Source organism: Taurulus bubalis, assembly GCF_910589615.1.
Source record: "Taurulus bubalis genome assembly, chromosome: 19".
NCBI classification, from domain to species: Eukaryota; Metazoa; Chordata; class Actinopteri; order Perciformes; family Cottidae; genus Taurulus; species Taurulus bubalis.
In genome coordinates this window covers 6,590,995-6,735,173 of record NC_136607.1, presented here as the reverse complement: position 1 = coordinate 6,735,173, position 144,179 = coordinate 6,590,995, and the positions used below count along the sequence as shown (strand labels likewise).

The 144,179-nt window shown below is 42.3% G+C and overlaps 6 protein-coding genes across 7 annotated transcripts in view; 2 read left to right on the top strand and 4 right to left on the bottom strand.

The window, feature by feature from the left end:
* The window catches only part of LOC306751310 (poly [ADP-ribose] polymerase tankyrase-1-like), a gene marked incomplete at its 3' end in the record, with an annotated part of 67,500 nt that extends 64,909 nt beyond the window's left edge, over positions 1 to 2,591 (bottom strand). Inside the window, exons 1-2 of the mRNA XM_079234871.1 lie at positions 2,042 to 2,591; positions 240 to 355 (exon numbers count right to left, since the gene is read on the bottom strand). Coding sequence (XP_079090997.1) covers positions 240 to 355; positions 2,042 to 2,561 — 636 coding nt within the window. The 5' untranslated portion in view covers positions 2,562 to 2,591. The remainder of the gene's footprint in view (positions 1 to 239; positions 356 to 2,041) is intronic.
* Positions 2,592 to 6,572: 3,981 nt separating this feature from the next.
* Positions 6,573 to 8,226, top strand: LOC306751233 (claudin-23-like). Its single transcript, XM_079234781.1, has one exon. It carries the CDS (start codon positions 6,645 to 6,647, stop codon positions 7,476 to 7,478), a length of 834 nt encoding a protein of 277 aa, XP_079090907.1. The 5' UTR covers positions 6,573 to 6,644; the 3' UTR covers positions 7,479 to 8,226.
* Positions 8,227 to 11,091: 2,865 nt separating this feature from the next.
* Positions 11,092 to 16,477, bottom strand: LOC306751778 (uncharacterized protein). 2 transcript variants are annotated; one of them, XM_079235415.1, is made up of 3 exons: positions 16,393 to 16,477; positions 14,366 to 14,686; positions 11,092 to 12,521 (listed from the first exon to the last, which is right to left on the bottom strand). In XM_079235415.1, exons 2-3 carry the CDS (start codon positions 14,650 to 14,652, stop codon positions 12,479 to 12,481), a joined length of 330 nt encoding a protein of 109 aa, XP_079091541.1. In that variant the 5' UTR covers positions 14,653 to 14,686; positions 16,393 to 16,477; the 3' UTR covers positions 11,092 to 12,478. The 2 variants fall into 2 exon arrangements, with proteins under 2 accessions (XP_079091541.1, XP_079091542.1); XM_079235416.1 differs by having other exon boundaries at positions 14,366 to 14,652; positions 16,393 to 16,474.
* A 40,385-nt stretch (positions 16,478 to 56,862) lies between these two features.
* Positions 56,863 to 58,391, top strand: ndr1 (nodal-related 1; the record flags this gene model as incomplete). Its single annotated transcript, XM_079234904.1, has 3 exons — positions 56,863 to 57,178; positions 57,422 to 58,119; positions 58,239 to 58,391. 3 exons carry the CDS (start codon positions 56,863 to 56,865, stop codon positions 58,389 to 58,391), a joined length of 1,167 nt encoding a protein of 388 aa, XP_079091030.1.
* Positions 58,392 to 59,663: 1,272 nt separating this feature from the next.
* Positions 59,664 to 61,786, bottom strand: LOC306751708 (eukaryotic translation initiation factor 4E-binding protein 2-like). Its single transcript, XM_079235328.1, has 3 exons — positions 61,629 to 61,786; positions 59,929 to 60,108; positions 59,664 to 59,804 (listed from the first exon to the last, which is right to left on the bottom strand). The coding sequence occupies exons 1-3, from the start codon at positions 61,762 to 61,764 to the stop codon at positions 59,779 to 59,781; spliced, it is 342 nt and encodes a 113-aa protein (XP_079091454.1). The 5' UTR covers positions 61,765 to 61,786; the 3' UTR covers positions 59,664 to 59,778.
* Positions 61,787 to 66,714: 4,928 nt separating this feature from the next.
* Positions 66,715 to 130,360, bottom strand: LOC306751896 (uncharacterized protein; the record flags this gene model as incomplete). Its single annotated transcript, XM_079235551.1, has 43 exons — positions 66,715 to 66,777; positions 67,576 to 67,647; positions 68,075 to 68,210; positions 68,307 to 68,958; positions 74,241 to 74,312; positions 75,059 to 75,217; positions 75,426 to 75,557; positions 75,652 to 75,726; positions 76,838 to 76,922; positions 77,930 to 78,049; positions 79,559 to 79,687; positions 80,468 to 80,696; positions 80,781 to 80,877; positions 80,974 to 81,178; positions 82,786 to 82,997; positions 83,254 to 83,408; positions 84,166 to 84,390; positions 85,557 to 85,669; positions 85,992 to 86,055; positions 86,282 to 86,405; positions 87,743 to 87,763; positions 87,945 to 88,017; positions 88,245 to 88,337; positions 88,945 to 89,043; positions 89,455 to 89,553; positions 90,124 to 90,222; positions 90,338 to 90,535; positions 90,816 to 90,914; positions 91,139 to 91,237; positions 91,517 to 91,714; positions 91,869 to 91,967; positions 92,221 to 92,319; positions 92,456 to 92,554; positions 93,002 to 93,199; positions 93,498 to 93,596; positions 93,772 to 93,870; positions 94,082 to 94,180; positions 94,756 to 94,941; positions 95,130 to 95,228; positions 95,550 to 95,648; positions 96,235 to 96,333; positions 99,282 to 99,383; positions 130,235 to 130,360. 43 exons carry the CDS (start codon positions 130,358 to 130,360, stop codon positions 66,715 to 66,717), a joined length of 5,700 nt encoding a protein of 1,899 aa, XP_079091677.1.
* Positions 130,361 to 144,179: the final 13,819 nt, after the last annotated feature.

Below are 144,179 nucleotides of genomic sequence, written 5' to 3'. Positions count from 1 at the left end.
TCTGTCACAGATACTGCGAAACATCGCCATGCGCCGGCGTGACCAGAACATCAAAGTAGCAACGAGGGTCTCAGGGTTGATGTCTATGGACTGAATAACATCGATTACAGTCAGTTTACTTCTTCGTACATTTGGGATTTTACCACCAAATAAAACTTGCTATGCTGCAGAGGCACAAACACCCCGCCGCCCCCCAAAAAATACTAATACATCAATAGAGTTGCCGTGCAAAGTCTCACCTCGGAGTGACCGAATGAGCAGGCGTTGTGAAGCGGGATCAGACCCCCGTCGTCCCGAGCGTGCACATTGGCGCCCGTCTGAAGTAGGTGGTCCACCACATCTCTCCGCCCAAAACCTGAGATACAAATCAGAGAGAAAGAGAGACAGAGAAAAAGAGAGGTAGAGAAGTAAATCTCAGTGACGGGATTTGAACGGCGAGGTTCAGATGAAACCACTTCTTAAAAATCAAATCTGCAACTTTGACAGAAGGTTTTTAGACCGGCTGCTGCGTCTGTTTCATGTTAAGAATCAACACTTTCCTCTCAATCGTCTTGTTTTCTTCTTATTTATTCAGTGTGTTCATTTGTTTCGTGAGGCACACGTGACAGCTGTTTAGGAAAGCACTGTACAAGTGAAGCTTGCTATGTCTTCACTACAAACGCGCCGCGGGACATTCATTCTTCAAGCTGCTGGGGATTATGAAGGCTTGAGATGTAAAACAGCTGCGCAAGTCTTTCTTCCGTCATCTTCTTTCATCTGCACCGATGAAAGAATTAAAAGCAGTCAAGTCTGGAGCTGAAGAACTGAAGATGAGTCCCTTTTTTCAACGGCCGCGGACCATAAACAAGAATAAAACGGGGGGAAATTAACTATTGTCTGAGTCTTCTCTGTGTCTTGCTTGTAGAAAAAGTTTAAACATGGCATTCGTTGTGTCGCCTTCATAGTTAAGCCTGACCTTGTTTTTTTTGTAGCCCTGTTTGCAAACGTTTTTAAGCAATTTTGGCAAATTATAAAATGTCCACCCTTCGGGGACTGTAAACTGTCAATACACGGCATGAACACATCACTGATGAACAGGTACGGGTCTGTTTTGGGATATTCTGAACATTACTTTGCCTGAGGGGTTGCCGGCTGGGCTATGTTAGACTTTAATATTTAAAGACACGTTTTATTTAAACTGGTGATATTGTTGTGTATATGGGGATGTGTCAGTGCTGTATCATTATTCTTTTGGCCTTGCATCTGTCCCTCAACCCATGAAGCAACTGTCACATCCCTGCAACGTTTAACTCATGAACCGAGATCAAAGCCCTTCCCTGATTTAAAGTCCACTTGATTTTCCCCTCAAATGGTGCACAAATCTTAAAATATTTCCCACATATGTTAGTGCATTCAATTCATGAATATTCTAAGAGAGAAGGAGCAAAATTACAGAGTTACAGCTGATATTATGGATTTTATGGCCTACGCCTGTCTGTCCTTTTGACCTGCATATTATTTAGGATTCTGGTGTGTGACAGCACTCGAAAAGATGCTTTCTCTACACTGTTGGGAATCATTTAACTAGAATGAGTGTAAGTAGCGTGTTCTACACCTAATACAGTACAATATACAATAATACAATCAAATCCAGTCTCTGTTATCATTAACACATTGTTAATACTGGTACCGAATTTCAAACAAGACATCAAAACTTTAACAACTGAGAAAGAGAGATGCTGCATTTGTTTCAGATCAGAAAAGTAAGCATGAGGCTAGATGTATTTTGCTTGAAATAACCAGTGGCATAACCAGTGGCATAACCAGTGGCATGGTGGTAACTGTTGCATGAACTTTGTCCTTGTTGGTGCATTTTACATGTGTAAGCTGTTATTGTTGATGGGCATCATCCTGAAAACTGTGGTCCAGCTCGTGGCTAATGTCTGCCCATGTTTATTAGCTACTTTCTGGTCTCTCCCAACCCCCTAAACGCACCTCCGCAGCGGCCTTGACGGACTGAGACGATTCCCCGTTATGTTATCTTATGTTATGTTATGTTTACCTGCGGCGAAATGCAGCGGCGTCGATTTACGTCCTGCCATGTCTTTAGCGTTCACATTCAGCGTATCCACGAGTTTCTTCACCCTCGAGACGTCCCCGGTTCGACAGGCTTCAAACAGGTCCCTGAACGCCCCGTTTGCACCACCACCACCACCGCCGCCGCTGCTGCTGCTGCCGCTGCTGCTGCTGCTGCTGCCCGCGTCCCCGCTGCCCGAGTCGGGCGTGGAGCCGGGGCTGGTCCCGCTACCTCCGGTGGTTGTCGGGGAGCTAGCGCTGCTGCTGCTGGCGGTGAGGGCCAGAGCCAGAGCCGGAGAGGAGGTGGAGGAGGAGGAGGAGGGAGAGGCAGGGGTTCCCTCGCCGTCAGACCTGCTTTCCATCGGGCCTCCTCGGGGGAGCGCGGTGGCATCGTCGGTGGGTGCCGGCGGAGAGCCAAGCGGGGTGGCCGGGTGAGAGGCTCCGCGGGGCGGGGAGGACAGCGGGGAGTTTGGCTGCTGCTGAGAGGAGCGACGAGGCGTCGCCATTTTCACAACACAACAGTCCCCACCGGCAACAAAAACACTGCCGACAATTTCCTGCCCAGGAGAGTCCGACTTCCGCTCGGGCTTTACTGGGATTACGGTAATGGACCTTCTCCAAAACGGTTTAGTCAAGCTTTAGTCAAATATCAGCTTCGTGAGAAACATCATATTTGTGCAGGACTACAGACTCGATGTCTTCTTAAGATGTGGTTCTTGACCGTTTACACAAACGCATGTATCTCTGTGAAATGTTTTTCCTTAACTTTTTGGATTAAATTAAAACTATTTGGGAGGTGTGTAAAGTTAAGGGTTCGCATGTTAACTAACTTTTACACAAAATAAATATGTTTCCTCTTATCTATTTATTTGTTCATTGTATGCATCTTAAATTAGTTATATGTGTTTCATTTGAGTTGTGTTTAAAAAAATTGCATTAATAATTGTTAATTTTGTTAGGACACATAATTGGCAATACAATAAATGTAGGTTTCGGACTCTGTTGAGTTAATATCCCTCATATTAATATGCAAGGCTTTATTTTAGCGGTTGAGTGACGGCTGGCCTGACTGGACACAATGCTGCCACCTCGTGGAGACTGTTGGTAATTACTTCAGAATACAGGAGCTGTTACTGTAAATATAACAAACACCGAAAACACAAAATATAAGAGTATACTGTCAAATTACGTAATTATAGTATGTATACAATTAAACAGAACTGTATGTGTGATTATGGACATTTTAATAAACGTTTTTATTTACACATTATGCAACAGGTATGACAAACTATAGTGTACAGACAATATGTGGCATTAAACTACATTATGTTATCAAATGAAATACATATCATACATTTCTTTATCTTTTTACAGAAATAACATTTTAACATTTACAAAGATCCAATTTTGCTGGTTTTGATAGTTTTCTAATTTATATATGAGCAAAACTTTATGTATTCTTATATTTTATTAATTAACCAAATAAGCTTAAATTTTTTTTCCCACGTTGGTCTTTATTGTTCACCTAAGTCTAAGGTGAACAAATCTAAGGGGTATATCACAGACTGCTGCGACATCAATATACAATTGCTGTATTTTGACAATTATATGTACAGTTTTCCTGAGCTGTACTGCACCATTTACCCAGATGAAATCCTACCCAAACACACGATGGCTGGGATTTGAGCCAAAAACCTTCTCGCTATAAAACTACTCTGACTAATGACTGAGACACTAAATACAGATTTCTTTCCCCATCAGTTTACAAAGAGAATATTTTAATAGTTTCACTAATTGGCCACCAGATGACAGCAGACAAGTTGCAATTATGTTCTACATCTCCAGGTTTGGGCTACAACACACTCCTAAAATTCTTTCTTGAATTAACATATTTTTTCACATGAGAAATTATAAATTGAACAGTTTTAGACTGATTTGGGTCATGTATGTAATCAAGATCCTCATTTTGAGTCAAAGGCAGGTTTGGCGTCCTAAATCATGAGCGTTGTGAAGATAAGTTTAAAAAATGTATCATATATTTTGTTCATAAACTTGATTAAACCCTGAAAGATAGAAGCGTATGTGTCTCTGAACAAAAGAAACTAAACAGACTGTTCTGTTCTACTTTTTGATTCACAATTAACTAATTTGCTCTATTGTCTCCTTCTGAAGTATTAACTGTGACGTACTCTGCAATACAAATGCTCTACGAATGAAATTATAGATGACGTAGATTGCACAATAAAACTAAACATGCCTCATCATGGTGACGTTCAGAAATACAAAGCTGTAACTCAGCCATGATTTGTAATTTATAACGCCGGTTCTTTATATACACATATATATGACGAGTTTAAAGGAAAAAATCCTCTATTTATCTAGAGAAAACATGTTCCAAAAGAGTAGTTTTCCAAAAGGGTCTAAAATGAAACGATTAATCTTAAAGAACATTCTACTCAAAAGAAGGTTTATAAGAAGAAGAGAAATGTTTTCTTCCCAGCTTCTTAGAAAAACCTGAGAAACTGTTCACAAGAAAGCATTTCAAGCATGGAGGGTGTGTGTGAGAAGCCATAATCCCAGTTTGAAGCCCAAAAGGTCAAACTGGTTAGTCACCGGAAGTCATCATCTGTCATTTTCTGCACCTTAAAATACATCTAGGCCATAGTACTACCAGTAGTGGAGGCGATTGTATCGTCACCAAACAGCCAGTTAGATATGAAAATATACAATGTTTCACAATAGATCCCATAGTTTTATTTTCAATGTGCACTGCTGCAAGTGTGAGTGATCTGACAGCACGGTCGCATGCTACAATAGATTCCACTTGAAACAGGACTGTTACGTCAGGGGAGGAGTATGCACGGCTCCGTCTGGTCGGTTGGATGACATACCTCTCATACTTCCTTCCGCCGCTCTGTGTGTCAAGCGCCAACCTTATACCTGAACTACAATTCACTGAACCAAAACAAAACAACCCCAACGCCCTCAAGAACATGTGACTTGATAGTTTGAATTTGTGTTCACAGTGTATGCTCGTGGACATGGAACACATTTAGAGATAAAGAAACACTCAGCTGGTACCGAGTTGTCGGTTGACAGTGTTCTCAACTTTCAACTGAAATAAGAAGTCAGTCTTTTGAAATACAAGTTATAAGAGGGCCTGTTTTGGTGACTCCAAGTTGAGAAGTGGTCCATTTAATTAAACAAAGTAGTCTCTGGGCGTGTCATCAGCTGTTCTCAGGTGGTTCCCTTCATTAGCAACTCAATTACTTTAATGTGCTTGATAACAGGGATGGTTGTGTGAGAGTCACACTCTCACCGCAATCTATGCACACTGACGTTGTTCATGTTCGGGCGTTCGAAGCATCATTTACATGGATGGGCCTAGAAACTCTACACCTGAGGAGACTTTGATAGCGTTTGTGAATAATCAACTTTCAGAATGACTTCAGAGGAAACCTCCAAGAGCAGGGGTCGTCAGAAAGAGAGAAAAAGAGATAAAAATAAGAGGTGAATAGAAACGGACAGATGTGCAGATAGCAATAGAAGGAGAGCGGACGAGAAGACAAAACCAAAGAGGCGGAGCGGTATTTGAGCTATTGTCAGATGTTTCCTGCAGAACTACATTCCTGAGTCTGACATGTTCTTCCAAAGCTGATTACCTTCTGGGAAAGCTAATGAATTGTATAATGAAGACCTCCAAAAAAAGTATAAATAACATAAATTTGCAAAACAAATAGAAGCCTTGAGTCTTAAGTGTGTCTTTGATTCAACATTTAAAGTTTCATCCTTGTTTTATTCTATTAATTGCATCCCATTGTGTTGAATAGGCTGTTTGTTGACACCCTAAAACTCAGACAAAACCCACGTTTATCTTTAAGTCGACAAAAAAAACGAAAAGTCCAAATATGTTGTGGTTCATCAATAGAAACGTGTGGCAAAGTTCCTATTAATAATTATGTGATGGTTTATATGGTGGCATATATAGTCTACACACAGACACACTTTATAATCTTACAGAAACAGAATCAGTATTGCCAAGTAAGTTTACACATACAAGGAGTTTGTCCTGGCAGGAGCTGCATGACATTTAACAATAAACATAAAACAGAGTGCAATAAAAAGGGAGCATCAATATTTACAGTATCTACAGAAAATAAAAATAAAGTGTACGGAATGAAGTGATTATGTGAAAGTAACAAATTCATCGACCTGATGCAATTTCTCTGAAACCTTGAACAGGCTGATGAGTGACGATACAGGCACGAGAAAACAAATCTACATCTTCCCCTTGTTCCTCATCACTTATCGCATATTTGCATGACAACGTCGTCGCCGAAACTCCCGTCTCCTCTGCTGCCGGTGAGGATGAAGCAGCGCGCGCCACACCTGTCCTGTTTGGGGACTGAGGCATACGGGCAAGGCTAAGCCACGCCCACCGACAGGTTTCAGTCGGACTTGTTTAAGAGCAGCTGTCCCAGCTGTCACAACTCAGTCGCTCCTGTTCTAAACTACCACACGGAGTTTGTGATCAAGCATACGCACACACACACACGCGCGCGCGTCAGCAACCGAATCAAACAGCAACCATGCCGAGGCAATCAACGCAGGAGTGGATCCGGTTGTCTCTGCGCACCCCGGGCATCCTCATCTTCGGGATGGTTTTTGCGCCGTGCGGCTGGATCCTGAACCTGACAGCCACCGTGGCCCCAAACTGGAGGACCCTCAACAACCTCCCCAACCGCCCGGTCGACGAGTTCATCCAGCAAGGCATCTGGGAGATCTGCAGGGCCACCACGGTCAACACGAGACAAGATTGCACCCTGCAGGACACCACGTATTTCAACAACCAGATCATCGAGATCGCCCAGGGTTTGATGGTGGCCTCCCTCATCGTGACTCTGATCGGGCTGGCCGTGGCCATCCCGGGGGTCCGCTGCTGGAGAGACAGGCCCAACTGGGTGGTGGCCGGCCTCGGAGGAATTTTGATCTTCCTCTCGGGAGTCATGGTCATCATCCCCATCGCCTGGTACACCCACATCTTAGATGAGATCGCAACCGTGTCCCCTACCGTGGACGTGCAAGTCGGCTACTGCATCATCCTGGGCTACATCGGCGGGATATTTGAAATCGTGGGCGGCTTCGTCATGTTCATCGGGATCTGCCGCTGCTGCGGAGGGAAGAACCGAGGGGAGACGCGCGTGGAGGAGGTCAGGGGGATCCGGTTCGGCAACCGGAAGCAGCCGCAGAGACGCGTGGAGGTGCCGAGCCTGGACCGACCCAGGAGCATCGCCGCCAGCAGCAGCGTCCCGTACTCGAAGGACTCCATGGATGAGGACGTGTCCTTCCCGAGGGCCAAGAGCCCTGCGGTCCGGACAATCAACACCTCCTACAGCGGCAGACCCTATGATGCCGACCTATAGACGCACGTGTCATCACACACACACACACACACATCTGAGTGACACAATTTGCAAAAATGGACTGAGAGTGGGAAAGAAGTAATCGTCACTCTCCAATGACTTTTATAACATTATTACACATCTAACCCACTTTAGTAAAGCTGTGTATAATATTCTGGAGTATTGTAGTAATAACGTAGAACATGCTGATGACATAAGGGTTGTGACCATATTGTAGGATATAGGCTATTTAAGTGGTACCAAGATGTCACATGTCAAACACCGTAAATATTATGAAATCACTGTCAGCTCACTAGTGTTACAGTGCGTCATCAGGCTGCTTGAAGGCATAAATGCTAAATGATGCCAGGGCTGCAGTTCAATGCAGCTACAGGTGATGCATTATGGGCTGAAACATCATCCAACATCATTGTGATACATGATGCAGTGCAGCAATGGTAAAGATGAGATGCATATTGTATTGAAATATGCAATCCCTTCATTGTCTTTTACAGTCTGAAAACGATGCTGCATTCCATTTGTAAATAGACGTCATCTTTAAGGAAGCTTTTGCATTTTCATCTGTGTACATTGGATAATTTTTGGGGCTATTTTTTGTTCTCAATTTCGATGTAAATTCTGTATTTTTATGCACTTTACAATTATGCCAAACCTTGTAGGACAACGGGCCACCTGTTGAAAAATAAGGAATCCGAAAGGTGATCAATCTTCTGTAAGTGTTGTTTAATAAATGTGCTCTGTTTCCTAAATACAAGTGACTCTGTCCAATTCCTCAACTCAATATAAAAAATACATAAATCACACTATACTGCAGATGTGCAGGAATGGATGTTTAAGATATTTGACCTCTGCTCATGACGACAATGCAGTAAAGTTACATATTTTGTCACCAGAAATGTCATTATTATTAAAGTGCCCGTGGAGAAAGAATCCCAAATGTTCACATTTTAGAGAAGTATTTGTATTTTATCATCTGTGACCAGAAGTTATTATGGACACTATAAACACAAATACAGGCAACATTGTACACCTGACTTTCTTTGCCTCCCTGTCGGCTACGTACACAGACAATGTTGGCCGACCGGTCTGAGAGGTTCACCGTCATCTTGTCCAACAACATTACCTCCTCTGTTTAAACTGGTCTAACAACTCAAACAAGGCAACACTGTAGTGAACAACTGTGCCTCTATAGCTCCCAGAGTCTTTTGTTGTTGATTTGGACCGGTTATTTAACAGGTCCTCCCTACGTGGAGTAAAGTAAAGAAAGGCAGATTTTACATCGACACTGGCTGTCATAATTAATAAAACGAGAAATATGGTTACTTGTGTTGAAACAACTTTAGAAATAGCACATTCAAAAACCACTCTGATCTTGGTAACTGAGTATTTGAGTTGGAACGAAACATCCATGAATGAGGGAGGAATAATGTAAGTAAACCAGGGATAAGATAGGTATTAGCCGTAATTATTTCTTAACTTTCTTGGTAAAAAGATACCAAAAAATACATAATTGTATTCACCCACATTTGTATCATTTGAGCAGACATCTAGAAAAAGGATTCAAGTTGGGTTTCAAGCTTCTGTCCATGAAACTGTCGCATAGAATGCAATGAGTCACGAAATGACAGTGCAAGATAAATGATGACAAAAGACGTCAGTTATTTATAGCCTCGCCCTCCTTCGCTGCTAAGAAACATTCTTCTGTCCACTCGCAAAAAGCTACTCGTTAAAAAAAAGTTTTATTGCACTTCCATAAAGCTGAGAGACTCAAGAAAGATGGCATGAAGCAAAAACAATACATCATATCCAGATTAAAGTTCAAACTGGATTCGGCATCTCCCATAATGCACCTTTACAGCAGATATATGTTATTTCAGTTTATAAAGCAGTCTTGAAGCCTAAATATGACATCAGTTATTTTTAGAAAGCTCCCCCACACAGAAGACATGATCCAACTCTTTACAGGCAGGTAGCGCTCTCCATGGCAATAACATTATGTATATAAGTTTCCCTTTTAATAATCAAGCAAACGCCGTACCATGGACCCGTAAAGTGCAGTTTATTTTGCTCCCTCCATTGTAAAACAAACCTGTAACACGCGCTCATTAGTGGGAAAGCAGGAGTTAGTTATAATGAGCACGCTTCATGGGTGGGACTAACGGTTAGCATCACCTTTTGACAGATCCTTCCTGTTCCTTGTTCTAACAGATGCATATCCATAGCCAGCCGGTCTCCTTAACTGTAGATCAGTCATCCCAAGTCTGTTTAGTAAACGCTGAATCTGATACTATCGTGTAACAGGATCCCAGAAAGATGCTACACGGGCAGCGCCGCATGTTTTGGTGCATCCCAACACACACACTGACACTCATGGTCAACCTATAGCAGGAGAAGAGGTCAACAACTTAGTATTTATTTAAAAATGACGCACACATTTATTTTATATTTAGTACATACTAATATATAATCGTATCAGACTATTAAATAGCCGTTACCTAGTGGCTAGCATGCAAAGTATTGAATGTGTATTGATTAAAACTTGACAAGGTACCCGACTCAGCTGTGAAACAAACTGATACAAAGTATTGAAAAAAGGAGCTCCATCTGTTCTTACCTTGTCTTTCATGTAAAGTACTGCACATCTGCAAACAATGCATGTCAATAAGAAAAGATGCATCTTTACTTTTCTAAGAATAACGTGCAAAACATTACCCCACGGTCTCGACCAAAAGAGGACACACATTTACACTCATGTATTTATACAATGGTTATGTGTAAACCAGTTTGTGGATGTGCAGTACAGGTATTTTAATCGGAAATGTAATAGTTGCTTGAGTTAAACAGTGCACTGACTGACTGATTCGGATGGTGAGTGGCTTTTTAATTAAAAGTATACATGCCAATTAAATAGTCCATAAGAACAGACACCATTTTGACCTTTGTCAGGGCATGGACACACAGATCAGTTCATCCACAGATCAGCTGGTTCCACATTTGTAAAGCTACGTCTGCAGAGAGCCAACATGACCACATCCAAACTAAATAAAAGGAAATCGATGCCCGTAAATATTCAGCACCTACTGGAAGTAGTCGGAAAGTCCCAAGACAGACATGGGTGGAAACATTTCATCAGTGACCCACATGTTATGCAAGGAATACAAAGGCCAAAGAAAGTAGGCCACCAGCAGTCATTTACTATATTTAAAAAGGACTTAAAATAAACACAAGCTCATTTAAAAATTAATTAAAGACAAGACAATTAAACATATCTGGCTTTAAGAACTGTGTCAAACTTTATGACAACATAGGAATTTTAAAATGAAGCATAACAGGATGCGGGAAGGTGTGCGCACACATTTTTGTTTCGGGTTATTGACCTACTTTAAGTTACTCTTGGTAAGCACACCTTTTGTTGGTCACCTGTAACTTTAGGTGACATAAGACTCAAGCTGGGTGAAAAACGACAGGAAAATCATAGTTTTGGTAGTGTACTGAGGGCTGTGAGCAAAAATTTATAACTTCTTCATTCTTTTTAATAAAATGAGGCATAGTGTGTAATTTTGTGTCAACCTGACAAATCATATCCCATAGAAAAGAATGACAAACAAACTGGTCACTTACGATCCGTTTATATACAAATATGAACATGCTACGTATGACTAACTCATCCTCATCATGCTTTCACATGATTACACTAAATCAACAGGCAGATTTTAATAATGTCACCCACAGTCATCATCAAAAAGTCAATGCTCAGTCTTTGCACGTCGCTCGTCTAGTCAATTATTACAGAAATGGAGTGAAAAACAAGATCACAAAGTAGCTGGGTGTCTTGCTGATGCTTGTGTTAACCAGTGGAGTTACAAAAAGGCATATAAAACAGTAATTCAGTCAGAAGTGTACAGTAAACTCACATAACAGCACAAAAAAAACACTAACACTGGAAACAAGCTTCTGTGTACATCAAGGAAGTAGATTCTGATTAGACAGGTCCTGACTTTTCTCATTGAGAATTCAAACTGTGACAACATGATCATTTAGTCCATAAAATCTCTTCATTTCTTGCAGTGACAAGTGTTTAATTGTCGTTTGTTAGCATTAGATAGCCACAATAACTCTTAATAATTAACATAAAAAATATTAACATGAACAAACAACGCTTTTTTAACGTTAGATTTTTCCATCATCAGATTAAAATTGAAGAACAAAATTACTGCAGTGACATTGTGTCATTAAGCTTTTAAAGCTCTGTTCAGTTGGATGCTGCAGCATCAGTTGAAGAGGAAAAGAAGCCACAAGGCATTCATCAAGAATAGTATATATTATTTATTTTCAAATTCAACAAACTTTGCGCTATGCGTGCTGGAGAGGGTTGCTGGAGGAAGTTTAATTGTGCCACTATGTCATGGTTGACCTGGATTAGAACGTTATTGTCATCATTATTAACAATAATTCTCTTTCAATTATGATGACACACCTCCACATTCAGACAGACTGAAGGTGTCAGCAATCGTCAGCAAGAGGTAAAGGCACCCTGTGGAGTTTATGACCACTATATGGAGCAAGTGTTGGCCTGGTTTTATTTTTGGTTTCTTACATGCGGAGGAGCAATTCACTTCCTTTAAATATGGAAGTTACACAAGTTAGTTTGTTTTCACATGTTGTAATTGATTCTGGTAAAATTATTTACACTGCAAATTCTTAAATAATGAAAATATTCAACTCAAATGATCGTAATTGAACGTTCTATACTTCATTCAGATATCTACACTAAAATGTAATTCCCAGGTTGTAACACAAATAGTCAATCATTTTGGAGATTCATATATACAGCTGTATTTCAACCTCAGGTATCAAATTATGATACTTTTACATTCTAGAATTCAGTCATATATCTACACTTAATTGTAATTCCCAGGTTGTGACACACAAATTGTGAAACATTTTGAAGATTCATATTTCCAGCTGTATGTCTACCTCAGGTATGATGGAGATCAACATCACACAACAATGTTGTAGCCCTGTTTTGCTGCCAGATGTTTCCTGTTGACAACAAACAAAAACACTCCATTAATTATTTTGTGAATACTTCTTCATCTCATGTTAATGTATTTAGTGTTTAGCACCGCAGTTCAGCAAATGGCAACTTCCAGAATACAATTTTTTTTAAAAGACACTCTTCAAAAGACGTTCCAAGAATTCACTTCAGGCCGTTTTGAACAGCGACTTTTGTTTTCAGTGACATGATGAAGCTCTTATAATTCAATGAAAACTAAATCCTGCGTCTATACAGCGGGACAAAACCTGCCAATCAAACAATGGCCAACCCAGATTCTTTGGATTCTAAGTTGGCTCAGACAAAGAGACCATCAATGCTCCTGCTTAGCATCACATTCTTCTTCTCTATATCACAATAAACCAGGTTCCTGTTTGAAGGAGAGCACGAGTGTTAGGAATTGTTCAACATTTTGGGACAGTGCATCTTTCTCTCTTCTTTTCAAGCGTGAAATGAGGATCAGAATCATATTTCATAAATATGGTGCTGAGTTGGGATCGACTGAGCTTGGCTTAGTGCCAAGACTAGATGGGATTTTTGGGGATATGTTCCACTGCCACGCCGATGACGTCCATCTCTACCATTTACACTGAATCCATTAGCACTGCTACAGGCTCCACCCTGACCAACTATCTCGCTGAAAGTAAATCATGGATGAAAGCCAAAATACTCAAAATGTATTGCGATGAATCAGCGAGGATAGTCATCGGTTTCAAATCCCTTAGCAAAACCACTCACAACTTCTGCCTCAACATCTAGAACTCCACTCCGCCTCCCTCAACAACAAATCAAATTCAGTCCCTCACTCACAAAGCCCTCGATAACCAGGTACCTTCTACCTCACTGATGTGCTCCACTACCACCGGACCCGAGGGCCAGCACCAATTTATTCACATTCAAAACTTTTTAGAATCGTTTTAACCCTAGAACACGAACGTCAGGTGATTTTCACCCGAGCGATTGTGGTTACGTTATTTTCATTGTGTTGCTTTTGTCTGAGTTGCGTGGGTCCTTCTGTAGCTTCTGTGACGTTATTGAAGGAGGGCGTGTTTCTCTGCTCTAATCCCTGTTTTTTTCAACAGGCACGTGTTCAGGTGATTTTTACCCGACTCTAGTGAAAGAATTCCGGATGTGTTTTACCATTGAAGGGAGACTTTTCCTTCACAGGTGGACCAAAGAACAAGTTCATAGCTGCTTTGTTTCTAATCATATTTTATTGACGATTCCCAAATTTTTCACCCGAGTTTGAGCCTTTTTTTTTTTTTTTTTAAGGGTCCCCCCATGATACCCATTTTTCGTTTTATGAGAGGTTCTAAAGGGTAAAATAAAAGAGTACTTCAACTTGCCTAAAAATTGGGTTACAAGCCGCTACTACCTTCGGTCAGTGTCCCCGTTAGCTCCACGCTGTAACACAGCTAGCGCTCCTGCTAGCACTCCGTTTTTAACATTAGTGTTCTAGTGTTATATTCTGTTTTATATTTTTAGTGTGTTGTTTTTAGCTCAAATGTATTATTAGATTGGAGGAAAATAAACTTACCTCTGTCCAATATTGTTAGATATGTGTATTTCTTACCAAAAATGTCAGCTTCAGTTCAACTTTGAGTGAACAGGACATAACTTGTTAAGAGAGCTTTAGAGGTCGCGGCCTCGCTAGTAACCACACCCTGACTCCAGCTGCAATTTTAAAGCACGAACCAGATTGACGTCATCCTTCTCATCTCAAAAAAAAAAAGAAGAAAAAAAAGCGCTATCCCCCAAAATTTTAAAACTATTCTCTCCAGCACATTTAATGTAAAAGCTTTCAACAAGAATGCCGCGGATATTTCAGTACCTGTTCCTCTTCTTTTGCTTCTGCCTGATCTTGGCCAGGATGAAAGCCACGATCAGCACCCCGAAGATGACCGCCAGCACACTCAGGGTCAGCGGTAGACTCAAGGCCCCGTTGACCGTGTCTTCGCAGGATTCGCCCTGGTAGCCCAGATCACAGTCGCACACGAGATTGGCGCCGCCGCCCAGAGGCGACACGCAGGAGCCATGGTCGCTGCACTTAGTCTCTCCACAGGTCGGCAGGCTGTAGTCGATGCCTCTGGCTTGGGGAGCAGGGAAAGGGGTGGACATCTTTGAGGAGGAAGGGAAGGGAGGAAACACTGGACTGTTAAGGGAGGGAGTGACAAGTGGAAGGAGAATTGGAGAGGAGAGAGATGAGTGGGGGGAAACCACACCCTAAAACACGACGAGGTCACAAAACAAAGAGAAGAGACGGTATAGCTCAACTGGCTATGTCCCGAGATCAAACATTACATTTAGCTGACGCTTTTATCCAAAGCGACTTACAATAAGTGCATTCAACCATGAGGACAAACTCAGAACAAGAAAGTAGAATTTCTTCAAGAAAGTTAAACTACAAAGTGCTATCAGTAAGTGCTACTAAGGTGCTACCTTCCTTATTCAAGGTGTAGTTGAAAAAGATGTGTTTTTAGTTTGCGGTGGGAGATGTAGAGACTTTCTGCTGTCCTGATGTCAATGGGGACTCATTCCACCATTGAGGAGCGAGGAGGGCAAACAGTCGTGACTTTGTTGAGTCTGCAAGTTTAACTGTCCCCTCCCTAAATCCATTTAACTGACTTAGTGGTCACCGACTGAAGTTATGTTAAAAACCAGTATTCTGAATTCACTGAAGCAGAATTTGTCATAATTAATGCGATTAGTTCTGCACCGCATTCAGCTTCCCTCTTCTTTGTAAAGGACTATTCTTGTCCGGGGTACAAGACGTCAAGTCTATGTTAGCATCAGAAGAACATTTTAAGCCTGTGCTGCCTTCAGGTGCCAGACAGAAATGTACGCTTTGAATGCAATAAAGAGTGAGGTATACATGACGGATCCGATCCCTTGTTGAGAGGAACATGAAGGTATCAAGTGATTTGAAATTATAATGGATCCCGTTCACATCATGCGTAAAGTCCAGGCTTCATGGTTGGTTCCCACCCTCCATTCTTAGTTCCACAGAAAAGTATTTGGCATGAAACGTCCCTTTCACGTGCATGCATTACTTTCTTTTTTTTACTTGAACTGCCTAAAAGTAGCAGTACAATTCCCTTAGCCTTTACTTGCCTTTACTTATCTACAATTGTGTTGGTGTATATAAATATATACATATAATTAATACCATAAAGTTGTGTTTATAAAGTTATATTTGTATGCATGTAAAACAATAGCAAAAGTTATAACTATAGACTACTAAAGATCGTGTGCAATAGGAAAGCTTCTTTAAAGTGTGCTGTTCACACACTGCACCCTGCGTGTTGTGTTTCACACGCTGTGTCACACACTCAGGTGAATTTGATCATTTGAATGAGATAATTTAAAAGTAAAATGCCTCCAAGAGCCTAACCTCAGGTTAACAAACTTAGACTTTCTCGTAGCATTTATTCTTTCAACGTTAGAAATACATATTTATTTCTTCATCCACAGCATTAAAGCAGAGATTGAACCTAAAAGGAAGGCTGACTCGGCCATCAGGTCATAGCTCCTATTAAATAAACATCAACCTTGTCCTCATGATAAAATAAATGTATGTTTAAGGGCACTGGATGTTTCGGCTGCCGTACACATTCACCAACATACTGGATTCATAAAGTAAGTTACAGTATCTGTCTTTTTTTAGATTCTCAACACAAGAGCACAATGTAGATCCGTCTGGAGTCACAGTCGACTGCGAATCAAAGAGTTACAAATACTCAAGTCGGCTTAGTTTTACTTCTCAAGCATCTCGTCATTCAGGTTTCCCACCAGCACAGAACGCCTGTATTCAAATAGCTTTGGGGCTGACTTTCACTAAATGGAAAAAAACATACTCACAGAGGCAAATAATGCAGATGTGGCGTCTTTAATTGTGAGCTGGGGAGTTATTTTTGTTGTCCAGGTAGATCTGTGTGCGCTCAGGTCCTGGGTCTTTGAAAAAGATAATCAAGTTCCTCTTTCAGTGACGGAATCTGCAACAAAAGGGAAGGCGGGAAGAAAGCCGAGACTAGTAAATACCTGCCTCTTTTTTCCCTAAACACACACACACAAAATCACCTCCTCCGCCCGCTCTGCCTTATCTTTAAATGGCTTGAGTCATTTATACACACACACCCGACATGTATATTGCAACTTTAAACTTCACAAGTAGAGCACAAACTAATCTTATGCTTCAGTAATCGCTGACTCACATTCAATGCTCTGGCATCCCCGGGAAATACACTTTATTTGTGTGGCACCTTTCAAACACATGGGACACCAAATAGCAAAGAAATACAAGTTGACGGAGAGAAATATAGATACTAATAAACTGTAAATGTGGCATGGATTTTACCATATTTAACACATCAGAAGTGGATGCTCGACATTATAAAACACATGTTACCACACACACACACACACACACACACACCCTACCCTGAGGACTATTATACCGTATTACAGGAGGTGTGTTTTCCAGACGAGCGGGGGATGGAAAGAGGAAGAAACAAGAGAGAACAAAACAAACTGGCAAGACCTGACAAGACTGACACACCTGGAACATTCAGCGCTTCACTAGAAAACTGCTGTGGTGGATTTCTGAGGCCTCCTGGGGAAGCATTTCTTTTTGAGGAAGATTTATTTGAGGCGTACAAGAGATGGCAATGTTGATCGGTTGTTGGTCAAACAACTACTATATCAATAAATACATATGCAAGTTAAACTAATAACACCTCTTGTGACCTTTAAAACACAAGCTGTGCAGTTGTAGTTTTGATCTATGAAGATGAGAACGACAAATACAAGATACTGAATGAGACAGAGGTTACAAGCAAGACCAAGACCTCCATTCATATTACAGTTCACATAATCGATCTTTCACCCGAGTGTCTGAGTCATCAGGGGAGTTCATTGCAGGCGGAGATTGCGTAATATGAAGATATTTAACAATACACTATAGATGTGTGAGGCAGCGTCAAAGACCTTTCATGGCTTCTGCCAAACTACTCGCCTCCAACACAATTGCAGATACAGTAGAAGAAAGTAAAGGCTAAGGGACTTGTACTGCTACTTTAGTCCATTAAAGTTAAAAAAACATGCATGTGACCTCTAAAGTTGGACTGATATACACACGGAAGTATTAAAACAAAGGGACGTTTCATGCCAAATACTTTTTTGCGGAACCAATCAAGGAGGCCGAAACTGGAACCAACACGTCACATGGAAGCATTGGATCAAAACTGGTATCAGATAATAACATGGCTACAGACCAACATGGAAATCAGCCACAACATTTTGGCAGCACACATTCACTAAATGTGCTCCTAGGATAATCTGATGGCGCACACAGACACACAAACTAGACAGCAAGCCCCATATAGGCATTAGCAGACAAGCAGCGTAGTAACATAAAATATAATACACAATAGGTGTTGAAGAAACTGTAGACGCAAGGACTAACGGAGATTCAAAATGGTGACAATCCATTTGCCTTTGACTCCAGGCATATGAAATATAGTAAGCGAAAATGGAATTGTATACATCAATAAAGCAGCAAGTAAAAAAACTCAGCCACATATGCTCTTCTGTTAAAAATGTAACTGCAACTAAAAATGTTGTGTGCGTTTTGCCACGAGCAACACTGAAGCATTGTTAGTTTGACACAGTTGTCTAGCACCTAATTAAAACTCTTCAGGTCATGTACAACAATTACCGTGCCCGTATGTCATGCGAGTGTTAGGAGGCCAAACTAACACATGACAAACCCTTTAGGAAACAAAGACCGACTGGAATGGCTGACGAGAACCTTCAGAAGTTGTCTTCCTTGTTGGAAGGAAATAAACAAAGCAGTCAGATGTTTGGTTCATTTCATGTCACTTTTAATGCAGCAGAGAAATTCATCCTCAGACAATACTTGTGAATGCATAATGCAGAACTTCTATTTGAGCTGCAGTGACTTTAACGCCAGCGGTGGGTTCTTCACGTCTACTGGCGATTCCAGCTCCTGGGAGAAGAAAAGATTGGATTAATAAACTTAGAAAAGAGTCTGATAGTTTATGAAATGAACACAATTTTAGAATTAGAAAGACAAAAAACCATCGAAATGTTTTACTTTATATTAAAACGTAGACAAAACTAATGATTTAGCTGGACATGCTGCCTTTTGGGCAAAATAAAAAAAATGATGGATTTGAAATTTTTCTAAATGAAAATAGTATTCTGTAAATTTGTTTTGAGATCAAGTCTTTACCTCACAGTCCGAGTCGTAGTGTTCACACGGCAGGTCCATGTTCTCCATCAGAGTTTCTTTCTCCGTGGATCTGCTTCTGGGCGGCCAGACTCTCCTGTTGAAATGAGATTTAAAGAGTGTTTGTGTTCTACACAGGTTCACGAGTTATGACACAACATCTCTGAAGGGTTAAAAAAAGGTCCAAGAGTCTCTTAATAATAATAAAAAAACTACAGCAAATGGTTCTAATGTTTAATTTGTAGTCTGTGTAAAGTGTTACTCTGAAATTAGCCGCTTCAGGAGGAATACACAACAATCCAGTAGGATGCATTCCTGCCCACCACTCATAAAAGTGAATCCCTCTAGCCTCTGTGAAAAAGAAAAACTACTCCTCCTTGTGTTCAGTACCTTTTAGCTAAAATCACAGCAGCGGCCGTCAACGCAGCAACAAGGCAGAAGACGCCGATGATCACAGCCACGTGGCTCCGTCTGGTCTCCTCCTGGCAGGACTCCCCCGTGTAGCCAGCCACACACTGGCAGCGAGTGACTTGGCCTTTTGTGACGCAAATGCCACGACCGTTGCAGCGTTGGAGATCACAGGACGGAGAGTCTTTTTGGACCGAGAGTACGGAGTTCTTTGGGGCGCTGTTGGGGCGAGGGGAGGAGGAAGGCGGGGGAGGGCGGCCATCACTGGCTTTGGTCCGGAAAGACGCAGAGTTTGTGTTTGGACCTGAAGAGAAAGTATCAAAAATCAACATGACTATTTTATTATCTCATCTGCCCTGGCTACAGTTCCCTTTCCCTTGCTGGGCAATTCAATATTTGGATGACCACTCACAGTCCTGTTCATCCGACCCGTCTGGACAGTCCACCTTTCCGTCGCAGAACTTGCTGCTGTTGACACATTTGGTAGCGTCGAAGCAAGCTTCTTCGCCAGCGGGGCAGTCGGGGAGCGGCGCGCAGGAGGCGGCCATGGCGGCGTAGAAACCCCGTCCGCATTTACACGAGTGACCTCCGGGGAAAGGCAGGCACAGGTGGCCGCATCCGCCGTTGTTGCTGGAGCAGCTATTAGTCCCTGTAGGAAACGGGTGAGAGGGGATTAGCAAATCAAGTAAGGTTTTTTTTACAGTCTCTGGAAGGAAATCGGCAGTAGCAGGGAAATAACTGGCTGACACGATCATTCATTAGACCTCATGCCATGTCAATCAACAGGTCATTTTGGCGCTGTACACAGATCAGGGTTTCATGGCTTTGTGTACTTGCATAAACTGCTTTGGCACTTTAAGGCCTTCAGTGCCAGACGGGGAACATATGAAACACAGAGTGTGTCGACATTTGCGACTGGATAATTGTTAGAAGACATTGGGCCACTGGATGCGTGCCAATTCATTTGATTCTTGACTGCATTTCTAACACCGACAGCATTCAAGAGTGTGTCTAACGTTACAATGTGATTGAGCTCTTTAGTTGGCTGTGTAGCTTTGATTCAGATGCTGTTTTACCGTTAATGAAATACATTTATTTTAGTTATATTTGAGCGTTGTTAACATACCCTGCTTTAAAACCTTATTTTTTTTTACATGCGTATGCTAAGACTGCAAAGAGAGAGTGTTGTCCAAGTGTTTGTTGAGCCCAATTCACTGCCACTCTTTCCCACTGCAACAAACACACACACACACACACAGACTGGGCTCTCACACGGCTTGTAAAGTCCCTCTGCAGATATCAAATCGCTCTGCCATCCATTCAACTCAAACTGAGCCTGAGAGAGTCTTTTCATTCTGCCCTGAGTGTCCAATAACACGTTGTCGTCTTCCTGCATTCAGAACCAGAAAGCAGAAGAGTTGACGAGCAAATAAAAGCATGCAGATGCCCGACTTGTGACTCAAACTTGTTTGGCGGGCTCTTGTTTTTTTTTCAATTTAAGCCGACAGTGTGCTGCAAGAGTTTTGGTTTGCAAAACAAACACTGGTAGTAATTATTGCATTATAAATAAAGGGGATTTCAGCAGAGAACTGTTTGTTTTTAAGCCATAAGAATCTCCCCATGACATGATTGCATGTTGTAATGGTTGTGAAATTGGCGGCAAACACCCGCTGGTAAACCAGCACGATGGTTGAAAGCATAGCTGGGTGCTGCGATCCACGCCATTCATTCCTTCCATCGGGTGCAAGATACGAGATCGATGAGACAAATTCAGAGAATACATTTCCCCACTGTGAGACTAATAAAGGATTAAACAATTAAAACTCAGAAGCGCCGGTTTCAACACAGGGATATTTACATCAGTCGTTTGCTGCGACATTAATGACTAGAATATTAAATAAATACCGAGGCAGCTTTAAAAACATGCTTCTGGCATTTTCTAGACTGGAATTTTAGTGTTCAGACCTGTTCTCAGCTCTGAAATTATCTTTCTTTTAACCTTTGCACAAAATGTAGAAACAGCTGAACCAATCACTTGGTATGAGTGAGAAACTGCGCTCCAAATGACCCGTTTTTTAAAGCCAGCGATGTGGTAGTAAAAGTAACATCTTAGTGTTTTAATTTGCTTTGTTATTTTTTGCTCTTGTGGTCTCATTACTGTGGGTCATAGTAAAAGCTGCTCGGTCTCTTTTCAGACTCTTTGTATTCCTAGTCGGCTCTGAGATATTTTAAAGTCCTGCCGTGCCTCACGTGCCATCTAGTGGCCATCGGCGAATCCTTCTCATTGGTGTCAAATTCTGTTAAGCTCACCCGTCTGGTTCATTGTTGAGACAAGAGCAGTTGTCCACAGTATACAGAGCCCGGCTTTCACAACAACTTTACCAGATTGATGAGTTGTGAACCTGATGGAGCTGCTGACCAAGTCAACCTGTGGTGTTGAAGCTGGATATAGAAACCTACCAGACTGACTGTCGTTGTTGTAGGCTTGGACTTGCGCCACGCTGGTCTTTGTCTCAAACCACAGTTGGTTAGGCTGGAGGCCGTCACCGAACCACATTTTGGTTAAATCTACAGTTGGAAGACAAGCAGCAAAAATGTCAAACGCACCACAAAACAATGCAGAAATCAAAGTATGGGTCCATTAGTCAGGTCTGATGGAGGAAAAAAGGTGCTGGTGGTAGCAAGTAGATGTTTTAAGATGTATAACAGTACAGATTGCTGAGAAGAGGTTGTCTAAATTATTAATTGTTACATTAGTCTGCTGCCTGGAGGGGATGAAGATGGATGAAACAAAAAAGGTGAAAGCCAAGATGAATGAGAAATGTAATTCCACAGCAGGACTGAACAATTATTAACAAAGTGGAATTGAAAGAATACACCAAGCCCCAAGACTTCCTCACAAAGACACTGTGGGTGTTTGAGTCTTCAACAGAGTAATAGGTACTAGACTAGGTATCAGTGAGAGATGTGTTGCAGCCCGTTCTTCCAGCCTTACCTTTTTCCACGGTGACCCAGAGGAGGATGTCCTCAATACGTGTGAAGCTGGTGAGAAGGCCCGGCCCCGTTTTGTACTGTTTATATCCTGTTCCATCCACCCCAATAGAGCTGATTACACTCTCACCTGAAAAGTAAGGTAAACACAGGCCAGCAAAAAAAAAAAAAATGTTCTCATAAAATCAAGTGTGTGCAATTTTTTGACCCCTCACCCGTGTCCGCCCAGTAGATGCTGGTTCCGTGATCAGAAAAGACCAGCGAGGTTGGGGCGCTCGATTTCCTCCACAGCGCGGCTTTGTTGCGGCCATCCATCCAGGCGCAGCCGACCTCGGTCTGGCTCTGAGCCCCTGCCTCGACTATAGCTGTGTAACAGAGTTGTCCCGAGGGGGGATGCAGTGCGATGGATGTTGTGCACTGAGGGGTTGAACAAAACCCGGGATAAGTTTACCAGGAAACGCAAATAACCGCAAAGTATTAGTCTTAGAAAAACAACATTAATCCTTCATAACTATTCTGATACAGCAGGCCCTTCGTCAGGACAAAAATCAAACTGTCAACAGCAGAAGCACCACAGCAAAGTCAAAATACGTTGTGGCAAGTGTTCAAGAGAAACGTATGTCGGGAGGAAAGAGTCACGTCAGTGTCGAGAAACAAAAAGAGGATGGATGAGCCGAGGGGAGCAAATGTGAACAGTGAAGCCGACTTCACCTTCAGTGATCCCTGCAGCAGTAAGGTGGTGTAGCCGTCATGGCGGGAGGTCACGTGGAAATCTGGGCTCGCGGTGCTGCTCCAGTAGAGGTTAGAGGTCACCCAGTCAACTGCCAGAGCTGTGACTTGATCATCCTTGTGAGACAGAATTTTTGGTTGAAGCTGAATAAGAATCACTAATTTTTGCGAACTACCTGAAAATTGTAATTATCTCTTGGATAATTACAATTTTCAGGTAGTTCGCAAAAATTAGTACTCTCACATACGTACACACTCATAATATGTAAACTTTTCCTCACTGGCAATCAATTATTAAGATCTTTCAAAAAATATTAAAGCATTCAAACCTAAAATCAGCCTAATTGTAGATGTTGATGAACAGACAAAAGCAAAACTAAGATTGTAATTATTAAAAGGATCTAAGAAATACTGAATGTCGTGAAAAAACATGGCTATTTTGTCAATTAGTCACAGTTTGTGCTACAATCTCATTTCATGGCATCAAAAATAAGTGAGAGACATACAGCTAGAAACCAAGGGAAAAACTACAATTCATGGCCTTAAATAAAATGTGTCAGGACTTGAGACATCATCATTTCTTTTGAGAAGCCGATTATGCTTACACTCAGCTTGAGGATCTGTCCAGCAGGTGTCAGTCCCTGTCTGGACATGGAGTCGCTCATTTTCAGCACATCCACAGATTGTTGTCCTGCATCAGCCACATACAGAGAAAGGTCCTGGAGGCACACGTCCAGCCCAGAGGCCTCGGTCACTCCGAGCAGGGCTAAAGCTCGGCCGTTTGGCATTTTTTTCAGAGCAACGCCATCACGACGCATGGAGTGCAAGTGAATCTAGTGGGAAGATGAGGTACAGGAGGAAATGAGAAAAAGGCTTCCAACTAGAAAGCAGAACATAGTTTCTCAGAAGTGTTTGTCAATAAAGGTCTGCAGGTGCTCCGGTCTTTACGACACAAGGAGACCATTCACCTGATAGAGCGCGGTACGAGCCAAAAGCAGGATGAACGTCGACTCCTGCGGAATAGAGCAGGTCATCTTGTCCTTGGAAAGTAGCAGCCCCTTTGGGCACCGGCAAACTGCCGACAACCCCCTCAGTGCCGGGGCTACCGACGACCCCATCGCTCCAGACCTTCTCCTCATCACAGGGGCCAGGAGGCAGAGGTGGGAGCAGTGCAGCTGGTCACAGGGGTTGGTTATGGCTGGCTGGGAAAGGGTATGCATCAGCTGGGGAGAGAGGAAACAAGGAATCAAGGCACAAGACTGGGACTTATTACTTTTGAAGCTGAACGACTTCAGCACTGCGAGGATAAACATACTGAAATGAAAAGTTGCATTCCTGAAGTCGGACGGTTAAAAACACATTACTGAGCTATCAGACACGCAGAAAAATACAACCTGGAAAAAGCCTTTTCAGATGAACCAAGATGTTTCTCAAATGAGGCAAATCACAACACGTTTTTGATCGGCCAATCCTTGCTGCAGATCCTCATTAACATTCATGCCAATATATTTGGGTCATACAGTAGATAAATGGCTTGAAATCATCAAAGATATTCATGAGATGGAAAGACTGGTTTTCATACCAAGATGGAGAAATGATTTATACATTGCAAGATGGAGGAAATAGTCAAAATATTAGTTGAAATAAGGAACAAGTTTGGTAGTTTGCCTCCCTCACCTTTACCTTCCTTTCAGCTTTGAGAACTATGGAAAGTGAAATGCAAATTGTGAAGTGTTATATAAAGACCCCCTGCACATTCTATACAATACCAAATATTTTATACCCGATATTGTGGCAATATTGCTGTTCTGTGCCATGTGGGTGGGGGGGGGATAGATGGGGTAGTTGACTCACTTTCAGTGCAAACGGCTGCCCTGGTCTCTTCAGAAGAATCTTTTGATCTTTGCCGGTGTTCTTTTCAGCCGAGCGGATCGTTCTCCTTTTGGTGTCGGACCAGAAGACTCGGTCATTGAAGACCGCCACGGAGAAGGGGCTTGGTGTTTCCGCTAACTGGAGGATCTAGTGAGAGAAGGGACACCACTGTCACCAGCTGAAATCACAAATGATGCTCACACATCGCTCAAACCCATTTTACATTTGGGTGGCGGCGTTTACCTTGACGTTTTCTCCATCCAGAGAGGCCGAGCCGATGCAGTGCAGCTTCTCATCGGCCCAGTACACCCTGTTGTCCAGGAGGTCATAGGCCAGACTGACCGGCCAGTTCAAGCCTTGGCTCACCACCACCTTCCTCTTTGAACCGTCCATCCCAGACCGCTCGATCTGAGGGGTGCTGCCGATCTCAGACCAAAGCATCATCCTGAAAATGTCCATTATGCAATGCATGCAACGATGAAAGATATGAACTTGAAAATGTTCTCCTTCATTAAAATGAGCACCTTACCCTTTATGTGGCAGCAGGAACAATGAGCTTGGCTGGTCCAGATTGTCACCCAGGACCACAGTGCAGTCCTGAGCGCTCACTCTGGTATCACTGAGCTTCACAGCCAGAATCTGACCCACCAGTCCATCCACCCAGTACAGGTTCTTACCAACCCAGTCCACTGCGATGAAATCAGACTTCACTCCTATAACGAGATTTCACTTTACAGTCTGAACTCTAATTTACTTTTGCTAGGTGGCTTAAATCAAGCACTTCCAGACAACACCTCATGGCAGAGTTCCTGAGAGAGCCATACCTTTGATAAGTGTCCCTTTGCTCTTTGAGTTTTTTATGTCAGCCCAGCGGATGCTCTCGTAGTCGGGGCTCAGCCAGTAAACTCTCTGTTGAGCCCAGAGATAATCCAGTGAGAAGACCGGCCGATTGGCAGAGGACAGAAGACGTAAGGAGCCGCTATGGACTCCCAGGATCAGCAGCTCCGACTGCACCGACGCCAGAAGCAAAGGCTCGTCTAGGGATGAAACAAGACCAGTGAGTAGCGTAGGCCAATACAACAGCACCAACAAAATAAAGCGCAAAGATAGTTTTGTAAACAAAAGTAAAGTATATCCTGTTTTGTTTCTAGTTCAACCCATGTATGACGTAAACTTTCATTTGCGTTTGGTTTGACAAGCATGAACTAATCTAATAAAACAAAGTTAGAAGTTACAGATTGGTTTGCAGGGAAATGAAGCAAAGGAAGGAGATTTTTGGGGTACCCCATGGTATACAGTTAGACTGATTTGTGCAAACATGAATGGTAGAAAATGGTACCAAATTAACTATACATTGCGTTTAGTTAATTTTAATATGTATCGTCAACTTTCACCTTGAACGTACGTGCTACAGGTATTAGCACACCATAGATTTGATGGCTAAACTATTTGGTTGAAGACAAAGAAAAACACTTTATTGTTCAAAAAGTTAGTGCTCCCACATCCAAGATTTGAAGGTGAGCTGCTAAAAAGCATTGCATTCACATCACATGAGACTTTTCCTTGAACAAGCAGAGACAGCGTCTAGACACACTGCACCTTTGGTCTTGCAGATTTTGTTGTCAGGCTCCATGTAGAAACCAGGGAGGCAGTGGCAGACGTAGGACCCATGGGTGTTCTGGCAGTTGTGTTGGCATATGACATGTGGCACTGCATTGCACTCGTCGATGTCCACACAGGACACAGCACTGGACTGTAGCTGGAAACCTGCAGCACAGTAACATCTCTGCAAAAATAAAGTGGATGGGGGGCATTTTCATGAGCTTGGCATGCAATTCATATGGAAATAGAGTCACAATGTTATGTTTCTAGATACAGTTAGAGTTGTGATAGGTTAACTTGAATGTATGCCCAGAGAAGCTCAATGTTCTTAGACTGTCCCAAACTTTAGCTTGCTGGCCAAAGCAGTGTCAACAGCCTCGAACAGAATGAGCACATGCCACTTCTGCACTGCACTGACCGGTCCGTTGGGGGTGCTGACACAGTGGTAGTCACACCGCGGAGCTGATGGACTGGAGCAGTTGAGTCGCGCACATCCCGCACCCTCATCCGAGCTGTCGGCACAGTTAGTGAAGCCGTTGCACACCAGGCCGGGGTCCACACACTCACCGCTGCCACACTGGTAAAGTTGAGCGGGGCAGTGTCGCTGGCTGCCTGCGAGAGCAGATGCAGACGTGTTATTCTTCAGCGTTTCCTCGACAGTGGGTAAAATATATTTTACTGTATTGGATAGCATTTTCCTTTATGTTAACACTCGAAACAAGAAAATAAAAACATGGACATTATACTACATGAAGCCCCGTTGATACAGATTAGGGGCTCTTCATCAGTACTATAAAATGTCATCTTCTGCAGCCTAATTTCCCAAAAAATTGACTGACAAAACCCATACCTGCAACTGACCCAGACTCTGCACCTCATTTCAATATTACACTTATTAGAGACCATCTGAATTATATACGGCTCATTTTGAATTAAAGTGCAACTACCGTTTGTAAAAATGCTCAGTTTATTTTTGTATAACTAATTCAAATATGCCTGAATGCACCCAACGTGTCTGAAGCAGAGAATAAACCTGACCGACTCAAAACGGGTTTGAGTCGTGGCAATAAAAAAAGTGGCAATTGTATTTTACACCTGCCACTTAGATAACATTGCTCACATTTTTCCTCGTCCGCGCCGTTGTGGCAATCCTGCTTCCCGTCACACCTCCATGACAGAGGGATGCATTGACTGCTGCCTCCACATTGCCACTGGTATTCCCTGCACTTTTCTGGCGACGACATGCAGTTCTGTACACAGACGAGACCAAGTTTCAACCACTGCTTCCCAACCTCACTCGAAATAAAACCATTGCCTCCGTCCTCTCCGGTATGCGCTACCACAAAACAGTCTCAAGAAGCAGGGGATAGCTCCCTTAATTATTGCCTTTACTCATCAATAGAAGTGTCCTTCACTCCCAACTGTAGCGCCTCACCTTCTCATCCGACCCGTCTTTGCAGTCGTCTTCGCCGTCACAGAGCCACTCTTTCTGCAGGCACTCGTGGCTGTTGGGGCATCGGAGCCGTGTCGGGCAGTGCGGGGGTCTTGTGCAATGCGCCTCATCGGAGCGGTCACCGCAGTCAGCGTATCCGTCACATCTCAGGGCCTCGGACACGCACTGACCGCTACTACAGCGATACTGGTCAATCGCACAGGCCACCACAACTGGGAGAAGAAAAGAGAAACGCGGTCGTCAGCAGACGTTTGCAGACTCTGCTGGTTTTGTCGAGGTTTCGATACGAGGGTTTCACCTACCGCACTTCTCTTCGTCGGACCCGTCAGCGCAGTCCCTCTCGCCGTCACACAGGAAGGTCTCTGGTATACAGCGAGTGTTGTTGTCACAGTGCCGATGGCAACCCTCAGTCAGACTGGAACAGTCCATTTCGTCCGAGCGGTCTGGACAGTCGCTCTGCCCGTCACACACCTGCGCCAGGGGGATGCATCTTTTCGCATGAGCACAATGGAACTCATCTAGGGAAGAAAAAAAAAGAGAAACTCCTTAAGACAATGATTCACATTTAGAGGATCCATTTTATTGTATAAATGCAGATTGCAACATTGCTTTAAGCCGTTTTTCCCCAGCTCAATGCATGTAACGAACCCGCTTTGCACCGAGCGGCACAACCCTCTTCATCTGATCCATCCTGGCAGTCTCTTTCTCCGTCACACAGATGGGAGTACATGACACACTCAAGGTCGTCTTTACACGGCTTGAAGCCTTTGCGGCACCTCAGTGGGGCTGAACTGGCGCCGAGTGCTTTGTTGGAGGCTGGGCAGAGAGAATCAAATAGCATTGAAAGGGTTATGAAGACACCCAGCGTAGCTTTTGAGAGCTGGGCAAAGGAACGGTGAAGTCAGGGATTGTTTTCTTCTACTTCAGTGTGTTCAAACTTGTATAACTGTCAGCAGCACTTAACGTGATTCTGACTTCTGGGGGAAAACTTTCAAAAGAGACAAGAGCATGCATTTAATCCAAATGGTAAAAGTCCAGCTTGCAATTGACTTTGGATATGCCTTGGATAGGCGTTTTAGGCAAATTTTACAGGAACGCCAAGAGGTTAACAAATGATAAAGTCATTGAAGACATTACAGCTGCTGACTGTGTTAAATTAAATGTTCTTGCAGTGCATCTACATATTATTGTCACTGCATTTTGCCTGTTGGCTTACTGGGAGCCCTAGGAGCTGCAGATAGACACTGCTTCTCATCCGAGCCGTCAGGACAGTGGGCACGGCCGTCACACACGTCCACCTTGGGGATGCACATCCTCCGGTTGCTGCATAAGAATTCATCTGATGTGCAGGAAGAAAAATATATCAGTTTGAGGAACAAAGGAGTCAAAATACCAGTGGAGATTTTGCAGAAATGCACTAATCTGAAATAATTTGGATCAACGCGACCCAGAGAGGGTATATTCATGGTTAAACTAGAACACACACACACACACACACACACACACACACACTGGAGTCCATATTAGTTTGGCAGGCAAAAACATTTCCATCTTTGCCACATTGTCGTCACTGGACTCTTTCTGACCTGGATTTTTGCATTTGACCATACAGGTATTTTCATCAAATCCATCAGGGCAGTCTCTTTGACCATCGCAGAGCTGAGTATGAGAAATACACAGTGAGGAACCTGGGCAGAGAACTGAGGGAGTGATGCAGTGTAATGCGCCGGTGAGAGCAGGAGTCTCTGTTGTAGCAGGAACAGCGTCTGGAGGGGAGAAAACCAAAGTGTTCAACTCAAAAGTTGTTGCACTCACTGGCAGGAATGTTGGCCAACTAACCGTAAAGTAAGCTTAAAAATATACATTTTTGTATGAAAGTAGAAATGGGTTAAAAACCTTTTTACATTTTTTCCTTCAAGCAACTCATGAATTCCCGCTTTAAAGCATTTATTAAAACAGAATTATGCAGCCGCATCACAAGTGGAGGAATATTTGAGAACTGGATCTGAAGACTCACCGCAGCCCACCTCGTCCGAGCCATCCAGGCAGTCTTTCTCTCCATCGCACAGGAATTTATTTGGGATGCAGCGTTTGCCGTCGGCGCAGCGATGCTCGCAGCTCTTGGTTGGTTTCCAGCAATCCAGTTCATCGGACCGGTCGCTGCACTGCCACTTGCCATCACAGACCGCAGCCTGAGGGATGCACGTCTTCCCGTGGGAGCACTGAAACTCCCCTGGGGTGGAGTACAAATTAAAAAGGTAAGGCTGATTGAATGAAGCAGCACTACAGCTAATCTTCAACGTGCTTGTTTTAGTTATATTGCGCAACACTTTAATGTATTGGCATTTTGCTCAGTGTAGAGGGTACAGTGAAAGTTATTGTCTGCATATTGAGTCAAAACCACTGTTTTTTCATACACACAATAAGACAAATTAGATTAAATCAAAACCTTGCTTGCAGATTTCTTGACATTCCTCTTCATCAGATCCGTCCATACAGTCATTTTCACCGTCACATATGTGGCTGTACAAAACGCACTCTGTTCCGTCTTTACATGGCTTTGAGCCCACACGGCACTTCAGATCGTTTGCTCCAGCTGCAGGAGGAGCTGCGCTCGGACAGTTGACCTCATCTGAGCCATCGTGGCAGTCAGGGCGTCCGTCACAGACCAGACTCTTGGAAACGCAGCGCCGACGGTCTTTGCAGCGAAAGTCATCTATAGAAGGTCGAAGAATATTAAAAGAGTGGAATTGTTCTGAATTTGCTGGAATTTCAAGAAAAAACGTTTCACTTACTCTCATATGGGCATCTGTCTATACAGTTCTCATCAGATCCATCAGGACAGTCTCTCTCTCCATCACAAAGCTGTTTTGGACTGATGCATAAAGAAGAACCTGGACACAGAACTGACGGGCTGATGCAGGCTGGCTTGGTGGGTGCAGGAGATTCATTTGAGGGGAGATTTTCTGCAACAGTGGGAATGGCAGTGTCTCCAACATCTAAAAATATTAAGATAAATTTAAGGAATTAATAAATGGTTTATTTCATCAGAAGACAAATAGATTGGAAAAATGTCAGTTATAGATATACTGATGCAGTCAGTGCGATTACATCTTGGGAAACTCACCACATTCCTCTTCATCAGATCCATCCATACAGTCATTTTCTCCGTCACATATGTGACTGTACAAAACACACTCCGTTCCGTCTTTACATGGCTTTGAGCCCACACGGCACTTCAGGACGTTTGCTCCAGCTGCAGGAGGAGCTGCTCTCGGACAGTTGACCTCATCTGAGCCATCGTGGCAGTCAGGGCGTCCGTCACAGACCAGACTCTTGGAGATGCAGCGCCGACGGTCTTTGCAGCGAAAGTCATCTATAGAAGGTAAAAGAATATTCAAAGAGTGGAATAGTTCTGAATTTGCTGGACAACCCACCCCCCCAAAAAAAACGCATTTACTAACTTACTCTTGTACGGGCATCTGCGTATACAGTTCTCATCAGATCCATCAGGGCAGTCTCTCTCTCCATCACAAAGCTGTTTTGGACTGATGCATAAAGAAGAACCTGGACACAGAACTGACGGGCTGATGCAGGCTGGCTTGGTGGGTGCAGGAGATTCATTTAAGGGGAGATTTCCTTCAACAGTGGGAATGGCAGTGTCTGCAGCATCTAAAATTATTAGAAATATGAACAGTTCGTTAGACGTCTGGCCACTTGGCCCGCGGTTTCGCGTGGTGACACTCGAAACGTTTCTCTAAGTTTCTAAAATATTCACAGCACCGCAATTATACATCGCAGAAATATAATTTTACGTCTGGCGGGAAAGAGGAGACTTCCTGCTTCCGGGCGCCTGCCCAGGCAGAGCCCAGCATCATTTTAACATTATCAAGCAAGAGAAGGGCAGCAGTGTGTCATCTGACGCTGGTAAAAAAAAAAAAAGGAAAATCCTTCTGATTTGTTGAATCATATGTCCGTCACCATTTCGTGAACTAAACAACCAATGTACACTCAGGAAGTCTCAAAGCACTATCCACCTGAGCATATACACAGGCTACAGTTTTTAGTCAGAGAAAAGCGACATCATGACGACAAAGAGATTCAACACAGAGGAAGCAAGACGCATGATTCTGGAGAGCAGCGAGGAGGAGGACGACATGGCATCGTCATCAGAGCTCGTAGGCTTTAGTTCTTCTGAGGAAGATGGTAAGTGTAGTTACTAAACTTTGTTACGTGTCTGTAAGACTGCATGGTGCAAACTAGTAATGTGTACACTGAGCACGAGAGCACGCCACGCGGTGCACACTGCTGCTCACGTTACTGCCACAGTCATGATCTGAGTAATATTTACACATAGTATGCGGAGCACTCTGTGCTCAATCGTTACGTCATCTTTCTTTCAACTGACTAGTATTTATTTATTTTACAGAGAGGAGTACCAGCCACAAAGAAGTCACAAGAGGCTCCATGAGATGGATCCGTGATGGCCCCATCGTCGATGTGAAGTGGATGGACACAAAGCAAGTATCCTCCTGCTCCACATCCTCATGAGGATATGCCATTGAAGCAAAGCAAGCATACTCGTATATTGTAAATAGTCTGACTAGTTTTTGTTCCGTTTTATTTATTTATATATATACACACACTGTACATATTTTTTTTTATAATACATATTTTTATTTCCAAAAAAAAAAAAATTGTTGTGAAGGTCATTTTTCATTTGCACACACTCCATGAAGCCTTATCTGCAGTATGAAGTCATTTCTCAGTCCCATTTTTATAATTTTGGTGAAAGGTCTGAAAGACCATATTTCTACTCAAAAAACGATGATAAAAAATTTAGTTTTAGACATTTATTTACATGTATCTACCATTTTATTAAAATATATTTCACTGCTTTTGTGAATCTAAAACCTTTGGTAAACCAAATTCCATCACCTAAACAGAGTTACCACATGAGCAAAGTTAGGTTTTTTCTTCAAGCGATATGAATAATTAAAAAAAAAAAAAAAAAAAAAAAAAAAAAAGAGATTCCATTTTTCAGCTTTAGTGTCATATTGTAACGTTTTTCTCTTTACACTTTTGACTTATGACAATGGTGCCTCCTTACATAGATAGCTGAGGTTGTTCTGCAATTTATGATGTAAAACATGGGTATCTTATATGAAAGTGCCTTAAAAAGGTGAATCTAAGAAAATTATGTCAAATCGAGAAAATCGACTGAAAATGACCTCCAGTGTGTTAGACAGGTGGAAAGTTTCATGTATAAAACTCAGAGATATTATGAAATGGTTACATTATCTGAAGCAGCTGAGTGCATCTCTACAAAACACTTTTATATGCATTGCCTTTATATTAAAAAAAACAACCTCTGCTTGAATACTCACCGCATCCTTCTTCATCTGATCCGTCCCGGCAGTCTCTCTCTCCATCACAAACGTGACTCAAGAGAACGCACTCTGTCCCATCTTGACACAGTCTGGAGCCCACACGGCACTTCAGGACGTTTGCTGCAGGAGGAGCTGCTCTCGGACAGTTGACCTCATCTGAGCCATCGTGGCAGTCAGGGCGTCCGTCACAGACCAGACTCTTGGAGATGCAGCTCCGACGATCTTTGCAGCGGAAGTCATCTGTGGAAATTTAGGTGCAATCTGTATAATTTTGCCAGAATTTAACATTTTAAAACCTGAACTAACATTAACATAACGTCAACACTGTACCCTCTTCACATTCTGTTAAAAACCTGCATGTTTTGTTTTTGAAAATTAGCAACCAGTCAGCCTCGGCCCCCTGATCCGGCGGGGAAGACCACCGGGATCAGTGCCCCGGTTAATGTTGAGGCACTGGCTGAATCTGTCTTACTTCAGCACAGATAACTGAAGGTCCATCTGACCCACCATTTGAAATTGGGAGAACACCAACTCCACTTACTTTTAGAGGGACATCTTCTCACGCACTTCTCTTCATCAAAGCCATCAGGACAGTCGTTGTGGCCATCGCAAAATTGGCTCAGAGAAATGCAGAGGTGAGCAGCAGAATGGGGACAGGGCACAGAGGGGCTGATGCAGGTCGGCACAGTCGGAGCAGGGGATTGGATAGCGGGTGGCATTTTGTCCGGTGGATAATTTTCTTGAAGGTAGAGGAGTAGTCACAGGTGAAGTTAAACCAAAACAGAGTTCAATTAGTATAGTCAAAGATTGTGTTTGTTTTTATATTTAAAGAATTAAATAAAGATGTATTTTATCAGGAGAAGAAAACAAGATTGCATCAGTATTTCTATAACTGCAGTTTTTCCAGTCAGTGGGATTACATCTTGGGAAACTCACCACATCCCTGTTCATCAGATCCATCCATACAGTCATTTTCTCCGTCACATATGTGGCTGTACAAAACACATTCTGTCCCATCTTGACACAGTCTGGAGCCCACACGGCACTTCAGGACGTTTTCTGCAGGAGGAGCTGCTCTCGGACAGTTGACCTCATCTGAATCATCGTGGCAGTCAGGGCGTCCGTCACAGACCAGACTCTTGGAGATGCAGCTCCATCGGTCTTTGCAGCGGAAGTCATCTGTAGAAGGTAAAAGAATAGTCAAAGAGTGGAATTGTTCAGAATGTGCTGGAAAATCACCCCCCCACACCCCCCAAAAAAATACCAACATCTTTACTAACTTACTCTTGTACGGGCATCTGTCTATACAGTTCTCATCAGATCCATCAGGACAGTCTCTCTCTCCATCACAAAGCTGTTTTGGACTGATGCATAAAGAAGAACCTGGACACAGAACTGAGGGGCTGATGCAGGCTGGCTTGGTGGGTGCAGGAGATTCATTTGAGGGGAGATTTTCTGCAACAGTGGGAGTGGCAGTGTCTGCAGCATCTACAAATATTAAGATGAATTTAAGGAATTAAATAACGGTTTCTTTCATCAGAAGGAGAAAAATTGATTGCATCAGTATATCTTTAACTGACATGTTTCCAGTCAGTGTGATTACATCTTGGGAAACTCACCACATTCCTCTTCATCAGATCCGTCCATACAGTCATTTTCTCCATCACATATGTGACTGTACAAAACACACTCTGCTCCGTCTTTACATGGCTTTGAGCCCACACGGCACTTCAGGACGTTTGCTCCAGCTGCGCTCGGACAGTTGACCTCATCTGAATCATCGTGGCAGTCAGGGCGTCCGTCACAGACCAGACTCTTGGAGATGCAGCTCCGACGATCTTTGCAGCGGAAGTCATCTATAGAAGGTCAAAGAATATTCAAAGAGTGAATTGTTCTGAATTTGTTGGAAACTCAGTACATTCTTTTTGAAAATGTATTTACTAACTTACTCCTGTACGGGCATCTGTCTATACAGTTCTCATCAGATCCATCAGGGCAGTCTCTCTCTCCATCACAAAGCTGTTTTGGACTGATGCATAAAGAAGAACCTGGACACAGAACTGACGGGCTGATGCAGGCTGGCTTGGTGGGTGCAGGAGATTCATTTGAGGGGAGATTTTCTACAACAGTGGGAGTGGCAGTGTCTGCAGCATCTACAATTACTAGAAATATTAACAGTTCGTTAGACAGGTGGAAAGTTTCATGTATGAAACAAAGACATTATGAAAGGGTTACATTATCAGAAGCAGCCGCGTGTGCTTCTCTCCAAAACACTTTTACATGTATTGCCTTCATAAAAATAAAAAAAACCTCTGCTTGAATACTCACCACATCCTTCTTCATCTGATCCGTCCCGGCAGTCTCTCTCTCCATCACAAACGTGACTAAAGAGAACGCATTCTGTCCCATCTTGACACAGTCCGGAGCCCACACGGCACTTCAGGACGTTTGCTGCAGGAGGAGCTGCTCTCGGACAGTTGACCTCATCTGAGCCATCGTGGCAGTCAGGGCGTCCGTCACAGACCAGACTCTTGGAGATGCAGCTCCAACGGTCTTTGCAGCGAAAGTCATCTATAGAAGGTCAAAGAATATTCAAAGAGTGGAATTCTTCTAAATTTGCTGGACAATCCACACCCCAAAAAAAAAAAAAAAACACGTATTTACTAACTTACTCTTGTACGGGCATCTGTCTATACAGTTCTCATCAGATCCATCAGGACAGTCTCTCTCTCCATCACAAAGCTGTTTTGGACTGATGCATAAAGAAGAACCTGGACACAGAACTGACGGGCTGATGCAGGCTGGCTTGGTGGGTGCAGGAGATTCATTTAAGAGGAGATCTTCTGCAACAGCGGGAATGGCAGTGTCTCCAGCATCTAAAATTATGGTAAATATTAAGAGTTAACAAGTGGAAAATGTCATCTAAAAACAACATATAATGAAATGATTATCAGAATCAGCAGAGTGCTTCTCTACAAAGCACTTTAAAACATATTACTTTTGTAAAAACATTTAGTGGTCTTTCCGCAGAGCCCTCTTTTGTCAGACCATTGACTTATATCTTTTGAGTTTATACTACCGGAATCTACGCCGCTAGACATCTGGTGTAGAAGCTTTTGCCTAACTGACAGTGCATTAGCTAGATTTAAAGAATCAATTCCTTCTGCTTTTGGTTCAATACCATGTCTCAATATAACAGGATTCCTGTGCTAGCTTTTGTCCGTCCCAGATTGATCATCTTGTCGATGGTGCTACAGGCTCACTGAGAGACAATGGACTCGATAACCCCTCTAAAAAAGATGACCATTAAACAAAAGGCGGCTCGCTCGGTGGTATAACCCTCAGACTCGCAAATTAAAGCAAACATCACGGAAGCTTGAAAGCATATGGCTTTCCAACAATTTAGAAGAATTTTGGTCAGTTTGGTGTGATAGTCTGGCATCATGGAGGGCCTTCATATGTTCTCAGAGGAGCCTATTATGCATCAATAATAGAGAAAAATAAGAACAACCCTAGATTTCTCTTTCGTACTGTGGCCAGGCGGACAGAGAGTCACAACTTTGTGGATCTGTGTATTCCTACAAACCTCAGTAGTAATGACTTCATGAACTTCTTCAATGATAAGATTCTGGCTAGATTGGTGATCTCCCGCCCTCGGCTACTGCCGGTCCATCCTCCGGTTGAGTGGCCTTGGACCCTGATGTGTTTGGATGTCGTTTCTTCCATCAACCTCGAGCAATTGTCTTCAACGGTTTCTACTTCTAAATATTCTACCCGTCTCCTAGACCCCATCCCGACAAGGCTGCTTAAATAAGTTTTACCTGCAACTAGAAGGTCATTATTAATTGTCACTAGTGCCGTCTGTGCTATAATGCTTTCTAAATCCTGACTGAAAGTCCTCAAATAGACATATGTAGAAAGTCACACAACTGATTTGCGACTACTTTCTCAAGTATCTTAGAGAGGAAGGGAAGATTAGAGATCTGTCTGTAGTTAGCCAACACCTCTGGCTCGAGTAGGCTTCTTAAGAGGTTTAATTACAGCCACTTTGAAAGACTGTGACACATGACCCGTTAGTAAAGACCCATTGATAATATCTAGTAGAGAGGCACTAATAAAAGATAGGGGACTTGTCGCTGTTCTTGTTAGACCCGAGTCTAACAAGCTTGAATACTCACCACATCCTTCTTCATCTGATCCGTCCTGGCAGTCTCCCTCTCCATCACAAACGTGACTAAAGAGAACGCACTCTGTCCCATCTTGACACAGTCTGGAGCCCACACGGCACTTCAGGACGTTTGCTCCAGCTGCTCTCGGACAGTTGACCTCATCTGAGCCATCGTGGCAGTCAGGGCGTCCGTCACAGACCAGACTCTTGGAGATGCAGCTCCAACGGTCTTTGCAGCGAAAGTCATCTATAGAAGGTCAAAGAATATTCAAAAAGTGGAATAGTTCTGAATTTGCTGGACAATCCACCCCCCCCCCCCCCCCCCAAAAAAAAAATGCATTTACTAACTTACTCTTGTACGGGCATCTGTCTATACAGTTCTCATCAGATCCATCAGGACAGTCTCTCTCTCCATCACAAAGCTGTTTTGGACTGATGCATAAAGAAGAACCTGGACACAGAACTGACGGGCTGATGCAGGCTGGCTTGGTGGGTGCAGGAGATTCATTTAAGAGGAGATCTTCTGCAACAGCGGGAATGGCAGTGTCTGCAGCATCTACAATTATTATGATAAATTTAAGGAATTAAATAACGGTTTAGAAGACAAATAGATTGGAAAAATGTCAGTTAAAGATATACAAATGCAATCAGTGGGATTACATCTTGGGAAACTCACCACATTCCTCTTCATCAGATCCATCCATACAGTCATTTTCACCGTCACATATGTGGCTGTACAAAACACACTCTGCTCCGTCTTTACATGGCTTTGAGCCCACACGGCACTTCAGGACGTTTGCTCCAGCTGCGCTCGGACAGTTGACCTCATCTGAATCATCGTGGCAGTCAGGGCGTCCGTCACAGACCAGACTCTTGGAGATGCAGCTCCGACGATCTTTGCAGAGGAAGTCCTCTATAGAAGGTCAAAGAGTGGAATAGTTCTGAATGTGCTGGAAAATCAGCCCCTCCCTCCCCCAAAAAAATACCAACATCTTTACTAACTTACTCCTGTACGGGCATCTGTCTATACAGTTCTCATCAGATCCATCAGGACAGTCTCTCTCTCCATCACAAAGCTGTTTTGGACTGATGCATAAAGAAGAACCTGGACACAGAACTGACGGGCTGATGCAGGCTGGCTTGGTGGGTGCAGGAGATTCAGTTGAGGGGAGATTTTCTGCAACAGTGGGAGTGGCAGTGTCTGCAGCATCTACAATTATGTCATCTAAAAACATCAAGATATAATGAAATGATTATCAGAATCAGCAGAGTGCTTCTCTACAAAGCACTTTAAAAACAAATTACTTTTAGAAAAACATTTAGTGGTCTTTCCACAGAGCCCTCTTTTGTCAGACCTTTGTCATACCGGTATATCTTTTGAGTTTATACTACCGGAGTGTACGCCGTTAGGCAAAAGCTTCTACACCAGATGTCTGACAGTGGGGTAGCTAGATTTAAAGAATCAATTCCTTCTGCTTTTGGTTCAATACCATGTCTCAATATAACAGGATTCCTGTGCTAGCTTTAGTCCGTCCCAGATTGATCATCTTGTCGATGGTGCTACAGGCTCACTGAGTGACACTGAACTCTATAACCCATCTAAAAAAAGATGATAATTAAACAAAGGCGGCTCGCTCGGTGGTATAACCCTCAGACCCTCAAATTAAAGCAAACATCACAGAAGCTTGAAAGCATATGGCTTTCCAACAACTTAGAAGAATTTCGTTAGTTTGGCGGGATAGTCTGAGAACATAAGGCCCTCCATAATGCCAGAGGAGCCTCCTACTCATCAATAATAGAGAAAAATAAGAACAACCCTAGGTTTCTCTTTCGTACTGTGCCAGGCTGACGGAGAGTCACAACTTTGTGGATCCGTGTATTCCTACAAACCTCAGTAGTAATGACTTCATGAACTTCTTCAATGATAAGATTCTGGCTATTAGGGGCTGGATTGGTGATCTCCCGCCCTTGGCTACTGCCGGTCCATCCTCAGGTGGGATGGCCATGATGGCGGCTGTCGGCCCTGATGTGTGTTTGGATGGCTTTACTCCCATCAACCTCGACCAACTGTCTTCAATGGTTTCTACTTCTAAATCTTCTACCCGTCTCCTGGACCCCATCCCGACGAGGCTGCTTAAATAAGTTTTACCTTTAATTAGCACCTCTCTACTAGATATGATCAATGGGTCTTTACTAACAGGCTTTCAACGTGGCTCTAATTAAACCTTCTTAAGAATCCCACTATCGATCCAGAGGTGTTGACCAACTACAGACCGATCTCTAACCTTCCCTTCCTCTCTAAGATTGTAAAGATCACATATGTCTGCCTCTGTTACGGCACTGATAAAAGATAAAACATGTTTGTTTATTTTCTTTTACAGTCTAAGTGCTGTACGGGCAATGTTATCGGCGGCCTAAAGGAACGCCGGTTTAAGTGGGATCGTTCATTATTGTTATTATTACTTTTATTTGTTGGCTGTGTGTATATAATGGGATCGGAGGGAAATGACACAAGGGGTTTTTTTTGGTCGGTAACTGGCTAAACTTAAGAATTTCCTCTTTTAAAGTGCTTATAGTTTGGGCTGGCTCGGGTTTGCCCTGGTCCAGTCCCTAGATATGCTGCTATAGGCTCAGACTGCTGCGGCACATCTTAGGATACGCTGAGCTCCTCCCTCCTTCTGGATGAATTCATGTCTCTTCAATGCACATTACTAACTATTTCTTCCTGGGAGCCTCTGTGCTTCCTCGCCTCAAGTTTCCATGAATCATGGCTGTGTCTGGAGCCGGTCCTGCCTCCTGCCATGGCGGCCCTGCTGATGCCCCCTTCTCCATCTCCTTCTGCTGACCTGAATCTATGCCACGATCTATGGATCGTGGCTATCTGGATCATGGACCATGCCTATTACTCATATGAATAATTTCTGTCATATTCATTGAATGTGCTGTAACTCTGTTACGTTGTTCATTCTGTACACATGACATCTATTGATTCAGTCCATCTGGGGAGAGGGATCCTCCTGTGTTGCTCTCCTGAAGGATACTTCCTTTTTCCCCTTGTGAAAGGGTTTTCTATTTTTTGGGGGAGGATTTCCTGATCCGATGTGAGGTCCTGGGACGTCTTATGTGTAAAGAATGTAAAGTCCTCGGAGGCAAATTTGTAATTTTGGGCTGTATAAAATAAACTGAATAAAAGCAACGTCTGCTTGAATACTCACCACATCCTTCTTCATCTGATCCATCCCGGCAGTCTCCCTCTTCATCACAAACGTGACTAAAGAGAACGCACTCTGTCCCATCTTGACACAGTCTGGAGCCCACACGGCACTTCAGGACGTTTGCTCCAGCTGCTCTCGGACAGTTGACCTCATCTGAGCCATCGTGGCAGTCAGGGCGTCCGTCACAGACCAGACTCTTGGAGATGCAGCTCCAACGGTCTTTGCAGCGGAAGTCATCTATAGAAGGTAAAAGAATATTCAAAGAGTGGAATAGTTCTGAATTTGCTGGACAATCGACCCCCCCCCCCCCAAAAAAAACCCGCATTTACTAGCTTACTCTTGTACGGGCATCTGCTTATACAGTTCTCATCAGATCCATCAGGACAGTCTTTCTCTCCATCACAAAGCTGTTTTGGACTGATGCATAAAGAAGAACCTGGACACAGAACTGACGGGCTGATGCAGGCTGGCTTGGTGGGTGCAGGAGATTCATTTAAGAGGAGATCTTCTGCAACAGTAGGAATGGCAGTGGGAGTGTCTCCAGCATCTAAAATTATTATGATAAATTTAAGGAATTAAATAACGGTTTAGAAGACAAATAGATTGGAAAAATGTCAGTTAAAGATATACTTATGCAATCAGTGTGATTACATCTTGGGAAACTCACCACATTCCTCTTCATCAGATCCATCCATACAGTCATTTTCTCCGTCACATATGTGGCTGTACAAAACACACTCTGTTCCGTCTTTACATGGCTTTGAGCCCACACGGCACTTCAGGACGTTTGCTGCAGGAGGAGCTGCTCTCGGACAGTTGACCTCATCTGAGCCATCGTGGCAGTCAGGGCGTCCGTCACAGACCAGACTCTTGGAGATGCAGCTCCGACGATCTTTGCAGCGGAAGTCATCTATAGAAGGTAGGGGTGGGAATCACCAGTGGTCCCAAGATACGATATTATTACGATACTGCGATACATTGAGTGTTGTGGTATATTGAGTATTGCGATTTATTACCCTTTTATCAAACGCAAATTGTCCCCAAAGGAAAACTGTCAACATATTTCATCTAATAAGATAAAGTTTTCCGTCTGTTCATCTCACTGCAATCATTTTTATTGCAGAAAATGGGACAAACTGACCAACACTTTCATAGATGTTGCACCTGACAAACTGAACTGCTTGTATTACAGTCTGCACAGTCGCGTCATTCGAGCTGGACGCGCCAGAGAGGGGGCGGGGCTTATCTCTGTGGTTTATCTCTGTGCAAAGAGTTTATTTCTGCCATCCACCATGAAAATAACCACTATTTCTGCTTTATACTTGTTGTGGAAATCCCAAAGACGTCGGAGCATCAAACGCCTTCGTGTCTGGGTTCATAATATTATCCGTAGGAATTTCACCGACTTCTCCAGGAACTGCGTCGTGATGATGCTGTTGCGGATTAACATGCGGCCGTGTTAACTACCGAAAGTCACTAGTTAATACGGCCGCATGTTAGTCCGTAACACTGGCCACTTCCAACGCTATGAGAGGACCCGTAGCCATTTCATTTATGCTTTTTTTTTTAACGTCTTTGACCAGCGCCTTGTCGCGGACTTTGTCCTGTGCACCGTGCAACAGCTGTGTGAGCAGCGGCGCTACGAGTGACAGGAAGTCCAGACGTTTGATTTACACGCGGACAGTGCATTTCTAATTTCTTTCTCCGATGCCTCCCATAATTGATTACATAAAAGATCGATACTTGGTAAAGGTAAAATATCTAAAGAGCGGAATTGTTCTGAATTTGTTGGAAACTCGGTACATTCTTTTTTTTTTTAAATGTATTTACTAACTTACTCCTGTACGGGCATCTGTCTATACAGTTCTCATCAGATCCATCAGGACAGTCTCTCTCTCCATCACAAAGCTGTTTTGGACTGATGCATAAAGAAGAACCTGGACACAGAACTGACGGGCTGATGCAGGCTGGCTTGGTGGGTGCAGGAGATTCATTTGAGGGGAGATTTTCTGCAACAGTGGGAGTGGCAGTGTCTGCAGCATCTACAATTATTAGAAATATTAACAGTTCGTTAGACAGGTGGAAAGTTTCATGTAAAAAACAAAGATATTATGAAATGGTTACATTATCTGAAGCAGCTGAGTGTGCATCTCTACAAAACACTTTTACATGTATTGCCTTTATAAAAAAACAAATAAAAAACAACCTCTGCTTGAATACTCACCGCATCCTTCTTCATCTGATCCGTCCCAGCAGTCTCTCTCTCCATCACAAACGTGACTCAAGAGAACGCACTCTGTCCCATCTTGACACAGTCTGGAGCCCACACGGCACTTCAGGACGTTTTCTGCAGGAGGAGCTGCTCTCGGACAGTTGACCTCATCTGAGCCATCGTGGCAGTCAGGGCGTCCGTCACAGACCAGACTCTTGGAGATGCAGCTCCAACGGTCTTTGCAGCGAAAGTCATCTATAGAAGGTCAAAGAATATTCAAAAAGTGGAATAGTTCTGAATTTGTTGGAAACTCAATAATTTTTTTTTTTATGTATTTACTAACTTACTCCTGTACGGGCATCTGTCTATACAGTTCTCATCAGATCCATCAGGGCAGTCTCTCTCTCCATTACAAAGCTGTTTTGGACTGATGCATAAAGAAGAACCTGGACACAGAACTGACGGGCTGATGCAGGCTGGCTTGGTGGGTGCAGGAGATTCATTTGAGGGGAGATTTTCTGCAACAGTGGGAGTGGCAGTGTCTGCAGCATCTAAAATTAGAAATATTAACAGTTTGTTAGACAGTTGGAAAGTTTCATGTAAAATCATCAAGATATTATGAAATTGTTAAATTATCAGAAGCAGCTGACATTACATTTCATTTAGCCGAGTGTGCATCTCTACAAAACACTTTTACATGCTTTTCTTCATAAAAAAACAACCTCTGCTTGAATACTCACCACATCCTTCTTCATCTGATCCATCCCGGCAGTCTCCCTCTCCATTACAAACGTGACTAAAGAGGATGCACTCTGTCCCATCTTGACACAGTCTGGAGCCCACACGACACTTCAGGACGTTTTCTCCAGCTGCGCTCGGACAGTTGACCTCATCTGAGCCATCGTGGCAGTCAGGGCGTCCGTCACAGACCAGACTCTTGGAGATGCAGCTCCGACGATCTTTGCAGCGAAAGTCATCTGTGGAAATTTAGGTAAAACAAATTAAGGTGCAATCTGTATGATTTTGCCAGAATTTAAGTTTAAAACCTGAACTAACATTAACAGAATGTAAAGCAGGTACAGTGTTGATGTAATGTCAAAGACCTCCATGCTTTGTTTTTGCAAATCAGCAACCAGTCAGCCTCGGCCCCCTGAGGCTGACTGGATCAGTGCCCCGGTTAATGTTGAGGCACTGGCTGAATCTGTCTTACTTCAGCACAGATAACTGAAGGTCCATCTGACCCACCATTTGAAATTGGGAGAACACCAACTCCACTTACTTTTAGAGGGACATCTTCTCACACACTTCTCTTCATCAAAGCCATCAGGACAGTCTTTGTGGCCATCGCAAAATTGGCTCAGAGAAATGCAGAGGTGAGCAGCAGAATGGGGACAGGGCACAGAGGGGCTGATGCAGGTCGGCACAGTCGGAGCAGGGGATTGGATAGCGGGTGGCATTTTGTCCGGTGGATAATTTTCTTGAAGGTAGAGGAGTAGTCACAGGTGAAGTTAAACCAAAACAGAGTTAAATTAGTATAGTCAAAGATTGTGTTTTTTTTTATATTTAAAGAATTAAAGATTTATTTTATCAGGAGAAGAAAACAAGATTGCATCAGTATTTCTATAACTGCAGTTTTTCCAGTCAGTGAGATTACAGCTTGGGAAACTCACCACATCCCTGTTCATCAGATCCATCCATACAGTCATTTTCTCCGTCACATATGTGGCTGTACAAAACACATTCTGTCCCATCTTGACACAGTCCAGAGCCCATGCGACACTTCAGGACGTTTTCTGCAGGAGGAGCTGCTCTCGGACAGTTGACCTCATCTGAGCCATCGTGGCAGTCAGGGCGTCCGTCACAGACCAGACTCTTGGAGATGCAGCTCCAACGGTCTTTGCAGCGGAAGTCATCTATAGAAGGTAAAAGAATAGTCAAAGAGTGGAATTGTTCTGAATTTGCTGGAAAATCCTCTCTCCCCTCCAAACCCCAAAAAAAAAAAAAAAAAAAAAAAAAAAAAAAAAAGGTATTTACTAACTTACTCCTGTACGGGCATCTGCTTATACAGTTCTCATCAGATCCATCAGGACAGTCTCTCTCTCCATCACAAAGCTGTTTTGGACTGATGCATGAAGAAGAACCTGGACACAGAACTGACGGGCTGATGCAGGCTGGCTTGGTCAGTGCAGAAGATTCAATTAAGAGGAGATTTTGTGCAACAGTGGGAGTGGTGATGTCTGCTGGGTCTAAAAATATGAGAAAGATTAAGATATATTCAAAGAACTAAGGTTTCTTTCTAAGAAAAATAGTAAATTTAGTATTTTATATAACTGCAATTCTTCCAATAAGTGAGAATACATCTTGGGAAACTCACCACATTCCTGTTCATCCGATCCATCCCGACAATCCCTTTCCCCATCACACACGTGGCTGTATAAAACACACTCTGTTCCGTCTTTACATGGCTTGGTGCCCACACGGCACTTCAGGACGTTTTCCTGGGCTGCACGAGAAGCTACGGTCGTGCAGTCGACCTCGTCTGAGCCGTCAAGACAATGAGAATGACCGTCACAAACGAGATTCCTGGAGATGCAGCGCCTAAGGTCCTTGCACTTGAAATCGTCTAAGATTAGAAATTATGGCAGGGAAGAAAGTTCAAGGTTCAAAAAGCTGGGAAACTCAAGTTAGACGAGTCAGTGGTGAATACGTTTACTTCTCACATGGTGTTAGAGGCGCCAACACAAATGTACAAGTGATACGAAGACTTTACCTTCAGAAGGACATGTGAAGACACAAAAAACCTCGTCGTCTCCTTCGGGGCAGTCTTTTTTCCCGTCACACAGCTGGGCCTGCGAGAGGCAGACAGATGTGTGCCGGCACAGCACAGAGGGCTCATTGCAGATTGGAGTTTCGGGCACTTTGGAGAGTAAAGGAATCGAGCAAATTGAGAAGTACGTCAGAGTAAAAATCTGTTTCTTTCATACAAATGTTCTCTACCATACATTTCATTGTCCATGAGCTATGAAAACTGCAAAAAAAAGCATATACATGTCCATTCCCTCTGTAACAGATTAACTTGGTCTGACCTGTGCCGACGTCCCCGAGTGCAGCGATTACACTCAACACGTGACCGCTCACTGTCATGTCCCGGATGGGGCTCCCATCGCGCCGGTCCCACAGAGTGATGACATTATCCAAGAGGGACAGCAGGAAGGGCTCAAAGGCAGCCACGATTGAGCCCGAAACGTTCCATCTTCTGCCGGCTCGGTGGCTTCTTTCCTTTAGCAAACTCATCGTTGTCAAACCTGTAAAAGGTGCGAGGCCGAAAACTCATTCAACAGGTTCATGTGGCCTGCACTGTGGAAATATTAAGTGCGATACACCATCCGAAATCAGATAAAAAGTTATTGATTGTTTGAGCCAAAGTAACGATGATAAATTGCCTAACCCTAGTATTGTTTATTACAGCCCCTTTACTCATCACAACATAATCAATAACTCAGCCAGCTCTTATTGCTGCATCAATGCAAATTTAAATACTTGATCAATTTGAGGAAAAACAGTACATATTTAAGTATGCAATTGCACTTTTAAAACATATATTGTTTCAAGCTCTTTCTGGTGAGTCACAGCTGGAGAGACATTTCAGCAACAACATTTTATCGCTGTGCTCTACAGAAGTAACGGACTGACCGGCCCTTTTGGAGTTCCAGAGCAGACTACAAGCCCCGAGGTCGAAGGTGACGTTCCCCCTGACTCCTCCTGCCGCCAAGTGCAGCAGCTCTGTGGCTTTGCCCCCCATCATGCTCATGGTGAGGACTTTGTCTTCCTCCAGCCAGAAGATGCCACTCCTCAGCCAGTCCAGATAAAGGTCTCGGATCTTGTCTCCCGTGCGGTACAGCTGATGTGGGTATCGATTGTCGACTGAGCCGGTGCCGATAGTGTTTTGGTCACATGACACCCAATATAGGTTCCCGGTCTTCTGGTCAATTCTTAGCAGACAAACTAAACAGGGGGAAACAAAGAAGGGGAGTAAATGTGCAGAAAGCTCTAATTATTACAAGTAGCCAGTCGGTTCAGGGCAAATACCAGCATGTACAGTACTACCAGTATCCAGCCATTCATTCATTATTTCAATAACTCATTCATCTATAGATTTGTGTTGGAACAGGGACATGTGGTCTTTTGCTTGATAAATTACTGAAATGCTTCATCGTTTTGCCCATTTGTCATTCCATTTTCTGTCCAGTCATAATACGGTGAATATTGCTCCGTCACCAATGTCCGTACAAGCCAAGAAAAACTCAAAGCATTAACCTGGCAGAGGTGTTGGGACCACCTCAGTCTGGACTCTGGTTAGACTGGTGCGTTGGACATGGCCAGCTTGGTTAGCCCAGTACAGCCAGTCTCTGTCCCAGTCCAAATCAAAGGACAAGATGCCGTCATCAGTGGTAAACAGCTGGATGTGATTGGACTCCATGCCTCTAAACTCCAGCAAATTGACGCTGGTGATGGTGGCATATATAAACCTAGGATCTGTGGGACAAAAAGGAATAAGACATTTTTATGATGCCCTCAAATTTAGAGTTATAAAAAGGACAAAAAAAGAAAGTTAATCCCATTATGGCAAGAAATAATCGGGCACGATATGATACAATTCACGGCAAAGTAAAGTTATGATGAACCTACATTCACACGTCCCATCCAGCATCAGCACTTTGGAGTTTGGGCAAGTGCAGGTGAATCCAGCGGGGTTGCCTTTCGTTAGCTGGCAGAGCTGACAAGGAGTTGTCTCACACGCAGAATGACCTTTTTGATGACATTTTGAAATGTGAGTGCCATTATTAGGCATGAATCAAACAACTATGACGAAGAAATATATACATACTGTTGTTCTGTATTGAAATGCATTGTAGTTTATCATTAATAATGCATTAGTAGTACCTTGAGGCTGCTGTAGCTCATGGAAAACAGCCAATATTGGCAGAATGCCTTTCCAGATGAATTGCTTCTGGTTTGGTTGGTCCTGTGGAGCCTGCCACAGTCCTTTGCCATCCACCCAGTAGAGAACATTTTCAAACACAGCCAGGCCGAGAGCAGGCTTCCTGTTGAACAAGCCTGTGAAGGAGTACCGTCCTGTCCCGTCCACCTTCACCGTCTCTATAGACTAAATCACAAAATTCATGTTCACGGTATATGAAGGACAACAAACAGATGGTTTACAAAATTCATCCATACTGACAACCAAACTTAAATAGCTTAGGTTGCGTTATTAAATTAACTCATGACAACTAAGGGAAGCAATTCCACCACTGAACTCCACTGGCCATCAACTGGAGAGGCGCTACAAAAGATCTGTCCTCACTGTCCACCTTGAGGCTTATAAAGAGCATGTGAGGGCCTACAAAGTAGCTCTCTCTCCCAGGCAAAAACACTGTACTACTCCACCCTCATTACCAACCAACAAAACCACCCCAGACTGCTGTTCTCCACCATCAACCGGCTCCTTCGCCCCCTTGACCGACCCCCCCCCCTCAGGTACCCCCGACCTCTGCACTAAGTTCCTGGACTTTTTCCAGGACAAAGTCGAGTCCATACATCAGCAGCTCCTGGTTCCTGCCCACCTCCCTCCACACACACACACCTCAGCCACTGGGCGTGGCTCCCTCGGATGTTCACCTGCCTCAGTGCTCCCTCTCCTTCTTCTCCCCTGTATGTGCTCCTCAGGTTGCAAAGTTGGTCACTAAGGCCAAAGCCTCCACCTGTTCTCTGGACCCCATGCCCACAGCCTTGTTCAAGGCATGCCTACCTGCCCTGTGCCCCATTATGGTGAACATCATCAACTCCTCCTTGGCATCTGGTCTTGTACCCGACAGCCTCAAGATGGCCTCAGTCACTCCCATCCTCAAAAAGCCAGGTCTGGACCGGGATGACTGCAACAACTATCGACCGATCTCCAACCTCCCTTTCCTGAGCAAAATTCTGGAAAGAGCAGTGGCCGCCCAACTCCATCAATATATGGCCAACCATGAGCTCTACGAAACATTTCAATCTGGTTTCAGACCACATCACAGCACAGAGACCACCCTCATCAAAATCACAAATGACCTCCTCATCGCTGCAGATTCTGGTCACATCAGCATCCTCCTGGACCTCTCAGCTGCCTTCGACACAGTCTCCCACACCATCCTCCTCACCCGCCTATCTGACTACCTTGGCCTCACCGGTTCAGCTCTCTCCTGGTTTCAGTCCTACCTCACAAACAGAAAACAGTTTGTCACCATCAGAGACTCCAGTTCCACCCCGGCCCTAGTCAACCATGGCGTACCTCAAGGCTCTGTGCTGGGACCCCTCCTCTTCACCATCTACATGCTTCCCCTTGGTCAGATCATCCGCCACCATGGTCTCAGCTTTCATTCTTATGCTGACGATACACAACTATATCTCAGCACCAAACCATCCACCAGCTACCCCCACAGTCACTTGTAAACTGCCTACATGCAATAAATATCTGGATGTCATCAAACTTCCTAAAACTCAACAGCAACAAAACTGAGCTCATGGTTGTGGCTTCCAAGGCCCTGCTCCGGAAGGTTGGAGATCTCCACCTGGACGTTGACGGCTGTTCCTTCTCCCCATCCTTGGAAGTCCGCAACCTGGGTGTCATCCAGGACCCAACACTATCATTCCAATCTTATATCAGGTCCATCACCAAATCCGCCTTCTTCCACCTCAAAAACATCTCACGTCTCCGGCAATCACTCTCTGACTCTGTGGCAGAAACCCTTATCCACGCTTTCGTCACCTCCCGTTTGGACTACTGCAATGGAGTTCTGTCCGGGGTTCCCAGCAAAGCCCTGGACAGGCTCCAGTATGTGCAAAACTCGGCTGCCAGGGTTCTCACCAAGCCCTGGCAGCACATCACCCCCACCGGCTTCCGGTCAAGTCCCGCATCACCTACAAGATCCTCCTCCTCACCTACAAATCCCTCAATGCCCTGGCTCCTCAGTATCTATCTAACCTCCTCCACCCTTACACACAGTCCCGGAACCTTCGATCCTCAGGCACGGGTCAGCTCTCCATCCCTCACACAAAAATGTGAACTTTTGGGGACAGAGCCTTCAGTGTGACAGCCCCCACACTTTGGAACTCTCTCCCCATAGAGCTCCGCAACACACCATCTCTGGACACTCTCTTCAAAAAACTCCTCAAAACTCACCTCTTCACCAAAGCCTATGTCCTCTAGCTACTGTTGCATTTGTTATGTTTATTTATGTCTTTGTTAAGCGTCCTTGGGTTTTATGAAAGGCGCTACATAAATCCTAGCTATTATTATTATTATTATTATTATTATTATACATTATATTCATTCATGACCTTAGAACTAAATGAAGCAGACAGGATTTTATTTTTTTTTAAATACCGGGCCACGACGCCCAACTTTTTGACCAATGTTTGGACAAGATGACAACTGGAAATTCTGTGATGCCGTTACGAGTTTCACTTTGCCAGGTGTTTATATTTCTGTCCGTCTGAGGACAGATAGCATCACAACCTGTATAAGATGAAGCAACAACTGCATCTTATACGGGTTGAGTTTAATAATGACAAGCAAGGAGGGCAAACTTGTGCTTTTCCCACTACGACAAACCACTGCTGTGAAACTGCTGACGACTATGCATCATAATTCCGCACATCCAAGACATTACATAATGCATTTAACTCATGTACACCAGTGTGTGTGTGTCTCCATTTCCATCCTTAACTCACCTTCTTGAAGTCGCTGATCCAGTAGAGCCTCCTGGCAGCCACGTCAGCAGTGAGGCTGTGGGCCGACTGAGCAGTGAGCACAGCCAGAGTGCTTCTTTCTGACGCGTCCATCCATGACTTCTCTACCGTCACTCTGTCACCGGGGCCGGCACTGATCCAGAACATCAGGCTGAGAGGCAGATGGGAGAGACGTTGAATAAGCAAGACCCAGTGCATCGTCACCTCTTTGGGGTCATCCATGATGGATTTTCATGCATGTCATTGGTGCAATTTCACTCAATTTTCTAGGTTCCATACACCGTGTAAATAAAAGTAGACTTACCGTTCACTGAGACTTGGATGATCATTTTAATAATATTAAAATGTGGTTACTGTAAATCCTATGTAGCAACGTAGCATACCTCTCCACAGGTATTAGCACCAAGTCTGATGGGCTGATGTTTTTGCTCAGCAGAGTAGTGTAGGTTTTCCCATCAGCTGCCTGCATGTAGATCGACTCAGTCTTCTGATTGGTCCAGAAAAGATTTCCAGTCAACCAATCACAAGCTAGACCCCTGATTCCAGGCTCCCCTGTAAAAATAAATAATCAAATCAGATTTTGGTTTAGAAACATTGCTCGTACTTTGCTAAAAAAAAAATAGACATTATCTTGCATCTGAATTATTTGTGTTAAGCCAAAAATGTTGGAAACTACTCTAGTAGACTATTAAAAAGAAAATAATTATCAGAAAATGTCCATATTGCGTATATAGTCTTTCTATTTCACCATATCTCATGCTCTCTTGCTTCAGTCTCTCGATATAACATACATAAAACTGTTTAAATATATAGCATTACTTCAAATTATAATACACGACCAGCTGCAATCTCAATAATATCTTTGAGAACAACACAAAAGCACATCTTGGCTCAACTAACCAGTATAAGTTGCCCAGCTGCGCTGTCCATCATATTTGTAAATGCTGCCATTGTGGTCAGCCCAGAAGAACCAGCCTCGGGCACCATCAAAGGTCAAGGCCACTGGGTCAAGCACGGGAGTCTTGATGGCTTCAAACTCTTGAGTCTTCACATTCAACAGGCCGAGAGAACTCCTCTGCACAATCAGCAATCTGGTTTCATTACCTGGACGCATGGATAGATTCAGGGGGAATAAATACATAAAAATGGCACAGTTAGTGTGAATACTTGCACTGAGTGAGTTTCCCTTCCTGACAGGTCAACATAAGGGATTACGTCAGAATGTTACAAAGACAAAACTATACATCTATATTTCAACAGAAAAAAACCTGCTGCACTGGTTTTATGTTTTATCATCCTTTAAATACCAAAAACGCAAGACAAAGTCTATTTTGATGAAACATGCTCGTATCTGAAGTTCCGTCCTTGATCTTAAACTTTCCTTTCTATCTTTTGTCATCAACTGAGCCCCAGCGAAGTGGCCCATTAGTACATCAATAACCTTTTGTCCACGCTTTTGCACTTCAAGTTTATTTTGATCTTTTCAGGATGAAACTAAAGTCAAAGTAGGTTCACATTAAATGGTTCATCTGATCACTAGATTTATAGTTGCATGACTGTTGATGTGTCAAAATAGTCTTGTCGTGCTCAGAGGGATCGCAGGCTCAAAATGAGGACGAGTTGGTACCAAACAAGGTCGAGGGCTTCGACATGTGCATGCCGATTATGTCCTTAAATCGGGACTAACAGAGAAAACCCAACCTCATTACCTGTAGCTAAACATGTGGAGGCTCCGTTCAGTTTGAAGCCCTCTCTGCAGTGGCAGTAGTAGGATCCGACAGTGTTGGTGCATTGATGAATACAGGGGTCAAAAGGAGGGGCACATTCATCCAAATCTGAGGAGAGAGGGAGTGGTTTTAGCTTCATACGCAGAAGCTGTGAATCAAAAACTAATTTAGAAAGGGATGATCATACAGCTGCAAAAGAAAGCATCTTCTAAAAACTCAGCATGCTCTGTAATATTTTCAGCTTGATAACCGGAGAGGGGGTAAAGGGTCCGATGTGGAACTGCCATAGGCAGCGAACACACCTTCGCAGACTGCTCCATTGGGTGAGAGCGTATGTCCAACAGGACAGGCACACAGAGCTCCCCAGGGCTCGTCCACACACGCGTAGCTACAGCCGCCGTTGTTTGAGGCGCAGAAACGACCTGCAGGAGGAGGCTCAGCGTTACAGAGATCCATGCACCAGAAGAATGGCAGAAACATTATGCCGTCCTTGATTAACCAACAGTTGTGGTAAAGAGTCCGATTGTTCGTTGCTGCAAATGGCGTCATTGTGATTGTGGTAAGTCTGTCCCACACCTACCGCAGGTTATGGGCTCGTCGCTGCCATCTGAGCACTGAGTCGTCCCATCACACCTTTTTTCAGCACTCAGACACGTCCCGTCAGGACACCGTATGCCGTCCTCACCACACAGACCTGGAAGGGCAGGGATGAGAAAATGTACATTGAGTCTGTTCCCTGAGCCACCTGGTTGTGTCTGACCTCTTTTGACACCGACTCCGATTCTGTTAATGCTTGTCAAACACATTCATCCTGGCTGTATGTTCACTGTTCAAATTAAAATGAGCAAAAACTGTACCGGTCTAGCTCTACATTTAAAATGACTAGCAATGGATTGATTAAAAGAGTATCTGGTGATATGGAGATGTGTAAATAGTTTTATAAAAAAGAAATACCTTAATTTCTTCCAATATCTTTTAGCTTGTTTTCTTCTAAAATGGTGTTTGGCAAAGCAAATTAGTGAACATATTTTGTTGAAAACCATAGAAACGCCTGGAAAGATTTTTTTACAAAACTATCTAAATTGCTACAGCGGATGATTAGAAAGTACAAGTCGTTGTAATGACACTCTGCTTTGTGTGGCACAGCGTTCAACCCTCCATCTTTCTCACCACAGTCCTCTTCATCAGAGTTGTCCAGGCAGTCATTCAGTCCATTGCAGCGCAGGTCTGTGGGGATACAGATGTGGTTTCGACAGGTCCAGTCGGAGTCCAGACAGCCCTCTGTAGCGGCACAGTTCTCCTCATCAGAGCCGGTGGGACACTGGTTTTGTCCGTCACAGCGAGCCGACACATCAACGCAGTCGGCGGAGTCAACACAAGGAAACTGGCCTGGCGGACATTCAGGAGAGCCTGGAAGTGTGTGAGGGAAGAAAATCACGTTAAGCTCACTCTCATACTGACCTTTGAATCAACACAACCAAACACCGGAAACATGACAAGCTGTGACTTTTTACATGGAAAACTAAATATGACTGCGGGAAACCTTTTCTAGTTCTGCCGTCTTGTACAACTTGCATTTTGGTTGTAATGGTTTTGAAGCAGTTTGTTCACTTAAGTGTGAAATACAAATACACCTGCAGTTATTCCACCGCCAGCCCTGTTAAATTAAATATGGTGACAACCATTTCATGCTTGAGACAAAAATATAACTATGATCTTTTGCATCGGGGAGTATATCTACCTGTGCAATCCATTTCATCAGATCCATCCAGACAGTCTCCACCTCCATCACATCTCCAGACATCAGGAATACACTTTCCATCATCACACTGCCACTGGCCGAGACGGCATCCCAAAGTCTGACCTACACACATACAAAGGAAAAGAGAGACAGAGACCAACAGTAGGCCAAAGGTCAAAGAGGAAGACTAGCCAGTCACTGGGGTAGTCCAAGTCCCACACTGGAGGAAATGTAGACCGTCTAAAAACCCCTTAAAGGTTTCAGGATTTCATAAAGTCCACAAGAGATGAATACAAATAAAGCTAACAAACTGAATTGTTAAATAAGTCAGTTTTTTCCAGCAGGACCTAGTTCTAGACAAGAAAAGCCACAAACAGCTATGCAGCAATTATTTAAGTATAAGAAGAAACAAGGATATTAAAACATTTTTTAAAAAGGTCCCCATAGGCCTCAAATGGGCAAACAGAAAGACTGGTATGACATTCACTTGGAACACATGGTCAAATAAATATGAAAGGAAAGTTAAAGAGTCTATTTTGAGTCAGCCTGGCTATAAGGTCCAACATGGAGCCAACAGGTTCAGTCGCAAAACAGTCACAGAAGCAGGGATAAATCTGACTTCCTGGGGGTCCAGGAACGTACGCCATTTTGCCTCATTCATGTTCAGAGAACCTTTACGTTAATTGACTTAAACACACTTCCGCTTGAATTAAGTCACACACATGGCTTGAACACGTATTCCTGTTGTTATTTACCTCGGGAAATGCTCAGACATGCCAACAAAATCGAATAAATGAACTGGTGTAAGTCCATGTCGACTCGCGCGGCTCGCCGTGACAAAAAGCGACACCTGAGGCGGAATGATATCAGCTGTCACTGCCGCAGGTGTGCTTGTGGTCATCAACGGGTCTCTTAACTTCCGCTCCCAAAAATAAAATAAAAAGATCAAATGAAACCTTCTGTATGGAACATTTGATGCAATGGATGTATCATTTATTTATCAACCTGGTGTGTTTTTTTAACAATGTTTTTTTTAAACATATGCATTTGTGTGTTTATTTAATAATTAAATACGTCATTTCCAGGTTTCCTAACCACGCCTGTTAGAAAGTATGGCGAAAAAAAGAAAATTCGTTCATTTTCATTTCACGTGTGTGTTTTTTAATAATAATATATATATATATATATATATATATATATATATATATATATATATATATATATATATATATATATATATATATATGTGTGTGTGTGTGTGTGTGTGTGTGTGTGTGTGTGTGTGTGTGTGTGTGTGTGTGCTTTGATAGGTTGGGCGATTTTACGCACGAAATAAATCCCAGTAAAACAATCAAAGCTTTTCAGTTTTGCCATGATGATTCTCCCCCTTCCTATGATAAATCAAAACTTTGTTTCATCTTGTGACGATATCATAGGCAGAACTTGCATCGAACAAGACACATGTAGTGCTAATGGCCCTTTCTGATTCATTTCACACATCATACTCTTCACAAGGAATCAAAGCTTTGAAGTTGGCCGTCAGCTCTTTCTTTTGAGGTCAAGTGTGCAGTTTGAGTTATTGATGGGCAACCGTTGCCTGGCGTATGACTGAAGTCATTAATGTCCCTTTCATGCTGCAGTCAATTATAATGGCAGATTTGAGACCCTGCTGTATGGATTATTGTAATTGTAGCGTTGCTGTTTGATCCATAAACACATTACGTTTTACATATACAAAATAATTATTCACAGAACCAAGAAAAAATGACATTACATCTTCAGATTTTTTTTCTTATGTGGTGTAACATGCAATTCAATTCAATTCAGTTTATTGTGTACAGCCCAGAATCACAAATTACAAATTTGCCTCAGAGGGCTTTACAACCCATACATACATTATGTTTATCTGACAATGGATTACTCAGTTATTGAAAATGTTCATTACGTTACTGGATTGTATTACTGTCGTTAATACATGTCTTTAGGTCAAACTTGATCAACTTTAGTTTGAACGCATTTATTGTCTGAATCGCGTGTTTGTTGGATATTAAATTAATACTCTCTGCGCTGTACATATCTTTCATCCCTCTCATTATTTTTATTTTTGTATATATCTTTCATCCCTGTTACTTTTATTTTTGGGTCTGTAAGCTGCTTCGACAACACATTTCCCCTTGGGGGTGAATAAAGTATATATCCATCCATATTTATGATTATTGTGTTGCTTTATATCTACTGAAAACTGAAAATATTAAACTGTACATGGACTTGCGCAATGACTATAGGTTACGTGTCTGCATCCATCAAAAAGTAACTACAAATAAACCAATGATTTAAGAGCAGTAAGCTGCATTAGAGTTGTGGTAATTATGTATTTCCCTTCATTGGCCCCGCGGTTTAATTCCTCTGTCCCAACAGACTCAAACAGCTCAAGCCCCGCGCAGCAGAAAGTGATTAACTGCCGTGTTACTTCCCCATTAATCACAACGCAGTTGTGCAGCTCGTAATCTCTTTAACGTTTATTACTGTCACGGCTTCTTATCAAAGGATCTCTCATGTACAACACAGCAATAATGACAGTTATCACACCTCTGCTGCTAACAGTGGTTTCGATGCCCATAAGGACCTTGGCACATAAGTCTTTGAGCGCTCCCGTGGATCACACGCGACAGATCTCTTCAAAGGACGTCACAGAGAGGGGTGTGACTATAAATCCGAGCCTCTTCATCTCACCTGGAGCATTTGGAATCTACCTGTGGAAGGGACAACACCGCACATTGGAATTATGAAGGGACTAGCAGTGGATTTCTCTTGTGTGCTTCTTCTTCTTCTCGTGGTGGATTTGGGTCTGGGTGCCGCCGCGCAGCCCTTTCCCGGGATTCACCGTGACGCGCTGCTCCATGGGATGAACGCCGGCTCCAGACGCACAGTGCGCAGGCAGCAAGCCAGCCGGATGCCCCTCTACATGATGCAGCTCTACCGGACCATGCTGAGCGAGGACCGGGAGAGCGCTCCGGCTGCCAGCGTGAGGAGCCACGTCAGGACGGAGGACCACCCCGGTCTGCGCGCCTCCGACTCCGTGGTCAGCCTGGTCGCTAAAAGTGAGTTTTACAAACATATATATGGAAGACGGAGGTTGGTATTGTGGCACAGGCTGACATTTACCAACAATATGTGTGGGGATTTATTGTACTGACTTTAATTAAATTTGTCTAATCAAATTTGATGATTGGGAATAAAAAGCTGGGATAATTTGGTCTTGCTGCTAAAGACCAAAGCCAAATGACAAGTGTCTGTTCTTGGTCATAACTAATCACCAATATTTTTCCTCTTATTTCTTTCAGGCTGCCAGCAGATTGGCAATAGGTGGTCCGTCACCTTTGACATGTCCTCCATGTCTGCAAGTGACAACATCCAACTGGCTGAACTTCGCATGCGCCTGCCCGCCTTCACCGAGTCTCCCGGAGCCTCGGTGGACATCTACCACTCCCACAGGGGCCCCGAGAACAGGCGGCTCCTGGGCCGCATGGTGGCTCGTCCTGGTTCGATGGTCTCCCCCTCCTCCTGGAAGGTGTTCAACATGACGGGAATGCTCCATCACTGGCTGCAGCGGGAGCACCGGACGGAGGAGGATGAGGCTGAGGAGCCGGAGGGAGTCGGACACGCAACAGCTGACCGAGTCATGATGGTGGTCTTCTCAAGGCAACACTCCCACAGCCAGCGAATGCCGACGCTCATCCGCACAGCAGAGCACTCCAAGTACGTCAGCCTGGAGAGCATGGCTGGTTCCAGGCCGAGGATCCGCAGGTCCGAGAGGCAGCAGCGGCAGAGAGTGGCTGGAGCCGCTCCTGCCAGCAGGCCCGCAGAGGAGAGGAAGAAGGGCCCCTTCTGCAGGAAGGTGGACATGCAGGTCGACTTTGCGACGCTGGGGTGGAGCGATTGGATGGTCTATCCCAAACAGTACAACGCCTATCGCTGTGAAGGCAGCTGTCCCACGCCATTAGATGAGACCTTCACCCCAACCAACCACGCATACATGCAGGTAAGGCGGAATTTGAGACACATTTACTTTATTGTTGCAAGAGGACACAGGTATTGATGATACACTAATACTCGTTACAAGTGTTCTAATACATCTTTATTTCTCTTTCTCTATTCCAGAGCCTTCTGCAACTTCACCACCCAGACAAGGTGCCATGCGTTTCCTGCGTGCCAACGCACCTGGCACCGCTTTCCATGTTGTACTTCGAGAACGGGAAGATGGTCACCAGGCATCACGAGGACATGGTGGTGGAGGAGTGCGGCTGCCACTGAGTAGAAGACCCGAAAAACCTTTTGGTCAAAAGGCCAGATGGGCCGGAGCCAATGACAAGTGGACGGGTGACCACAAGCACTTTACAGAGATGGCCGGTTTGACACTGCTGCCGAGGTGAAGGACATTGAAGAAGACTTCTGTTTATCCTGGACACAGATTTCTAAATCAAGTGCTCAATGGCTGGTACTTTTTTTATTAGATTATGTGATATTAATTGTGCCTTGGATTGCATGTGGATGACCTACAATTCACATTTATAAAGATGGATGATGGTTATGGACTGATCCAGTCAAGCTGGAACAAGACCAAGGAAAAAAATATGGTCACTGACTGAAGCACTAAATAAGATTCACACAAACAGTTGTACGCAACAGGTCTTGTGTACAAACTGTTAACTGAAGAAAAATGCAAATGTCAGAATGGTGTAAGCGCTTTTAACTTTATTGAAATGTTTGCTATGTATAATAACACAATAAATTATTTTTTATCTTGACAAAGTGCGTATTGGTTTTGATTACCGTGCGTTAAGTTGCTCATTAAAAAAAAAAAAAAAAACAGTGAACATAAACTGAGACAAGGAAGATACTAAAGGGTACAATAGACCTTTTTTACTTGTTTTAGCAGGTAAAGCACAGGTGGAATTGCTCATTGACCAGGAGACATTTTTAAGTTATTAGTAGACACTGCACAAAACCTGCTACAATACAGGGCAGTCAAAAAATGTATACTAAATTAATATTTTTCGGTTTTTGAAAAGTAAGTCATCAAGGATAAAGAGGGACTGGTTGGCTTTCAGCAAAATAAAAACTTACAAACAGTAACAGCAGACTGACAAAGTTCGCAGCTATCTGGTGAACAGAGTGAAGCATTTACCAGCTAAAGAGATATATATTTATACATCTATATGTATTTTTTTGCTATCAAATTTATCAACTCAAGACAACACGCCAGTGTTGTGTTTATACGCCAAGTGGCAGCAGAAACAAATCAATTATTGCTGATTCATAAACATTCGATTTCATTACTTCAAGTAATTTATTTGTATAACAGAATATTTTAAAGATGTTCTTAAAAGTCCCCAAATGAGTCAAATCACATAAAATATGAATGGTTTAATTTCAATAAGTCTTTGACTCGCTTGTCAAATATGTCACAGATCATACAAAGTCAAGCATTCTTAAAGTAAACAGATCATTTCATGCATTAGTTACAGTTGATTTATCAGAGAACATTTCAACACATTAAGTATTAACAAACAAAAAAATATGCACCTCAAAAACACTAAGCTTCTCATTTCAATTGAGGATTATTTTTTAAATCTCAGTAAACAAAAAAAGCAATAAAAAAAAAGTTGGGAATCTCTTTCATCCTTGCAGCTGACCCTCCTCAGATGTCAATTTCAAACAGGGCATCTTCAAGAAAAACAGAGAAGACAGTGGCGTTGAGTAGCGGGAAGGAGACAAATCCAAGATACACATGAAGGATTGCGGATCGTCGCTCTCGTTGGCGCTTTTAAATGTGCAGTGAGGTCTTTACCTGCGTTCTCCTCGCTGTGCTGGTCGTGGCCGGCGGTCTCTTCAGGCTGGCTCGAGTCGTTGGAGGAGTTGCGTTTGATCCTGGTGACTCCGGGGATGTCGGGCAGATTGGGAGGCGTGCGAGCCAGAGGAGACGTCCGACACTGCAGGAGGAACTTCCTGTCGTAGATGATCCTGGTACCTGCGGGCGGCAGCGAAGGAAACCAAAGTCGCTTATTGTCAATATTTTGTCAGTATAGCCGTTTTCATACATTTCGCACATTTAGTTTTGTGAAAAAGATGATATTAACACTGAATTTTGTATTTGGGCTAATCTACCAAAGCACCATTGTAACTGGTTTACAAGATGAAAATAATATAAAATTAAAGAATTGTCACGAGTTAAAAAGGATAAAATAAAACAGAACTAAATCAAATTAAATGATTCTATTCAATACAATTCAGCTGCTATCATTGACATTAAAGACTTATAATTTGTAGGTAGAAAATAAAATAAAAAAATGCTAAACAGCCAACGTCAACGTAAAACTAGCAACTAGTCAAAAAGAATAAAATAAAATATTGCACAGTATTGTGGAGACCTACTGCTTTTCTGTCAGAATAATATTGTGTCTGCGCTGGAAACACCTCTATACATCCGACCGATGACCTCATTTTATGTCACACTGACCCAATTCTGTGTTTGTCTTATCAGCTCTACAATGGACATGTGCACGCTTAGTCAACTTTCTCACAGCCGGAGAGGGAAAACATTTTCTGTTTGACTTCTTCTAGGTGTTAAAATATAAAATACTGAATATATGGGCCAAACAACTCAGTGTGATTACATGAGAGCGATACTGGCTTTGTAGTCATAGTTGGTGTTTGTGGGTGCCAAACCAATAATTATAGCAATGCATATCTTTTTGTGTGTAAAAGTAGTGGTATTTTTAAGCAGCTTCCATGTATCCTCAGAAAAATAGAGTGCATTCATAACACATGAAGGAAGTATTATCGCTCACTAGGAACACCTTGTAAACATGTTGCTGCGCCCAACAACAGCCTGCTGTAAAACCAAGACTATAAATAGGACCGGACCGGGTGCAGGCCTATATTTGACTGTATGGTCTGCTATTCAGATTTGACCGGTGCCAAACCAATGGAATGTTTATTTGCATTAATAAAAAGTGTTCTTAACAGATAATCTTCAGGGCAGATGAGGAAGAAGGCCTTCAGATGCACATTATATTTGATTGAAATGGGGGGAGGGGTCACGTGACCAGTGAAATGCTTCCGGTGCAGAAAACTGCTCTAATAGGATTCCTTTAAGTCCGTTAACAGGTGGTCTTTAGCCCTCAGGAAGAAGCTGTCAAACATTAACAGACCCACAGATAACAGATCCTTGGACAGCAACTGTAATCTGGACCTTTGACACATTTAATTTACAGTGAAATGTTGTCATGCCGCAACAAATACATACTTGTTTTAACTAATGCAACCCCAGTCTCCAGTGTCATAACATCCAAAAGCAAAGGTGGAATCTTTAAACTGACAAGGTTATTATTGCCGACAGAGACAAAACATGTTTCAAAGTCAATGCAAGTGTCCCTTTAAAACTGTTTTCTCATTGCATACTGACCCTTTTGTCTAAACCCCTTTGCTTTTGACTTTCTGATAACATTCAAGGTGCGTTCAGGTACTTTGGCCCAGCACATCGTTTACCTCCCGGCGTGGTGCTGAACAGAGTCCCTCCGGGAGTCGTGGAGTAGTCCTGGGGCATCTGGGCAGCGTCGTGGATGGTGACCCGTCTGACGGCTGGGATATCCCGGCCCCCGGTGGTCTGGCCTCCCGCTGACATCTTTCACAACAACTTTCACAACACTTTCTAAATTGCCACAGACCCGGGGGAGCTGCGTTCAAATGTGAAGGACGCGACGGAGCTGCAGCCAGGAAGCAAGGAAGTCACCATGTGCCTCCACGTGGTGCGAGCGCGTCCAAAACAAGCCACTGACCTCCTTCAAAACAACACGAGGGGAGAGCTGCGATTGGCTGAGCGCAGGGGGCGTCACAACACGTGGAGTCGTTTTTGGCCCCACCCATTTTTCTTGAACTTAGGGGAGCTGTATCAACTAGAGATGACGCGATAGTAGGAATAACTATGGGGTGGACAGTTATATGAAACTTTTTCCCCCCATGTGATAAAAAAAAGAAAAAAAAACGTGTCGTCATAGTAAACATACAATATAATAACCCAATCAGATGTTGCATGTATGCACTACTAATATTAATTAAAACCCCCCAAAAATATTAAAAACAAATCAGCAAAGTCAGAGGGCATTGTAGACTTATTATTATGAAGATGAACTTATATTAATTTATATGTAAACATAAATTCATATGACGTTTCCAGAAAAAGACTATGGAACAAGTTCAGAATCAAGTGTTGAGGTGAGACACTTTCAGTGAATTGCTGTGTAAACTTGAGTGTGTATAGTCAGTACAGAGCAGCTCAGCTGAACACAACATCTGACATGTGTCAACTATCAACATATATTGGAAATAGCTTCCAATATGAAATAATACATTTATACTTAGATTTGCTATTTATTTAAGTTCTGTCCTGAACACTCGACAAATATGCGGTATTTTGGAGCAATTAAATATCGATTTTATAGCAGAAATATACAAAACGACCTCACTCTTTTTTTTTTTTTTTTTTACAGAAACAGGACACACCATTTATGTCACATCTTTGTTTATTAATTCTTGTAAATGGTTTGAGCTGGTGTACAGGGTAAGATGATCTATACATATCGTCATGTCAGAACGACTGATTGAAAGGCTTGTATACATATTCACGTTTGTTTATCCTCTCCAGGACAATACAAAAGAAAAGAAAACAAGTGGTCATAGCTACAAAGCCTCTACATTCCCCATGATGTGGGCGTTGGCCTACTCTAGATAATGCTTAAAGAACATCCATAACAACTCTATGAGGGTGCATAGCATTCTAATTAAATATATTTTGTCATATATTTATACATATATTTTCATAAAAACATCTTTTTTTGTGCATGTGCGCAGTTGCATTCCTTAGGATAGAGTAATATGATATTGCGTTTACATTGTCATGTATCCATTCTAAAGGAGTATAGGTGATCTCTATTCTTTCGCGACAGTTAAAGTTGTACAATACTCTTTTTTTTTTTAAATACATCGTCGAAGGTTACACGTCCTCTCAAGTCACACGTCTGGTAAAAACGCTCTCTCTTCTTCCCCCTGATCCAACCAGGTTTGGAACTGAGCACCATCTTTCTCTGTCACACACACACACACACACACACACACACACACACACACACACACACACACACACACACACACACACAAACATGGTGGCGTTGAATTTATTTCTCATTGAGTACTTTAATTCAGAAGTTATTTAGTTAGTTAAATGTCAATCAAACAAAAGGATAATGACTCAGAGTTATAGTCCTCAGAACTTTAGTTCCTGTTAATGTGGTGCAATGACGTGTTTTAACCACCGGGGGCAGAAAACAAGCCTTGAGAGGCTGCGAGGGCCATACTTTTAGAAATACTGAGGCCATGAGTCCAATCCTCCCTACCAAAACTCTCTTTTTGATAATCCACCAAATAAAAGGTTGTTCCCACATGTAATCATTAGTTTAATGTCCAACAATAATTGAAGGCACAACCAAACAAGCCGTATGCTGATAGGATTCATCCTAAAGACTAAAGAAGGCAGTCGACGGTCCCATCTGACTCTGATTGATTCTAATCCTTGCACTTTACTTGAAACACGTCCGTGCACCATTTTCTTTTTGGTCTTCCGACTCACATCGATCTCATGCTTTGTTTCTTGTGAATCCTTCTTGCCTGGGTATGCAAATAGAATCCCACGCGGTAAAGGCGGCCTCCGCCACAAACACAGAAACGACCGTATATATATTGTAGAGAGGTACTTCTCCACGCAAACACCTCGATGCCTAAATCCCACCTCCTTCTTGTTCTGATACAGCACAAGATGTAGAGACTAACTATAGTCGCTTTGAAGATTGAGGGAGTCATCGATTGGATCTGTCATATTCTCTCAACATAGCTTCATCTGGCGATGTAGGGAACTTTGTTTTTACGTAACTTAAATGAAACGTTATGGTTTAACTTGGTTTACTTCTTTGTAGAGGGAATAATGCTCGACCAAATCCTTCATGGTTCATCGTGTTCATCACTCGCTTCGCAGAGCTGAGTGGTTACTGAAGCACAAGCTCGGTACTTTGTCTCCTCTTTGGTCTTATTCGTCAACCACCACACACACACACACACACACACACACACACACACACACACACACCCAAACCATCCTGCTCCATACCTCTCTCCCTCCCCTCCCCCCTCCCATCCCGCCCCAAAACGGCCCCAACAACCACCGTCTTATCCAGAAGCACTCGCTTTGTGTCCCACACACGTCTTTGAGAGGAGGACTCGGAACTTAAAAAGGAAAACACTTTGATTCTGACAGAGCAGAACTGAAAACCTGAGTGGATTAACAGTGTGGAAAACATGTGATATGTCATAAACATGTGCTATATCGGATGAGGCTCTCATATGCGCGGACCGGGCATGGCAAAGAATGTGCATTTGTGTGATGCGCAACAAAAGTATTCGTTCATTCGTTCAGTGTCTCACTCATTCAGGCTACAGCAACATTTACAGTACTTAAATATCGTGTTTTGATGTCCAGGACAATGTGTGCTACTATGATGTGAACCCCTTCATAGTACTGCCGTCAGGTCTCTGGCTTAAAAGAAGTGCTTCAGCGATGAGGAGGATAGTGGGTGGTGTGCAGTGATGCCGCTATCGAGAACAACTTAAATGACACAGAAAAAGAAAGTGGAGCTGGGTGGTTTCCACCTTACAGCAGCAGCAGACTCCTCGATGGGGATCAGTGTATGAAGTTAGCATACCCTGGTTTATGTTTTGCTACGTTGGGTGCTGAAAAACAAACGGTCCCTCCCAGGCCTCCGCAGATCCCGCACTGCTAAAGATGAATCGTCAGATCTTGTCCGTCTTCTCCGACTCCTTCCCGCCAAGGTCGATGGAACCGGTCCGATACAGCACAGCCGCCCCGACGCCAGACTCCAATAATGTTCGTCTCGACGATCGTCTTCACAGAGGAGCTTTCGTTCTCCGGCGCTTGACGGAGACCTACGGAACCACTGGCGTCCATCTCCTGCCTTCTTGTTAGGTATTATTGCTGTGGCACACTCCTAAAATCTAACACTCAGACCAGGCAATAGCTCTTTCATTGTGACGCGATATGGTTCTGATTCTGCGTTTGTGTACACGAGTGTGTGTGGGTGTGCTTTTGTTTCGTTTTGTCTTCACAGTTCACGAGTCTGGGGTCAGTGCTGATAAGACAATCACAGTGCTACCTGTCTGTTCTTATCACAATGCTGCGTTACATTCCTGTAGTAGCACAATTCTATTTCATACTTGCTACCATTGAAGCACACTACTCCAAATCACTACATCCTACAAACAAATCAGATCCTCCATGTTGTTTCCACTTCATTCACTTGGTTTCAGATCGATAGACCTACATCTTACGGTGTGGCGCTACAGGGAGAGATGGAGCACACAAGGAAGTTTTTTTTTTAGCATTAGATGGAGGAGTTATGGATGCTGATGAAGAGGCCTGTGAGTTCACTGCATATTGACTGAGGCTACTGATAAAGACTGTGAATCGAGGTGACGCGCGTCATACTGGGAGAAATGACGGAAGAAGGTAGAAAAGGTCACGAGGGAGAAAAGCGTCAATCTTTGTGTTGTAGAGCTGCTGCACAATACAATCAAGCAAATGGCCCCTTTCCAAAGAGAACACGAGGGGTTCCCGACTGTGGTTAGACAATACCAAATACTAATAAAAACACAAAAAAACAACGTGGACAGGCTTCCGGGAAAAAAAAAGTTCATCCACAAAGGAAAAGACGACAGCACACGCAGACAGGAACACTCACGAGCAGAGCAGCACAGCGGCTTTCTCATTCCAGCACTGAGCCATGACATCACAGGGCCAAAGAGCCAATCATTAGGCAGAGCTCAGCGCCAAGCCAGAGGCAAGAAAACACATGCGGTAGAGAAGATTACGCGCACACATACGCACACATACACACACATACGCACACTGACACATGTCCACGTAGCATAGAGTGCATATATCACATTGAGAATAATAGGAGGAAGGATCCAGTGAAAGAATCATCGGTAGGCTCAGCAGAAGCTTAGCTGTGTACAGAACCATCCATTCAGGGGCTTGTTTTTTTTTGGGCTGTAGTGTTATTGGACTCCACTTGCTGACACACACCACTCCAGTTGGCGGGGAGGGGAGGGGGGATAGGTCCTTGAAATGGCCGGTGGCCCTTCAGTTTGTAGATAATGACAGTTCAAAAGGTCAAAGGGCATGCACCAGCAGTCATCATGCGATTACAGTTCACAGGAAGCACTTTTTTGTTGCTTTTTTTTTCTTGGTTGTTTTACTGACATTTATGTTTTTTTTTCTTTTTGTAAAAAAACAAACAAAAAAGGAAGAAGAATCATGCCTTACTCTAATTGATGTTTTTCTTTACAAATGTTATAAAACTACAAGTTGAACTCCTCTTTTTTTTCTCTGTCTCTTTTTCTTTTGTGGTGTCCGTCGGTCACACGTTGAGGATGAGGATTCTGTGTTTGTCATTTTGTAGTTTGCGCTTCTCAAGTCTTTGCCTTACTCTTCCTCTCCTCCCTTTGCTCATTTTCCTCTGCGGCCCGGTTGTGTTTTTGTGTAGGATGATTTGGCAGTGGCTTTCCGGTCCTAGAAAACAGAGACATAGAGCATTTACACACAAAACACAGGCTCAAATTCACTTGGCCCTCCAAAAAGAAAAGAGAAGAAAGAAAAAGATGCCAAATCTATGGTTCTAATTTTGAACATAAATAGAAAAGAACAGCATGTGAGAGATAATTAAGCTCTAACAGAGTCCAATATGTTGCCATGCAGGCTTCTATCCAAGCACTGGGATGCACAAGTGCTTGTTGTGTGTCCCGTACCTGGAGGACTGGGTAGTATGTGTATTTCAGTGTTTAACTCTCTGCAGACTGGTGCGCTGCGCTGACTGAGCGCCCTTTCTCACATCCACCCCCATCTGGAGCAAGGAGGGAGGGAGGAAGGAAGGAAACAACACTTGGACCAGTTAACTGCTTGAAGCCTCTACATGTAACCAGAGCAGAAGACTAACTTGTCTGTTCGCCAGACAGCCGCCGTGGCTCACTGCCGTGAACAAAAATAACACAGAACAAATGTGCAAACATTTTGCCAATGAAGACAATGATGATGGTAATGTAGCACTCATTTTGTACAACTGCGTATTGTAGTTTTTAATATATGGACGTGTTTAATATAAGGACATCTATTTTTTCTTTTTTAGATTATAAATTATCATTAACTCGGATGTTGTCACATCTGGGGACAAAATGCTTTTGACCAACATTTGGCTGGTGGCTACTGTTCATTTCCCACCCTTTGTGACTGATTCACAGTAATCTGCTTGGGTCAACAGTGTTTATGTGTGAATGGGCCTCAGTGTAAATGCTGAACACACGACTGACTCACCCTTCTGGCAAGCACGCGTCCGTGCTCATCCACAAACTGCGCCTCAACAGCATAGTCCTCTTTCTCCTCTCTCTGTGCAAAAATAACACATTTTACACATAAAATATATAAAATATATAATAATATAATAATTCAGTGTACTCATGTTTGTGCGACAATTACTTTTTTGTAGTAGGAAATGTAAAACAAAACCAAAGGTATTGGACATTCCCGCAGAGATTCCCCATGTGTTGCACCGCATAACACATAATTCCAATTCTGGGACCGTTGACTTTGTTGATGGTTGTGTGCAAAATAAGTAAATAATTGAATTGAATGATTGTAATCTTATAATTATAAAAATAGAAAAGAGATGGACAAAGATGTTCCCCCTCCACTCCGGCGGGTGGTTGGCAGATTGGCCCGCCTCCTGCTGAGAGAAGCCCCGCCCCCTGTCAAAGGGCTGCGTGCCCTGCAGGAGGCGCCCACGCAGCACATGAGAGTAACCCGTGTCACGCACCGGAGTCAGCAGAGCCTCCTGGGACACGCGCAAGCCTGGCACGCCGCCGTCGCGTCCCGACGACACCGAGCCCACCCAGGCCTGCAGGGAGTCCTTGTCCGGTAAGTAAGGTTGAAATGCTCCGCCTCCCACCACGCTGGAGAAGAGACAGAGATAGATATGTAGCCATTGTGAGCACAGATAGCGGAAAACAACACAAAATGTTTTCAGTTTGACGGCATTGCCGACGTACCGGTTATCTCCATTGTGCTCCGAAGACCGACTCAGTCCTGACATCTCATACCGCTGGGCATACACCTGCTGGCCTGCAACAACAGAAATCCCTTCCACTGAACCCAACTCTACACCTACACCTCCTCCTCTTCCTCCTCCTGCTGCGAGGACCTCTCCTCTCCTCCCATCCAACCTCTGACCTCCCAGCTGGCCATTTAGGTTGACCTTGGGTACAGCACCACTGGCCCTCACCCTGTCCCATTTGGCCAGTAAAGTTACTGGCTCCTGTGGCGCCTCCTCCTCCTCAACCTCCCCTTCCTCCTCATCCTCCTCCTCCTCCTCCAGCTCCATGATGGAGCCACTGGCCACACTGGCTCCACTGCTCGGGCGACCCAAGCTGCAGGGAAGGGAGAGCGTGGCGCCCTCCGAGTCGTCCGCCCGGCTGCTGCCGTCTAGCGACGAGTCCTCCACCGTGACCAGCGAGGGGCTGACCCCCGCCGGCCACACCTGGACGTCCGACATCTCCATTAATGTGTCTTCCTCGGTGGTGGCGATCGGGGCGCACTCGAGGCTGGACACTTCCTGCCAGTAGGGCTCTGAGCCCAGCGGGGAGGGCAAGCTGTACTGCATGGAGGCCGGGGACAGCAGCTCCTCCTGCACCAGCCCATAACCTGAGGGAAGACAGGGGCGAGACAAGAGAAAGACTAACAGCACGCAGGCATAGCCAGGGGGAGGATGGGGAGGTGGTGGATCGACCTGTTTCTCCAACCTATGAGGAAACAGTGGGGCTCAGCTCTGTCCCAATATACCAACAAAGAGTCTTTAAAGTCTTAATAAAGCCACAAATTTAGGATTGAGATATCCTTCAGTCCATTTCACTTGGTGTGAAAACAGAATGGTTTGTTTTTTTAAAAGGAAGAGAACAAGAACAATACTTCAATACTTTAAAAATCAGCTACTTTTGTTTTTCCTAATGGTAATTTGTCTGATTGATGTTGTTTGTGGATTTGATTCAAGCACTTTAGATTCATTTCATTGGGACACAGCAATACGAGTGAGGTGAGGGTCAGAGGGGTTTCGGTGTATCGGCCACTCTGTGAGGTGAAGGGTGTCGGGCTCTATGCTGCCGGGTGCGACAGTGAATCTGCACAACGTGAACTGTGTTCCTTGAGAAGTGAAAAAAAGGTGGTTCAGCATATCGATTGTGGGGTTGGCACGATATCAATCTATCATTAGTCACATCTGAAAAAGAGTTCCAATTGGATTTTAGTCCTGATTGCAGCTGGAGTTCATTAAGAAGACGATAAGCAAACATGCTCATAAAAGCCGTTGCATTTACATACAGACGATAATTAAGTTACAACTGTTAAAATAAGTACTTTACATTTTAAATATCTGACCGTCACAGATATGTGTTCAGATAATTAAGGCAAACCTTTTAAATGTTCTTCTTTAGATAACTGTTTGTGTTGACCGGCAGAGTTTTTTTCTAAAACATCCCGACAGCTGTGATGCAAATACTGAAGCTTTCATCGTTCCAACCCTGGACAACATGTTCCTGATTGGGAGTCAGCAGCAACGTGCTAGTTCTGCAGATGGAAATGCAAGTTACTGTTGCTCTTGACATTATCAGTCATGCATCTGCTGTATGTGTCTGCATCCCAAGCATCCAAATAAAGGTCATTGCACACACACACACACACACACACACACACACACACACACACACACACACACACACACACACACACACACACACACACACTCACACATACACGCATACGTACACGCATACATACGTACATTAGACAAACCTATTATGCTTCAAGAGTTTTATTTTAAATAATGAATCATGCCTGTCAATGAAGGCAAATTACAGTATTACGGCTTGGTCTACATTGCACCATGTGCTAGTGTGTTATTGTGTGTTATTGTGTGTTATTGTGTATTATTGTGTTTTATTCTGTGGAGACTCTTAGGAGTCAGGAAGGTTATAAACATTATTCAGCCCTTTCTCGTCATTAAATCCAGACTGATACTTGAATATAATAAGCAATCTATAAACAAAATACTATAGATTATAATATTAGATTCTATTTTTGAGTTTAATACCAAGACGCCATTCATTGCAACAACACGAGCAAAATACGGACAAAAAAGGACATACACACAATATATATAGTGATCTTTTTTTAAATTATTGTTTATAATATTATTTTCAGGGCAAAACAAATATGTATTATGTTAAAATATTATAATGTCATTCACACTCATACCAAAAGTGTATATCTTGATTTATTGTACAAACAGTATAGCAACAGGTTTGTTATCTGAGTTTAAATGTACTTTAGGTTCAGTCTTTTATTAGTCTGAATATCAATCATTTTTCAGATGTAATTATTTTTTCCGACAGCTGGTATGTTTTCTTTTCTTTTTCTTCTTCTCTCACAGTTTTGTACAGGTGACCGGTTTGGATTGGGAGTCGCCTGTTTACTCTAAAATGTTTTGGATGAACAAGATGAATGAACGAAGGTAAAATTGAACAGTAAAGGAGTACTTCACTCAAAATCAAAGTTGCGTCCTAAACACTTTGATGTCCCTCTGTATATAAAACTGGTTAAAACCACAAAAATCTAAAAAGAGGCTATAATGTGTCTGAGGTGGAGCTCTCGAGGAGCAACCCAAGGTATAACGTGAGCACAGCCTTAAGGTTGTATGACAATCCATTCAGTTGAACTTTCCAGACAGTTTTTACAAACTGACCGTGTTAAGGTATTGCTTATTGTAATCCAAAGCATTTTGGATTATTTAGTATTTCTTGGCATTATCCTAACCAGGCCCAGACAGAGAAAAGGCAAGCAAAGGGTATTTGTTTTATAGGAATCCATTAATTACAGTTCACCTGTCTGATGAATTGATGATATGTCACTTGTACATTGACTACAGCTATAGTTCACAATCCCATTAATATTACAAAAGAAAACACCTTTTCTGTACTTTGATTATGGTTGTGAAAAGATATGATTAAGCTTAACAATATAATCAAAAACAATGCAAACAATTATATATCAGAGTATAGAAACTACCGTAATGTTTAGCTGTGGAAACAGAAAGTAAGAGGCATCGCTACTTATATACTGCCATGATTAACCTGAAAGTTATGCCTAGCAACTAGATTTTCTGAGAGGTATGATCTTCTTTTTTTCTTTTTCTTTGCAGAAACAAACAGTGGGATAAATACCCAGTACGTCAATAAGGTTCAGCTATGGAAAGAAAACGATTGAGTGAAACAATATGGTCAAGTCTATCTTAGAACCGTGTCATTAAAATTAATCCATAACAACTAATCTCTGACGATTAAAACAAAGTCTCATTCTTAATTGGTGAAATACCACTTTACTGTGCACGTAATTGTCTCTCAGAGCTTCTGTGCTAATGGACTCAAATGTGAGTAAGCATGTGTGTGCGTGCGTTTCTGGGATGGTATAGAGCCAGGAGGATGAGATGCGGTGTCAGAATGAGGTGAACAGGGGGATGGGTCAGATTTAGAATGAGTTAGAATGAGTTAGATGATTATGATGGTTAGCCGTTCCCTTCACTCCTGCCATTTCAACACAAACACATACATACAGGTGTCGAAAGAACAGGATGTAGTGAAGCACAAATAAACTCCACAGAGACTGTCATGACACAAGGAAACAAACCAAAAACAGAGACACCACACTGCACACCACGCTACTTAATCCACCACTGTACACGCACACACAAACACACAATACTCTACTCATATTAACATAGAGATGAGGTCACACACTTTGTTCAGGTGAGCCTCAAAATGTACAATAATAATCACACGCACACAAACCAATGCACAAACACACCTCACAGCAATATCCCTGCTGGCAGACAACGTTCAGACAATGCTAACAGTGAGTCCGTCATCAGACTTGAGCAAAACATAGTTTTGGATAATTGAATTTAAATATCTGGATGTAGATCGATTTTAAAGTTTATTTCTGACGTCATTGGGCAAAAGTTCCATGACAATCGTTCAGCATATCGCAATTCAAGTTGTTTAGGGAAAACTAGACTTCTGCACCTGATGCTAAATAACGGCATCATGAATTTGTAATTTGTTTACAAGTAGAAGTTTAAAATCAATGTCTAGTTTTAGTACAGGTTACTCTATACATTGCATGCATATGCAGGTGCAGAATGAGGGTTGTATTTTTTTCTAGTGTTTTCTTTTGGTGCCTTTTCCAGAAAGCTGCCTTATACCAGGGTATCACTTTTATTACAATTTGATGAACATTTGTCATGGATTTTTTTGCCCAATAACATTGAGTAAAAACTATACCATACAGGGTCCCATTTATCGAACACTGAGAATAATTTACAGGTAGTAAGTTTGCCCATGAATGAAAGACGTCATGTCACAGCAGCATTGTACATTGCACATTATACTACGCAGCTGGCAATGTGCTACAGTGGAGCATTAAACAACACGCCATCTAGTTTACAGGTAAAGAACAAATAAACACATTTGTTTGTTAATATTGCATTAAAAACAAGACTTAAATACTCCCATTGAACAGAGAAAACAATGTTATACAGCAAAGGAAACTCCATACATTGAAAGCATGCCATGCACATAAAGGCGTCAGATTAAAAACAGCAAACAGCAAACTTTATTTTGTTCATGAAAACACCAAACGCACAAATCCCAATCACGATACAGACAAAAATCATCTGGAGTAGACCTGGGTAAAAATGTTATGATGTATAAGATAAAGTATTTAACTGAGACTACTCAAACACTTCTTGTATAAAAACAAGAGATACTATCCATACTAAACTAAAAGTGCTAACGAATTCAGCTACTAATAACTAAAGCCCAGGTCTGAAAGACACTCACACACACACACACACGCACACACAAACACAGATACTGTAACAGCAAAGCATGCAGCATGCACATGCACACACTGTAGTACACACACAGAGCTGGATTGAGAGAGGAGGAGAGGGTCCCCACTCGACTGAACGAGGGAGGAGCGCGGGGAAATAAGATGACAAGAGAAGGAGGAGGCCCAGAGGTCAACATGAGGTCATATATGAGGTCAGAGGTCGGACAGGAAGAGCTGTGAGGAAGAAGAGCAGGAGGGGAGGAGAGGAGGAGGAGGGCGGCTGGGCAGAAGATATGACATGTCATAGGTAGAGAGACAGACTGAAAGAAGGACGGAGAGAGATAGGCCTGAGCGAAAGACACAATTTTGAGACCGCTCCAACATCGCAGTGACATTAGAGGGTCTGCTGTCAATCAAGCTTCGTCAGAAGTTAAATTATGTTTTGTTCTCAGGGGAAAGAAAGAGAAAGAGAGAGACATAGAGAGTGAGGGATATAAACAAGGTATGAAGGCCCAGAGCACACTATCATCTGTGTACTAGCACCACTTTTGAGTAGTGCATCCATCCCAGACACACCTGTGTGTGCACACACACACACACACACACACACACATGTGTATGTGTATACACACTCACACAGACACACGTACACACATGTAATCGAAACAATCTCAAACATATTTAATTGATAATCCGAAATTACCCATGTGTTAAGTGTTGGCTCGTTAAGCCTTAAATTAACGTCTCTTCTAAAATCCTGGCAGTTGTAGCAAAGGGGAGTTATCCTCCTTTCTCTCATTAGGTATCGTCATGTTCAGGGCTCAGGTATGAGGTGTGAAGAACTGAAAATAAATGACTTGTGCCCCAGTGAGGAAATGCACAGAGGCGGTGTTAGTGCATGCTGCAAAAGGCCGAGTTCATGGTGGGAGAAGGACACCATTGCACAGACCTCAGACACATCATCTGAGGTTCATTATCAATCATCATCATGTGCATGTCATGAGCAAACCCAAACCACCATGCAGCCCGAGTTCCCTTCAACTTACCCCTCCTGAAAAACGGGGGTCTAATAACTCGTGGCTTGTGCATGAGGCGCGGTGGCCTTTTGTCCGTGACCTCTTGTGGAACAACAGAAACAAGGTCAAATGTCTGTTTCCCAGAATCAAGGGAATCATGGGGGAGGGGGAGGTTCAGAGGTGGAAAGTAAACAAGGACAACAGTCCACCTTACTGAGCTCAAGAATTTTGTCTCAGATTTGTAGCAGTGCTGACTTTGACCAACACATTTGTTTATAGAAAAAAGCAAATAAAGTAAATTCTGGAGGCACAATTGTAAAACAGTAATTTTCAGTTAAGCTATTTGTTTTTTCAGTGAATATTCTTGTAATATCAGGGTTTTTTTTTATTCTCTTTGAATTATTTAAATAATAATACTATTATATGACCAAAATACTTCAAATACTGTACTTGGAAATGAAAGTAACTGAGCCTCCGATTAACTTTCCATGTAAATTCTGCTTAAGCAGGAAATTCTTTTACACTTTCCATTTCTGATCGTTACAGATCATCATGGGACAATCAAACATCACTCTCTTTCATATTTATTTCATCGCATAATCACCCTCAAACCTCTATGAACAGTGAATATGTTTGAATCCATAACTTGCTATCGTAATAAAGTGAGATAGATTAGCTTTAGGTAACAACAAATTGTTTACAATACACTATACGATTTAATATACACTTGATTTAGAGCTTAGCGCATCTTTGCAGTCTAAATGTGGTGGAGTGGGTAATTCGCTGTTCGTTGATAAGTACACTGGTTTGAATATTGCATGTCTCGTGTGATGTTTGACGCGTCTTACCATTGAGGACACTGGGGGACAGCAGGGTGGAGTCGCGGTCGGCGAGTCGACAGGCACCCTCCTCTAAAGAACCGGGCGCTGGCTGTGGCGCCTGAGCCTCCAGAGACGTGACAATGTCGGCACGATCGATGTTCCTCAGAGCAGAGTACAGGCTCCCCACTGAGAGGCATGAGCATGAGGACAGGGAAGTCAACAAAGATCGTACGTCAGAGAACATTCTTCAGCCAAAGTAAAAACAAATGTAGTTAATCCGACAATTACAAATGAACTATTGTGCTTCATTATAAATAATCCAGCAGCAATCAACATCTGTGATTTACAGCAGTTTGTATGTACCGATTAATGAACACTACAGTACTGAACTTACTCTTGGCCCTTTTGCCCTCTCTGCTGGCCCACAGGTTGAGGAGGGCAGAGCTTTGGTCCAGCAGGGAGTTTGGATTCTCAACACGAATCCTATTGATGTCGTCCACACCAAACTGAAGCTCACGTGCCAACTCTGACGAACGGACAGTTCAAGTAGAGACAGAGATAAACAGATGGATACGGGAGATACATAAGAAGCTCGTTTGATCCTCTATAATATGACTAACCTGCCCAGCTCAAACCGAGCTGCTCGGATATGATGTTGATCTTGATCTCAGTCCTCTCCATGGCGTTCACTGTGGCTAAAATGAAGAAAAAGAAACAGCCACATTAGAAACGAGCTGCCATGCCAGAGTCAACTAGACCAATACATCTACATTTCCTGAATTTAGGAGATTGTATCCCTGTTTTCACTAAGTGATCATAAATAAATAAACAGCGTGTTTAAGTCATAATGGATTAGGAAAGTCCAGCTGATATTTAAATGATAATATATATAAATATGGACTTATAGTAGATAGATAATATCAACTTCAGACAGCTGCTATTAGAAGTTTTTTTTTTCTATCCTTTTGGTGTCCTAACAGACTTAACACTGACTTGAGTTGCTATTATAATTTGTAATAGCAATACTTACCTTGACAAAGCATTGCTCTGTTGAAGGAAGCAATACCCAAATAACCTTCAGGGTTAACACACCATATGGGCTGGGGAGGTTAGAATTTGGGGTTCATTCAGGTGCTAGTCCCACCAATCAAAGTAGCATTCAGTAACTATTACAGACGGACTGAGGTGCAATGTAGCAGCGCTGTGTGATAGACAGAAAAGGCCTTTCCTCTTCAACCCACTGCCTGCCATCAGCAACGTTTGAACCAGACTGTTCATTTACCACAGGCCAATCAATATCAGGGCTCCTCTGTCTAGCTCCACTGCGAGGTCCTTGCCCATTCCCAGTGCTAAGCTACTGTGTTAATGCTAACAGTATCTGCTGCCATGCCATTGGAAATCGCAGTGGAGACACTAGCGCCATGCAAACCAATCACAGAAGTCATTCAACTCTTGTCATAGCTACCAGGACACTGGACACCCAGAAAAGGCTATGTGTCATGTGCCGTGGCGCCATTTTGGGTCGTGTTGGGGATGGCTGCTCCTCATTTGGTCGCACATTCAATATGAATTCCTCTAACTTGCACTGCAAAGAACTCTGGGGCATACTGTGTAGTAGAGCAATGCATTGCAACCAAGGCTCGGTCTTTGTGCCATGCGTGCACGCGAGACAGATAGAGGGGAAATAGAGAGGGCAGAATGGGATGGGAAGGGTTGTGGGTAAAGGGGGGCGGTGCAACATTCAGTGCCCGTCTCCACCGTTTATAACTCGGGAGCGGGCTGAAGGTCAGGCAGTGGAGGACTCACCCACGCCAGGCTCGTTCAGTGCACTGTAGCGCTCCCTCAGGGCGAGCGGGGTTAGGGTCCGCCTGCGCTCCTCACTTCCAACAACCTGAAAGATAAATAAAAAAACAAAATATAATTAAATTACACTTATTGTTTGATTAATGGAGCACTTTTTGACCTTTTAACGCCCACCACAGGGCATGAACACTATAGAAGGCTTTGGCGGACTGCTGGTAAAATGAAAAGTAACTTGAATATGAGCATCTGATAGTTTCAATAGATTCAACTTTTAGGTCATTGTGGTCACTTTCAAAAAGGCTGCTCTGTTGTAAAAATAATCCAGGTTTATTGTGCAGCAGTACACAAGTAAGCTGAATCAGTTCAACAGCTTAATAAATCCACCCAAATAAGGGGTAGGTGTCAAATGGGTAAAGCAGTGCTGCATCCTGTTTTGCTATCTACTTCTCTATAAGGAGAATTTAAATTCCATGCATATTGGTACATGTTGAATGACTGAAATTGACTTCAACACCTTAGGTTAAAGTGGAAAAGTACTGTATATATATATATATATATATATATATATATATATATATATATATATATATATATATATATGCAGCATTGACTTGAAATCCAGTAGTTTATTTGAAATCGTAGATGTATAAATGGTAAACGGACCTTCATTAATATCGCACCTTTCTAGTCTTCTGACCACTCAAAGCACTTTACACCCATTCACACACACACTTATACACTGATAACACATGTGCTGACTGGAGGAACCGGGGATCGAACAGCCAATCTCCGATTGTGGACAAGACACAAATGATCAAATGAGTTTCTCCACACAGTTTGGCCTTACTGTCCTCGAGCCAATCGGGTGTGGCGAGTAATGGCTGACTGAATCCCACCTCAGACACTTGGCAAGTAAGACACAGAAGCTATAATGTTATTCTATATGGAAAACTTCTTAAGAAAAACTGACTTCTTAATCGAAGAATGTCATAAAGCGACGTCTGTATCATCAAACAGATGAACTTCTAGGGAAATTCAAAAACAACATTTTCTGTATGTGTACTTCTGGGGAGGTGTTTGTGAGCAAGTCCTTACCTTGACACAGGGTGGCATGGTTATGTTTAGGTTACACAGTACGTGCTGTGTGTCCTCGTACTTGGTGCACTTCCGCAGAAAGGACAGAAACCCAATGGCCTCCTTGTTACTATCTCTGACCTGACAGAGCGAGAGATGGCAGACAGAGAGGCAAAGAGAAACAAAGAGAGAAGAAGAGGGAGAATGTGGAGAGAGGAAACGGAGGAAAAAGGCAAACCCGGACAGCGAAGAGAGAAGTGTGAACAGAAGGAGGAGAGAAAGAGAGATGGAGCAAGAAAGAGAGTGACAGAAAGAGTGAAGGCATGGAGACAGAGCACATAGGAACAGAAGAGAATGATAGAGAGAGGAGGAGGAAGAAAAACAGACCAGAACGGGTATTAGATCCCTCCACAATGTCTGGAGCATGTGGCGCAGTAACATGGGACGAGAAGCAGGGGGAAACAGGGATGGAAGCAGTCCACAGGCAGGCGAGAGGGAGAGATTTACCTGCACACTTTACCTGGACGTCTGTCAGACCAGACAGTTACAGAGTGACCGCGAGAGAGAGAAAGAGAGACAGTGAGACAGACACGTACAGACAGGCAAGGCCGCAAGAAAGGAAGGCAGGCAAAGAAAGTGAGGGAGTCACAGGACATGCAAACAATTACCCAAGAGAGTCGACAGGTAGATAGGTAGGTTGTTTGTTTGCTTGGCTACACCATAATTAAAAGATATCTTTTACAGTAGCCATAGAGCTGATACTGAGCAAGTAGTGTGTCAGACACATATAGACATATAGACACTGATAGACAAATAGATGGATAGTCAAAGAAAGTGAACAAACACAGTAAAGAATTACATGAATATAACAATATGTATAAAAAGACAGCGGTATGAAAACCGACACGCTATCTGTGAGAGAGAGAGAGGGGTTTTAAACAACATCAATAAAATGCTGACGGTAAAAGAAAAGACAAACAAAATGTCAACGTGAAGGACTAGTTTTACAGCGATGCATCTGTAGCCAAAAGGACACACTTAAAGAGCGGTGCACCAATACATATTAGGGAGGTGTGTATTATTACACATTCACTTAAAATAAAAAAATGAACTATGAAAACCAGGGATAGAGTTTGACTGTGTTCAACTTGTCATCGGTTTAGAAAGAAGCTTGACAATTCGACATCCACGAAGAAGAATGGACTGACTGACAGACATACACGGATTAAGAAATGTTTCCAATCATCAATAATTAGAATCTTGATATCCTCAGACTGCAGAGATTAGACCTAAAGGTTTTATAAAACTATTGTATTGTGCTTTCTTAGTGGGGTGTTGCAGAATGAGTGCAGAGAGTGCACAGCGCTGTGCCGTTATCTAAACCTTTACATGCTAACATTGAGGCGACCCGAGAGACTGCCTGATAGTAATGACAGAGAAAAGCACACACAAAAAAACACCGTATGAACAGGTTGTTTGGGCGGGTGATCAGCGGGTGGGTGATCAGGAGGGAGACCGACTAACTGGCTGAGAGGATCCTTGACACACTGAATCCACACAGCTGAACACACAAAACCACAGTACTGTATGAATGTGTAGCGAGAGAGGAAGAAAAAGCAGGCATGTGAACAGTCAGCTAGAGAGACAGACCTTGACAGAGACTGGCAGCCGGTTATCTTTGAAGGCCTGGAAGCTGAAGCTGCGAGGCTGCTGGGTGGCCTTCCGGATGGGCACGAGGTTCCCAGAACACTCGAGGTGCAGCGGCATGCCCTCCATCAGCTGTGGGAAGCGGAATGATTGGTCAAAGTTGACCGACAGAAAAATGATTGGCAATTATGTTGTTCGTCGTTTCGGTCCTTTTTTATGATTATATTAATTTAAAGAAAAGATTCCTGAAAATAATCGGTAGTTGCAGCCCGAGACAAGATAAATCATATCAGCAATGGAGTCTGAGAAAGATTTGCCTCTTGTGAAGCAGCCAGAACGTGGACTGATATCACAAGGCACAAAGTCCTACTCCTCTGTAGTTGCAGGAAACTATTTACTTGCAGGATAATTCCTCCCAGGATGAGGAGGTTTTGGGTGCAATGCCAGCGATGGTGTTAGCGGCCTTTCCCTCTTTCCATCATGCAAAGACAAATAACTGCTTTGTTTCGTGCATCTTCTAATGCAGTGGCTCTCAAACCTTTTTTGAGTCGCCAGAATAATCAGGTGGTGTTCCCGACCACTCAGAACACTCCATGCAAACACATTGATCGCTCATAAACTGCCTGCACCTCCTTTTTTTAGCCCCACATATATATCGACAGATATATGATGCTTTTTGGTGTCTAAATAGTTTTGGCAGATTATAACCGTAAATCCTGCATTTAAGCAAGTGGCCGTTTGTGCTGTGTAACATTGAAACGAGTATGACTAAATTAGGGGTTATGTATTGGATAAATTATTCGCACTTATATTCTTTTTTATTGTCACATTACAGGCACTACGTTGGAGGTTGCCATAACAGCTACTTCCTTACTGCACCTCGGCAACATTTTCCATTGCCACTGTGCTGACCTCAATGTCTCGACTGCGGGCCACTTCGGTGAAGTTTTCATGCAGCTCCAGTGTTTTGTCCATCTTGTCATCAGTCATGCAGTAACAACGCAAGCGGCCCTCCCGTGCTTCATTCATCTTAGCAAAAATAACAAACTTGGCCATATATGGAACAGACATCAGCTCCCGGTACAGCAAATTGGCAAAGGTCACTGCCTCTGCTGTGCGTGGACAGTCTGCCAGCCAGAATCTGGATGAGGTAGGAGAGGAGAAATAAGAAGTGTGCAGGGAGAGCAGGGGACACGAGCTGATTGAATGCATTTGCCTTGATTACCTTGCCGAAACATTGGTGGTAAAGTTGGCACAGCTGCGGGCGTACATTAGCTTGGTGGTTCCAGTGATGTCCTCCCACTGAGCTGGCGCTGTGCCACCTGAGACAAAGCAACCCCGCTGTGTCATTCATGCCCTGATCAACAAGGTACCATATGCCTGCACACACACTTTTGCAGAATTGAAGCGAATCCTACCAATGACACTGCAGAGGAGGCGCAAGCTGGTGGTGTCACCCTCCCCGGCATCCCGAGGACTCTCCCGCCAGGATGGTGGCAAAGGGATTCGCAGCCCGATTGGACGGTGAAATTTGCGTCGGCGTGGTTCGATGGTGACCACTGGGCTGAAGGTCGCCTGGTTACCAAGCTGCCGAGTCAGCATCTCATCGGGGATTGGCTGCGCCTGCGGGGGAAAGGGTGGGGGTGAAACGCTTATTAAAAAGCAGGGGGCCAAAAGAATAAAGGATATGGAGTTGAAGAAGGCTGGGTGCACACAGAAAGATTAACTCAAGCACAAACACAATATACACGTTGCGGTAAGTATAGGTGATCCAAACGGAGAGGAAATAGGCAGGAAGTAGAAATAAAGGGAGGATACAAAGAAAAAAACATGCAGAGCAACACATGTGCAATAGACTGAAACATCAAACTCACAGCCATACTCACACATGCAACCAATTCATATTTCACACCTGACCCAACTCAGATCAGTGCATCAGCTCGGTCAGTGTGGCTCACAACTTAAATCAGGCAACTGAGGAGTGATGAATGGCTGGATAAAAGGAAAACATAAACAGAGCAGCATAAGGCAAAGCAAAACTCAGACCCATGCAGTTTCCTTAAATAACATCAGTGCTGTGACAAATCAGTGCTTTGACAGACAATGTAAAAGAATGTGCGCCGAAGTGACCGAAAGAACTGAAACGTAGAATCCGTAATCCGTCATAATCTCTCTGTCATGAAGAACAAAACCGAGCGGAGGTGTTGGCCGAAAAGAGACAGTCAGCATGAGTTTTTGCCAAGTTCCCATATGTGTGTCTGTGGAGGTCTGGATGAGTGACAGTCAGCCACACATTTGCCAAAAGCTCCTGTTCGGCAGGATAGATATCACATGCTGCAAATGCTCATTTATAAACGGTGCAGGCTGAGAAAATCCTTCAGGTCTCGTTCGGGGAACATTTATTATATTGTAAAACGACATGTAGTACTTCAAAAGCCCTGGAAACCTATTGTTCTTGTTGTTGCTGATGTAGTCATGCATATTAAATGTCATAGAGAAATTAAAACAAGTTAAAGGGCGTTTAAACCTACATACGTATAACCTGGATTTAACAGGTCAAGTTGAATGTTTCACATCGTAAAGGACCATACCAGTGTTTTGGAATATTTTATACATTTACTACAACCGTGCATATTTTCTAGGACTGCTGACCAGTTTCTATGGCCTATCATAGTGCTTTCCTTCATATCTTTGAGACTCTCTCATCAAAACCAAATGTGGTGTTCTCCATGATGGATTAACTGAAGCAAATACATACCGTCACTAAATCAACGTAAACTAGTGACTATACCAAATGGCAGGAAAATTCCATAAAAAAAGAAATAACAATCAAAAATGGATTTGCTGCTCGTCATAGGCAATACAGTAATTCATGGCCTTCCTTCAAACATCAATATTCTGCAAACTCAATGACTGCTTTAGGGCAACTCATATTTATGACATTTGCTTAACACACAGAACGCCAACTTCAGGATATAAAATGTGTCCAATCTCAACTCCAAGCGGCTGAATGCAGCACAAAGTGAAATGTCGCAGTTGGCAGAGACGACTGAGTCACAGACTGAGAGTCATCTGTTTCGTAATACAAACATCTGTCCTCGGTAATTTCTGAAAAGCACCAGATTTTCTGTGTTGTACAAGCAAAAAAACAAACACCCAAGCAATAATGAAGGATGTAAAGGATCTGTCATGTCGTGTCTGCGCTCCAGCTCTCGGTTTCCCCTTCTTACCTGCAGCCCCAGTCGCACTTTCTTAGTGACGGCCGTCTCGGGGAAGATGGCCTCGACATGGGGAACCAGCGTACTGGTCAAGCGGCCGCCCTCCGGACCAATCAGATCGCTCTCCTGCTGAATACGGGAGACCACCGCGAAGTAGAGGGGGAAGTCGGTGGAGATGATGCGACGGATTCTCTTCTTGTCCAGCTCGTCGTGACCCTCCAAGTCTGCACGCAGGGAGGAGTGGCGAGGAAGAAGAGTTCAGTGACAGGTCAGGAGTAGCATAAATAGATACAGAGGGAACATTGGAGAGGAGGGTAAATATTAGAATGCAATTTACACTTCTCTATCTGACAACATTCCAATAATGTCCCCTCCCTGTATCCTTGTTCTGCAATGCCAGTGTCATACATCAAGATTAAGACTGACTTATCTGCAACTGTGCAAGGTCTCATGGACATTTATTAATCCCGTCACACTGACCTTCATCCATGCCATTCAGAATAGTTTCCAGCACTTCGTCACCATAGCGATTGCGATGTTCCTTCCAAACTGAGCCATTTTCGCTGCGGAGGACCACGAGCTCTCGGTCCCCTCGTCCCAGCGACGCAAAGTGGGGAATCTCTACTATTACTGGCCTGTGGAAGAAAAATAAAAACAAGCATAATGTCTGGTTCTTCTTTTCAACACACAGAGAATCATTCATCTGTTTGAAAACGTTTTTCATTACAAAATTGGGTTTGTGATCAAAACATTAAATATTTTTTCTAACCTCATTAGAAAAATCCACAATGTTTTTAGGATTATACCATAATTGACAGCATTGCCCTATTAATGTCTACTAGATGACACCATAATCATCGGCGTGTCATTTATTTACAAATGACACAAACTATAGAACATTATTTTCTAACTTTTAACTTTTTCTTAAACAACTCCAGTGCACGTAATTATTACTTCTAGTTTATGTTTGAGTTGACAACTGCTAGTTCATCTTAAGAAAAATGAATGAAAATGAAAATCTCAGGAATAAAGTCAACAAATAGTAATCAAACAGATATTTTACTTTCATTCAAATATTACCCACAAAAAGATCATACACACTACTACTACACTACACATACTTTGCATTTTTGCACTTTCTCTATTGTTTGAATTTAATCTCCTAAATGAATACTCTGCGCTGTACATATCTTTCATCCCTGTTATTTTCATGTTTGTGTCTGTAAGCTGCTACTTCGACAACACATTTCCCCTTGGGGATGAATAAAGTATACATCCATCCATCCACATGAGCTGGGCTGAAAACAAAAGTGTGCTTGACAGGTAATAGTTTCATGAAGGTCATACAGCTGGCTAAATAGAGTCAATATAACAAGTACAAAGTTGACTCACCCAAGGAACTGCATACTCGATGGGCCGAGGGAGATGATTCGGCTAGCGAGCCCCTCCCCCTCCACCAGCGGAGGAGGTGTGGTCAGTTTCTGAGGTTTGACCAGGCGGCAGGTGATGCGTGTGGGTGCAGTGCAGGTCCGAGGAGGGATGATGACTCGCAGGCCGTGGTGTCTGCTGCCTCGCATGGAGCCTCCCCGAGCATCCACCATGAAGCTCACCAGGAAGCTGAGAGTCAAACGATAATCACATGAAAAGGTTCAGATGATCAATTTCAACTTCATGTTATTATGATCGAGATGTATTTGGCATCAGATCATATAAAATGTAGCAATCGATACTGGTCTTTCCTCGGGGAAAGTCTTCCACTCAATGAGACAGAAGGATCATTCATTTGTGGTTTATTCAGCAGAGTGTGGAATTGATCTGGTCTCTGTCGGTTTCGGAGTCTTTCATAAAGCCGACACGATGTGGGTGCCCTTTTCATTTGATTGTCTTGATATGGCAGAGGAGGACAGGCCGTCTGGAGTGTCCACTAAGTGCAGCGAGAATAACATAAAGAGACTCTAAAACAGCCTCATACTGTTTGATCTTGCACTAGATGGGCAGCTTTATACAGAGGTGTGTGTGTGTGTGTGTGTGTGTGTGTGTGTGTGTGTGTGTGTGTGTGTGTGGTAGGGTTTTCTTGCCCCTTTTAACTACATTCATGTTATGCTATTTATATGCAGACTCATTGTGCTGTGCATGAATGTTTATGACTAAGCATATTTAATAAAATAATGTTAGGAATTTTGTTGAAAATACCTTAATTGTATTATCCAGTTTACAGTATACATTCTAGCCTCAATTTGATAGAAAAGCGCACTATATCTGTAATTGTGGAGGCATTTGTTAGCACTGTAGGAAGCGGGGTGGTGGGTGGAGAATCCACGGTTCCGACTTGGCATTCATGGCTGTTTTGATATCATGGATGTCACGACATCAGCAATGATCAGTGTTCATAAAAGACAAAGGTTGATTCTGCAAAGTGCAGCATTCTCAGTTGAGAGTTTGTGAATATGTACTCCCTTTAGAAATCTGTGGTTTGTCACTTCTAACAAAGCAATTATTATTTAATCAAAGCAATTCAAGATTGCCTAGTGCCCAAATGAGACCCCATGTCTCTCACATACTATACATGAGTCTAAATCCTAAATTCATATTAGTCTTTGACACATGTTCACGTATTTTCCCAATTATTCAATTTTCCCTGCTCTTGCATGCATTCTGTACTTACATTTTTTTTTTGCAATACTGGCAAATGAGTCTGCCAAATCCCTTCTTTATGATGAGCCTGACAAGCAGCACCAATCCTTGACATAATGCACTATTATATAACATGAGGATTAACTGACCCAGTGTGAATCGGGCTGGCCACGGGGCTGACGTTGTCCGAAGTCTCTGTCGCCGGGCTGCTCGGGATAAGAGAGTCGTCATCATACTCCTTTGGCAGGGGGATGGGGGTGTGCTGAGGTCAGAGAGAGGGGGGGGGGACAAGTGGTACAAAATTGAGAGGCAGTTAAATAACCATGACTGAAAAGATTAAGGCAGAGACAAGCTGGAGGGAATGCAAAGAAAAGATAGGCAGAGAAAAGAGAGAGGGAGAAGAAGGTGATAAAAAAAGACAGCCCAATGAGCTGAGTGAGAGAGAAAAAGAGACAAAGATGGACAGAAATAGGCAGAGAGGATACCTTTTGACTTTCACGAATTAATATCCGTCTTCAGTGGGCTGAAGAAACAAATGCTGACAAAATGCAATGCATCCTCGAAACATAACGAGCTAAGCCTACCTGATCCAGCAGTACAGTCTCTGGGGACACGCAAGGGATCCTGGGAATAGCAGGAGAATACGGCCTGTCGGGGAGGAAGTGAGAATAACGTAAGGCAAGAAACAGCTGACTATTATTCTGCAATAAAGATAATTTCTTCTCATAATTCAGAACGGAGAGATACTGTAAATTAACTATGCCGGCCTTTCAAAGACTCACTCGATCCCATTTGACAACTTTTGTTAATTTAGGCATTCTTTGAACATAAATCAAAACCATTCATGGAGAACCGTGAGAACACAATGACTTACGTGGTGCCCAGGCCACCCTCAAATTCTCTCATGGATCTCTTTGGAGAGAGGAAGTCATCGTCCTGGTCCTTGAAGTCATCGAGCTTCAAATAGCGTGCTCCGTCCATCCCGAGCAACTCGTCTCCTGTGGGCCAAATAAAGAGGTAAGAAAGGTGCAAGAGGGGCAAAGAGGATTGCACAGGTTGCACATAAAGAATTAAGAGAGAAAGGGACAATACCGGGGCAATATAGGGCACAATCAAATGTCATAAAATGTCTTAAATCAAGTGAGAAATCTTCCAATAGAGTTCCCCATTTTGACTTTTTCTTACACATTTTAATGAGTGACAGTATCTTGGACTGTGGTTGGCCTCTCTAAATAAAAATAATGTCACTTGAATCGATTCTCAATAGATGCAAGTAGTCGTCCACCATCCTTCCCATCCCTTCACATTTCATGAGAACCACAGAAAAAAATGGCCACAAAGCAATCTCAACTATTTTAGCCAACAACAACAGTTGTTAAACCAACAACAACCAAATGGAAACTAAAGGAGTGAAAGACGAGGATTGGAAAGACAGTGAATTTCAACACAGTTTAAGACACTGCATGGACGGCAAACTGCAAGGCACCTGGTGACAGCTTTTTTTTAGTGAGCATGCCCATCACAGATGAAATCACATGTGGTGATGGTTGTTTCTGTGTAGGAGAAAGTAACTCAATTATTAAGGAGGAATGACGATGAAATAATAGTCATCACAACAATATTCAACGATAAAGCAAAGAAACAGAGTCGTTCACAGACATTGAAACACTCATTAGTACAAGCTGTACAGGTTTACACAAAATGTTAAAGAAGAAAAAGCAACATAATTAAACAACATCAAGAGCGGAATAGATTTAAAATGAAGTTTGTGTGACAAAATGCTTCAAAATGTCTTTTTTTTAATGACACTGATTTGATTTAATGTTGAATGTCTTCAAAACAGAAAGACGCCTGCATAAGCTTTGTGTGTGTGTGTGTGTTTGTGTGTGTGTGGGGAGGGGGGGTTGGGAGGGGGAAGTGTGACAGCATGTGAACAGCATGTGTGTAATTTAGCTTGCTGATCAATTAGCCTGTAAAAAGTAAGAGCACTCATTTTCATAATGGCTCCATTGGATGGGAGCCGCCGCTTGTCTTTTAAATGCAGAGATGGAACTGAAGTTCTTTCAATAATGAGTCCACGGACAAATGTGCACTGGACGCTGGTAAAAAGGAAAACGTCGTGACTACATGCTGATGGAAAAACGGACTAAACTGATTAAATAAATCTTTGAGCGAGAGGGAGAGGATAAAGATAGAAGAGCAAACAGTTGAGAACAGAGTCAGAGAAACTGATTAAAAAGACAATTAGTGACACACAGAGAAAATGAGAATTGCAATGAAGGCACAAGTTCACGAGCCACTGGACCGGACAAACCAGATACAGACACAATCCTACCTAAAGTTAGCTGGGCAACCCCTACAAAGCAAACGGAAAAGGGTGTTATAAACAGTCACAAACACATTTTAAATTCATGGTGGTACTTTGATGTGTCAGTGTACCTCCCTTACAGTCTTCTTCTACCAAAAAAGCAAATCAGCGCTGAAAATTAAATATCAAAGCTGTGCAGGTGATAACATAATTACATCGGGTAGCCTACCTTCATCCTCCGAAACATCCAAAATCTCATCGACTGTCTCGGGGAAACTCATCCGATGCTTCTCAGTCGTGATCTGTGGAGAGAAGAAGAAGAAGGTTGCAAGAGGCAGATATGACGGAGACAGAGGAGGGAGAGAAATGCAAAGGAGAAAGATTAGAATAGATGAAAAATGCAGAACTCTTTTGTAAGCAGGTGAGGGAGCTGACAATAGTTTGATTGAGCATCTGAGTCACGGTGTGTGAAGGCTACTTCTTTACGCTCTGGTGTAACCATGTGAACCATGCGTGATGTGTTGCTCACCGCGGAGACAGACTCCTCGGTAACCAGTTTGAGCACATCGATGACCGAGATGTAACCCAGCCGCTTAGCGATACCCAGGGGGGACGTCCCATTCTGTACAGAGCAAGAGGAGAAACATAAAGCAACATATGTCCAGACATTTTTAACTGAAGCATTTCATTCGTTCAGTGGAAAGTCTTAAAAAACGACATTTTCACAACATCTGTTATTTCGCGCAGATAATGTCATGATCTCTTAATTGTTGAACATTAAATAAAAATGCAAATAAACGTAGGTATGCTGAATATTTATAGTTTACTTAGAGTGTATTAACATTTATTTAGAACTGAACTGATGTCTAGCACCTTCATAATTATGTGGGTCATGTAAGATCATAAAACACATGTTGTGTTGTGTTATTACATATATGCTAAGGTAACTTATTTCAATGTAGAATAAGCAATGTCTTACTGAAGTAACAAAATGACACAAAAAAATGACACAAATTGCAAAAATATAAGACTGAATCATCTGCATAAATAGATGATGAACGGGAACTGGAGACAAGGGGATACTCATAGGCATCACACAATAGAATTTCCCTGAGCGATTCATTCTGTTTTACGCTATCTATCTAACACGTGTTTGCAGAGGCCAGAGGGAATGGCCGGTGTTGAGAGGAAGATTATAACAGGAGGAGGTTTTCCTAAAGATGTCTCACCGAAGTAATCTCATTGGGCTGGGCTTCGTTTTTCAACAACAAGGTGACAATATCAGTATGACCCTGCTGAGCTGCCTGGTGCAGAGGGGTGTAGCCCATCTGGAGAGAGAAAAGAGAGGAAGGATGATTAGACAAAATAATAAACACAAAGTCAAAGTCAGCTTTATTTGTCAATTTCTTCCACATGTGCAAACATACAGACGATTTGAAAAAATGTTTATCTCCTGTCCACGTAAAGTGAATACAGATTACAATAATAATAATAATAAAGTGAAAAATAGATTTAAAAAAAGAACATTTAGACAACATATATATATATATATATATATATATATATATATATATATATATATATATATATATATATATATATATATATTAAGAAAACTATCAGTCTGTAAGAAAAATAAAGTATTTCCATGTTAGATTTGGCATCTGATGATGATAATGATGTTGATAAAACACACAGCCAGACATTAGACCCAGTACAAGTACATGCATATCATTTACCCGTGTCTTGCAATTCACATGAGCCTGCTGCTGCACAAGGAACTTCACCATCTTGATGTTGCCATAGTGACAGGCCACATGAAGGGGTGTGTAGCCCATCTGAGGCGGGGAGAGAGAAAGAGGCTATTAGCTGCTGTTCAGTAGCTTCATCAATGTCTGTTTTATGTCTATAACGGAGCCTTGTGCAAACGCTTGAACACACACACATGATTATGCAGAATGGAAGGCCCATCACCTCCTGAATCCATTGTTATGTCGTCTCCAAGATAACTGATATATTTTAAATAAAAAATGTTATGTCTTGGACACCAATGAGTTAGTGTGACAAAACCACACGCTGGTTGTTAAATATTCATATATGATCATTAGTTTCATAAAAACATTAGGTTATATCAAACTGCTTTCCACTTCTTCATTCCCAGATAGACAGAGAATTGTCAAGTTTGCCAAGTTAGCCGCATGACAAATCATCTAACTCTAAAATGAATAATACATTTAAATTGTAAATAACAGAAAAGCCAGATGACTGTGACAACATATTGTAGGTGCGGCCCATTCGGGCTCATTTTTTAACGGTCAGAGCTGAATTCAATAAGCTGAATCAGTGTCATCTATTTACTCATCTTACATAATACTATGCTGTGTACCAGAGGAGGCTGTGTAACGTACCCGTGAAGCAGCGTAGACGGAAGCTCCTTGTTTGACCAACGTGTCAGCGATTCCCACATGACCTTCCTGAGCCACAAGATGCAGAGGGGTCAACCCGCTCTAGAAGACAGAAGGGATGGCAAAGAGGAAAGGATCAGATTTGACGTGGGAAAGCGACGCAAATTAACTTTCATTCTCTGGGATTGACACGTTTTGATCCATTCTAATAGTATACCTTGTTCCCCAGATTTACGTTGGCCTGTTTGGAGATGAGCAGGGCCACCATGTCCGGCCGGCCCTCCTGTGACGCCAGGTGAAGGGGCGTGATGCCCTGGAGGGACTCGACATTGGGTGTTGCCCCATTCTGCAGCAGACAACTGGCCACCTCCATCTGGTTCTGCTTGGCCGCTATGTGCAGGGAAGTGTAGCCGTTCTGCGAGGAGAAACAAACAATGACACACAGACACACACACACAGGAGTGGGCATCGCTTTTCTTAGCACTGTTCATGTCTATTTTTAGATTTAGAAACTTGAATGCTGTCATGATGAGCGAGGGCTTCGGAGAGTACAACGGTTGTCATGTCAGTAACTGTATGTTTCTGTATCACACACTCGTTTGACCTGCTTTTCAGTATGTGTGTCAGCAATGGGTTGGCATGCTGTGTCGGTCTGCCTGTGTGAGTACGTGCGCACGCATATGTGAGCATCTTACTCGGGCAGTGCTGTGTGCAGATCCTCCCTTGCTGACCAGGAGTCTAACAACATCCAGGTTGTTGTGATGGACGGCCACATGAAGGGGTGTCAGACCGTTCTGTTAAACACACACACACACACACATATATATATACATGTACACATATATAAACACACACACACACACACACACACAAAAACATGTATATATGAAACACATACTTTAAAGCTGATATCCCTAAATCATCTCTATGGCGTCACACTTTCAGGCTGAATTGCTCTTCACAGGAGTGTAAGAGTACTTTTTGGTTTCTGTGTACTCTTGTGTACAGCTTGCCTCACCTTCCCAGCTGCGTTAGGGTTGGCTCCTCGCTCCAGAAGGAGCTCGGCCACGTCCACCTTCCCATATTTAGAGGCCACGTGGAGGGGAGTGAAGCCTTTCTGCTCAAAAGAAAATGCTTGTCATTATCGTATATCACACTCACTGTCGTTGGACAGAAAACACAGACAGACTGTAGTTTAGAAAATATGGATTTATTTTAATACCCAACTTTATTAAAACTCTGTCTGTTTTGGAAAGTTCCAAATCACAAATGTTTAAGACATTACTGTAATGAAGAGTTTGCCTCTCCTTGAGCGGTGCCTAATGTAGACCAGTTCAGTTGAGGCTGAAATCCTCTTGCAGTAATAGAGTAATATACGCAACCATTTTGTCTTTACCTTCGTCATCTTGGTCTGCTGTGCCCCAGCATCTAACAAGATCCGAATGGTGTGGATATGTCCTTCACGTGCAGAGATGTGCAAGGGCGTGTGGCCTGAGCTGGTAGCCGAGTCGGGGCTGGCCTTGTGCTCCAGAAGCATCTTGACAAGCTCCTTGTGGCCCATGCGGGCCGCACAGTGTAGAGGTGTCTGGTCATCCTGGGCACAAAGAGGAAGAGGTCGATTCATGTTTTAAACAGGGAAATAGATATCATAAAGTAGTGGGCAATGATTCACAATACCAGCCGGCTTTATTCAACTTTTGAAGTTGTTTACTGTTTAACGTTCGGATGACTAAATCGAGACTACGTACCTTCGCCTTAGCGTCCGCTTGTGCTGCGTTCTGCAGCAGGAACTGAGCAACTTCACAGTGTCCTGCTCTGGCGGCCATGTGGAGGGGAGTCTCCACTTTCTGGTGGAGATGAATAAAGGTCAGCCGGGTCATTTAAATGACATAATAGTAATGTATGTATGTAAATGAGATTTTCAAGTCATTAGTGAATTACTACAAATTGCTGAACAGTTAGTAAACCAAGTACCAGGGTAGTAAAGTACAAATCTACGTATTGGGACCCAAAGTTCAACTTTTTGTCATACATATGAACGTGAATTGCAAAAAAGTAATAAAGATTTAAGGACTTGTTCAGTGGAAAGGGGGTTCTCACCACATTGGAAGCATTAGGTGAAGCCCCTCTCTGGAGAAGGTTCTTTACTATGTTCAGATGGCCCATGAATGCTGCTACATGAAGCGGAGTGAGACCAGACTGCACGCAAAAAAACACAGACAGAGAAGGTCACCAAGGCTCATGGAGGCCACTTGGGTGAAAACTTTCCCGTACTTCAAAAGAGTGGCTAATTGTTCACTTTCAGAGCCGGTCCCTGGTGGTCACATCGTCTCACCTCGGTGACGGCTTCTAGGGAAGCAGAGTGCTTGAGCAGCAGGTCCATGGACCGCATGTGGTTCTTCTTGCAGGCAATATGGAGAGGTGTGAAGCCATTCTGGAAACACAGAGACAATAGTTCACGTCCTGAAGCCACAATCACTTCATACCTTTTGATCCATAGATATTTTTTGGTTCTTGACAGTATTACTTCACGTAATATCACAGTTGTCTCCCTGCAGCGTCTGATGCCATGCGCTGCCAAATGAATACAGACTGAAACACTAAAGCGGGTACTATAGATTAGTTTTCCTTTTAAGTTTTTGCATGACTTCCTTTAAGTAAAAATACATTTGCATCCTTTTTATGCACATACTATTCACAAAAATATCATGATAGATGGGTAAACTATAAAAGTAAATCAAGAAATGAATCATTGCATTTATTTCCTCTCAACATGAAGATCACAATAGACACAAGACAATCACTGTGACCATCTTGATTGATGGATAACTTACACTATTATAAAGTAATCTAAATAAACAAAACAAAGAAAAGAACCTACCAGAGCTCGTGCATTGGCTTTGGCCCCCTTGTCCAGTAGGACTTTGGCCATGCGATGGTGACCGCAGTGGGCTGCTACATGAAGAGGGGTTAAATGGTCCAGCGTGATATCATCGATATCAGCGTTGTACTGCAGTAGCTGCCTGACACAGTCCATGTGGTCCCCCTGAGCTGCCATGTGGATGGGGGACAGACCGTTCTGCAGGACAGAAAGAGTGGGACACAGACAGGGGCGGGAAAAGTTAGGGAGAGAAACAAGGGGATGGGCAAATATTGGGATATTTATGTGTCAATATCTAGATGGGTCTAGGATGCTCAGTAAACCGAAGATGGATGAAAGTGTGTAGGTTTCTATGACGTTGGGTTAATATGCAGATTTTCTGTTGGACCTGGGAACATAATTTCTCATCAAATATGCACTCTCACTCAGTAATGAGATAGATTAACACATATCTGTATTACACCCTGATGATCATTGCAGATTATAAAGCATCCACCTTGGTTTTAGCCTGGATGGGAGCACCGTGTTCCAGCAGGATCTCAATGATGCGGACATGGCCATTCCTGGCTGCACAGTGGAGAGGAGTCAGCTCGTCCTACAAAGAGAGCGGCCGAGGAGAGAAATTGGAAATGTGTTGAACGACATAAGAGACAGAATTGAGCATATCAGCAGGGAGGCAGACAGATGGAGGGGAGAGATATTGGGCCGGCGTTGGGCATGCATAAGTGACAAAATGCCAGAGCAGAGTGGGGCTGAACAGTATTAACTACCTTAGTTACGGCATCAATCTGAGCTCCTCTGTCCAGCAGTAGTCTGACCATCATCACATTGCCCCTCCTGGCGGCTATATGAATGGGTGTGATGCCATTCTAGAGAAGTAGCAAGAAATAAGTTCACCGTGTTAATCAGCACCATTTGTAATCAATGCATCAAGTCTCCAGCGTCAAAATATGACAAGACAAAAGTATAATGGGAGCTGATCCATTGGAAAAACTAAAACGACACATGCATTTGGAAATGTACGGTTAAGATTCCTGTATCCTTTAATACTCTTTGGTCCTCCAGCTGAGACAAACTGACCTTGGGGGTGAAGTTTACATTGGCTCCTCTGTTCAACAGCAACTGGGCTACGCTCATGTTCTCATAATGGGCTGCAATGTGGAGAGGTGTGAAACCAGTCTACAGAGAAGGAGACATAATGGGAAAGTGTGAGAAAAAAAAAGAAACATTACCATCTATTTATATCACGATTAAAAAACAAAGGTTAGAACAACGTGCATGACACAGATTAAAGTTAGATTAAATTTAGAGAGAACAGTCAGACAATTGCCCAAATTATTTCATATCTGTGTGTTTTGAAGATCATTTTTGATAATAAATAGTTTTTCTTTCAATAGTGATTTGCATTAAAAAGACTGTAGCACATACCTGTCTCCCTTTAGTATTTGCTTGGAGAGTTTTCTTTTCATTAAAGGACATTTAATTGTAATTGTGTTCATACAATGTATTTTTATTATCTTTTTAGCTGATATCTCTAAATATACTGTATATATATATTTACTCAAGCTGCTAATCGGACAGTAAACAATGACACACATGGAAGAGGAAGTCTTGGCTCAGGAGCCTACAAAATATTGTCCTTTGCCCCCAGAGGCTAAATCCTTATCTGACAGATGGCTTTTTGGCTGATTGCATTAACATCGCACGCGTAGTAAACCTTTACGGCGGTACACACAATCTCAGTGAGCGTCTACCTTGCTGAGAACATCAGCGTTTGGGTCGTTCTGCAGCAGCACGGCGGCGGTGCGCGTGTCGTCGTTCCGTGCGGCGATGTGCAGTGCGGGGAGGCGGACCTTGCCCTTGGTGCCGTAGTTAATGAGCAGCGCCACGACATTCTCATGGCCCTGCTGGAGGGCTACCGCCAGGGGGGTGAAGCCGTCCTGAAGGAGGGGACAGCGGGGGAGAGAGAGAGAGAGGAAAGTAGGGAGGTCAGAAAGGGGCAAGGAAGAGAAAAGAATGGAGAGGAGGGAGGGAAAACATGGATTTGACATCATGTAAATTACATTATATGATCTTATAGCCTGAAATACACACATAGTGTATATATAAAAACTGTGTTGTCACGTACCTCGGTTGGGAGACTCTGATTGGCACCGTTCTCAAGCAGGAACTTCACCACCTCTAAATGATTCTCCTGTGCGGCCATGTAGAGAGGACTGAACCCTTTCTGTAAGGACACACATATATCATGTATAGTTACATACACACAAACACACAATGACATGGGTCCCATGTTACGAGATGCAATATCAGAAAAAAAAAAGAAAAAACACACATCCTCATGTGTATTTATACAGGGATTTATGACTCAATTGACACTGAGCAATACATCATTAATAGCTGTTTACATTTACAAAAACACACAGTCCTTGTCTGAAAATACATGGACTACTCTTGAGCAGGTGTGTCACATATGCGAGCGCAGAAATACAGATTTATACACACAGACTTGGCTTTCTTCTCTTGCTCAAAGCTCGCCGTGACTCACGTGTGATTGGGCATTCACGTTGGCACCATAGTTGACGAGCTCAGCCACCACTTTCTCCTGCCCTGCCAGCGCTGCGATATGGAGAGCCGTGTTCCCTTTCTGGAGTTGACACACACACACACACACACACACACACACACACACACACGCACAAAAACCACACAGAAAGAGAGAGCGAGAGAGAGGAAAATTAGAGTGAACCAGAAGAGAATGATTGCAACATAATGGCCTAGATCTCTGCACTGGGAACTCAACACTGAACTACATCTAGTGGTGTGTAATCATCCAGTATATAAGGAAAATATGTGACGGGGAAAGAGCCTTTTCTGTCCCTTATGACAATGAAAACCAAACTATTATGAGTTATTAAATACAGATTGTACAGGTCAGGTGGCAAACATGATCCTAACGCCTGGTCATTGCCGATAACAGTTAGCTAAGTCACTGATTTTTCTTTTCCTATATTTACTTCATTTTTTTAAATTAATTTCTTATTGTGAGACTCATCTGAAATGATGTACACTTACACTGCTGTTCTTTTCCACAGCAGTGTAGCTGAATGAGCTCAGACCGTAGTTTAAGTTCAGAAAAGTGCTGGGAAGGTGTGACAATGAATGAGCTCTATTCATTTCAATTCGGTTTGTAATGCTACTTCAGATAAGTCAGCAGCCAGAGAACCAGGTACCTTGGTGGTGGCTTCCAGCTCAATGCCAGAGTGTAGTAGCTGCAGGACCATTTTGACGTGACCTTCTTTAGAGGCCAGGTGTAACCCGTTGAGACCATTCTTAGGAAGAAGATGAGGAGATTTAGTCACGTTACACTTATGGGATACATATAGGATACAACATTCTCTTATTAAAAACTATTGAACTTTTGATTAAACACAGCATTATATCGTATTTTAAAGTTTAAGTAATACAGTAGCATGATAATCCTGTTCATCATCAGGATTATTATAATCCCAGTGCACATTAATTGAAAAGTGATACCACATCTCTCAGAGCAATGAGTTGCAGTAAATTGAGGTAACACATTCTACCCTCTACAGGTATGTGCAAAGCTCCCTCAGAAATCTCCACACATCCTTGCCCGCCTTTGGCCTTGACCTCTCCTTGACCTTCACGGATCACTGTGATCTCGGCCACAACCGCTGACATAAAGTACCTCAAGACCTTTCAGAATGGCCAAACGCGCTACCAGTGCAGTGGACTGACACAGCAGACTGGAATGTGATACTGAACATTTCCAAACTCCCATGTTTTCCAATCAACCTGCGTTAAATGAAACCTCCGGATGGATGGAAGTTCAGGTCGGAGCGAGAAAAAAAAGAAACACTGCATTTCTTCAGTCTCATGCCCCTTTGAGCACTATGCCTATTGTTGCTATATGCCTATTTTCTCTGGAACATCGCTCAGAAAATGACTGATTAACTCACGACAGCGGGACTCCTGCAAGTCCCTCTCTGTCTGATTGTCTCTCTGCATCTCTGCCTACATATTGTACCGGTAAAGGCGAAGCCGCGACCTGCCTGCCGTAACCGATCTGGCCACCAGGAGTCTCAGTAACCCACACTGTTTGCAGGCATCCCCTCATACTGCGGCGTCACTCAATTCAAATGGGTAACTAAGTCTCTCAGCGGGCATGCGCAGAGGGCCGGGAAACACACCGTGTATCAGCGGCAGTCACACACACTGTTAACTGCGACGTGTCTGAACGTCTGCTGCGCACACACTGGACTGAAAAGAAGGCACTGTGACATTCAGTTTGGGCTTTTAACACACAGAGAAATATCACTTTCAATGCCCATTAAACACCTGCTCCACTAACATTCATGTAGAAACAGACACAGACACGAGCACATCAATGGTCGGTAGTTCGTGACTTCATTGAATACAGGTAGAGAGAGAGAGAGAGAGAGAGAGAGGGAGAGAGAGAGAGAGAGAGAGAGAGCGAGAGAGAGAGCGAGGGATGTAGGTACAGCTGCAGAATGACATAAATCACATAAATCACATATACACAATACCATTCCCTGAGTCCTCAGTAAAGAGCCATCAATCTAATTAGAGACAAGACAAATTAAGGGCCTTTAGAAATATAATTAATCACATGGTTGGGGGGCAGGAAATTGAAATATTGTAGATCATAAAAATAAGAATTATCTGATTGATTACAATCTCAATAGACATATGTTAAGGACTCCGTTCACGTCGATAGTGCGTCTCATCTCCTCTCTCATGCGGGTGCATGACTACACAGCACAGACTGCTGCCTTCGGTCTTGATGCCCGGACTTCCATCTCACTGACAGCGTTTGGTCTGAGTATAAAAGCACTTGCCTCTTCATTCACCAAACATCACTCCCCACTAATCCCGAAAACAACAACTTAATAACAAGCTGGTGTATGAGTCCAAACACACATGTTCCATCTCACACGTTCACATTCATGTCTCAGGGTATCCATTCGCCTCAAACTGTTGTTTCGGGGTCATGATGCAACAAGGTGTAAGTGTGCAGACGATAGGGCTGAAGATTGAGGGGACTTTAATCTAATACACTTCATTATTCATGGCCACCACTTTACACAAAAGACAGAGAATCAGGAGGTCTAAGGAGTCGTGCATTTTTAATTTTCTTTTTGAGTCTATTATTTTACATCTTTTGCTGATTCTGCAGAATTGCATTCCATCGAGATAAGGGTGACATTATGTGTTGCAATCCAATCCTTTCAGGACTAAAACGAATGGGTGTGGTATGATGTATCTCAGAGGAGTAAAATGAAGTTCCTTCGTAACATTCTCATTTTATAATCATGGCCGTGTTACTTGGGGAAAGCCTTTTCCTTTGCACAGTGGGGTGATGAAGACGTACACAGTCTAACACAGTTTGATCAAAGTAGAATTTGAACTGATGTCAAAGTCTCTAAATGAATTCACATACATATTCTATGGCAAAGCAATATGTTGAGAACGATTGGAAGGGTTCTTTATTCTTGAAATGTGTTAACAGTATTATATCTGGTCTCTTTGCCAAGAAAATGAGACTTTTTGTCTCGGCCGAGTAAAGTCTCACAACAGTATTATGATGCACTATTTTATGCTCAGAACAAAAGCGAGCCAAAAGGCACTGAGCAAACCTCTATGTTTTTCCAATTGCCTGCCCTGGGCATGAATTAATAAACTTGAGGTTGGTTTCAAGGAAAAGAGTGTATAGTTGAGTTAACATCCCCGCTGTAGTATATCAAAAATATCATTCAGACCTGCAACATTGGAAATTTCTCCTGAGAAACATTGACAACTCTGAGCAATAAAGTTCTCATGCTTTGGTCTGCTGATGATGTGGCTCAGCAGAACTCTTTCATCTAGACTTGGTTGGTGGTACTAGACCGCAGTATGTGTGTTTTAACATCCAGCTCCTGACTTTTAATGTGCATTAATCCACTAATGCATATATATATATATATATATATATATATATATATATATATATATATATATATATATATATATATATATATATATATCATAGTCATGCATCCGCAAAAATCAACAAAAGAGGTTTGACCACTTTTATTCACAATGTTTTCTAGATAAGACATTATCTAGAAAAGCAGCTCCTCAAGTGTAGGTTACCATCTGTGTTAAATACCGTGAGTACTAAATGTTGTCATTGATTTTAATGCCGAAAACAGCTTATTGGATGTCTGTGCTGCTGAGTGGAACGCAATGATCTTACTTGATTGGCTATGTTGATGTTGAGTCCATTCTTCAAGTGATCATGAGCCTTGTCCAGGTTCCCTGAACGAGCCGCACGCAGGAAGCTGGTGGATGCATCGGCCTGCAACGAAGAGGGAGAGAACCACGGTCAAAAGAGGAGAGAAGAGCATGTACCGAAATACAGATCAACACGTTATACATAAATGCAATCCTCCGACACCAACAGCACACACATTGCACATCTATCCCAACATCACACACGCTTGCTCAATTCCTCCAAGATCTACCACGAGTCCTTGATATCAGGATGTAGCTTCACTAAAAGCCCCAGTCAGTTATACGTTTCTCCATCCATAACAAAAACATAACAGTCACTTCAAGACACGAGGCTGTAAGCAGGAGATGCGATACTACGTTCACGGGCTCTCCTGCCCTCTGTTAGAGGCTAAAAAGGCTTCGCCCACACAGTGAGTTTGGCAGGCGTTCACAGCCGAGCACACTCCGCAACGAGCTCCGCTGTCTGCCCGTCTGATCTCCGAGGAAGGCTCCTGTGGTTTGTGTCTCGGTGTGCGTCGGTGTTTGTACTCCCACCTCTGAATTCATCCGTCAGCCGATAGTGTAACACGGCTGACCCGCACGGAGAGAGGTTTCCGATGCCCTGAGGAGGAAATACCCGTTCTCTCGACCCTGTCTCTGCCCCTGTCAACGGCATGGATATGTATCCGTTTGAGGTGTTATTCTCAAGTGGTTTAATTACACTGGATTGTTGAAAGATATGCCCGCCCTTTTTCAAATGACTGCCTCTCCCATCCTTTGCAAATGCATAAGGAGTCAAATATTCTTTGTTTTTGTGCACCTTGCATTGCATTAGGTTCTTTTTAACAAACACATGATTATTTGGTCTCCTCCCCATCACCTGTACGTTGCCCAAACTAGTTGACTTTACTATAAATTTGCGTGGAAACCCGTTGCCTCAAACCATTTAAGTTTTTACACATGGAAGAACTGAACAGGTTAAGTTGGGTTCACTTAGAACCTTAAGTGCTGCAGTAGACATATTTAAGTCCACATTAGTAATCTTTACTCAAAATCATTAGTTCACTTATTATTATTAATTATTTATTTTCTTTAATCCAAGTTTAATGAAATAACTATTTTAAGTTCAACATACATACACATATATAAACAAATCACTAAAATAACATTAATAATGGCTAATGAAGTTCATTAGTTTATTTAAGTAATATCTTTACTTCTAATAAAATGTATTAAACTATTTGATTTTTAGATTGAATGCACTTCAAGAAAATCAACAATGAATTTGAATGTTTCCTTAAATCAATGTTTTTTTCCTTCCAATTTATTCCCATTTCTTAAGATTGCCGCTTTAGTCAAACTCCTTTCAATTCAAATTAAATCACAATGTTTATTAATAAATAATTCCTCTGACTTTTGACCTCACAGACAAATGTATTCGATTTTATTAGAAAACAAGTCTATGAATGTTTTCAGAGGTATCTGGCCTGCGAAACCACATATTTTCTTCAGGTATATGAAGTGTTTCCTTTCTACAGCTGGTGGAGATAAGAAACTAATAATCACATAAATTTGATAGATTTGGTCCACTAGTTTGAAGTGTTTCTCTCCCTCTGTGCCTCTTTTCTCTTCTCTTCCTGCTGCCCATAAACGTCGAGGAAGTGTATATTCACTATCTCATCTCTTTGCTTTGAACACCAGAGCGAGACATGACTCAGCCCGAGAGCGCTGAGAGACAGCACTTCAAACAGTCGCTGACAGGAGCCTCTCCAACCGAACAACCCCTGGTGTGCTTTAGGTGTCTGTCACATTATGCAGAGATCCTTAGGAATATTCTATAATTAAAGAAACTCGTCCACGAGAAGAAAACATATTCTGTACAAAGTCCCGTTTGCATCGTATGCTTTTACGTGATGTGTCCACTAGTTTCTCTGACTGTCAATACTCTCACATTGTTCAGCTGCTTATATATTACACACCCTTGTTATGTTTATCTTCATCTGCTTGATGGCCGTGTTCATGGTATGTGCTGTATTACCGATCAAAGCCTCCACCTGCATCCCCACTGCTCCATGAACCAGTTCTCTGTGTCCATTTATCATCATGAGGTTGTTAATGAGTGCCGGTCCATTTGAGTGTGTGTTTGTGTGAGGGAGAGATAAAGAGAGAGGGAGAGAGAAAGAGAGAAGGAGAGAGAGAGAGGGAGAGAGAGAGAGAGAGAGAGAGAGCGGCAACAGCAGCATGAGCGATGAGCTGGCCACAGTTTGCAGAAAACAGAAAATATTGCAGCACCTTCCAGGAAGTCATTCTTCACCAGCTCATGTTCACGTCTCTGCAGTTCCATCTTCCTCTTTTTTACCACTCCCTCCCTCCATCCTTCCTTCCTTTTATTCTTCCCTCTAACACAGAGCATAAGGCTGTATGTACCATCCTGGACAGCTCACTTGATTTGTAATCATCGTGCCAGTTACACCAAATCACCAGATTACTGAAGCACTTCCTCCTGTACTTTGCCTGTACCTCAATCTGATTTGTCTTTTCCGGCTGCCTCACCCACTCTGGCTCTGACTCACACATTCTACTTTATATTCCCGTATTTCACCCTTTTTTTTGTAATATATGGATCAAATAATCCCTGGAAGTAACGTTAGACAGGAGTGTTACATTAATTATTGCTATAAGGTACATATCACTGTAATAGGGACTGTAGGTAAAGCTGGGGAAGGCTGTTTTTTGGGCAGAATTGGGCTAACATTCCATAATAACCTTTCAGGACACAATTCTAGTAGTAGCTGTGAGCTCAGCTCAGCTGTGAGCCGGTTAGCAGACGGCTTACTAGGAACACTATAGGAACAGCCTCTCTCTGAAATCGCTTGGCCAAAGCCTCCAATTATGAGCTAGACACTTTTTGCCTTATGACAATGACTCATTATATAGAGAGCTGAGATTGTTCTGCAATTTTTGATGTAAAACATGGGTATGCATCTGATATGCACGTGCCTTTAAAAGGTGAATTTGAGAAATTATGTAAAATCGAGAAAATGACCTCAGTGTCCAGAGGGTTAAAGGCTGAAAACAGAGCAAGGAGGCAGAAGTCTAGTTTTCTCTCACAACACTTAGAAGTACAATATGCTGAAACGGTATGGAATAAAAAATGTTGTGACCTCAACGTGGAAATGTATGGCTTTCACATTATACTGCCTCAGGTGATTAATAGGTTTATTTAAGATGTGTATAATGTGTGTAAGATAGGTGATACGCTGATTGTTTGCTAAGCCAATTCACAAACACTGAGCCAATATGATCGGCTGCAGTGCATTCACACTCCTAATGGACAATGTTTACCTGTTTTTACATACATTTGAATCTCTTTACATCTATAATTACGCAAGAGGACCAGATGTTTTAGGTTTGAGAATGTAGGGAAGTGTAAAATTGATTATGATTATGTTTACATTTTAAATAATGCTGTCAAGCTCATACATTGTGAATATAATAATGTGTAAGTCAGAGGCAGCAATGTGTTCAGAAGCCGTGTTTTCGAGTGATTATCCAATTAAAAAATAGACTTTTATAAAAAATAACCAAATGCAGTGTACAGTTTGTGATAAAAGTAAAGCAGGCGTGGTTTTACAGATAGATTAACTCACATTAGTAAAAGGAAAAACAAATCAGAGGCAATCATAAATATTAAATGTTAATGGCCTGAATAGTAAATCAGCACACAGCACATTCTACAAGTCAATACTACAATACCCAGAGGGCAGGAGACACGAGCACTGAGGAAGCACAAATGAGCGGGATGAGAAACGTGCCGGCAAGGTCACAACAACGCAGCAGTTTTCCTCCTGAACACAACGACCACAAGGACATGGAAGGAAGCAACAGCAACACACGACTATCACAGTCAGCCCAGAAATAAACAGACTACCAAGTTTTTAAACCAGACTTTTATCAAGAAAGACAATCTGCCAGTGAGGTCACTTTAATTTATCAAATGTAAACTGACTACCACTGATTTTCTCATCTTGTCTCGAGGTAAATGTCAATCTTCCAATATTAGTAGAAATATTCATTGGTCATGGAAATACAAGGCAGGGAAAAGCTGACTTTTATTTTTTGTCAAGCCTTAAGAAACCCCACCGCAGCTGATGAGGGAACACAAATAAAGTGTTGAGGGAAAAAGAAAAGTGTGCACAACGATGTAAAGAAACATCATATTTACTCTGTTATTAAAGAGCCACATTCCTCTCAGAGCTCACAGCACTGAGCTGACGGACAAGTCAGCGCTGAAAAAGGTATATATATATATATATATATATATATATATATATATATATATATATATATATATATATATATATATATATATATGTATATGTATTGGTGTTACAGGGGTGTAGCTAAATCTTCAAGACTTCAAGAGTATTATGACTCAAGACTATAGGATATCTGATATGACAATTGGTTAATAAGAGATTAATGCTTTACATGATATTCGTTCAATATACACACTGATCGACTGTTGATTAAAACCTTTTAGGCTAATTAGTGAACTAATTTGATATATTAGCAAATATTCCAAATGTCATGAAAACAGAACTTTATATTTCAATCAATGTTGTATGGGTATCAAATCTATGAACTCACGTCCAGGGAATATAGATGCATAGAAAACTATTTTAATCCCCACTTTGTCGATTAGAATCACAATGCAATGCAAACAGTCGATACTTCTCTTTGCGTTACGGTCCTGTTCTCCTGTTCTCCTCGAGTGTGGCTAGCCCACACAAATGTGATTGAATATCCGAAACACAGACTCATAAGCTTCATGCCGAGCCAAAAATAATCATGGAGACATGAAAAAAAAAAGCCAGAAGAGGTAGAGACCTCTGATGCTAATACCGAGGCAGGGAATATCGAGGCCAAACTACATCCCTGTACGCGTGTGGAAATGGAAAGGGAAAAAGGCTGAAGACATTGATTTCACAGTTTGCTATTTCATAAGAGGCATTCATGCCCTGCGATATTCAGCATCTACATTTTTGCACACAAAAATACAGACTCACGCATATGCTGAAACACACACACAGATGACTAACACCTCATGCCATCTCAAAAACATATGGCACAGAGGCGCACAGCAAACTGGGTGATTATATCAAAAATACAAGCTGTTAAGTAAACTGTTGTTGGTGTAAATTTTTTTACATTTTAAGACTGATTTAATGATGTGAGAATGTGGAATATATGTTCATAAACATCGGGATATTGAAGGACTCATAGTTTCCTGGCTGCAGGCTACTGTACACTAATGTTTTCTATCATAAGCAGTCGGGGAGACATTCAATCTCTGAGCATCACTGTCATGAAAGCACGTGGCGGTTCTCTGCACTGTGGGTTTCTTCTGACCGACGTCACTGCCACAACATTTGATACATCGACTGCTCTCGTCACCTCTGATTGTGAGATGAGTCCTTGTGACACTTCAAGTTGAGACTTCTTCCTCCGTTTGACATGAATCTCAATATATACGACTACTACTACTACTACTACTACTACTACTCTGTATTACTACTGTTGGCACAGACAGAGGAAATGCAAATTGTCTGTATTATCAACTTTGAAGAAAGACAAGAGGTATGAAACTATGCTTAAAAATACACTATTTTATGCATTCTGCCGACTTAGTGATATTGGTTTGTGCCATTTTATTTAACTGTATATTTTGTGAAACTCTCGTTGATTTCTTCATCCTCTCATTGTTTAAGAACGGTTATTGCACCCAGGAGAATGGTCACACCTCATATCTAAACCACAAAGGATGAGTCATGATTTGTATTTCACACAAAGGCAATATGGGCCAACAAATGCATATATTTACCTCGTATTCTTTGAGTACTTTAATTTAGCTACGGGACCTTTGAATCACTGTAAACAATAAATGTATACTTCTCACTACTGAAGCCTATTCCTTAGTGCCTCTGTGTCTGCTGTCTGTACCGCTGAAAACAAAAGCACATTGGTTTGTAAATGAGAGTATGTGGAAGTTCAACACTGTTGTTTCCACAGTCGAACAACATTAATTAGAAGGCAGTAAAGAGGAGCGAGATGCAGGTGAACAACAATGGGGGAAGGGAAAAAACAAAGAAACAAGAGCAAGAGAAGTAAAATTGTCTTTATTATAAAAAGCATAAAAAAGCACCTTTCAATCCAATTCTACAGAGATATCTAGCTAGTGGAGTAGGTACTCTGCATGTTGCATGAACTGACACGGCATAATTTGGGTGTAATGTGGTGAATCCTGGTGGACAGTTAAGTGTAGATAAAAAATTATGTTTTTTCATTGTGAACATGAACACAAAACACATTCACATAATGCTAAATATGCATATAAAGACAAATCTCCTTTCAAACACACGCACAGCGAAACCAAAAATAGCTGCACGGACGCCACAGTATGTTACTGTTGGCACTAACAAGGAGGGAGATGGATCACAATAATGAAGCCTCATGGGTTTCAACAAAGACCCACATCGACCACAAAGAGAGAGATTCTCAAGCGATCTCACACAAACACACATGCAATGAGGGAGGAGTGGATGGAGGGTAGATCTACGCACAAAGCACAATGATTTGCAGGCTCTGACAGCAGGAAGCAGCGTAGTCGACGCCTTGCAGGCTCCTGCTGTCAAGCCTATCTTACAGTGAGCACAACAAGAGAGAAAAACAGAGGGATGTGTGTTAACACACACCCATCACTGTATAAAAAATAAATAGAAAAGCCTTATCTTGCAAGCCATTTTGTGATGTTTCAGTACCCGCAGTGCTCATGTTTTCATCATAGGTTGTGGGACATCAGCCTCAAATCAATCAATAACATCTTCCACCACACAAAATGACCTCTAAACCTGCTGAGACCAAAACTAAAGCAAGACGGCGAATCTTATCACTTCTGATATTACTGGTACAGTTTCTTCTTCCCCTCTTGGTTCCACATCTCTTCAAGCCGTTCCCCAATTCCCTGTTAGGCCTCCAACTATAAATCATCACCTTGGCAGGAAGGCCCAGGGTTAATGATGAAGGGCGTTCAGCATAATCACAATGAAACTGTGATCTGGACCGTCGGTGACACTATAGCTATTTATTTTTTTACACACCTTCTATCCCGAGACCTTCAGGAAAGGAAGCGGACGGATGGTATCCTCCAGAAATAAATCCCCCTAATGTCAGAAATATATCGGCCCATTCTGACCTGTGAACTTTATAACTTTCAGCAGACACTGATCAGTGGTGGCAGAGAAATGATACGGGAAAAATAAACCACAAGCAGCGGTGAATTTCCAGAGTTACGTCTGATATTTTGACAAAGTTATTGTCATTCAAATCTGATAATTGGTATGTAAGATAATTAATACACGTGACAAACAGACAAAGGAACAGCTTGTTTGTTGTCAATAATCAATGACTGCTTTGTTGGGTTCTTTTTATGTGCCAGACATATTTGACACTGTGATGATATCACTTACGTCAATCAGAGGGATTTTTGTATGTACACCATTTGTGCATAAAATACTTAATTAGTTAAAGAGATGCACCGTGATAAATGACCGTAGCCTCAATCCAGAAATAAGGTGTCATGATTTCACATCAAAGCCCAGGAAAGAGGAGATCATTTCACCAGCGAGTCTATGCCTGGCAAGATGAAGTCATTGCTCCGAGAATGAAAAATCAATAGAGTGGGAGTTGTTCCAGTATTGATGGACGGATGGCAGGCCGGTGCTCCACAAACACAATGGGTAGTAAAAGGCTGCAATTGAAAGTCACACCCATTTTCTTTTTCATTGAATAATAAATGGCTCGTTAAGAGAGGCATGTAAAAGCAGTGTGGCTTTTCGAAGCTCTGTAGATTGATCAAAGAAAGATTGTTTGCCTATTTATTTATGTCAAACAAATAGTGAGACGTCACAAGCGCTTCCATGCAAGTTGATCAACTGCACGGCACTGTCTGACAGGAGAGGTCATTAAGATGTTTGATGTCATATAGTGTGGCTGGCTTATCCTGCAGAGCGGTATACACATAATCATATACTCATGTCAACACAAAGCCATATTCATAATCACAATCCAGAATGAATCCAGACTGCAGTGTGTGGACACAAGCCCCAACAACGGAAACAGAAACGCTTTGCAAACAGCAGTAATAATAGCTAGTGGCTAAAGCTCATGTCACATCATTGTGATGACAAACAAACACATTTTGGGAGTAGAGTTGTCTGAGAGTAAAATCAGATCCACGTCCCCCATGGGTTGCTCATCTGACGCTTATATAGCTGCTTTTTATCTTAAAAATAAAGACATGAGTTGAGGAGTGAATAGATGATTAAATGATTTGTTAAGATTAATATATTTCGCAGCTCATCAAATTGCCATCTTCACTCGCGAAACAATGATGAGACACATCAAAATGAGGAGTCTTCCTGTTGTCTTCTCTCTCCCGGCGCTAAAACAGAGCATCTGAAATATTTATAGCCGCTGTCAGGCCACTGCTCCTGCAACCCATTACAATCAGCAAGCTTTTCTATATATGGTTGTGTGTTCCTTTTATATATGTAGATATAAATAAAGGAATGAAGGAACATCCAACACCCACAAATACCCACACACACACACACACACACACACACACACACACACACACACACACACGCACACACACACACACACAAAAACATACACACACACATACACACACACACTGCTAAGTGGGCAATTAAATGATGTGCAGGTTTAGATTCTATCAAGTCTGGGACACAAATTTAATGCAATACAATACACACAAATGTTTACTGCACTCATATATTCAATACACGTTTTGCACATGCACAAAATCGATGTTGATATTTTTTCTTCATGGAGGCATTCAGGCATAAAATGTGATACACAACACAGCTTTTTGGTCTCAGTAACGATTTTACGACGATGGGAGAATCGTTTTTCTGTTCCGAAAGCGAAAACTCGAATAATCAGGATGGAAACAGAAGCCTGTATGGAAACTTTCAACAATCCTCACCTCTTTTAGGGTCAAGCAGCCTCAAAGAAGCACTGTTACATCTTCCTCGAAAATACATAATTTATTATCCTTCCATTTAACGTTCTAGTCCAAACCCTAAATTCCTAATCCACTATCTCTTGAGAATAAACCCAGCGACTGCAGATGGACCGTACACACGGAGAGAAATAGGCGACACATTTCTGTCTTTTTACCAAGCGATTTTTGGGGCATTTCAAAATGTTTGCAATTTTTAAACTTGCACTTCTGCCTGGTTCTGCCTCTCCCTGAAGGTCCTTTTGTCTTTACTACTCAATTTCTGTTTCTTCCAACAGCACAGAAAAGAAGGGAGACACGCGAGAGAAAGAGAGAGAGAGAGAGAGAGGGAGAGAGAGAGAGAGAGAGAGAGAGAGAGAGAGAGAGAGAGAGAGACAGCAAGGCACAATAACGAAATGTGACACAGGGTGAGGCAGCGCTGAACTTCTCAATTCATGAGAACTTCTTTATTCGCTCAGCTGCACGTCACATCCACTCATTTCTTCTCATTACTCTTTCAACCTCTCTCTCACTCCGTCACCCTCTTTGCAGCTTGGTGCAACCCCCCTCTCTCCCTCGACCTGCGCCCTCTCTCTCTCTCTCTCTCTCTCTCTCTCTTTTCATAACCTTTCAATATTTATGAGCCCTGCAGAAATACTACTGGCAAAGCATGCTGGGTAGAGCTGTCCCTCAGAGTCTGTTCCATGACGTCATCACTCCGGGCTGGGCTCCCCTGGCCCGTTTCAGCTCAGCAGCCAAACAAAAGTAAAGTTCCCTGCCAACAGATATCTGAAAACACATTTGAATGACACAGAGGTTGTCAGTGTCATTTTGGAAGTCAGTGATTATTAAAAAAAAAGGGGGTCTGGCTGCATAAGAACATTTTATAAACCTAAATGTATGTTAGATGTTGGTCACTGTATCTTACCAATAAACCACTAATACAATGCACTCTCAATCTATATGTGTTCATCAGAGCATCACAGCAATAAACCACAGCATCTAATCTGGAACATGTTTAGAAGAGGACTATTCTTTCCAGGTGCTTGTGCGGTCCTCCTTATATCCCTTTCATGTGATAAGAGGCTTGGGGCTGATTTGCGAAAGTCACATAACCTTTACTTGGAGTGGAGCTGTCTGTGATTGCGCAATCAATGTTCAGAGGTAAGCGCTATCAATTCAGCGCCACAGATTTCAGCTGTATCAGATCATCCAGGACCTGATGTGACTGACCTTAAGTGTGCCGGCACAAGGCAGGCGTGTGCCTCTCACTTTTAAAGGTGCAGGACCCCCGATTAGGAGGATTTCCATTGCCCTTCGACGGCTCTCAACATGTCGGCTGCAGGCCAGCGGCTCGCAGTAGCTAACGGTGTTTACATGAGGGGGAACCGGAGGAAGGCTGTCCGGACGGCGTTATCAACTATCAGTAATTTTCCATAAAATGATTCCGAAGGTGTTTGTATTAGATTGATGAATAACCGTTGATAAAATAAGATTTATAAACAATAGTAAAACCAAAAGTTAACCATTAGGTATGCACAATAGTATCAGCATGTCATTGGAAAATTGTCGACATTAGCCAGAAATGAGCATTTCCTCCGATATGACAGGCACATATGATGACGTGTGTGTTTTTCCAGCCGAACGTTGTTGAAACAGAGCAGCTAATAGGTCGGTGCATTGGTAGTGAGCCGGCCGGCATCCTGACAAGTGAAGCCAATTTGAAAGTGTCTTAACAATTGCATTCTCTCTTCTGGCCAGCAGGGGGTGAATCCTCTGGTTGCAGAAAGAAGTCCAATTGTACGGAAGTCTATGGCAGAATGTACATACTTCTTACTTGATGTATTACCTCAGTAAACATAGTACACATTAGTTTATGTTCTCAATCTCTAGTTTCAAGTCTTCAATATAGCATGATGTTCATTTAGAGTAACATAGACCATAAAGCAGGGTATGCTTTAGTGTGGGCTTAAATGAAACGAGTGCATACTAATTTCGGTTCTTCCTTTCCGGAGGAGCAGTGGGTCTCCACAAGGCAATATAGAGGAAAAACTGTGGAACCTCAGTTGAAGTATTTCATCTTATTTTGCCCGGTGAATTTGTTCATTTTGAAAATTATTAAAAGTGTGTTCAGAAATGATTTGGGAAATATCTGGATAACAGAAATCGGCCCAAATCTAAACCCAAAGCTGTTCTTGAAAGAACAGAAAGTCATTCATGAAAGGAGAAGATATGAGATAACTCATAAATGGTGCATAAAGACACTTAAATACTGCAAAGAAGGAAGAAGGTGGACATGGAAGCAGGGAGCCACTATGTCTGAAAGTCGTGTGTGCATAACTAATGCAAAGCACTCAGCTGCACTTGGTCAATGACTGCTGCACTACCTTCCATATCGCCGATTTACAATCACGATGACAGAGGGAAGCATTAAGGCACAGGGAGGAGCAAGAGTGATGGATAGAAAGGAGAAGAAAGACAGGAAGGGCAAACGGAAGAGAAGGGGTCTGTTAAACCAAATGAAGGAAGGAAGGTGGAAAGGACATAGAGGGTCATGATATAATGAATGAGTGAGAGGGGAAAAGACAGAGGTAGGGAGGAGTGTGGAGGAGCGAAGAGGAGAAAAAGAAGGACAGAGGAAGGCCAGGTGAAAAGGACTGATAACAATGTCTTTTCATGCACATTGAAGCCGATCATTTTGAAAATGCGGTTCACGTGACAAAGGAGTTTCTGCCCACACTGGCATTAGTCAGCACTTTGAAACACCCCAACAATGACATGCCTTTCCCTCCAAGTGGTTGTTGTGTATCAGTCAGACCTGAACAGACACTTGAGATCACATGAGAATGCCATGGCATGGTCGATAATAAGTGTTCAAAAAAGCTACATTGTTGAAAAGTCTGGCTTTAGTGTGTGAGCAGAAACAAATACCCTGGTGTGGAGATGACTTTTACAGTGAAATAGAGAAGTGGAGGTCAGGTGGAAGTGAGAAAGATGGAGAGAGGAGTGAAAGCCAACTGTGAGAGAAGACATGTGTTAAAGCAAACCTGTGTGTGTGTGTGTGTGTGTGTGTGTGTGTGTGTGTGTGTGTGTGTGTGTGCGTGTGTGTGCGCGTGTGTGTGTGTGTGTGTGTGTGTGTGATGGGAGAGATAGGTGTCTTAGAGCAAAAGTAATCCCCAACTGGGAGATTTTGTTTTGACTTGTACTCCCTCCATAGGAGGAGGTCAGAGGTCATGGTCGGGTACAGAGCAGCACAGCGGCCTGTGGAGATGTGTTGTCTTGAAGTAAGGTCACTGATTCCGATAAGAGGAGACGAAGGGAGGTTTGAGTATACGTTACATACAAGACAGTCTACGGCAGTGTTTCCCAAACATCCTTCCCTGGGGACTCACTTAAAAAAAAAAAAAAATTTCAAAGTGATATACGTTTGATACCTCACAACTTTGCTTAATGCACGAGTTATAGAAAAGATACACATGCAGAATACTTTGCGAATGCAGTCAACAGGCTAATTATTTATATTTCCCCGAGACACATGTAAGCTGATCTTTCCAATTAGGGTAAATGTTTTACATGATTTCTCTCTCTCTCTCTCACACACACACACACACACACACACACACACACACACACACACACACACACACACACACACACAGGTCGTTACCATTACCTTTGGGCTTTGTTGCATCCAGTCTGAGCATATTTTCCTGCACGTGGGCAAAATCCTACGTTTTCTATTTGGTGGCTTTATACAACATTTTAGTGGCCAACTTGCAGCATTTAATTGTCTATCTAATAAATAGATTAAATACACAACAAAATGACACGATAACAGAGATATGTGTATAGCATACTAGGATCACGTTTAATAAGCAGCTCAGTGAGCAGGAGTTTCATTTCTTATACAGTGTTCAATATTTATGTTCCTCTATTACTGTATGAACTGACATTAAATGTAATACATATCATGCCTGTGAAAAGTGTTGTTAACACTTTTGAGACTTGAAATAGTACAATGGTGCACTCAGCCTGACTGATCGTATATATCTTAATGAACGTCTGGCAAATAAAAAAGATTTTTTTTAAACAACGTTTTATAAATAACGACAGTGGTATTCATCCTTTTTAACCAACATACTAATCACAACAGAGTCATAATGAAAGGTAACTTGTTAAATGGAACATTTACACCTAATTGCGTGGGGGCAACTAAATAATGGCAATATTTAATCTCAAGTGAAATAAAGTATACGGACAAACAAAGCATCGACATGACAAAACAAAACCACAACGAGCTCAGAGACCAACAAGTAAGTTAACCACAAAACTCTACCGGGAAGTTGCTCTAAGGTCACTGCAGTATAACTCAGCATTTGAAGGCACAGTTGGACGTTTGATGTCAGAGTATCTGTGATCGAGGCCTGGGAGGAGGAGATAGATGGGCCTAGAGCCGCTGCCCTATCGTGACGTTGACTGACTGACTACCAAATCACCCGTGTCATGAATCAGGACTGCAGAGAGCTCTGGATCTGACACACACTAACTCACACGAGCACGCTGACAGGGGCAAGACACATCGAAACACACACTCTTGACCTGTACGTGAGTACTGGTGTGCGGCTAAAAAAAAATATGGACACATTTTTATTACACGCTCAATTCCCGTGCAGGCGCGTCGGCACCGCGAGTCACATGCTACCTCGTCCTAAGTCGTGCTGCAAACAGGCGGTCGGCCACAGAAGCCGACATATGCTGCTCACTGCAGGATGTAAAGACTCCAGCAAACAGGAGGATGCACGCGTCAGCTCGCTGACACGAATCAAGTGGCGGGGCCTCTGCACGAACAGCGGTCGTGACCTCGCTCCTACCCACACAGTGTATTCAAAGAGTTGTTTGTGAATACGTGTTTTTTCCTTCCCCGTCGTTCACTCTCTTTCTCCGCAAAACAATCCGGTGGGACAGATTGACACAATGCCGGAAGACTGATGAACATCAAACCGAGAGCTGTTTTCTCTTTTGTGACAGTGAGAGAGCGTGAATCAAAATATACGTGCATGTCATACACCACAAATCAAGAAGGTGCAGTCATTTGTTTTCCGATCTTTTACCCATTTGTGTTCTTTTCCCACATCTCATCACATTCAGAGAAACATATGCAAATAATGTGCACCTCATTGCTTCAATTATGTTTTTCTGAGTTGAAAAATCTTGACTGGGCGACATGTCGTATATTGAGGTGTAATTGTAGTTTTTCGAGCACCAGTATGACAAGCATTAACATGAGCAATATGAATAAGCTGAGTTCACTGTATATCAACGTGTTTGTATATCTGTGCAAACATGCGGCAGCTGCATGTTGCGCGCGCCCCGCTGTGCATGTCTGTGTCAGTGACAGCAGGTCACCACTAATCACCCAGTGGGTGCAGAGTCATCGCAGTAAGCCTCATGCTGAGAGAGGGATGGGTGCACAGAGGTGCTGATGGAGGATGAAGGAGGAAAAAAGTCACAAAGGACGAATGCAAGATGAACAAGAAGACAAGATCGCAGGAGGCCATGTGAGTTCACGACTTCCTCTCTGACTGAGGCTTCTAAAAATATATCGATGACACAGCAATAGCATTAAAGGCAGTGGCAAGCTCTGCCTTGATATCCTTAAAGCACTGGGGATCAAGCTGTCAAATCTGGTACTTTGGTATCTGATATTATAAAGGTTATGACATTAAATGAAGATGACAAACAATTCAAATACATATACTGTTAAGAAACATAAATGCATCATGAACCAGAACCGCACAAATGGCAAATCATCTCAACCCGTCAGCATAGGAGCAACTGGTATTATCCTCAGCCACAAATTGCTGGTCTGATGGATTTCACAGGATGGTGACCACTCCCCTTGGCCGGTCGATAGAGACAACCCCTTATGATTCAGCACTCTGTGCAGGTACACGAGGGGCGTTTTATCCCACGAGGAGCCATTCATCAATGGGACAACCTCCTGATACCAGGGTCAGGCCTGAAGGTCCAGCAGGGGTTAACACATCCATTTAAAGCCGCAGCGAGGGGCTTGCCCACAGCGGCCAGCCAACCATAATTGTCCATATAGTCTAGATGAGAGAAGCGAGTCACAGGGCGATACAGAGGGAGAGGATGAGTGAAGCCGGATCTAAACTCATTAACATTAAAAAAGGGCCTGTGGGCCAAAGCAGACACTAAAACCACCACAGTGACACTGACACACAATGTGAGACTATTGAGTTAACAAGAGCGCCTGGAATAATCCATCTCTCAAAACAAGTCAACAAGACAGAACAATATACATCTAAAGAGTAAAATGTGTGTACCTCTTTTCATTTCCCCCCGATGCATGAATCCTAATGAACCCAAAAGAGAACATAGTGTTCCCTTGATTTAAGGCACAATGCATTCACTAGAATGCATCATCAGGCTTAGTCAGTAACACAAGCTGGTGAACAAGGATGCAAAGTGGGTAGCAGCATGTCTATAGCACATGATGTCACAAAGAGAAGCCACAGAGCTCTTTTCGGAGCGCATGCTATAATAAACCCGATGCACCAGGGAGAGCTAAAAATATGGGCTAGACAAGCTGACACACTGCATTTGCAGAAAGCTGCACTTCGTTCAGAGCTCCATCAATCATCTTCATCAGCCGTGACAGCGTGAGGCTGGCATTGTTTTCACCTTGCGAGTCTGTGTGTGAGTCATCAAGGCAAAACGTGGTCCTGGAGACACCTACGGCGGCGGGAACCACCATGGATACTGTACTTTGCCAGGTTTATTTATCTGACTATGTCTTTGGACCCATTTTGTAACCGCAACAGCGTCACAACCATGCGAGACGCAGTCACGAAACTGTACAGGTGTGGATTTGAGATCAAAATGAAAGCGGGTTTAAAGATGGGTGTCCTTAAATGTCAGACTTAAACCTTAAATGTCAGACTTGTGCAGGAAAGAGAAACTTTTTAAATTGCTCATTCCATTTTGGGATAAGATTCCTGCCAGTCAAGAATAGTTATTTTGAAAGCTTTATTCACATGAGGCTTTAGCGTTGGAGCAAACACTTATACCACACAGTTACATCACTTTGAAGACAAGCTATGAATTAAGCATTCTCTTTCTAATTCATATTCCATGCCAGAGTGAAAAGGCCCCTAAAACCATGTTATGACCATCAGATGTGAGGAATACCGCTGCAGCATCATGTATCAGTTATGTCTGATATTTCTTCAAATCTAGTCGTTTTGAAACACAAATACAATAAAAGAAAAAGATTTATAATAACCAGAGGCCAGAATGATTAGCATTGAATAAAACCCTTTCAACCCTTTCTAACTGGGTCGTTACAATGCCTGTTCCTGACCGCATTCATTATCTTATAAGTTCAACTTGCATGGGAGAGATTATAATACTTTTATGTACACTTAGTGCCAGATGCAAATACACAGCAAGTACAGACAGATTTGTAAACTGAGATAAAGTTAGCATACTGTGTTTTTACAAAAGAATTGTTTTCTCCCTTTTTCCTGTGGGGGATGAAAATTATAGTGTAATCAATCACAAGACGTTTGCATGGTTCAGTGAGCTTGGTGACTTGAATTCTGATGAAGAAGAAAGCTCAACTTGCTAAGCCATAGGATTAAGGGGGAGCTTTTAATATGTATGTTATGTGCATAATTGATTGTGGGTGGTTTGTCCTCTCACCTTTCCTTACCCATGGGGCCACTGGTGCAGAGCCAGCAACACACCCTGTCAATCGCTCATCTCGCCCTTAAAAAACAGCCGAGTCAGACTTCCTTCGTCATTACAATCTGGCCACGATCCACAAATATTTCAGCTTGTGTGTGTATGTGTGTTTATATGAGTCATAGATGTGAGACAGAGATCAACAGTGTACAAACCAAAGTGTGTGTATGAGGGAGTAAGATGTAGGATGTAATTCCAGACACACAAGCAACGAATCAATCAAGTCAGGAGTTACAGTGATCCACTTGTGTCCTTCTGGCACAGAGAAACACAAAGTGCGATACAAGACACTGCCTATTTTTGGCCATCGTCATCACAACCGAACACGGGACAAGACAGTTTTAGGTAAATTTACTTTCATGAACTAAAAACACACTGTGAAAGGGCTCAGTGACAAAAATAAGGACGACACCAAAACTGGACAACGCTGTGGTTGCAACCTGTCAATCACAATGTAGCCACGCCCTAAAGCATACCCTGCTTTATTATACTCTAAATGGGACCATCATCTACTAATTGAACATCATGCTGTAAGAATGCAGGTGTAAGGCACGTCTGCATTGGCTTCACTTGTCAGAACTAGGAGTTGCCGCCTGCCCTAACCCTGTATCATTGTACTACTGTTCCATATGGTTTGAATTAGTCTTGTTGGTAACCTGACACATATAGTTTATTACAACCATCTGATAAGCTGTCATGATTGGATGAACCATCTGTCAATCAAACAAAAAAGCAAAAACATATTTTTCATCCAGTCTTAAGTGCCTTTCTTTGCTTATCATTCAATGAAGAAATACTCTTGAGTTCTGATATAACTGATGCATATGCAGCCAACCGAATTGCTTCACACCTAAACCACGCCCATAGCTGCCAGTAGCACCTCACAGGACACTGACTGGTCCAGTCACAGGCTGGACAAGACGGATTTTCGTGAGATTTCTCATCCCAAGATTTCTCCTGTGCATCGTGATGCAGTAGCTGTGCACGGTGAAACCAGAGGGGCTGATGTGAAGTCCACAGTGGATCATACAGTGACAGCAGTGCACGATGAGAGGGTTTCTCACTCGTCACTGGCACTGCCCCACACTGACTTTTCTCACAGAAGCTAACAAGAAGTAAACAGATGAGGGGATGCCAAGCCAAAGAGGATTCTCCAGGGAAGACACATAAGTCTGTATTATTCCTTTTACTGGTGTATCATTAAGTCCTTCATCGGCTCAGCAACTCTTATAGAAAATAGAGCAACTGAAGGATTGAAATCATGATGAAATCCACATTCTCCACTCCGTGCCTCCAGAGCGGTGAAACATTTCCATCTGTCCCTGCGTTCCTGCTAACTGGATATCATCTAAATGGTAGAAAACAAAACAGCTTTAACATTTATTCCTAATAATCATCCTCAGTAGAACACAAAAACACTTCAATCACTTTGCTCACTTTAATCACTTCAACTGGTGCAATATAAATACCTTTTCAAATACATGGTATTCTGTCTGTATGTATAATATTGCTATGTTTTTATTACTGTTTATTTATATTACTTTTTTAATTGTAATTTTACTATGTGTATCTTCTATGCACTTTACCTGTCTGCTGCTCTAATCCCTCACTAATAAAGGAATACATTATCTTATCTAATCTTATCTAACTCTGTGTCTGGACTGCTAATGGATGGTTGTCCTGTGGATGATTTGTGCTACCTGGTTGTTTGCTGGATTTGCCATAATACATAAAACATATTGTATTGCTTGTGCATGACTAACTGCTGATACGTGAAAAACAGGGAAAAACTAAATTGATCACAAGGGCAACTCGCTATGGGATGTTTTCATCCCCTGCCTATCCCACATTCTTCGTTTGTCAAATAACCAGCATCAGTGTTCGATCAATTAGCTGCGGTCAATACTATCATGGCATTAGAGAAGAGAGGAAGGATCAAGGACAGCCAGGGAATAGGGCTTTCCAGTGAGAAAAATCCATCTCCATGTCAGTTAATGAGGCTCAATCTGCACACCAAGCAGTACATTACCATCTGGTACGAGCAACACGTCCTTAGCAGGCAACAGCAGCAGCACTGGTGAAGCACTGTAGTAAAAGGAGACTGATTGTTTTAGGGTAAGGTTTTTTTTGTGGGCATTTTAGACTTATTCGTACACATTTTCAGACGCATGCATTGTGCGAATGGCTTGACCGCTCGACCATGCGAAGAATACACTTAGAAGCTAGAACGAGGGCAAATGCACATGCGTGTTAATTCCCTGGCATTTGATTTTACAGCGGCCGGGCTGACAAATTAATTCGCGGCCGACACAGCGACGACAGTGCCTGAACGACGTTGGCAGTGGCACTGGCGTGTAAAGTGAGTCAGTTTTGCTGTCGGGGATTCCAGAGAGAAAGCCTTCAAATCATTTTTGAATTATAGGTATACAGACGTTTGACAGACTGTTGTATAAACTCTCTTCTACTTGGTTCCTGCATAGTCCTCTAGCTTCTGTAACTAATGAACAACTTGGATACATTGTTTATTGACTCTTCTGGGCTTCTTCTTTGCAGTCATATATCATTTTTGAAGAATCCATATGCCCGCTCCTTGGACATCTTCTGGAACTCTCAACTACTTTTCCTGGCCTTTATCAGCATATTTAGTTTTCTCAGTATTGAGCATGCTGAACAACCTATAGTCGCCAACAGGAAACTTTCCAAAGCTCTAAATAGAATTTCATGAGGAACAATGGACACATAACGCTGATGACTAATGACTAATGGCATGGCAGATGTTGGGGGCTTAAGGGCCATACGTTATAATTCATCACATCATGTATATAATAATAATTTGTTCTTGTTTGTTTCCCCAAATGTAATTGCTGAATTTATTTATTGTAGTGAATCTTCACTGGCCTCTCGATTCGATTCACCTGTCAGCGGTTCGAATGCGCAACAATTCTAGATGTATCACATCCTCAATTTTATATATTACTGCACGTGGCAACTTTTTTCGTCAATTCATTCAAAAAATCTAAACTCCCTTTTCGTTTTGAAAGTACCTTTAAAAATCTACAATATAAAAAAATGCATCTTTTCAACGCCAGTGTCTGTGTGGCCGACCTCAACACATGCATTACCAAAACAAAACAGAAATCCTTCTGCAGAGTTGTTATCTACAGAACATAAGTATTTTTTCACAGCAGCTCTCAAACAGAGCACTTCATGAATTTTACGCTGCATAAATTAGCCTAGCAGCTAGCAGACTTTTCCTTACTCGTAGCTCTTCTACTTGTAGTTAAGTCATGCATCTCCCACCAGAACAACACATGTGAATTCAAGCCTGCATGCAAGTTTTTTCTCAGCCCAACATTGCTGAAAGAGAGCGGCCTCCAGTATCTTGGTAGCGAGAGCAACGAGCTAGCAGCTACGCCCTTTGGGTGAAACACCGGCTGAGGGAAGAGAAGAGAAACCGCCGTGACAGTAAGTAACAGCAAAGCTCAGTAATGACTCACACTGAGCTGAAGCGAAACCAAAATCCAGATTATGTTCTGTCACGGCGTCGATGCGGAATCTTCTATGTCTGTGTCGCAACGTGTCTTAGAAACGAGAAATCTGCACACCTCCACTAGTCGTACAGAGGTGGTCAGGTGGGCTTGCCATCAATAACTGCATACAAAGGGAGCAACTTGTACAAAAACTACCAAGTACTCTGATTACCTAAGCAACACCATAAAAGTGTGCCTGAGGCCTGAGCAACTACAAGCGGTGTCAGAGCAGTTACTGTCGGAAAACAAATATACACTATTATAATAATAATAATATAACTGTGCTCCATCCCTGCTCCTACCATTACAACTCATAATGACTAAATGTGAAAAATACAAGAGGCATGAAAAACAAGGAAACAGTTAATAAGACGGGACAAATGAGGGAGGTGGAGAGAGAGAGAGAGAGAGAGAGAGAGAGAGAGAGAGAGAGAGAGAGAGAGAGAGAGAGAGAGGTGGCGGAAAAGGAAAAAAGACGGGGAAAGATGGCGGGATACAGAGAGATACACTCTGCAAAGAGCAGGAATAAGCAAAGAGACAGTCAGATAGCTTGCAGAGAAAAGGTGCTGAGGGGCGTGGTGGTGAAAGAACAAACAGTTGCTTCACTTTCCCTCCGACTGTCTCGAGTTTAAAATTGAATTAGCAATGAAGTATTTATAAGAGTGGAATGTGCATTTTCACAACTCGATGCCTCTGTACAGTAGACAGCAGAGGAGGAGAGTGCAGCGAGACAAACAGCAGCTGTTTGATTGGTTTTCTCTCTTTTTGTTTGGTTTCTACATACAAGTCATGGGCATAATGACAAATCCATAACCAGAAGCAGCCAACAACAGATCCCACCCACGGGGTGAGACAAGTAGCAGAGGGATTTAGAGTCGACTGCTACTCGGGTTTGCTGCCCGCCGTCTCCCTTTGCCGTCGTGTTCCCAGCCATCAGTGAGTGCTGATGCGAGCTCTCTTGGATCAGAGAGTGTGAAGTGATATCAGTGAATGAATGGCAGCTGGTTTTGACACAACGGATTTTTAAAACGCTGATGTTAGATTGTTACATTTTCAGAAGTGACACAACTTCAAAAAACCAATGCTGATCACAGTAGGTATTCCTCTATAACCCGAAAACTTGCTGAATTTGAATGAGATGTGTGTGTGTGTGTGTGTGTGTGTGTGTGTGTGTGTGTGTGTGTGTGTGTGTGTGTGTGTGTGTGTGTGTGTGCCCTGTCCACCAGCATAGATTGGTTACTGAGTGATGAGCCTCAAGAGAAAGGAGCCGTTACATCTGCCATCAAGCAGCAATCCCAGTGATGCATGACACCCTTCTCATGGTACAGATATACACTCGCACACATACGTTCAGACACACACAAAACCAATTAAACCACCTACACACGTGCATGACTCAATGGGTGAACTAAAGGTGGCACTACTTGTCAAAGAGCACTTACTTCCATTGCATTAATTAATTAGCATCTTTCTCTATCATGGCTTTTCAATCCCCGAACGTTATATTAATTGCTACATGGGGGACGCCATAAATCCGTGAATGTATAGCAGTCAGATCCAGAAATGACACAGGGAGACTTGTTTTGAGAATGCCTACACACATTTCTGACACATATTTCTGAAGCTAATAATCTAACATGTAGCCACCAAGAAAAGAATGTGTGCTAAGCGTAAAAAGTCGCTGGAGATGTGTGCTTAGAAAACAAATAGAGTTGAATCCACACCTCTGACAGTCTCAATCCTAACTGGACAATACAATCTTCAAAGGGGTATTATGTATTACAGGGCAATATATTACATTGCATTACTGTATGGGTGTGATCATCCACATTTGACAATTAGACTTAGTATTTATCAATTCCACCTCAGCATGGACTACAATTCATTTAATTTCAATTACATCGATAAAGGCATTAAAACATTGATTAAAAATTCTTAAAAATTGTGCTACTTCAGTGAATACATTTTCAATCCCTAGTATCCTGTGTATGAACTTGATTTTTGATCATGCACTATGCCTATTAGCCAGCACAAATAACGCAAAATGTGTTTAGGCCAGCAAAGGAAAGTGATGGAGTCAGGGTGTGCCTGAGAGTGGCTGCTTCAGTGCATTAGTGGGTTTCCTGCAGGCCACATGGTCCATGTAGACCTTGAGGAGCACTAATTCCATTACATAAAGCCCAGCCCCTGCTCTATGTGTGTGTGTGTGTGTGTGTGTGTGTGTGTGTGTGTGTGTGTGTGTGTGTGTGTGTGTGTGTGTGTGTGTGTGTGTGTGTGTGTGCATGCTCTTTGTAGGAATATCAGTGTGTGTGTGGTACTGTGCCAGTCCTTATCACTTTCACTCTTTCTCTAATGATTCTTAGGAATTAATGGCCCTCAGATCCTGATTTTGCTAATGACTTGTGATTAGTTAACTTCGTACAAGGTATATACTGTATGTAGGTCAATTGTAGGGCTGTAAATGTTAGTGTATTTGCGTTGAACTGTCACAGTAAGGGGGGGGGGGGGTCCTAGTCCGGTGCATGCAGAATACACGGTTTGTAGAAATATGCAAGCTTGAAGGAAACGCTGGAGCTGGAAAGCGTGTCCGCAGGTTCGTGGTCAGCTATTAAACGTACACAGAGCTGTTTAAGACAAGGACAGCGCTTTTCTGATTGTTGGTTCAATTGTTTGTTCAATTAGTTACATTTTAGTGCTTGATACAATTCAATACATACATGTTTGGGTGCTTTGAATGTTGAAATATAGCCACGGTGAAACTAATCGAAACACACTGTAATGCAGTTAGGATTTTAGTTTCAGTTAGGATTGTATTTTGTGTTTCCAATTTCATAATATAAAAAGACTCTTTTGAGTATACTCAGTACCCAGCAAGAGGATTTGGTCTTTGAAACTTCCACTATTGCCTCTTCACAATAAATGAAAAGAAATATACTCTTATGCATTTGGGTATTACTGATTTTGCACCAAACCGTGACACGTAAACCAGGGTATGAACCGAACTGTGCCACTATATAATTATGTACATAAGATGTGTTTTATTACATTTTGTATGTCCCTTTTTGATGTGAAATGGAGCAGCTTGGGATGTAAGAATACCACAACATTGTATTGTGCAATCCTAGTATAATGACAATATGATATCGGTCAACCCATGAGACAAATCTCGAGAAAAATCTGAAATACAACTGCAGTCTGACTCGTGTTTTCTTTTGAGTTCAGAAGCACTGTGAGTTGAAAAAGAAACTCAGCATCCACATAAATCTGTAACCATGCACAGCCGTTTGAGACTGCGGCTAAAATGACAAGCTTTTTTCTCACTTCAGCATTTCCTGTCGAAGTTCGCTGTCTCGTCGAAAACAGAGGCGCGCTTCATCATCCCACCACGGCGACATCAGTCACTTCTGATCGCCTGCTTGCTGACCCCAGGGTCACAGTAAACTTTGCCAAAAGATTTACAGCTGTTACCCCTTCTGCTGTGTGCCAGGGCTTCACATTGGTTAGCCTTGCTAACAATGGTGATGGATTCTCTGAGTAACATGGGCAGGCTGTTAGATGAGCTGTGACACTCAAAGGCTGCACATTGATCTAATGGGCCATCGGCACAGTGACTCTCCGACTACGTTGACAAACAAAAAAATATGATTGTAGCCTCGCAAAAAGGTGGCAGCTTATGTCCCAAGCTTTTAAAACACAACAAAGATACAGTGTTGGATAGGGTTGGTCTCTCTTAATGCCACAAGTAACTGTAAAACCCAAATTCTCTGAAGATTGTAAGCTTGTGGAATTGGGTCTGAATAACTTTATTTGGTACATAATTATTAATTTAAATAATTTCTAGTTAGGATTACAAATTAGATAAGATTAGATAAGGATGTTATGCCACATTTCTTTTGTCCATACACTAAGAACACAACATTGCAGGTACAGAGACAGAAAAAGCACCAACGTTTGGCATAAACCGATCCAAATGACTTTCCTTACATCTATCAAAGGTGTCTGACATGGCATGCTTATCTAAAATCGCTTTGATCTGCAGATCAAAATGTGTGTCAGAATCGAGTCCTAGATAAGCCCTCAGAGAGGTCTGATAGAAATCGGCCATCATGCTGCTATTCTGAAATCTTCCTGTGTTGTTTGAGCAGGTACGGATCCGGGGCAACATCAGATACACTATCAGAGCAGGTGCTCAGCAAGCACACAGTAGTGGTGTGTACATGGATGGGCAGCTCCTATACGCACAGCTATCCTCGGCTGGCAGGTAAACAAAGCCTGTGGCTGCTTCGGGCAGGGATGAGTGCTGCTTTGCTTTGCTTGACCTTGGCTCATCGCTTTCCTCAAAGGGGACGGAGACGCACCAGCCCAAACTACCTATTGCTGTCGTCCGCCCCAAAAAACACGTGTATTATGTCGTTCATCATGATGTTTTTGAAAGTGGATCCAATGTAAAAGCTTTCACTATAACCTGCACCACATGAAATTCAGTAAAACAGATTTAAAAAAGCAGCTATCTGCTGACGCAACATAGCCAAAGACTAACGGTTGGTGGCGACCAAAACAGAGCTAAAAGGGCAGAGAAAATCTGAATTACATTTGAACATAGGTCCACATGTTAGCCATAAAACCTATCCAGTATGTATTTGTCACCTTGCTTTAATGTTTTTCTGCATCCTAAAGGCCAACAATGTATGAAAGTGCACAAAAGTGCACAAAGTAATAGAGGCTGAGTTTAACATTTGAGCAAGCATTTTTTTTAGCTAACGTCAGTACACAGTCCAAATATCGTGTGGCGTGTTCATTAGAACAAAATGGCGCCGGGGTTGCAATAAAGACATTTATTGCAAAGCACATCAAATCAATTCTGACCACTGAGGTCACTTACTGCATCCCAAGTTCGGCGGACGTAGGGTATTTGTCTTTCACACATTAGTGCACACAACTCAAGTACCATAAAGTCCGGTAACAGTTAAATATTTATAATAATTATAACAATATGAGCCTATTAATGTATTTAAAAAACAAACATAATACAAGTCAGAATTATTTCTGACAATCATTTTACTTAATCAATGATATAGTCCTTCACATCACGTGACCAGGTAAGTCGTCTCAAAAAGGTATTGCCTCCTTGCAAAATCCACCTATACTGAGTATTGACCGCATTATTAAAAAAAATGATTGAGTGAATGAGTGCATACAAACAGGCCCATGCACATCTATAGACACAAATTCACAGGTGAACCGAATAAAATGCACAAAGAAGGACAAATCTGATGCATTAGTCCCTTGGATTCTAGGACACGTCCTTAAGAGCTCCACTCTCATGGGAGCAAATAAACATACTGCATTTCCTCCCCCTCACCACTCAAATACACAGTGAATCAAAGTATTTCTTTCATACCACTTCTTTCTTCGAATCTGGGGCAGCATTCAATACTGTATTTAAACACAGTAGACTTGCAACCAACTGCAATATATTTGGATACTTAGTTTACTGAGAAAAGGAGCTGAAACTGTCACAGACAGCCGCTGAGTAGAAAGTATTTTATCAGTGCGGCCCTGTGTACCCTACAACGCTGCCACTTAGAAAATATATAAAGCTTTGTGGTGCGACTGAGGAGGACAATGCTCTACGCTTCTGGCTTTTTGTAGTTTTAAATTGTTTGACCTGAAGTGAATCAAATAAAATCTAACTGTGCATGCAGTTCACAGTGGTCACAAGAGTCAGATTCAGTCAGACTGTTTGGTTCTCCTGCAAAAGCACAACTCATCGAAATGATCCGTCACTTTGCATCCAAAGCTCGAATAACAGAAGATTATTTTCCCCTTGTCATAAACATATTTGGATACCACTTTTAACTACCAAAGTTAGGCATCAATAAAAATCTTGTTGAATGTGTTGTTGTGTGAGGACAAAAGTGGGCCGAAAGACCAAGAACGAGAGAGAAGGGAGGGACAGAAGAGGGTTTGGGGTAATTAGGGCTGGGTATCCATAAGGTTATATAAAAGTGGAATGAGATACCCTGAAGCCCCGCTATTGCACTCACGCTCACACAAACTGCATGTGCACGCATGCGCACATGGAAACACGTATTGAGAACGCGAGCAGGCAAGTACACATGTGCACAAAAAGCGCACACTATGCATTAGCAGATCTTTGGATCCATTGTAATAAGTGCAGGCCTGGAGGAAAAGGGAAACTGTGCGGGCCAAAGGAGCCTCATGCTGAGGCCCTGCAATAAAAGGTTTCATGTCCCAGATTAGTCTGTCCCATTGGTCACAGAGAACAGGACGGGAACCCAAACAATCACGAGTGCAACTTGAAGGTGACCAAGCATTTTCATGTCCTTCTTCATTCACATTATTCCATTCTTATTATATATGATCACAATTCAAATTCAAATGCCTGTTGCTGCAATTCATGAGACCAAATCTTCAAGAGCATTTGTCATGTTTAAATGAAGTTTTATTCATAGATGTTCAAACATTTGAGGTACCAACTTCTTCAGTTGGCCATTTTATCTTGAGTTGGTCATGGCTTTCACCGTTTATAATGACGAATGTTGCCTGCGGTATAGATCCTATCAGCTGTCACTAATTAATGAGTAACTTGATAACAGGGAAAATTACATTTGTCTGTGGTCTGGTTGAAGTGCTCTTTGCAAGCCGGTCTCCATGTTCAGCCAAAGATCGTTTGTGCAGAGAGAAGCTTGATATACTTTCCCTGGCTGACTGCGTCACGCCAATTTCAGAAGTTGCATTCTGCAGTTGTTCTTGATCTCATAACCTATTAATCATTTGAGCTGATCCATTTAATATTTTCGAACCAGGACTAGGTAAGTGGATGAATAAGCTTGTGAGAAATAAGGTGTGCGTTAGCAGTCTACAGCTGTTATTTCAATGTGTCAGATACATATTTTAAACAACATTTACCAACATACAAACACCAGTGATCAATAATGTATAGTCAGTAAGTGACCCATAGCGGTCGGGCTACAGCTACAGTGAGGCAAAAATACCTACCGTCAAGGCAACCAAGCATTATGATCTCCACAGCTTTACAATTCCAGATATGACACGATGCATTACACGTAGCTTTGATTCTGTGACAAGCAACACATATTGCTATTTTTTTGTTCTGAGAAGAAAATATTGATGTATTTCCACCGTTATCTTGTTATTTACCACCAGGTCTGATCACAGTGCCTCCCTTCCCAGCACGGCACGACTCATATTTAACTACCTCTTTCGGATACGAGTGAGGGAAATAACAGGAAAGATAAGGAGGAACAGAAGTAGATGACAAAGGTTGTTGATCTACTTCAAACCCACGACTCTGCAGCTGCATGGCACGCACCTTAACCGGCAGCGCTAGCAGATTGCCCCAGCGCTTTCTTTTCAGATTCCCTAACCGCATTACTGTCCTGTCTATCCAGAGTTATGATGGGATCTCTTTTGGCACTTTAGTGGATGACCTTTGTGCAAAGGGAGGAGTAGGGAAGAGAGATACTATGCTGCCGAGTTTGATTTACATCGAATGGAGCCAATTAACATCCCCCAGAACATCAAGACCCGCCTGTGCCTCATCTGTCCCTCTCCGGCTCTTTGACTCGCTTCCTCACACTTTCTGGGAGCATAGCAACAATCAGCTTTGGGAAGAAAGATAGTCAGAGAGGGATACACACAGAGCAGAGGCACCCAGTGGCATGGTTGATGATCGAGGTGAGCGTGAGGCAGAAAGGCCACTCAGAGCGAAGCAGTGAAGCAGAGCGGGGTCTATTTTCCCAACAAACTTTGATTGCTGCATCAAATGTGCCTCAAGCTGTCAAATTCATAGATGGCAAGATGGACGCTGAACGCTGAACACAACATAATAACAATGATTCAAATGGTTCAGAGCTTTTGCTGATTTATACTTGAAAATCCAATGAGAACTGTAAAGTACTGGACATAGCAGGACATCATTTGTTTTGGCCACTTTCATGGCCTTAAACGGCACAAGGGAAACTGAATACTTTGAAGTCTTTATATTATTTTAGAGTCATTTTGCTCTGGTTTGCATATTTTACACTAAAAGGAAGCCAAAGAAAAATAAGCCCTTTGAGATGTAGAGTTTTTATGAATACATGACTATTAATGATATCTTAAACATACCAGCATGATGAATTTTGGACCATGAAATAAACCGAGGTAGAGGACATTAACAGTGAAAAGAAGATCAGTGAAGGGCTGGCTAAATGCAGTAATGAATCAGGCTTTCACGAATCAAATGATATCAACTGAAGGGTAAAATAGCATTACTATACTTGATTATGTTTGGCTTGAAGTGTCTGTTAGCTCAATAACCTAATCGTTCAGTGTCGGAAATGATTATGTAATCAGTTCACGTTTAGTTATTTACGCTGTATTTGTTTATTTTATCATGAGCAGAAAGAGTCTAAACCTAAAAAATTATTATCAAACATCAATACAAAAGAATATACTGTATATAATAGAACCAGGAATTACCAAAGCGACACTGTACAGCAACATCTCTCATGCTCGGTACACATCCATCACCAGACGGTGTCTTCACGCTGCCCACCCATAATGCACACCTGGAGTAATACATTTCCGAAACTCTACATAATCTTAACAAAGTTATTACTGCAAGGCAACCTCAAGTCAACCTTAATTAATCTTGTTGTCGAAAGCAAACTCTTAGTACACAACACACAGAGAAATGACAATATAAATTCATGCTATGTCCATCTAAGAAATGACGATACCAAATACCAGAACCCTCACAGTGTTACCGATACCAATAGAGTACTTCATATAATACCTTTTTTTCTACTTCATTTGATAGCAATTATGTGAATGCAAGCATTCAGTAGAATAAAGCCACCGACATATTTACTTTTATCAGACGTCACAGGCATGTAAAAGAGAGATGGAATGCAGGTATTCTTTGACTGGAGAAGTTTCCATACTACAAGGTATTGGGTTGTTCTGGTCGAATACCAATACTCAGCCATAAATGTAATCCTATGTATGATGGAGTTATGTAATCCTCATACAAATTGGTGTCCACACATTGTAATCTTAATTTTTGTTCCATTTAAAGCAGTTGTTTTAAATGCCTATTAAACAAAGTTGTTTAAAAGAAAATCCCACTATTACAAAAAATGCTATTCAAAGTATATGATTTCACCTTGGGTGTTTGATTTTTAAAGAACATAATAAAGATACCTGAATCGTGCATGAGTGACATTAAAGAGGGCCTATGTTCATGACAATATACAAGTGATTATGTGTTATTGTAAAGCCTTCTGCATGGCTTCGCAAACCAATAGCAAACCACACCACTGTGGTGACGACAAACAATCTGTTTTATATTCAACACAGATGAGAGATTACGCTCCATGAGCACCCAAGCAGAGTCCATTTTTTCCCTTCCTTCCTTTGTGTTGTTTGTGTTTCTGTCAGACCAATATTCGCATTCTCTTAATTTCACACACCCAAACATGCTTTTGAATCCATTCAACAAGTACCTGACACAATAGAATATGTATCATTTTAATGCCGCCAAGCATGAGAGCAAGGCGGCACAACCCCAATAAAACCTACACCTAAAGGCACAACCAGAGTGGGAGTGCAGAGGAGAAGTGAGACAGAAGTGTGGATGAGAGAGAGATCTCGTGCCTACAGGATGATTTTCTGCGTGTCTAGTTTGTTACAACACATTTAAATGTAAATCGTCCACGCAACAAGCTTCACGCGCAACACATATCATTAGCGTGGAATTCCTAATGAAACAATACATGAAACATGCCCCCCCAAAAAGATGGGTTGAAATTGTATCTATTATTAGAGTGTACCTCCATCTTCCCCCTCCATTTTACATCATCCCCAATGAAAAAGAAAACCCCCGTAATATGGGGGAAGACTCCAAATCTAAGACCCGCACAGCTTCGTGGAAAAGAACAGAGTATGCAGAGCATGTTAATGGTGATGGGCTTATATGCATACAAATGCATGTAAGTGCAGTGCACTGAACTTGCATTGCATTAATATAAATGAGCTGCAACCAAGGCAGAATCCCCCAAAATGTGTGTGAAAGAAAACTGACATTGACATTACCTGTTATCTAACCAAGAGCCTATACTGGTCCCCATCATCATCATCATCATCAGCCTCCCCCTGGAGCTACATATCTGACCAAGCAAACACAACCTGTACCAGAGCATAAGTGCTTGACTGGTTAGCCTACACACACACACACACACACACACACACACACACACACGCACACACACAAGCTGAGGCCACAACACCAACTGTGTAATTACACATGTGTAATTGCATCCTCACCAATCTTGCACAATAGATGCAGAGAGCGAGAGAGAGAGAGAGAGAGAGAGAGAGAGAGAGAGAGAGAGAGAGAGAGAGAGAGAGAGAGAGAGAGAGAGAGAGAGAGAGAGAGATAGAGATAGAAAGGCAGATAGAGGGGGAAAGATGGATGTAAGAAACACCGTCACCTCCCCTGTCTCTTGAGACAGCCGGCCATACCTTGCGCCTGCGATCCCTGGACCGATTCCTCTTTTTGATCTTCTCCTCCTCCTTCTCCCGCTGCTCCTGGGCGGCGGCCTCTGCGAGGTCCTTGGTCTTACGGAGCTGCTTGGCGGCTTGCGCCATGGTGCCGCTGCTACTGTTGCTGCTGCTGCTGCTGCTCTAGTCGGCTTCGCTCCAGCCCTCCTCTCGTTTACACAGCCACCAGTGGTTCCTCTTCCCGAGTCCCTCTGTCCCTCGAGCCCCGTCACTCACTACCGCTGCTCTGGTGGCCACCACGACATGTGTGCGTATAAGGCAGGCACTGGAGATGTCTGTGCCCAGATATTTGCTGTGCGTATGTGGGTGATGCTGATGCTACGGCAGCCACAAGACAGCCTCCGGGCAGCCACAAAGAACGATGCTACAGCTAGTGGTGCTGATGCCGCTGCCTGTGCCGCGGCTGCTACTCATCCAGTCAGCTTGCACTGCGCTGAATTGCCTCCCCTCCCCCTTCTTTCATACCTTTCTCCCTTCTCTCCTCTCTCTCTCTCTCCTCCCTCTGCCTTCACAGACCAGTCACGCAGTCTTGTGTTCAGCACGGCGGGGATCCTGCTGCAGAGCTCCCCCTTTTTATCTGTCAAATGTCCTCCTCTTGCTGCTGCTCTGCCTCCTTCTCCGGATGCATTCTCTGCTTAAGGCTTTTCTTGCACAATAGCTGGTGTTGCGTCTCGCACAAGTGAGGTGCAAAAGACGAGGCAGACAAAGCTGAGGAATGCGTTCAAATTATTATTTTTCGCGCATCGTCCCTCTCTCTGACCAAGGTTTCTCCATGGCACCGCCCACCTGAAAACAGATGGAGAGAAAGAACACCAGTGAGAGATGGAAGCTCGTAAAATAGCAATGGGTATGCTCTTGTATCTAATATACGTTGCCTAGGTGCTGGATGGCTCTCTGTACAGCTTGGTCACTTTTTAACAATCAAAGGCTGATGTTAAGGTGGTAAGGCAATGCAACATGGTGCTATACATTAGCCTACTTCCCTCTTAGTGTATTGTCAGGAGCAGACAGAGGGGAAAACATCAACAACATGAATGCTTCATAAAAGCTGCATGTCCTCTCCCTCCCCTTCCATTCCACCACTCTCCCTCTTTCCATCACTTTAGGAGGTCATGCATGGCCGTTTGATGTTGCATTTCAGTAGCAGATGAGTAAACAACAGTATGAACCGACAAAATTAATTTAAGGTGATAATTCAAAGGCAGAAAGATTGAGATTGGTCCATGTTTTGATGTCCATGCGACCAATTTCTGTAAAACCTATAACTTTCATTAACAACTCCAATTAATGTGCAACACTGGTTTTGCGTCACTGGTTTTGTCCACAGCTAATCTCACACTACACAGCAAACTGCATATTATTTTGGGTGGCCAGTTATGGCCGCATGCTCGAGGACCTCTCATGGTTGCGGGGACTCACACTTTCTCAGAACGCCTTTTCATTGCCTGTTTTGTGCTGCGGGAGCCTTCTTACTCCTCACTCAGCACTCTTAATCAGCACCGCGGCCGGTAGGGGCCGGTAGGGGCCGGTAGGGGCCGGTAGGGGCGGCTAGTGATAACACGACTGAGGGCCTCTACGACCCCCAGTTGCTACTCTGTGACCAGATACACAGTGGGGCGCAAAAGGTTTGTACACTTGTATTGTTCTTTTGGGACGATGTCCTATGGATAACTGCTAAACCTTACCGCTCCTCAGCTGCTGCTGAGCAACCAGACAGCTTGGCGAGTTTACCTTTGTGTTTTGGTAGGATTGTCTGAAGTATATTATAAGACGACTTCGAGCCCTAGTCTCACTAACTTTATATCTTTTTTTTCAGGTACATTATTGCTTTGAAGACTATACCATTGTGTCCTGATGTATTAACTTAAATTGGTATCATGATTCAATGTGAGCAAAACCGTGTTTGAAAATTGAATCACACTCATCAGGACATCAGTATGAAAGTGCATGACTCATCTCTTTGTTGTCATCTTCACAGTTACATTTTTATTCCAGTCATATGATGCATTTACTCTCTCTAGCCCACTTTTCCACATCAGAGAGAAGATGCACCGACAACCAACTCTCTCTCTCTCTCTCTCTCTCTCTCTCTCTCTCCGTCTCATTTATTCCCCCCCTCTCGCCCCTGCAACATAATATTTCTGCAGAATGATGTTGCAATGTACCGTGCAACAAAGCTTTCAACAAGACACCATGCATATATTTTATATTCATAGGTGCATGTCTGCCAACAGATTCACACCAGAGCTATTCCTACATTTCAAGCCAGAAGCCGTGATGTAAAAATCAATACTGTGGTGACAATATTCAAAATTTGATATTCTCTCAACAATGAAAGTATTTATGAGGACTTGCCAAATAGCACAACCCTAACTCTTAGTGTTTGTGTGCCTCTGTACAATTGTGTGTTTGTGATGGGTTTAACAAATAAAGGTTTATTCATTTAGTAACAGCTTTGTATTTTCTAGTGCCTGATATTATTGGATATATTATTAACATGGAGGTATGTGTCACAACATGATGCCAAAGCCTTGACTACACTCTCAATTTCCCCTTAGCTGAAAGGTCTGGTGGAAAAGCTGTCAACGTAGCCTCGACTGATTCTCTAAATTCCACATAGAAATTACCCTCAAAGAGATGCATGTGTCCATTCAAGGTTGTGTGCACATCATGAAGATTAAAAAGGCAAAGGGTTTCCATGCACAACATTAATTATCTCAAAACGGTTTATTCAGTAATGTGTCAGTTGATCTTTGGCAGGCATATTTTTCTATTTGGCCAGTCACTTAGACACTTGAATGAATCAACCATAATGAAAGGATCGGTCCAGTGAGTCATTAACTGACTGATTGCTAGAAGAAAGGGCATGTATCTCTGGTGTTTTCTTCAAGATGTATAATTGTTATGAAATCCAACATTACTAAAAAGTGTTTTCATCAGAAAAAAAAAAAGTTCACTGCTTGTTCTTGCCGACCAATGATGGTGAAATAATTATAATGTAACTTGTTGGAATGCTAAACCTGCAAAACAAAAACCAACAAAAAAAACAATAGTATCTGACACAGGAGTGATGTCCGCATTTATTTGGACCCACAAGCTAGCGGTAGGTTAATTGCTAACGTTAGCTAACGATAGCTGTCAACTAACATCCTTGAACTGAATTACTGTACGGGTGTGGCATATAGCCAGTCTGTGCCTCTCATGTTTCCACCGTCATACATGAGAGGGGCTACATGTTAGCGATACAATAATCCTGCTCTTAAACACCTGGTAGCTACCTGGTGACGCTAGCTAGCTTGTTAACTAAAAATGCCAAAGATAACACAAGCCAAGGTTTTTGAGCTAACGTTTGAATAACTAGCTAACCATGCTTTTACACTATGGATGGGCAATGAAAAACACATACAAATTGGGTTGAATTGCCGGCTAATTTTTAGCCTAAATGATCCGTGTTCACCAGAAATCGGTGCTGAACCTGTAGCAGTTTGAACTTAACTATGAGAAAGTTAATGATGCCTAGTGACCCTAATCAATATCACCATAAGATGCCTTTGAGACTTCCCATTTACCCCCAACAAGCTAATATTTTCCATTGAACTTCATATGCATTGTTATGCTGTTAGAAATGCATGTTGGTCAAGCGCCCACACTTTATAAATTAGCTCCATGATGACAATGTACTGGCAAACAGCCAAATATGTAAAGTAAATACATTGTAATTACATAGTGATTATAAATTGTACATTTTCAGAAAGATATTTAGTCCCTTTCTCAACAATATATTTGATTTGATAGGAAAAGTATTTGGATAATAACTAAATTATGCAAATAATGTCCACTCTGCAATGGAAAACTTACTGACAGGGTAGATAATGACATTGTTGGCTAATGTTAGCATTTAATGAGCACATGGTGGACCTTCAGTTAGCAAGGTGACTGTCTACCATTTAACAAATAGATTTCGAATTTCTGAAAGGTTTTATATTAATTGATATTTCACTATAACAGAGTGGACATGATAAGCTTGACAACATAACACTACACACATAATATGATGAAAACTATGAAATATAAGTGTAAATACTTAGTCTGCAACATGCCACTGTTTCAGCCTCCAGGGAAGAAAGACACATTGGTGGTAGTGATGTCACTGAAAACAGAGGTTTTCTTAAAGGGGAAGTCACGTACAACCAATGAAACAAAACAGTATAGGTTCATGGAAAAACATTTCAAGAGACTTATCATTGTATTGATATGTGTGTAAATGTTTGGCCATTTATAATAACACCTCAGAGTTTCATTATTCTGCTACATTTTCATGATGACTGATAAGGACACCAAAGGCACTTTATAGTGATATTGGTGGACATGCATGTAATTGGCAGGCAAACAAATAGTTTTAAGACATAAATCTGTGGTGGCATCACAGATGTGACATCACATGCAGTATCTATCTATCTATCTATCTATCTATCTATCTATCTATCTATCTATCTATCTATCTATCTATCTATCTATCTATCTATATCTATATCTATCTATGTATATATCAATAAATTATGACATGGAGCAGATGGTGCTGGGATCTATCATTGATGAAAACGTTGATACTGGTTCTGGGTTGGATATGATTCCACCAGCCAAACTGATTAATATGGAGAATGATGCAGGCTGTGTAGTGAAATAAGAAATGTTTTATTTTTTATTTTTGGGGTATTTGGAAAAATCTGTAGGCCTTCACAGTTTACAAGGCTTATTGTCTATCTTGGTCTTTAATAGGACTTCAGCTTGAGTAGACTCATATTAGAATGCATATTATCAATATGACCACATCCGTACTTTACTCCATAATAATCACCAAACAGTAATGAAATACAGAGCAATACACTGACTGCTGGGAACTGGAAGATTTGTCTAAAGGATGTTTGCCGTGTCAACCACTCTAATATCTTTGGGCAGGGTTTTACATATTTTATAAGCACAATAGATACAGGCACTTCCAATTTCCTCCTGAGTGCTTCTGGGAATATTCCGCTTGTCTAAGTATGTTTCATGGCCATGACTAAACAATGTGAACACTTAACAAACTAAATGAAACTTGGCAGCAATGCAGTGTCTGCAAGAGTGAATTATGTATTTATTTTCAGTCCCCACAGTAAAGTCTTGGTTCATTACCGATATATGGTATGGCTTGAAAGTGTAATATTTATTGCCAGCATGTCACACTCTACATTCCTGAGAAGATTAAAGTGTTTCCGGTTGGTGATTCATGATTCTAAAGTACTGAGATTTACAAGTACACCACTGCTATTTAAAGCCTTAAACTGCACTGCAACGTATTGGACCGTCTCATGTCTGCAGTGGTATAGTACCACCAGGTGGTCGCTGGTTGTTAGTACTACTGATGGACTTCTTTTTTCTGTGTCTCCCTTCAGTTTTTTGAAAACTTTGAGTCTGTCAAAGAGACCGCTGTGCAGGTTCTTAGAGGCGGTTTTCAGTCCCGCTATTAAGTCATGGAAATTTGGCCTTCACAAGATAAAAATATATAAATTAAACTATGTTTGATGTCATATTAAACTAATTCATGTGCTTTTTATGTGATGATGAACAAAACAGACCTATGTGCAGGCATATATATGATAGTGCTCATTTTGGATTTGTTGTTTTGGGACGAATTATTACGATGATGATGATTTGTATTACACATTTAGTTTGCAAAAACGTGTTTAGTGTGATATAAATGTCATAAAATGTGACACGAGCATCTGAATAAAGTGCTGATTTCACTATGTACTCTGTACTGGACTGTGTTTTTTTGATTAAATATATTCTGTTCATCATCATAAATTGTTTTTATATTTATCATTCATGTGGTTAGATCTTTGCTCTTTGTATATGCACACATATTAATATACAAGTGAGGCATAATTATGTTCTCTAAATGTCCCTGAAATGCCCTCGCGGTTTGCAGTGACCTTTCCAGTTGTGTGACATGCCATCTGGCCTAACTCCAGAGCAGACTCAGTATGCACTGGTCGTTGCCCTTGGTGGTGACTTGCACTTCTCTCGGCCAACAAATAAATACATTCTGGGAGTCAGCCAGCATACTGCTGTGTCCAGCCTAAAGCCTGTAGCCATCTCTGAAATAAGAAGAGAGGTTGTGAGTGCTGGAACAAAGGACAGGTCTTCCTCTTCACCTTGATGTGATGTTTCCCCTACGCCGCTGTCCTTGAATATGCTCCATGTTCCAGCTCATTTATTTACTCATTCATTAGGTGTTCTTCTGTGTGGAGTGCAAGTGTAGAGTGGTGGATATATTTCATTGAGCTTTTGGGGCCTAGATAAGAACAAATAAAAAGTATACACTAAATATAACCTATAGTCTCTAGCATATAGTCAATATAATAACCTTAATGATTATACGTATATTTCAGCTGTACAATTTTTTCAGTGCCGATATCCCATAGGAAGGAGTTTCTCTGCTTTCTATTTCTTCACTACTTTACCATCAAAGCAAGTAATGCCTTTACTATCTTCATCACTGCTGGAGTACCAGAACAGGCACACAACTCAACGCACTTACACACTTGAAACTGTAGGTGTCAGCAAAGTTTCAACAATTTAGCATACTGGCCATTGTGGAGAAAGCATTAGGTTGATATAAGAGCACACAGTCTGAAATATCTCCTACAAAACTGCTGTCAAGTAAGGAAGAATACCTCTACTTTTGTTTGCCACATTTTCTTCTTATTTCTTTTCCTTGTTTTATGTGCTGCAGGGGGTGTTTTTTATTGCGTCACTCACTTAAAACTTCAATGTAGCTATGCAGAAATACTGTGACGTTTGTGTAGCATAACATCTAATTAAGCAACCTCAGCATAACAATAAGCCTTTGTATAAACCTTATAAAGAGCTTTACTGCCGGCTCTGCAAGGAGGAAATAATATATTGTTACGTAAGGACACCACTGCAGATAAACAGTGAAACAAAAAAGGCAATGAGTTTACTCAGCACTTCAGCTGCTGCACCAGTGGAAGGTGGAGGGTTTTTCATATCACTACTAGGAAAAGGGAAAGAATGGACATGTATAAAAACAAAAGAATAAAAAAAAGGTTTTAAAGGATTTTTGGGACGTGATGCTAAAATGGAGTTGTGATGTAAACCCATTATGTTAATGCTATCAGCAGTCTTCTTGACACGTCTGTTGCATGTCACGTACTTATACAGCAGCAGTGAGCAAGTTATTTTTTTCTTACATGAATGGGAAGTACTTTTAAAGATGAGTTCGGTGTCCTTTTCCTCTGTATGATGAGCTGAATATCGATGTAAAGCTTCATGTTCAACATGTGAGTGACTTTTTCATAAGCACATATCCAAAATATTCAGAGATTCCTTTAAAGACAAAAGCACTTGCTAAACTTAAAAAAAACAATGTTTCAACGTATTCCTCAGACTCCTCCTTGTTTGTATGGATTATAACAATTAGATCGGAGCCATTGATTTACGCGTCCACAGAGCAAAAGGCTCAAAATCTCTGTATCCTTTTTGAATCTCATTCTGTGCATGGCCGCTCATCCATTAGCAACCATTGATCCTTGGAGCTAGGCATGCCAGACCCACTCTGTGAGAATCAAAGTGCTTGGGAGTGAAAAGCTCTTGGCTGATGCCCAGAAATTATCTCAGAGTCACTCCTGTGGAAGCCAAGACGCCACAATACTGCAGACCAGCTTCCTGTCAAGGAAAAGAGTAATGCAAACTTTCTCGGTTTCCATCTGAAATGCTGATGAGGAAGACTAGTGTGCGCGGCAAATCTGCATTGCATATAATACAGGTTCCTTTTTCATTGTCAAAGCCCTTTCCGGAAGCAGATGATGATGGTGCAGCTTATTTACCCTGTTACCCTAGTTCATGGATTTATCTTATCATCTCCCATTAACATCCCCGTTTCTGTTACTTTGTGGTGGAAAAAAAATATGAAGCACATTAAAAGGTGTTGATTAACTCTTAAAAATCCCTGTTGAATCCAGCGCCCGGTTACCTTGTCTCTTTCTACTCTCGAGCTGTACCCTCCCTCATCCTGCCGGGAAATTCTGCGACCTCTGAGGATTAGATTACCTGACAGGGCCGGAGAGAGCAGCTCAAGAGCACTTGAGGACAAGACCTGCGCCGCTCCAGATCAATGCTCATCGACTGCGCCGCTTTTTCTACAAGAGTTACATTACAGGAAATGTGTTTGCTTTGCAGTGGTTCTGCAAACTGCAACGGCAAACACCTTGTTCCATAGATTAGGAGATGCAGCCGAGATGTAGAGGTCTGATCCTCCTCAAATGGCTGCCTAGGACTATGACAAAGCAAGTGCCTTTCTTTATTGCAGCCGCAATCTTCGGTGCATGTCATTCTGCAGCGTGATGCGACGGGACATAATGCGACGGGACGGGGCAGGGCGTGATGGAATGTGACGGGAAATAATACATGATGGATATGATAGGACACGACACGTGGTATGTCATGATCCAACAGGAGGTGACATGACACGACCCCATCACCATACCCACTAAACTGCAGAAGCAACGTGGCCCCAACTCTAGCAGAGCCAAGCATATGCGGTGCGATTTAATTGATAGCAAATCAAAAACCCCCACATAGGACAGTTACATTTTATGTAACATGACTACTGACTTTGGATTCTTACTACCACTATATGTATTCATCAACCATGTGCTTTTTTTTTTGTGCGTACATGTGAATCCTTTAGGATGCAACTAAGCAAGAGAACGCTAAAAAAATCGAAGTAAAGCCCGGTGTTGCCGACTCTTTTTCAAGGAAAGCAGCTAGCAGCACTATAGGCAGGTATAGGCTGGTAGCACCATTAGTGATGTGCAAGTCATGAGTCATTAGAGTTTTTATTGACTCGGAGGTCACTGGTCCTCGTCACCGATAACTTCATCACTGTCTCGCCCCTTTGACTACTCCTGCTGCGAGAGAAGCAATCACTTTGGAGCTTGTGTCAACCAAGTCACCGTCTCGCTCTCCCAGGAATCCATCACTCACCTACAAGCTCCATGCCACCCGTCATTAGAAGTCCATGAATGTTGATTGGCCCTCTTTGTAGTAGTTTACTATTCTTCTCGATTATTGATTGATCGACCAATTTAATTAATTAGTATTTATTTCCTCTCAGAGCTGGTCTAAGTTGCTTTTTGCTGCAGTGTGTGTCTCGTGTGCTACTGCTACTTTTCAATTACCCCCAAAGGCCCAGCACTGACTTACACAACACTGTTTTACCACTTTAACGTGTTTTTGGGACAGCACTCAACACACTAATTGTGTGCCATTAAAGTTATTAAAGTCATTAAAGTCTCAGAGAAAAACAAATAAAACACATTTAGATGATCTGCATGACTCTGTTTGGGGCTCATTAGGTTTTCCTGACAGCGGAGGGGAGGGAGGCCGAGGTAATATAAATGTGTGTCTGCTGCAGTGTTTAAAAGATGAAATACTCATCTTGCGTTTCATGAATATGGATTTCATAAACTAATAAATACCAGTTTACAGCAGAGGGTGAGTCACACAACATATTAATGACTGAACATTTGTTACAAACTGGAGGAATGCACTCTTTCTTCCTGTTTATAGGGCATTCCTGAGCTGGTTGAGTGGCACTTGAAAACTCACTTCACCGTCCCTTTGCCCTCTCGGCCTCACTGCAGAGAGACAGAGGTAAACGGGGAGAGAGACACAGAGAGGCAAGGGTGTTCAGAACGGGAGAGGGAGGGGGCAGAGTTTTTGGGAAACGGGGAAGTGAGCTGCACTGCAGTAACTGGGCGTTGGCTGAGCCCGGGACAGGAGGCAGTAAGAAGGCAGAGGAGAGAGGGAAACAGAATGAGAGGTCCGGGGGAAGTCTACGAAATGTCTTGTGAGGAGAATTAGACACAAATGGACACACATCTTTTTATAGAGAAGATGTACTCCAACAAGTTGACAGCATGATTTGAGTAAATTCTGGGTTTGGGCGCTGTGCTTTAGAGTTACATGTGGGGTTATTAGTTCGATGGAAAGTAATTATATATATTGGGACTATATATTTACATTCAGATTTGAGAGAATTACTACTCTGCTAATTCAGATTTTTAATATAAAACATAGGATCAGCTAATACAACATGATACATTCGATAACACCCTGCAAAAGTATACAAATAACACTGATAATAATATAACACTGTGAAAGCAAGGGGCTATATTAGCAAGAGTACTTTTACTTTATGTTGATTCAGCTCATAATATTTATGTAGTGTTATTTTAATACATACATATATATATACATATATATATATATATATATATATATATATATATATATGTATTTAATACATACATATATATATATATATATATATATATATATGTATATATATATATATATATATATATATATATATATATATATATATATATATATATATATATATATATATATATATGTCCCATGTATATATATGTATTAAAATAACACTACATAAATATAAATCTGCTGTGTTTACTCCACCATTTGTTAGGTCTGCTCGTTTGGGTTAGTGCATAATGAGGGTTCATGTAATCACTTAAGGCTGACATTTGTTTAGACTTCTTAAACTCACATTTTATTTCAAATTCCACTCAAGATCTCAACGTTTCCAAAGACATGAAAAAGCAATACAATTGTTCAGAAAAAGATTTTATATATATTTATTATTATACATTTATTATTATATAAATATTGAGAGGGGACACTAGACATACTCTCAGTTTCATTTGTGGGATACTTAGTTTGGGTTATACGTCCAGATCATTAGTAAGTGCTTGAATTCATGCACTGCTGTGTCACGGATTCCCATCTTCACCTGTTGCAGCATCTCACCCGTATGTGCTGTATGTTTGTGTGTTCAATAAACAACATTGGTGGACGTCAGATGTGAATTTTTCCCAATGTCCCTTCTGACGATGCCCCAGAAACGATCATCACTAGTGCTTCCTGGAGGTCCTTTCCTATTATACACTGTGCATAAGAGTGTATTTGCTCGGTCAAATGAGGACACATTCCCTCACACACACAGACGCACGCACGCTCAGATTACCTATTCACATGAATAGGCTTCCTCAAGGGGTTTCTTCTCCTGCATCTAGAGGACTCAAGTTTGCACTAAGCACTCTCAAAGCACCGTGTTAGACAGATGTCTAACATGTTATTTTCTTGTTTTTGTATAATCTGAAACTTAAAAAAATAAAATAAAATCTCTCCCCTTTTCTTTTAAAACCGATATCTGGTTGCTCGGTTGAGGAACAAACATGTGGCGATTTAAGATGGATAATGGGACATTTGATCGACTTTGTTGAACCACGTACGAGTACACACACACACACACACACACACACACAAAGGGTCTTTAATTTTACTTTTAACAAATGCCTTCAGTCGTCGTCAGTTTTTGGTGAATTATAAGTGGATGTGTTCGAACACTTAGCTGATCCTTGATCTGTCGTTAACACAGGTGTCTGTAAATGTACATTTTTCGGTGTTTTTTTGCTCCAATTTTTTAAAGTTACCCAGAAGTATACACTCTACTATCCGATAACACCGTTATTGTAACCAGCAGACCGGAAGGGTCTGTCTCTTTCTGACAGAGTTTCTTCTTGTTGTGAAGTGGGCGAGCTCTACCCAGCATGCAGTTCGGCGGTGTAATTTTATAAATGTACAATTATTAATGTTACAAATTGTTTATGTGTCACAAACTGTTGTGTCATGGTGTTTTACCCTGTTAAATAGTGTTAGTTGTGGGTTATTAATTGTTGTTATAAAGTTTTAACCATGACTAAAGTTATAAGTAGCTCCGACCACTGCACCCTCAGCAGCGAAAAAATAAATGTTGCTGCCTGCCGAAGAGCGACATTAGTTACAGCTATGCTGTATATGAAAAATGCATACTGTATGTACATTTTAACCGGTTTAGTGCACAGTAATGTTGTGGTCAAAAAATAATATTGGTTCAAATAAATTCATTGCATCTGAGTTCATACAAACATTACAAATAAGTTTAAACAATGAACATGTTGTCAGTTCAATACAAAGAATGGAGTTAGTACGAGTCATTTATTTACTTAAGTATACCTAACAATAAATACTTGAGTTAAGGGTACTTCATTTAAGCATTTTTTCCACTAAAAGGATTTGAGTTATTTAACTAAAATGGTTCAAGGTAATCGGTTTCCTTAAACTATTTAAGTTGACTTTACTCATCAGGTTTTATAGTGTAGCTTATATCATCCAAATCGCTTTAAGAAGGGCAATATAATATTTATTGCCGTAAGCACTTTTTTTTAACCCCCTCATATAGCTGCCCTCTAGTCTCTCAATCTTTCTTCATCCATTCTTCTGCTTTTCTTTTCTTCCTCCCTCTCTTCTTCTCTCTAGGCCAAGAAAATGTGCTGTGTCTGCAGGGAGGTTATTTGGTGCAGAAGACGGCGAGTAATTGATAACAGTGCTGGCTTCGCTATCAGAAGAGCTGTGTTTGCTTTTCCAAGAAACGAGAAAGAGACAGAAACACGGGGAATTGAAAGTGAGAGGGATAAAGAGGTGTCAAACAGAGAAACAAACAAATAAAATAGTTTATTTTAAATTTTATTAGTCATATTGACTGTTCAGACCAAGCTACATTTCAGTTGTTGCTTACAAAAAGTAATTTGAGGGGGGATGAGAGGGGACGCTATCGAATCACTACTTAATTACACTAAATGGTGTGTATACACTGACTCCTTAGTTTGGACTTGAAAACCAACTCAGGCATTAATACAAAATGTAATTATTATTTAAGCAGTTTATTAAAATGTATCAAAAATAAGGGTAGAACTTCATAATAAGTGCACACTATTTAGCATTAGTAAAGCATGAATAAACAATGAATTCATCATTTATAAAGCATTATTCCAACATGAATACTCATTAGTAATTAATTCATAAACACAGTTATACATGTTTCATTCTTGATTAATAAGCTTGGGTTTCATACTTTATAAAGGATGTATTCCCCTTTGTAAATGAAGTATTCAGGACTTGATATGATTAATAAGATCATTCGTAAAGTGTTAGTAAATGATAAAAACAATGCTGAAACTCATGATTAATTCAGGTAGTTGCTACTCGTTAATTCAGTAGTTACTACTCGTTAGTTAAGTATTAGTTAAATATGCTGTGTGACCTGATCTAAAGTGAGGACAATCTATGCTTTACAAAGCATTTATAAGCAGTGCCTGCCTCAAAGCTAGCAGAAGTCTCAAGTTATCTTCTCAACAGAAAATGGAAATAAACACAACACAAAGTGATAAAGAACAGTAATATGATGGTGCTGGGGGGCCATGCCGGTCAGTGGCAAGTATTCCATAGTTTGTTGGCACATAGCTACACATTATTGATTATGCTAGCTATGGCTAGCTCGTTAGCCCGCTAGCTAGCCAGCAAGCAAGCTTGTCACTGGTCCAGAGACCGGCACGCGCCACCTCAGTTGTAAGTAGACAAATCCAGGTGATAGCGAGATAATCATAATCAATCATTTGTACCAGCAAACTGAGAAACATGCCACTCGTGCTACTGATGTGCATGGCTAACATCAGCTGCCTGGTGCGATTCACGGACTGGAGGTGACACGTCATCAACGTGGGACGGGTCCTCCAAGAGCATAAACACGTGTGTGTCCCACGTTGATGGCTTTGTGATATTTTGTGGACCTGAATAACATGTCCTTGCAATGAAAAGTGACAACTAATTGGTCAGTGCTTGAATAAATTAAACCTTGGTAACAACATGAAAATGATGACAGTGACAAAATGTTTGTTTTTTTAGTAGCCTACTGTCAGTGTCACACAATATTGGA

Coding starts and splice junctions, on each gene's coding strand:
- LOC306751233 (XM_079234781.1), top strand. CDS start 6,645: ATGCCGAGGCAATCAACGCAGGAGTGGATCCGGTTGTCTCTGCGCACC.
- LOC306751778 (XM_079235415.1), bottom strand. CDS start 14,652: ATGTCCACCCCTTTCCCTGCTCCCCAAGCCAGAGGCATCGACTACAGC. Junction 12,522..14,365: donor AAGCAAAAGAAGAGGAACAG/GTACTGAAATAT, acceptor TGTTGTCAACAG/GAAACATCTGGCAGCAAAAC.
- LOC306751708 (XM_079235328.1), bottom strand. CDS start 61,764: ATGTCAGCGGGAGGCCAGACCACCGGGGGCCGGGATATCCCAGCCGTC. Junction 60,109..61,628: donor GTTCAGCACCACGCCGGGAG/GTAAACGATGTG, acceptor TGCCGCCCGCAG/GTACCAGGATCATCTACGAC. Junction 59,805..59,928: donor GCACAGCGAGGAGAACGCAG/GTAAAGACCTCA, acceptor TTTTTCTTGAAG/ATGCCCTGTTTGAAATTGAC.